We start from the raw sequence: 144,179 nt of genomic DNA, 5'->3' as shown, positions 1-144,179 counted from the left end.
TATATATTTATATTTATAAAAATATTTATCTTTATTCTTATTTTTCATTTCGTTCAAATACTTTTTATTATTTCAAAATACAAATTGAAAGGTAAAGTATTATTCTAACAATATTATCAGTATATATCATTAAATAAATACATTAATTGTACAATGTCTTAAATTTTAAAAATGTTATAGACTATTTTTTCTTTTTCTTATCATCATAATACTATGACTGAGAAAAGAGGAATACATTCCCATACATAATTCATACAATTCTTTGAATAATCTAATATTTTTAAAAAAAAGAAAAATCGATAAAATCATTGAACCATATTTATCGTAAACAATAAAGAATGTTTTATTATGATTTATTACCATCAATATTAATATTACACGTAAAAGTTTTTGTTTTTATGATTTTGTAATCATTAATAGAAATTTTTTAATGGAAATTTACTAAAAAGCTTATAGTCTTATTGCAACAATTTGGTTTTATTATTTGTTGCCATGCAGTTATATCGAAGCGAATTAAAGTCATCTCAATCTCAATTGACCTGATACAGATCACCCAGACCCCCTATGAGTTTATCTATGTATGCAAATTAAAGTCAATTATGGACAAATAGTTATGTAAAAGAGATGATACTATTCAATTTCGTATAACAGAATCTGATATATCGTAGTTTTGTTACTAAAATTGCTTTAAACAAACAGCATTATATAATCTTAAATCATATCAAATTGTAATAAAAATAAATTGCAGAAAAAAATAAATTCTAAGAAACAATTTTAAGAGATATTTTATCCATCATAAATAGAGTAATGAATTGATAAATTATTAATTATAAAATTATTAAATTATCGAAAGCGTAATTAATAGCAGAAACAATTGTAATTTTGCAACGAATAGAAGAAAAATATTTAGAAAAATTAATTGACAATTAATTTTCAATTCACAATTAATTGATAGGAAACAAGGAAAGATAAACAAAGAAAATGTGCTGTTTTTTTATTCGTAAAGATTTCTAGGTCATTATGAATTGAAGGGTCTACGCTTTATGCTGCTTTTGAGATTGACAGTCGTCAAGAATTACTGCTCGTTTTTACCATTTATATTTCTCACATATTTGTTCTTTTATTCCGACAAATATTACTTACCAATGCAATGTAATAATCATATAATTATCATTTTTGGAAATAAAAAAATGAAAAATTATTATATATTATATCCATTACAATAGTTGAAAAATTCTGCTCCAAATGATTCTTTAGATTTATGTATATATGAAGTATATATAAATATAAATAAAATATAATAACAAATATTTATAAATATGAATATTTATTTATAATACTATTACTATAATAAGTCATAATAATCAAGTAATATCAAGTTATAATTAGATATTTGTTTAGATATTTGTAATATTCACGCACAAATCTATATTGAGAAATTATATTTTATTCTTATATGATAAAAAGTATTTTATTTTATATTCAGATTTTCAAATATCATATTTATGATTTATGATTTTTTTTATGAGTTTTAAAATTAAAACTTTTAAAAATGTATAATATGTATATATAATATTAAATTCAAGTCATATTAGTCAATATCTATCATATATATTTTATATTATACAAATCTTACAAATATTTTTTCAATAGAAAACTTATATATTTCTTATATTAGAAATTATAAATAAATTATTAAATACTAATATTATAAATTTAAAAATTAAAATACATAAATCAGACCTAATTAAATTATTATTAATTATGATATTACATTCATAAAAAAACATAACGATAAATAGATAAAATTTAAAATATCCTCATTCTGATACAAATTTTATGAACTGATAAAATTTAAAATAATTTAATTAAATTAAATTTAAAATTTAAAATAAAATTTTTATTAATAAATATCCAGCAACTAAGGGATTATTGAATATAGATAAGTTTTCACCTTTAAACTTTAACAGTTTTTTATTATTTTTATTATTTTTATTATTTATTCTTTAACGATTATGTTAGAAGAATATTATAATTATTATTTCATTCAGGATATTAAACAATATTAATAAATCTACACTTTTTCATTGCCATTATTTATGTTTTGGCTCTTTTTTTTTTCATTTTGTATCTGAAGAATTGAATAATAACAGAAGTTTTCACGACAATAAAAAACATTGATAATAGAATGAAATATGCGTTACCAAATAATATTCTATAAATATTAATATTAATAAATATTCTATAAATAAAAATATTCTATATATATTTAAAATATTCATTTCGCATTTATTCTTTGAAAAACTTTTCAAAACTTTTTACATGAATTCAGAAAATGTACATAGATATCTATTTACATCAATTTTATCTTGAAATAAATTTATCTCAAGATATTTATGTAAAAGATACACATGATAACATTGCAAAGAATCGTTCTAATAACGAAATATAAGAATCAGGATCAAGAATCAAAGATCAGATTTTTCGATCTTATGAAATAGAAATAATAAATAATTTGCAAAATTATAGAAAACAAAATCGTTGTAATATACGAGATATTAATATATTTGGAATTTTGAAAAGTTATTTTTCAAATGCAAAAAATGTAAATGAAGATTTATGTTATAATTAAAATTTATATTAGACGAAATAAAAAAATTTTATTTTTATTGCATTCCTATCTCACTCTAACTTCGTTTTGTTTTATTTAATGTAAATTTAAATTGCTTAATGTAACATAATGAATTTCCATCGAAATTTGTATCAATTGACAAAGTTCATACATATGTCATAATAGTAATAATAGTAATCATTTTTTATAAAAATCTTGAAAACTAAAGTGAATTATCGTATATATATATATATATATATATATATATATATATATATATATATTTTTTTAAATTTTGTCTTCTAATATTGTCATATTTAAGAATCGTCAAAATCTATGATGACATATCGATAGATTAACTTTTTTTGAAATAAAAAATGCGTTTGAATTTTTAATTATTGAAAAAATGAATTAAAAAAAATATATATCATTCGATTTTCTTTGCATAATTATTTTTTATCTTTAAATAAATTCGAGATATTATCCATTACATATTCTATATATATTATTCTATATATTGTATATTATCGCTATATTATACTTGCATAAACATCCGTAATCTATTTATAAATTATAATATTTCTAGAAATGTCAAAGAATTAATTTTCGTTCTTTTGCTATTATTTCCTTTAAATTTATTTGTTTATTTTTTTTTTATTTTTTATTTTTTTTTTTATTTTTTTTTTCTATTACATTAAACAATTTTTAGAGACATAATTGTTATATTAGAAAAATTTTAAAAGAAATAATATAAAATCATAACATAAAATCAATTTAATTTAATATATTAATTATTATTTAATTATTATTTATTTATTATTTATATAATTAATAAATATAATAAATAATATATATAAAAAATGCAGGAACAAATATTGTTTCAATATATTACATTCATTTCTAAAATATATATTAAAATCTAATAATATATAAATAATAAATATAAATATAAATAATAAATATTAAAATCTAAAGTTAATATATATTTTATATATTAATAATTATTATTTTTAATGATATAAAATCTTTTAAATTACATATTTGATTTAAAAAAACATGTTATACATAAAAAAAATTAGTTTAATTTTTAATTAGTTGAATTATAATTAGCCATTTATAATTGATTAATATTTTTTAAATATAATAAATTTATTTATTTGAAAGTGAATTACAATAATAAAATTAATAAATTAATAAAATATTTGAAAAAAAATTTAACTTAATGGTTTGAAATTTAATATGAAATCATCAAATAAAAGAATAAATTATAGTCAAACATCTTTGATTAATAAATTTTCTATCTATATCTATTTTTTTAAGAAATTAAATAAAATTTAATATAATTAAGTAAAATTAACAAAAATTTTCTTTATTATATATATAATTACTTGATATTTATTTGTGATATACGTGTAAAATACAATTTTTAATAATACATATATACAAAAATTGTTGCACATATATATGTATATTGCTATAATATAAACATGAAATTATAATATTTGGCTGATATATAATCTTAAACGAAAAAATTTGGTAGCAGATTGTTGCTATTAATTTACATACAAATTTTATAAAAAATTTTATTATTATAATCCTGACAATTTACGAAAAACTTAATTAGAATATATACTTAAATTTATGTAATGTGATACATATGTATATATTCATTTATGCAAATAAAATCTAAATATTCACAATTATTTGTTCAATATATTCCTAATATTTACAAAAAGAAAAAAATTAAGATAGAAAATAAATATAATATCGGTATATTGATAACAAATTTATTTTGTTCTCATTTCATAAAATTAAATATTTCATAATAAAGTAATCAAAAATAAATTTTTCGAGAATTTTTTATTTTTATTGTGCATGGATTGCTACAGCGTAATATACATACTGTTTTGAAGCCTATTGTAACTATGATTTCATCGTCTACGTAATATCACAGACAGTCTTAAAAATATCACGAAATGATATCATCAATAATTCAAGATAATATCAATTACAAAAATGCTTCATGATTTTTGTCATATCGAACGAAACATATATCTGGGCTTATAGATATTTTTGAAAGTAATGTATACAAAAAAAATAATAAATATCTTTGGACATTTTGCAGCAACGATTATAATTCTTTACGTATATATATATATATATATATATATATATATTATATATATATATTATATATAATATATTTGACATTTTCTTGACAATATATGATTTTATATATTACGGAAAAAGTAAATCTTTGGACATTTTGCAGCAACGATTATAATTCTTTACGTATATATATATATATATTATATATAATATATTTGACATTTTCTTGACAATATATGATTTTATATATTACGGAAAAAGTAAATTTTTATTATATATTTAGTTCGAATTCCTAATAGAAAATTAATAATTTAAATTATATGCATGAAAACAATATTATTAAATTCAACGAAAAATATAAAATAATTTTTTAACAATTTTTTTTATTTTTGTCTCTGTATATCAAGATGCAAATAAATTATACAAATATAGAAATATATATTATTAAAAAAATATTTAAAAAATCAAATTTGTAACCATTTCATCAATATTCATTTCAGCATTTTAATTTACAAGTCGATAATTCTTGATTTGATTGTAATAAGTTAAAAATGAACACGCAAATTCTCATATTATTTTATATATTCTGATATAATCTAATAGTTATTTATTAATCATATTAGATATTCGTATTATTTATATATACAGTATCATTCATTATGCAATCATGTAAAATATTATCACATTATTTATAAATTAGAAAATTAACTGCTATTAAAATTGTTAATTAATATAATTGTTAAAATTATATTAATTATAACATTTCAACATTTTAATTGAAATTGAGAATCAATAATAATATATAAATATATATTTGAAAAAAAAACGAACAAATTATTTCGATTTTATCTAGATGTTCATGATAATAATAAATAAAAATATTAACTGATATGTATTAATTGGCAGCTCGATCAGTCATTCATATAATTCATTTTGTATTGTGGCTAGACAATAACTTGTAAATACATTATTTTAATTTTAATCACATTAATAATCAATAAAATCATCGTAACATGTTTGGTAGTGATATTTCCTGAATGAATCTTTATAAAGAATAAAAAATAAAACAATAAAAAATAATCTCATAAAGAATAAAAAAAAAGAACAAAAAAAAGATTAAATAAAAATAATAATGACAATTCATTGATTATATATATTTTTCATTTCATTTAAAAGATTCAATATTTAGAAAAATTTAATTTAAAACTTATTCTGCTATATTTTTTTTACTCGAACAAATCATTTAAAACTTTTTTCTTAACCGGTGATCAGTAAAACATAATCGTAGTTGTCAGGTCAAAGTTAACGGTTATTTTCACATAAAAAAGAGAAAAGGAATTACACCAATGTACAAATTAAATCACGTAAATAATTTTATATTCATAAGAGAATCTTTCCTTCTTTTTCTTTACCGATTCCTCCTTTTTCACTTCCTCTGATTTTTTTTCTTTCATCTTTATCTTTCTTGTTTTTTTGTTTTGCAAAGATTGATTTTTCTTCATATTCATCCTATCTCCTTTCATCTTTCGCAGTACGCCGGCTAAAAGGAAAGCTATGATTGGTCGCAGCTGGCTAGGATCAATGATGCTGCAATTGTTAGAGCCTAGTGACAACATGGCCTCGCGCTACAATTTTCTATTAAAATAATATGTTCATAAAATAATACGTCTATGATATATGAATATTTTTATGCTTGATCGATGTTTTGTAAAATTTAATAAATTCAAATTGCATATTTCTGATTTACCAACTTTTGTTTCAATATAGATTTGGAGTAAGTCGGTTCATGACCTATCTTCGTATTGTATAGCTAGATACTTCTAGAATTAATAAAATCCACTTTCTATCAACAATAATTGGACATTTCTAGAATCAGAGTTCTAGAGCGACTCTTTTAATATAAAAGAATTAAAATTCTTCCCAAATTACACAGGATGAAATTACACGGAAATTGGATATATTAGGTCGAGGAAGCACAGCAATTGAGTATAAGGATTGATACTCTTCTTTTTGTTGAACTTTTCTTCTAACATATGAAAAAGGATTAATCAATATAACAACTTTTGAAAGACATTTTTAGATCTCTTCTTCTTCAACAATTGGCAAACTGCTCTGATGCATCAATGGACTCGTTCTCACAGTAAAAGCCATTATCCAGTAATCAAGTTCTTTTTTATTCTCCATAAGAAAAGTTAATGCAATAGGCGAATCGAAACCTTTTTGCCTAACTAAAAAACCTTCTTCCCCATAACGTTCGATCATTGTATTTCTCAAATTTAATACGCCTAAAGGTCTGCACACTTTTTTTTGTGGATAAATTACGGCGAAATGCTCAACACTCGTCCGATAAACCTTCACTTGTACACCTTGGCGATGACCGTTTGGCCCCACTAAGGTCATATAACCGCTCATATTTTCAGTATTCCAACAAGAATCCACATTTGAATCTTTCAGACTCGATTGATTGAATTGCAGGAAACTAGTATGCATTGCTACGTCAGCCGGCATATTATTTTTTTTCTTTTTTTTCTATTTACTTTAATCAGAAAAATTAATTAATTCTTTGACTCTCAAATTAAAGAAAAGTTAACTATAATACGTTGATTTAAATAAATTAAATCATAAGAAGTTAACAATGATGTCTATGTAATTTTTCTCTGTTTAAGAAAAAAAATACAAGTACACTTTCAAAAACTTCGCAAAACTGTTTCTCGAAGTAAACTGTCTGTATGAACTTTCACCGCCTCTATTTATACGAGATGTGCGTTTTGACAATGTATGCGCATGCGCATTACTATATATGTAAGTATTTAATAAATGTCACTATAAACGAAACTACATATCGAACAGATTATGATTTAAAATCATTAATTGAATTTATAAAATTTAGAAAAAGAAATTATTTTAACTTCTATAAAATGTGGATTAGAATTTAGAATTCATATATTCTTTTGCCAAATAATTCAGTACATGTATTGATATTTATTGACCATCAAATATTTTCATTTTATTAAATAAATGAATAATAATTTCTTTCATAATATACATTCTTTCTAACTAAATTTTTTTTTCAGATAATAATTTTATTTTCTCTATCTTTTTCGATTAGATAATTTTTTTTAAACAAAACAATATTTTTATTTATAAATATTTGTTTTTATAAAGCTAAATATATTATTATAGAAATATACAATGTTAATTGTATACTATTAGTTTATATAGTTACTGTATAGTATTGTTAGTTTATAATTGTATAATGTTAGTTTATAAAATTATAGTATATTTAAAATAATATTAATAGTAATAATAATCACTTTAAGAAAATTATAAATAAGAAATATTAATCAAATTAATTTTTATCAAATAATAATATAATTAATTTAATTAAAATTTATTATTAACAAAAAAATTAATATCGAATATAAAAATAAAATTGTAAAATATTATTATTCAAAAGTTTAGGTTTGAATGAGTTTGCATATGAATTGTTTGCATATTAAAATTTAATTCGTTAAAATTTAATTGCATACTTATAATGAATAATAATTTATTTTTGATTATTAATAAGATGATTAATTAATAAAATACTTATAAATGATTTAATTATTTCATTATATTTTTGTTTGACATTTTGATGATATATACTATGATAAATTTTGTATATTATTATAAGCAAATATTTAAAAATATTATTTACTCATAAAATTGGATATCATAGAATTCCAAAGTTGAATGAACTAAATTATTCCTACAATGATTTGTAAGTAAAGCCTGATACACATTATTTATGTGCATTGAACTTTATGTCATTTTATTATGAACTATTGTGAGTTTGTATAATGGAATATGTCACTAGATTTACATCTATATTAAAATAAACTATGGTTATGTACATGAACATAACCATATATTGTTATTATCTTTATCAATATATGTTGGAATTATACAAGTGAAGTTTATGTAAATGTTTATATAAATTACATATTCTGTATAAATTGTTAACAGTTAGTATTTCAAAAACTGTCTTTCTTATATCTTATATATTAATGAATATAAAGTGTACCATTGACATATATTAATTATAGATTCTATAATAATACTACATTATGATTTAAAAAAAAAGCAAAATGAGACAACAAATAACTGATACAAAAATTAATTCTCATACATCTGGAGAAGCTGATGAATGTCTTTTCGAATATTTACATGCTGAAATGGTTAATTATGCTTTAAATAAATCATGTAAAAATAAGGTAATTATATATTAGTGCAATAAATTTTTTATATAATTCAATAATTTTATATAAATTAATAAAATGTATTTATTATATCTTATTATATCTTTTATTATTCAATATATTTTATTATGTTTCTTATTTGTCTTAAATAAAAAAAACAATTTAAATCTTTTTAAAATCTCTATAATAATGATTTTATTAATTTTTTAAAAATATTTTTAATATACAAATAAAGTAAGATATTTCAATTATATTTAAATTATTAATACTATTGTTTTCAAATATTTTCATTTATTATATGATCTATTTATTTCTATAAATTTATCATTCAATAACTTTGTGAATCATTTTCTTCAATAATATACATTATTAATTGAAGAATATACATAAAAATATATTAATTTTACATTAGAAAATGTCATTTTTTAATGACATTATGAGTATAATAATTTATGAATATATTTTTAAATCTTTAAAAACATGTAATAAAAAAATTAATAAAGATTAAAAAGAAGCAATTATAAATGTCTAGTACAATGGAATTTTTTGGAAATGTATTATAATTTTGAAAATAATAATAAATATAATAATAATGTTATAATAATAGTAATGTCTTTTTCTAATGAAAAAATTTATATTATATACTTTTTAATAATATATAGAAATTACAATATAAAAATTTGATAATATACTATGAATAATATATTAATATATAATAAAATTATTTTTCTGAACGAACTAAGTATTAATTAAATTATTTTTATTTTTATAAAATAATATATAAACATTTTATTATAAATTTTTAAATTATTAATGATTCATTGAACTTATATTTTTGTATTTTAGAAATATAAATGATATAATCAAAATTATAATTAAAATGTGCAATAATAAAATGAAATTTGAAATTATATTTGATATTTATCATATTTGTTATAATTGTAACTGATTTTAAAATTTCAAAAATTATAAAAATTTATTTTACAAGTTTTAAATTGTGTTTTTAAATAAAATATCAATAATGTTGCATTATAATTTTAATATCTATCTGTCTATCTGTAATAATAATAATAATAATAATAATAATAATAATAATAATAATAATAATAATATTTAAAATATAAAGGAAGGAGAAGAAGAACTATCTCGATTAGAATGGATGGGATTCAGTGTTGGTTACAGAATCATTGAACGATTGACACGAGAATGGAATCGATTTAAAGATGAATTGGATATGATAAAGTTTATCTGTACTGATTTTTGGTCAAGTCTTTATCATAAACAAATTGACAATTTAAGGACAAATCATCATGGTGTATATGTATTACAAGATAATTCATTTCGATTATTAAATAAAGTAGGTACTAATAATAAACAATATTTACAAGAAAGTCCACGTTTATTAGCATTTACTTGTGGACTTTTAAGAGGAAGTTTGGCAAATCTTGGAATTATTAGTACTGTTAATGCAGAGATTTCTACATTACCAAGTTGTAAATTTCATGTACAAGTTCAAAGAATTTAATGTTAATAAATATGATATAAAATATGTACAATAAAAATTAAAGCATGTTACAAAATGATATAAAATCATATAATTAAGAATTTTATGAATAATTAGAAAAAAATTATAAAATTTTATTATAATTTTATTCATTATATACAATTATATTTTAATTTTATTCATTACTATTAATAATAAAATGTTTTTCATATTAATTTTTGAAATAAAGTTTTAAAATTTTATTTAACTATAATATAAATAAATATTCATATAATAACATTTGAGAAAACACTATCTGATTCTTTTCGAATTTTCTGTAACGAATTTTTTTTATTCAAATTAATATTAAATACAGGAAAAAAATGAATGAAAATATCAAAGTATTGTTTTGATTTATATTCTATAAAACATTATATTTATTAATTAAGTAAAAATAATTAATTAAAAATTTACATGTATTTGAAAAATTTTTAATTGAAATGATTTCATAACTATTCAATATCCATAAAAAAAGAAAATTCGTTAATTCAAAATTTGACGGAAATATAAAAGATATGTTTTCTAAGATTTTTTATTGCATTTTCTGAAATATTATGTATTTTATTTAAGTTTTATTTAAGTATAAAATTAAATTACATATTAATATAAAATTATATATTTGTATAATATATTATATAATCTAAAAATATATAAAAATAATTATTTAATCATTTTGACTTTTTTAAAAAATGGAATATTTGTTTTAAACATTTATAAATTAAATAATTAAATTTTTGCTCATATAAATTTTTAGATAGATCCAATTTTCGTTTTTAATTAAAAATTAAGTATAACAAAAATAAAAAACTTGAATATAATAATAATAATCAGTTGCAATAATTTTAACAATTAAATGTTAATGTTTAAGATTTAATTTATTAAATAATTATTAGATATACCATTTTTAGTTATAAATTGCAAAATATGAAATTGATTTACAATTCCAATAAAAGCATCATCATGTTCATCATCTAAAATTATCGCATATGGTTCTTTTTCAAGAACACGTGATATATAACCAAGAGTTGCTGAATGTTTAACTTTAACATATTGTTTAACCATAGCTTTATCTACAAAATCTGTACATTTTATTATACCAGATATTACATATGATGTAAGTTTGTTCAAACTAATAACACCTTTTATATGTATATTATCATCACTAATAACTAATAATTGTGAATCTGCATTTTTGAGCATATGCATAGCTTCTTGACATGTTACTGTATTTTCCTTTAACAATAATTGTTTATCAAAAGATAAATTTGAAATTTTCATATTCCACCACCATTTATTCATTTCATTTTGACATACAGGTTGCTATAAATTATTCAATAATTTATTATTCAAATTTATAAAAAAATAATTTTTAAATAAAAATAAATAATTTACCAAAAATCCTCTAGTTTCCATCCAATAGTCTGATACAAATTTAGTTAAATAGTTTCGTATTCCATCAGGTAAAACAATTACCATACGCTTTTTTTCAGGAATATCTTTAGCTATTTTAAGAGCAGCTATAAGAGCAGCACCACTACTACCACCACAAAGTAAACCTTCTTGGCGTATAAGCATTCTAGCAGCATTTAATGATTCATTATCTTCAGTCTTTATCCATTTATCAATTACATTATGATCTAATACTGTAGGTATAAAATCATAACTAAAAATAATTGATCATTTAAAATAAAAAATAAAATTGCATACAATATTAATAAATAGAATAGATAAAAAAATGTCACACCCAATTCCTTCTACTTCATAAAAACCAACTTCATTTTGCGATTCAATTGATGGATCTAAAATACTTCCTTTAGGATCCACAGCAATAATTTTTATATTTGGTGATAATTCTTTCAGTTTTCGTCCAATACCTGAAATAGTACCACCTGTACCAGCACCAGCTACCAAATAATCTATTTTGCCTTCACACTGTTTCCAAATTTCAATTGCAGTTTGATCATAATGAGCCAATGGATTTCCAGGATTAGTATACTAAACATATAAAACAAATAGAAAACAATTAAAATAAAACTATGCAATATTTAACAATATAATAATAGTACCTGATCAAGAATAATACTATTTGGTATTTCTTTTTGTAATTTTTGAGCAACACTGATATGTGCTTCTGGACTATGCCAACTTGCTTCAGTTGGAGTTCGTATAATTTCAGCACCAAGAGCATTAAGTGTTGATACTTTTTCATCAGACATTTTTTCTGGCATAACAATAATGCATTTATATCCTCTAACTGCAGCAGCCATTGCTAAACCAATTCCAGTATTACCACTTGTTGGTTCAATAATGGTATATCCTGGTTTCAACAAACCTTTATCTTCTGCATCTTGAATCATTCTATATGCAATTCTATCTTTCACAGAACCACCAGGATTAAGGAATTCACATTTTGCATCTAAAAATAAAATTATATTTATAAAAAAAACTTTAATAAATAACAAAACTTTATAAATTAACAAGATTAATACTAACATATTTCACATTTTATACCATAAGATTTAGGAATATTATTTAATTTTATAAGAGGCGTTTGTCCAATAGCACTTAAAATATCAGGCATTATCTTAGTACAATCACCATTTCTGAAATCATGTTAAACTATATTAAATATAATAAAAAAAATATATAATAAATTTAACTTAAAAAGTAAAGAAATAAATTAAATTTTCTAATATAATTAGAAATTTAAAGAAATAAAAACTAATTAAAAAATAAGTATATTTATAGCAAAAGTATAATTTGTTTTAAATTTTTCATCATTTAGATTTTTATATAAAATAAAATATCAATGAAATTAAAATTATTATTAATCATAATTAATCATAATAAAATGAATTATAAGTCAAATTACAAATTTTTAAACTTTTTATAATCTTAATAATAAACAATATTTTATTTATTAAATAAATTCTCATTCATATTATATATACAATTTTTTATATGATATATTATTGAATTTCCAACATTTTTATATTAATTAATTATCAAAATTAATATAATTATATAATAATTTATGAAAATATAAATAAAAACACTATTATGTATATTATATATATTTATATCTATTAATTTTTATATATTTATTATTTTTATCATAAACTAATATATATATATATATATATATATATATATATACATTAAATTTGAATAACAATAAATTTGAAATTTCAAATATTTTATTTTTAAAACAAAATCATATTTTTATTTCAAATCTTAAGTTTTTTTATAAATTTAAGAAATATTATTTAAACAAAAATATGAATACTTAACTAACTTACATAATAATATATAAATTTACAATAATTAAAAAATACAATAATTACATAATAAAAAAAATATTTTATATTAAATTTAAAAAATATATTAAAATTTAAAATAATTTTTAAAAATACTAAAAGTAATTTAAGAATATTGAAAGTTTTCATTTTATTATTTTATTTATTAAATTATTATTAAATCTCATTAATAAATATATTCTTATTATAAACTTACTCTATTCTACATGTATGTGGTGAATTTATTGCATTTAATTCCCATGTACAATAACTAGGTCGATTAGGTTGTTTAAATTCCATAATTAAGATTTAAATTATAATTAAATTCTTCAAACTTATTAAAAATAAATAATAAAAGTAAATTTTAAACTTTTTTCAATAGCTTCAATAATTCAAATATTATATTAAATTCTTCAATCTTATGTTGATTTCAAGATTGAGGAAAGCAAACTGCTTGTTTCATGCTACGTTACTTTTGAAATAGTGTTCGATCACATAATGATGTAATAATTAAGATAAATAATAGAAAATAATTATGACTTCATACGTCTCTTTTGATTAATACATGTTTATCATATAAAACATAATTTTTAAAATATGAAAATAAAACGACTAATAAATTAATAAAATTGAAGTTTTCATGAAAACTATTGTACTATGAATATTGCATTGAAAACATTCTATTTAAATTTAAATCTAGCATTATTTCACATTACGATCAACATATATATGATTTTATCAAGAAGTTTTGTTTTTTGATAATATAACTATCTTATTTAATTGCATATATAAATATTAATTAAAAAGAAAATACAAATATTTATACTTATAAGATTTTTTTGTTTTTAAAATAATTAAAAGTAATATTTTATTAATTTTTTTATATCAAAGCAAAGTTTTATATTATTTTTACATTGATAGTTTAGATATTCTATTATTATATCTATTCTTCTATTAGATGTTTATGATATTATATTCATATTAATTTCTTGAATTTTTTTTCTATATTTCAAAGCGAAAAAAATGATATACTATTTCAATATGGTGGATCGTTTTTAAAGTGCTCAATACTTTTTGTTTCATTTTAAAGAGTGATATTCGTTGATAAAGATTTTGAATGATAAGAAAGCGTGAATTTAATGATTAGAAAAAAGCTTCATAATAATATAAGACTACATAAATGACAATGATTGATGTATGTTATTTGAAATGACTTGTCATTTCCCTAACGATTATATAGTTCGTGAAAATTACACATATGTTGTATTTCCAAAATGTATTAACAATAAAGATAGTGCATTATATTATTAGTAATTATTATCGAACATTAATTGTAATGCTATTATGCTTTAATGTAAATTATTGTATTCTATTCTAAAATTGTGACAAGTTCATAGATTCAGTAAACAAAACTTATAAGTACGCTATATAATTATTATGTACTTTGAAGTAGAATCTATTCAAAAATATCCAACCGTAACCATGTACGTAGTTCTATAATAAATTTTATCATTATTTTAATAATGATTTTATTTATTTTTTTATTATCCATTTATTTATTGTTCATTCATATTTAATTTTTAATTTAATTTTTTTTTAATAATTTATATGTTGATTTAATAGGAATAAATCAGTGGAAGATTTATTAATATCTAGTCGTGAAGTTATGACTAATGTAAATTCTACTGGATTTGAAAATCAGAATCCAACAATGAATATAGGAAATGGTATATCAGATAATATTCAAGAAACAATTACTGGAGGAAATGGAGAAAAAGGTAGTCCAGTTTCAAGTCCAAATTTGTCTCCACGTCCTAGTCCAAAAGTTCGTAATAAACGAGATCATTCCAAACTAAATCATGATTCAAATACCAAAGAATCTAATAGTATAAAATTGGATGAACATCAATTACATGTAAGATTTTAATACTAAAATATTTTTTATTATATGTATTTATTTTATTGATATTCAAAATTTCTTTTACTATAATATTATTAATTTAATTTTAAAAATATGATATAGCAACAACAAGATATAACAAACAAATCATCAGATTCTTCTCAAGCTATAAAAAGTTCACATGAAGGAAAAAAAGAAACACGGAGCACTGAACGAAATAAAAAAAAATCTTGGTATCATGTTTTATATCCAACTTATAAATCTAGATCTGATGATTTTAAGAGAATATTTAAAGATGTACCAGATGATGAAAGATTAGTTGTTGGTAAGTAATAGTTTTTATGTTGTTATATTTAAATAATTTTTATAATATATTAATTATATTATATAATTTTTAGATTATTCATGTGCATTGCAACGTGAAATATTAGTCCATGGAAGACTCTATGTATCTCAAAATTATGTATGCTTTTATGCAAACATTTTTAGTTGGGAAACTTTAGTATGTTTACGTTGGAAAGATGTTACATCCATTACTAAAGAAAAAACTGCACTTGTAATTCCTAATGCAATTTTAATATGCACTGCCACTGATAAATTTTTTTTGACATCTTTTGGTGCAAGAGATAAAACATATGTAATGTTATTTCGTGTATGGCAAAATGCACTTATTGGTGAGGTATGAAATCAAATATTTTTATAATGTTAAAATATATTTAAAAATGTTATAAATATATATTTAAATTGATTGATTTTTATATAAAATAACTTAAAATTTAAAATGTAAAAATTTATTAATTACATGTATTTACATGTAAAATTTATTTGTCATATTATTCTTCAATTTATATTATTTTTACATCATTATATATTATTTATATTGTTTCTATATAACATAAAGAATAATTAGAATTTATTTGATGTATTGTATTTAAATTATGTTTGTAAAAATAACAAATTGGATATTTTATTATTTAGCCAATGAATGCACCTGAATTATGGCAACTTGTACATTCTTGTTATGGAGATGAATTAGGTTTAACTTCAGATGATGAAGATTATGTTCCACCATTACCTCCAGCTGATGAAGAGAAGCTATCTACAAGATTATCTGTAGAATCATTCTCTGAGGTAATTTATTGATTGTATTAGAAACTAATAAAATTATAAAAATTTATGATAAATTTTTTATCAATATATATAATTTTTAATCAATACACTTTTACTTTTTGATATTTTATATAAACTTTAATTATACTTTTTATTTTATATTTTATGAATTAAAGGTAGAAAGTGGTAACATAGAACATTCAATAACTGGAGCACCAGATACAATTGAATCAAAGGCAGAAGTACATCATTTGCCTCGACCAGATCCTACTATTGATGCAACAGATTTAAGTGATACAACAGAAAGTGAAGCTGAAAAGCATGCATGTAAGTTTTGATAATGATACTTTTTGTAATACTTTTTCTTAAAATTAGAAGAATTATATTAGAATTTAATAGAATTTAATTATTTCATTATTTTATAACATTACTAAAACACACAAGATGCATAACATTTAAAAGATTATTATTTAAAAGATAAAAAAATTTACATTATACATTAATAATTTATATTGATAATTTTATAAATATGTTATAATTTATTTATAATTGATTTTGCTAATATTTAAAGAAAAATTTAAAAACAGATGATTTAAAATGTTTTATGTTTTTATAAATTAATTATTATTTAAAACATAATAATTATAATAATTTTTATTATTTATAATAATAAAAAATGATTTATTTATGATATATTTATAATATAATGAAGTATATATATTTTTTATATCATATTTAAATATATTAAAAAATTAATAGAAAAAAATTTTTTAAATGTAAAAAAGAAACCTAAAACATTTATTTGAATATTTTATTACCTTTATATTCTTATACAAATATAACAATATATTTTGTTGAATAATATATAATAAAATTATTTATGTATTCTTTCTAATTTAGCAATATTATAAATGTTTTAGGTACTAAAATTAAATGGATGTGTGGAATACTTCAGAAATAAATAATCAAACATTAGGAATATGTTCTACTCACCTTGAAAATGAACAAAATCACTTTAGGATAGGTCCAAAAACATATCTCATACTTTATTAATGATGGAATTTAGAGAATATCTGTTAAGTATAAAGTTAGTACTGTCACTTTTTCTTGTAAGAGTAAATAATATTTAATTGGGTAAATTGAAATGACAATATATGTCTATGCTTTATTCATAATGCCATCAATCTTCTTATTCAACTAATTTTTTTACTTACTTTTAACACTTTCCGTGCCAGATTTTTGATGATTTTCCGTTTAGATTACATGATTCTCATTATCACGATTTATAACTTGTTTTTTTAAATATTTACTTTATAAATAAAATATTTAAAATTATTGCAAAAATTATAATTATCAAGAAAAAGATATAATGTATTACGTTACTTGTATTAAGTTTAAATGAAAAAAAAATATATGATTTTATAATAAATTTTTTTAAAGATTCCATTTCATGAAAATTTTCAAGCGCTTAAAACGGAAAGTTCAACGTGAGACACGCGGCACGAAATGTGTTATTAACAATAATTATAAGCAATTTTTAAAAATAAAATTTCTTATTCTTTCGGTATTTTATTAAAGAAATAATAGTTACATGAAATTTATATGTACATGATGGAATTCTAATTAAGAATTTTTAAGACATAGATTAATTCAAGAAAAAATCAATTTTTATAATTTATATATGTAATATATATTTAATTGATTTTAATATTATTTTCATTTATCATTTCTAATTATTGTTTTTTATATATTATAAAACGAATTTTTAGATATTTATAACACTTTATAAAATTTTTATACGAAATACATCTTGTTATAGGAAAAAAATTATTTTCTACAATTATTATAACAGATTATTCTATAAAAATTCTATAAAAATTCTATTAAAATTTTGAATAAAAATATTTTAATTATCAAATATTACATTTTGTTATGATTATATGCAGTTAATAACAATTAAAAATAAATTTAAAATATAATAATAATAAATATAATAATATAATAAAATATAAATTTAAAAATATATTTTGCATATTATTATATGAATATTTATGTTATTATGATTGCAGTAAAATTAAGTGTTCGAGGCACTATAGTATGTACCTCTCCACATGAAGGTCGTCAAATAGGCAAAGCTACATTTCCTATTCATATTGATCAACTATTTACTTTGCTGTTTACAAATTCAAAATTCTTTCTTGATTTTCAAACTGCTCGCAAAACTACTGGTAAGATAAGAATAATTTACATATTTAATTATAAACAAAATTTATGAAAGTAATATAAATGAAAATCTATTTATATGAGAATATTATTTATATATTTTATTAACAAAAAAATGTTAAAAATGTTAAAAATATTATTTTATTAAATGATTTATTTATTTTTATTTATTTAGATTTAGTACAATCAGCATGGACCCAAAATGAACAAACTGGTCAGAAAGTTAGAAATTTATCATTTACAATAGCATTATCTCAAGCTATTGGACCAAGAACTTCTAATATATCAGAAACTCAGGTATTATTATTTTTATAAAACTATTATTAAAATTTATTAAATCATTCTATAAATATCTTGATTTTATTTGTATAATTTTAATTTATAATTTTATGATTTATTTTTAGATAATGTTACCATGTAGTAGACCAGGTTATTTATATAGTATTGATGTAGAAAGTGTAAATGCTGGAATTCCATATGCAGATTCTTTTTCCGTTTTAATTCATTATTGTATTACTAGTATTTCTGAGAATGAAACAAATATGGCAATTTATGCTCAAATAAAGTACAAAAAAAATGTATGGGGTTTTGTAAAAAGTAAGAATTTATGATACAAATTCTTTTTTTATTTTTATAAGTAATAATTATATATTTTAAAAAATAATAGGCGTTATTGAAAAGAATTGTTGGGCTGGAATGGATGAATATTTTACAAGTTTGATAAAAGCATTAACTATAGAATGTGAAGAAAATAGCGGAAGTGGAGGAGTAAAAAGAAAAACAAGAAGAAGACGTCGTGCTACAGGTCCTGGTATTTCTTTACAGACTCATTCTTCAGATCACACGTCTTCCACTCTACAAAATTCTTTAAATTTGCCACATATTAATGATAATACTGGTATGATATTAATGGTATAATAATCTATTATAATACAACTAAATAAATTTAGTAATTTTATAAAAAATTAATAGTGCTTACAATTTAAAACTTTTATACACAACTACAAATTTTTATGTACAGTTTCTGCTGCACGAGGTGATTCTAATATGATAATTAGTTCAATGCTTTTGATTGCTGTTTTATGTTTAATGGTAATTAATGGTTTATTATATTATAAATTATGGGGTTTAGAAGAAGCTGCAGCCTATACTATTATGGATTTACATGTATTAAAGTATGTAAAAGTATCTTATATTTAATATTTAATAATCATTTAATATTAATATTTAATATGTATTAATATTGTTTATTATATAGAAATACACCAAAAACTGAAGAAGATTGGATTCATTTATTACAACAGCAAGAAAGTTTACATAACATAGAAATGAGAAAATGGCAAAGAGTATTGCATACTGCTGCACAATTGCTTAGACAAGTAAAGTATTCACTTTATTTTTATAGAATTATAGTACTGCATTTATTAATTATAATTTTTTAAATTTTAAAGACAGAAGAATCATTAACAGAATTACAAATGAGTATTCATCCTACTGCAACAGAAAAAATGTTTTCTGTATTAAAACCAAATTTAAAAAGCTATAATTCTCATACAGAACAGCGAAGTCATTCAGAAATATAAAAATATTCTGATAAAAATAACGTGAGTGTTATAATGCTATTCTTCTGTAAAAATCAATTTTACTAAACTTTAAATATTTGATAAGAAAAATATACTTATTATTACATATAACTTACAATTAGGTATACAAGTGCGCTGTGATGATGATGATGATGATGATGATGATGATGATGATGATAGTGATTATCTATAATTCCAAATGCACAATATGTATCTAAATTCAAACTATTTATGGTCGATAGAAAATGCAATTTAAATTTGTTCGTTTTTATTACTTTTAATGTTTATAGAATATATTATGTGTAAAATTTTTTTGCACAGAGTATTATGATAACTTAAGTTACATTGTTGTATAATATATTTCTGTATTACATACATTCAAATATATATAAATATAAATATATGAATATTTATATTTATATGTTTTTGTATATGAATAAAAGTTGTATATTAGCACAATGTAAAGGAAAAGAATAAATCATTTTTAGAACGTTATTGTTTTAAAAATATATATTTTCATTTTAATAAAAATATATATATTTCATAATATGATTTGAAATAATGTAATTGTGAATATACATTATATATAATATAATCGTAATACATAAAAATATGAATCCTGTGCCTTAAAATTTCATTTTTTAAAATGGACTGAAAAATTTTAACAGAAACCTTGAAGATTTTAAGCGATCTCATCCGTTTTAATTTATAATTTTTTTCAGTAGGTAATTTGTATAATAATATGAATATATAAATAGTTAAAAAAATAAAAAAGCTTCGTGTTTATGAAATTTCTTTAATTAAGTAAAATTACATGTTTTTAATTTACTTATCTTCCGGTTTGTTAAATACAAGAGTATAACCGCATTTGCCACAATAATGACGATCTTCCATTGCAGCCATAAAAACTCCAGCACCACATTGTTCCATGGGACATTCCCTTCTTAATCGATGAATTTTTCCATTTTCATCTACCTGTTTAACATTGAACAAAAATGTTTTATATAATAAAATTGCAATAAAAATTTTTTTACTTAAAAATTGTTTAAATTTAAAAAACTATTTAAATTGATAGAACTTAATAGAAAAATAATATTTATAGATATAAAAGTTATTTTCAAAATATTTCAAATTTTGGTTTATATTCATCTCATACTTTTAATTAATGTTAGAATTTTTTTGTAATTACATTATAATGCATTATAATTACATTATTAAATTATTAAATTAAAGTAAAATGATGATTAAAATGAAAATGATTATTTAAATACCTTATAAAATTTGAGAACTGCAAGTTTAACCTTCTTCTTCTTATGTTTGATTTTTTTTGGAGTTGAATAATTCTTCTTCTTGCGTTTTTTTGCACCACCCCTTAAACGTAGCACCAAATGTAATGTAGATTCCTTCTGAATATTATAATCTGAAAGTGTCCTACCATCTTCCAATTGTTTTCCAGCAAAGATTAATCTTTGTTGACCAGGTGGAATTCCTAAAATTCAAATATTTAAAAAATTAATATTTAATATAATATGTATTTTATATATTACCTTCTTTATCTTGAATTTTTGCTTTAACATTTTCAATGGTATCTGATGCTTCAACTTCAAGAGTAATAGTCTTGCCAGTTAGAGTCTTCACAAATATCTGCATGATGAATCTAAACAAACAATTCATGAAATTTATTTATTATTTAAAATTTTTATAATCAAAAATTTTCTATTTATACAATTTATTTATATAATTTATTATACAATATTATTAAAAGTAAAAATATTTAAGTAAATAATAACAAATTATGTTTATTATATTATTTATTATAATATTTATTACACATCATACAAATCATAATATAATTGTTTAATAAAAATATTTTATACAAGTAATATGGCATTAATGCAACCATCATTTTCAGGATTATTTGTAACTTGAGCATATTTTCCCCAAACCACTTTCCCTGATTGAGTTACAAGACCTAATTCTGAAATGTTTACTTCAATAATTGTTCCTTTAGTAATAACACCTAAACTTGTATACATTGATGAACTTGGGTTTTTTTTTACTCCAATAATTGGCAAACAAAATGTAGCTTTTAATTCAGGATGAGTTACATGTGCCTTTTTAAAACGTAATGCCATTGGTCTAATAAATCTTTCAAATTTAGGTGGTTTCCTGGTAAAATTTTCATTAACAAATGTTACTTTTGTTACCATTCTTTTCCAAGATTTACGTTTAGATTTTCCACTTCTCATTACTTTAAAAACTTCAGATTCTGATTGTGTTTTAACTTTAGGTATTGGTACATTCCATTTTCCAGCTTTTTCTTTACGTTTTTGTTTTATCATATTTGATAATATTTTAGCATCTTTTTTAATATCACGATCTAATAGATATACTGGTAATGCTCCTTCTGGTATGTTATTTGATTTTTCTTTTACTTTCTTTTCCATATGACATTTTATTTTCTTTTTCATTTGAATTTTTTCATTTCTCCGTTCTTTATTATAAATTTTTGCTTTTATACCACGTAAAGTACGAGCACGTTCTGCTCGTTTATGTGGTTCACGAGCTTCCTTTTTTCTTTTTCTTTCTTCATAATCTAAACGTCGTCCATGTAGTTTGCGATGCCTTTCAATATATTCGTTTTGAGGCATGTTGAATGTTGATTATTCTTTCTTTACAAATTATCTGCAAAGTAAATTTTCTTTTCTTTTTTTTCAAAAACTTTTAATCTTTGTAAAGATTTTTAAGAATTAAATCTTTTAGATTCAAAAAAATTTTAATTCTAAATATAATCATATTTAATGAAATTTATCTTACAAATATAATTATATTTCAATGTTAATTAATTTTGAAATTTTTAATTTTTTTAATAATTAAAAAAAATTACTATTATTAATATATTTAATATTATTTTAATACCATATATTTTTTATTATGACATATATAATAATATACTTTTATATGTATTTAAAATCCAAATTAATAATATTTATTATATCTATCAATATATATTTTAATATTTACTTTTTAATATTTATATGAATATATATATTTTGATTTTTCAAATACTATATTATTAATCTTAATGTTTTATAAGTTTGTTAGTAATAAATGAAAGTAACGAGAATAATCAAATATGAATTTAATTTATATTCGCGTTTCATATATATGTGCATTAAAATCACTATATATTTAAAACATTTATGATACTTTAAAAACAGTTCTTTATATATATAAGTACTTTATATAATTTATATTTTATATTTTTATGAAATAAATAAACATATTTTATTAATTCTTAATGTAAAGTCATTTTTTAAACATACACAACCACGTTTATTATATGTACCATGTGTACTATTTTTATTCATATTATATATATTAAAATATTATAATTATAAATATAAAAATTTAAAATAAAAATTTATAAAAATCATCAAATTATCAATCACAAAAAATATCAAAATAATTACAATTTATCAATAATTTTAAACATTTTATTAATTCAACTTACCTTCATTCACGCCATGTACATGTAAGAAGAAATTATAAGAACGGACAATCTATTGTTAAAAGAGAAACAGCGTCATCTATGTTATGCAAACTTAAGTTTTTCATACTAACTAATAATATGAATTCTTTACTTAAAAATATATTTTATAAAAACATATTTTATATTTTATTAACAAATTTAAATTCTAATTTTAATTACTTTTTCATAAAATCAATTTATATTATTAATGATATAATATTATTAATATTATTATATTATTAAATTAATATTATTAATATTATTATATTATTAATATATCAGAATATAATATTTTTTAAAGCTAATTGATTATTTAAAAATTTCAGTAAACGACAGATGAAAATATATAATGATATAATATGATTTTGTTCGTAAATATGTCTATTTTTATGAATTAGTTCTATCGGAATTAACCAATTAGACTCATATCTACCTAGCCCATAAATTGTTTTTGTACATATAATAAAAATAGAGATTTGAAATAGATTCATAACTTATATCTACAATAGAGCAATATATAGAATAGAATTGTATTCTAAGAAGTTTTGGTTCTAACATTTTTTGCGATTATTGTTACAAATCTTATATATATATATGTCTATATATTTATGCTAATATTTTATTTATTAAATATAATTGCATATTAATTAATTAATTATTAATATCAAATTTGCAGCATTATACAATTTATTATAAATAAAGTATATATTTGAAATTTTCAAAAAGATCAATGGATATTAAACACGAAAAATAAAATTACCTCAAGTTATAACTACATATAGTTTATTTAAAAATAGTATTATATCTATTATGTATTATAACTTTCTAAAAATACTTTATAAATTTATCATTTATTATTAAAAATATATATGTATTTTATATGTCTTGTAAAATGGTTTTATTTAAAATTATTTTTTAATTAAATTATTATTTAAAATTATATTAAAGTACATTTATTATCTTTTAAATATTAAATAACATCAATATCAAAAGTATTAATAAAATAAAAAAAATTAAATTTATTAAACTTTTCCATTAATTATTAATAAATTAATTATTAAATTAATACTAAATAATTATATACTAATAATACTAATTTTGTACATATTATACATTATTACAAACATTTTATTTTTCTTTATTCAATAAACAATTAAAAAAAATAAATAGATAAAAATAAATATTGTTTATTGCACTTTATTTAAATACATAATATAAATATTATATATAATTAGATATTTTCAAAATATTCAAAGTTCATTAATACAAATTATTTCTATGCCATAGATTATATAAAAATAATGAGTTTGTTTCTAAATATATATTGTTCTTATTTTTATTGTTTTACATATATATTTAATTCAGAAAATAAAAATGATATTAATATTTGTATTAATCCTTCTTGTAATGAAGTATCATTAGGTATAGAAAGTACAAAATCTTTAAGTTTCTTAATATGTTTTGAATTAAGAAAATCAATTATTAATTTTGCTAATTTTCTTCTTTGTTCCGGGGTAGTTTCATTCCAAATAATATATGAAACAGATTTAAATTTATTTTGTGCAACACAAGTTGCTATAATACTGCTGAGTATACCTCCTAAAAATAAATTATTTTTATATTGCATAAATTTTATATTTAATTTAAATACATGAAAATGAAATTTAAGAATAATATAAAAAATAACCTATTGATAATCCAATAGGTCCACCAAGTATACCACCAGCAATTGTTGATAAACCGACAATTGTTCCATATTTGACAGAAGATTGTACCGAAACTTTCAAATTTTTTACGGCATCCAATTCTAGAACTTCTTCTAATAAATCATTTGTTGAGAAATCCATCATTAATTCATTTATATGAAACAGAAAATTAAGCAAATTTAAATATTTAATTTATTATTTAATTCTGACATTACATTATTTATTACACTACTTCAAATATTACACAATGAATAACCTTTTATATATATTTTATACTGTGCACGAAATATAATAATAAAATGTATAAGAGTAGGAAATGAATTGCGGAAATCCAAATTTGAAATATTTATCTGACAAAATGAATTATTGGATGTGAATATAACTAAACCAATATGATCAACTCTTAGAGAAAACTGAAAATATTGTTTCACCAAAAAATATAGGGTTTTTGACAATCTTAATTTAAAGTACTTGGAACTAAAAAACAATTTTAAAGTTAATTTTTTTTTTATTTTTTCAATAAAATCATGTATAATTGCTTTACTCAAGTAAATTATAATTTTACTCAAAATGATACAAAAGATAGGAAATCTAATTTTGATGCCATTTTAGAAAAAAAATGGATGGAAACCCAAAAAAATAAAATATTTCGTTATATATTAAACATTAAAGAATCAAAAATATTAAAAGGCAAATATCATTTTTTAATCCAGGTAGTATTTAAAATTATTTAATTACTAAAAGGAAAATATGATATTAATGATTTGATTTTCAAATATATTGATTGCTTCCATTCAAAAAATACTATCAAAATTTCAAGAATTTATGAAAAATTTAAATTAACTTAATAATTTTTTTGGAATGAATAAATTAATTATTTTTATAAAATAATTAAATCATTAAAATTATGAAATTATTTTCATCTATTCATTTTATAAAATTTGAAATATTCTAAACAAAAGAATAAAATAAGTACTTATTATAACATGAATTTCAATTATTTAATTAAATTTCTATTATATTAATGATTTAACTATTTATATTATTTATATTATTTTATTTTTTAATAAAATAATTTTATAATAAAAAGAAAATTTATTATTGAATTTTTTAAATAATTTTAGCTCAATACTGATCGTGGTTATAAAAGGAGATCTCCAGAGAATATAATATCAATGAAACAACCATTCAATAACAAACAATTTAACTTTACAAAAATTAAACCAGAAGAACAAATAATGAATTTAGGTAGTATAGATAAAGATGATGTAATTGCAATTAATGTTAGTCCAATTGAATATTGTCATTCTTTATTATTGCCACAAAGAAATAAACAATTACCTCAAGTTATAACCAAATATAGCTTATTTAAAGCTGTTGAATTATTTTCATTAAGTTCTTCATTGTAAGTATATTAGAAGTTTTGAAATGAGACAAAAAGTATTAAATTTTTAATTAAAATTAAAATTTTAAATTAAATATCAAATTTATAAATATAATAGGGATAAAATATATTATCTTAAAATTTATTCAAATTGACAAAGGAATTTTTAAATTATGCTATATATTATCTTCCAATGATAATATATATTACAAAATATTATAAAAAATAGTGTGTTTTTAAATTTTCTCTAAATTTTGACTATATTTTTTGCTATTTTAATTCTTATTAAAGTTAATATATATTAATATTATATTGATAATTGAATAAATATTTAATTATATTTATCATTTTTTTAGATATCTCAGAGTGGCTTTTAATAGTCTTTGTGCATATGCATCTGTAAACCATCTTCATTGGCATCTTTATTATTTGAAATGGAGAATGTTATTGGAATACATTGTAAATAGATTTACATATTTTTTTTTCTATATTTTTTGCTCATGCTTAAGAAACAGAATAGGAATTTATCTATTATTCAGTTTAATTTTTTGATCTTAAATATTTCTTTTTTAAATTTTTCAGTTTTTTTTATTATTATAATAATTTTATAAAGAGTATAGTTACTTATGATTTGTATATTTATTTATTTAAAAACTTCAAAGAATATGATATATATTTTTTATACGTTCAATAAATATAATTATGTAGTATTTCAGTTATAATTAAACACTCTATGAGTTATAATAGAACACTTTATTTTTAATATATATTATTAAATATATATATATTATATTATTTTAAGTATAATTCCTTTAACATATTAAAATCAAGTTTAATTTGGCATCAATTCTGTTAATATTTTTCAGGATCTCAAAGAATATATAGGACCTGTACAAATATTAGAAAAATATCCAGCAAAGGCATTTTGTATAAAATATTCTAATGTTCAGAATATAGATGATTTTGTTAATTGGGCATTTTTAATAATAAATTATTTACAAAATGCACAAATAGCACATAATGTTTATATTACAAGAGCAAAACTAAATTGTACAGAAGAATATAAAGATTTACGGATTTATATTTGGAGTAGAAAATCAAGTGAAGGTACAAAAGACATTAATGCTTTTAATCCAGCAGCTTGTGAACTCTTTGGACATTTATTATTAAAATGTAAGTAATATTTTAACATCAAAATTATTTATTTTAACATCAAAATTATTTATTTTACAAAAAACATTGTTAACATATAAGATATATATAGATATAATAGATATATATAGGTATAAGATATATACAGGTTTTTTTATTAATTTAAAAATATAGAATTTATCTGTATTAGCATATAACAAAACATTTCTTTCCTAGCATTTTATTTAAATTATATTTGAATAAATTAATATTTTATTTAATATATTTTCTTTAATATAATTAAATATCTTTTTTTTATATCTGTTTCAGCTGAAGAAACATATAAGAATATTTCCGAAGAGTATGTGATAAATATTTTACAAAATATAACTGAAGAAACTTTCTATTCAGTTTTTTCTGAAATAAAAAATTTAATAAAATGTCAAATAAAATAAATTTTTAATGAATTGAAAATTCAATTACCATCTCACTTTAATTTGTTTATTTTATTAGAAAATTTATTTTTTATATCATTATTTTTCTTTAAATTTTAATAAAATTTAATTTTATATTATTTAAAAGTTGAATTAATTTCCTATATCTTATATTATTACTTTTTTATATGTAAACAAAATTACACACGTACACACCACACACACACAACGCGCGCGTAAGTAAAATAGAATGCTTAAACTACAGATATTACAATATCTATAGTTTGTATATTAGGGAAACTACCGCGATGTGCAAGTTATTTTGATATTTTCATTTTGATATTTACTCTCTATACAAGATAAATTCCAAAAATCCCTTATTACGCGTTTCCTTTCTTGGATCTCGGGAGTTCTTAAAAGATTTTTCCCACATATAAAAAAAATACTGCAATGGTATGTGTATTTTTTTTTTGTAATACATATGTCCTAATTCTAACCTTAATATTTTATAAAAATAATAAATATAGCAGGTTTTTTATTTTCTAAAAAATTATTTAATAAATTATAATAAATTACATAATAATTATATATAAAAAATATATTAATTATATATTAAATATTTAATTTCAATAATTCTCTTCTGTTCAGATACTTTATAACACATTCATTCATAAATTTAAAAAAATTGATTGCATATATATATATATATATATATATTTTTACAACTAAATGGCAAAGAATGCAAAGATAACAAACAGTTAGATTTAATTAAATTAATACAAGTTACATAAAATATTGTTAATTGATATAAAATGATGATTGCTACAAGTGTATGTTTATAACTTTTTATATCCTATATTTGACATAATATTATTGAATTCATAATTTTTTTGCATAAGATTTATGATAATTTTATCTATATCTTTTAAAATATTTATAATTAAATTTATAAAAATTAATAAAAAATTAATTTTTAATTATGTTTTTATTCTAATATATGTAATACAAAATATGACAATTGACAAATTCAAATTATTGATTAAAATCTAACATTTTCTCATAAATATGATGAATTTATATTTTCAATTTTGTATTGTACGTAAAACTATACTAGATTAAATTGTGTGTGTGTGTGTGTGTGTGTATACGCGCGCGCGCGCGCGTAATAAAATATTTAAATATATTAATCTATTCTTAATTTAGAATAATTTTGTTAATACATAATTGCCTGTGATATATTTATATTAATCCAAAAAATAATTTAATAAATTAATTATTTTAATTGTTGCAGTTACATCATAAAAATGTATACAATATATTATATTTATATTTGTATTTGTCTGGTAATCATTGGGAGAATATATTTTGTAATATTTCATACATATAAAATGAAAGGGAGAAAAAAACCAATTCGAAATAATCCAGCTAAAATAATGATAATATTAGGGTCTGGTGGACATACTGCAGAAATGATAAGAATCCTTAAGTATTTAAACTTTAAAAATTATTCACCAAGAATATATGTACATGCTGATACAGATTTAATGAGTATTGAGAAAGTTAAATACTTAGAAGAAGACAACAAAGATTATAAAATTATTAAAATTCGTAGAAGTAGAGAAATTCATCAATCATATTATACATCTATTTATACTACTATTTATGCAATTCTTGAGTCAATTCCTCATTTATGGAGAGAATGTCCAGAATTACTTTTATGTAATGGTCCAGGCACTTGTGTTCCTTTGTGTATAATAGCATTTTTATTTAAAGTTTTGTATATTACACAAACTACTATAATATTTGTTGAAAGCATCTGTAGAGTTAAAACTCTATCATTAACAGGAAAAATTTTGTATTATATAGCTGATTATCAAATAATACAATGGCCATATTTAGATAAATCAAATAATCAAAATGATAAAATATTATCTATTTAAATAAAATTAATTCATATTTTTTATTAAAATGTTATTTACAAAAAAAATGTTTTTTTTATAAATGACACTTATTTTAAATGTCATTTATAAAAAAATTATATAATTTTACAAACATATATTATTCAACTTATAGTATTGAAATTAAATTATATTTAACACATTTATATTAAAGTAAAATCTAAAAAAAATTAAAAAATTGATGAAATATAAAATAATTATAGAAATTTATTAAATTGCAGCTCTTGTGAATATTACTATTATTACTTAATATTCTATATTTGATATATAATTTCATAAAATTTAATATTATATTTCTTATAATATAAATTAAGAATATATCCATAAAAGACTATCAAAATTATTTTAAATATTATCAAAATTTAAAAATTTTTAAATATAAAAAAATTATCCATTAATATTAAAATGTTATGTTATTTAAAAAAATACAATACAAAATTAATATAAGTAAAAAATAAACTTATAATTACAAAATTTATTATCACATTATTTATGTATTACATACATTACATACATTTATATATTATATACATATAATACATTTTATAAAAGTATATTGCATTGTAATTTTTGTTGCTTATAATTAATGTTTAATTAGTGTCTTTTACTATAAAAACAAAAAATAAATATATTATTAAAAACAAAATTGCGAGAAATATGATTAATTATAAATATTTAATCATACTTATAATTATATAAATATTAATTTAATATTTATAATGATTAATAATTATTTCTTTCATGTAATCAAATTTACTATTACATTTATTACTAGTTTGTATTTTAAATCGATTGTGTTATATTGTAATTGAATAGTTTAATTTTGTAATTTAATTTAAAAATTAATGTTTAAAACTTTTTCATATCTTTTAAAAAATACAAATTTTTAGATGAAAATTAATTTTTATGAAATGAAATAATATATCACTATAAAAATTAAATATTAAAATAAGTATTTTATAATTATATAATAAATATAACTTTTTAATTTAAGTAATATTAACTTGTTTTATTATTTTATAAACAATATTTTTTATGAAAACATGTCACAAGTATAATGAAAATAGATTTAATATGGACTATGAAATATACAACTAGTTGTACATCATATATTAGACTGTACATCGAAGACCTTTTATGAGCGCTCACGCCATTTTTATTTATATGTGGTGGGGGGTAACAAAGTGTGCAACATTGTATATGGGATTTATAATTATCAAAAAATTGATCTTGGAATGGAACTTGATTATGCGATGTAATTGTAATATAAATTGTGATTATACATAAGATAAAATTATATTATCGCCAAGCATATAAAGTTATTAATGCAATTGCTGGACCTTCGTATTATTGGTGTTAACTACAGATTTTTCTATAATTACAATTCGGATAAAATGGATTATCGTCAGAAGGTAATTATAAACTTATAAAGATTAATAAATCAAAATAATATATTATTCAATTATTAATATGATATATAATTATTCATGTTCCGATAATATATATAATGCTGTCATAAACTATATGTATAAAACTTTACTTCAAAATTGTTTAAAAATTAATAATGCATGACTACTAATTTTTCCATATTTTATATCATTAATTATTAAATTTTGTTAGTATATAAATGCATGTATAAATATATACGCACACATACACACACGCGTGCGAACACATACACATGTATCTTGTTTATTTTATGAAAAAAATTAAATATATTAAAACTATTTTATATTATAATTTTGGAAATTTACAAAATTATAAAATAATTTATGTAAACAAATTTACCATTTAATATATATATATATATATAATTGTTTTATATATAATATTTATAATGATTATGAAATTTATGTAATTATATTTATTATTGACAAATTTTAATCATTTAATATATTAAAATTATTTGTATTATTTCTTATAGATTGTTATACCAAACAATACTCAACAAAATATAAAAAATGATGATGAAGATGATGAAGATTTAGAAGCATTACGACTTGCAGCTCTTCAATCATTAAGAACTAAAGACACTGTGCATAATAAAAAACAGCCCCCACCACAGAAGAATATTTCAGATATAATACATATATCTCATTCATCTTATAAAGGCCAACGACCTTTAAGAAGAGGATATTTCCATAATCGAATACAACAACGGCAAAATGGCGTAAGTTTCTAATTAATATTATGATAATATTTATAATAATTATATTTATATTTACTTTATATATAAATAGTTTATTATTTATTATTATAAATATTATATATATATTGTTATTATATATATTGTTTATATATATATATTTAATAATAATTTTTTTTGCTATTATTTTTAATTTAAATGAAACAACATATGATAAAAATTTCTGATTTTTTTTTATTTTTTATATTTTTGAAAATTATTTAAATTTAAAGTAATTTAAATTTTCTACTTTTTAAAATTATATATCTTTTTATTGAATAATAAAAAGTAATTGCATTTATTATATTTATAAAATTTTGATATAATAAAGTATCATCAAATCAATTTTCTTTCTATTTTAAAGTTTTTAAAAGTTTATAAGAAATATTTGGACATTATTTAGTAAAAAATATGTAAAAACATTAATATATATATATATAATATATATTAAAATAATTGAATAAAAATTTCAAGAATTTTTTTATTAAATTTAATTTTATTATATTTAATCCATAAAAATTATATAATATAATAATTTATAATTTATGTTATAAATATAAATAAATATATTTATTTTAATATATCAAGTTATTTTAAATATTTGTTTAGAAAATTTATTTAAAAATAAAATTTGAATGAATTTTATTATATTATATATTTTATATTATTATCATATATTATTATATATTATATTATAAATTTTTTATTATGTATTTTATATTATATTTTATATTTTATGACAAATCTTTATGTATTTTAATATATTAAAAAAAAATTAGTAGGAATAATATTTTAATCTTAGAAATGTTATTTGAAATATTAACATATTAGTATCTTTTTTATTCTCTTATTATATCATAAATAATATTTATTTATAAATAATTTATAAATAATAATATTTATTACAATTATTTCATATAATTTTGTTTTTTATAATTTTTTGCTTTTCATTTTTTAATTATACACCTTATTAATAATATATATACATATATTATAGATATATACTTATTAGTAATTCTTCTTTCAATATGAGATACAATGATTTGGAACAATTTTCTTAAATAGTGTGTTTTTAATAGATTTGTTTTAGCAGAAATCTTTTCATTATTTTGAGCAATATAAATAAAAATAATACATATAATACATATAAATAAAAAATTTAATTGTTTGTAATTTTTATGTGATTCTTTTATTCTTTTCTTCTATTTTTTTTATAATTTAATATATATAATATTAATGATTGATTCAAATAAAAATCTAATTTCAATTTAATATATAATTTATTGTTATATTTCTTATTAAAATTCTTATAAAATTTTTTAGAATTATTGATAACATTGATGACATTTTTTTTATTTGTAATATTAAATTATATTTGTAATATACATTATAATAAAATTATAATAAATACAAATTATGCTATTATGTTTGTAATAATATCATTTTTTATTAGTTAATATTATTTTATTAGTTTTGATAAAATTTTAATCCATAACATGAATCAAGAAATATTGTTAATACTTCAAAATCCATTAATATTTTTAATACTTAAATAGAAATAATATAGTATAATATAAAATAATAATATATAATTTTGGTAATGAATAAGGAGTGAATTTAATTGAATTTTATTTAATGTATAAATAATTTCTTTTTAATATATAAATGATTTTATTTAATTTTATTAAATATAATGAATGTTAAATATTATGTAATGAATATATTTTATTAAATATATTTAATTAATGAATATTATTTATTTAATTAATAAATATATATTTTATTTAAATGTCATATATATATTTATATATATATTATATTTACAGAATTTATATTATCAAAGTCCACGTAATCCAAATCTGATAGCAATTGTTCCTGTAGATGAACGTTCTGTGCTACAGCAAAGTGATTTAACTTGTTCGATAGAAAAAACTGCTTCAAATATAGAATCTTATTCTGCAGGTATGTAAAATAATAGAGATATTTAATATTGTCATAGAATATGCTACAAGGAACTAATTGATTTTAGAATTTTTTTTATTATTGCATCTGTTTGTTGTATCATAAATTAAAATATTTTATTATAAAATTTTATTATATTTTAAAATTGTTGTATATTCTGATATATTGGTACATATTTTAATATTAATACATTCTAATATATTCATATAGTAAAGTTATTAATAATTTAATAATAAAAAATGACAAAATAAAAAATATAACTACAATAATAAATTATATTTTTATATTCATTATATATTATTTCATTCATATTATTTTTAATATTGAAAATCGTATTGTAGCATTCATTCATTATAATTTAATTTGTTATATGTATACACATCTCATTCTAATTATGTTTTTTGTATCATTTTTTGAATATTTTATATATAAGAGTAATATTTTTAGAAGTATCAAAATTTCATCGGTTCAAAGATAGTGGAAGTGGTTCAGATGAAGAAGATAACAAAGAGCAGAAAACTGTAATTACAAAATCAGAAGATATTAAAAAAGATGGGATAGATGATAAAACATCTATGATAAATGAAAATCAAACAGAAATTATAGAAAATTCGAAAAAAATTGAAGAAGATCAAGAAGTTAATGATGATGATGATGATATCATTATAATGGCTGATCTTGAAGAAGAAGATAGTTTAGAACGCTTAATGGATGAAATGGAAAGAGAAATGAATGTTGATAAACCGTCCGAGAGGAAAGAGAAGAAAGGTAATAAAAAAGAAAATAGAGAATCTATGAAAAAGGATGAGGCAAATAAGAATATGAATCAGAAAAATAAAATAGATGATAATAATACTCGAAAAGAGAGATATAGTCCAGCACCAACAACAATCATTTTAAAAAATGAAAGACGGTCTATATCTCCCCATACTGTTAATCGAATTTCACAAAAGCGTAGATCATTATCACCAAGATCACGATCAAGAAAAAAATCACCTAGGAGATCTCCTAGAAGATCACCCATTCGACAGTCAAAAAAGTCTCAACGAGAAATAACAAGGTATAGATCACCTAGAAAGTCTCCCGTACGTTATTCTCCACGATCACGATCACCAAAGCTTTCGTCACGTTCGAGATCACCACGATTATCACCACGTAGATCTCCAAATAAATCTCCAATAAGAAGATCGCCTATTAAAAGATTGTCTCCAAGAGGACGTTCTCCAAAACTTTCTCCGCATTCCAGATCTCCTAAACTAATACGATCACCTAAAACATCTATGATGAAATCTCCAAGACTGGCAAGATCACGTTCTCCAAAATTTTCACCACTTAGATTATCTCCTCAATCTAGATCACCATTAAGATCAAGATCACCTAAGTTATCTCCAAGACGAATATCACCTATGCGTAGGTTATCACCTAAATCAAAATCTCCCGGATTATCTCCTCGAAGAGGATTGTCACGTATAATGTCACCAAAAATATCGCCACGAAGGATGTCACCACGATCAAGATCACCGAAATTATCGCCACGTAGATCACCATGGTCATCACCTAGAAATTCTCCTCGAATGTCTCCTAGACGAAAAAGATCTCCCAGATGGTCACCTAAAGAATTATCTCGAAAACATGGGCCTCGATCTATTTCCCCAGATGGAACATGTAGTCCATCATATACAAAAAATTTATCGCCAATAATTAAAAATAGAATATCTCCAGAAACGAATCGTGTGAAAGCAAAGCAAAAAGAAGAAAATTTGGAATCTACTATAACAGAAAAAGAAATTGATGATATTATTAATGATCCTGTATTAGAAGCCAGACGAAGAAAGTTTGAATCTACAAGGCCTATAGATCCAATAAATGCAAATAAAAAAATTAAATTAAATAAAAAAGAAAATATAAGTAAAAAAATAGAGTCTTTAGAGGGCGGAGATATTCAATCAAATATAAGAAAGATTAACAAAATTACAGAAGATTATGATATTCAAGAAACAGATTTATGTTTAGATACTCATTATGAGTTTGAAGAATTTGAACAAAATATGGAAAATGCTTCTCCTATCGCTATAAGTTCCGTTAATTCATGTATAGATTTAGAAATTCAAAATCCAGAAAAAGAAAGATCATCAAAAAAAAAGAAAAAACGTGATAAAGAATTATATCAAGTGGGAAAATTAAAGAATGAACTTCCCCTTTCTGAACGTATCGGAAAGGATAAAAAATGTAAAAAACGCAAAGATGTTATTTCGGACGGATCGAGTGAAGATATGGACGCTATTTTCGAAGATTTAGTAGTTGATAAGGAAAGTGATTTAAGAACTGAGTTAAGTAGAAGACGCGCAGAAAGATTAAACAGGACAGTGCCAATTCAATCTGCAAGATTAGTGCAATCTGCTTTTAAAGGAGTTGTTAATGAGTACGTATTTATAATATTAAATATGGAACAAATACATGCTTTTTTATTATATTATTTAAATTTAATAATGTTATTTTTTTAAATTTGAAAATAGTATCATAGATATTCTTTTTTTTTTTAAATTAAAAATCTATATTTTTTAAACTTAAAATTAAAAATATGTTTATATATTTACAAAAAAATACATACATATAAATGTATAAATGTATATTTATTTTTAAAAAAATTAATATAATAAATAAATTAATATATTTTTATCAAAGATCTTAAATTTAAATGTATTAATAATATATATATTATTAAATATGGCATAACTATAATTAATAAAAAAAAATTATTAAAATTTCATACAATATAAAATTCTGTGAAAAAATTTATTGTTTTTATTATTTATTTTTTATTTTATTAGTATTAAAAATTTAAATTCTTTTTTAATATATATTTTAATATATTTTTAATATATATATATTTATTCTTTAGCACATTATTTTTTACTTGAAATATATTTACTTTATATTATTTACTTTTTTTTAATCTACATATTTTTTTTAAACTTTATATATTTTTGATAAAAAATATTATTTTTTTGCAGAGTTGTCAAAAGCAATGCGAAAGTAAATCAAAGACATTTAGTTAAGGCAGATGAAAAAAGTAAGTATATATAAAAATTTTTATTAACTTTTAATATAATAGATACAATAGAATACAATAGAAATATTATAATATAAAATTTTATACAATAGAAATTAAGTCGCTTCAGCAATCTTGCATAAAACAGTAATCTAATATTTTTTTGTTTAATATTATATTGTTTCTAAATTTATTGCCCAATTATAGATATTTTAATATTTTACAAAAATTGAATATTTTTATAAAAATACAAATTTTTTAAATTATTTTTTTATTATTTATATTTTAATTAAAACTTTAATAACAATAATAAATTATATATTTATATAATTATATATTTATTATTTATTAAATATATATTAAAATAATATTATTTATTGATTAAATATTCAATAAATTTAATAAATAAAATTGTATTATATTATTTTGTAAAATTATTATTATAATATTATATAAAAAAGGAAATTCAAAAATTTGTAAATATATTTAAAATATGTTTAATATATAAAAATATGTTTAAATATATAACTTCATTTTGTGTATTAATTTATTTTTTAATTTTATAAAATGTTTAATTTGTTTTTTTTAATTTACATTTTTTTTATTTTTCAGCTAATCAAAAAGAAGTTAGACGAGTTACTGTTCTTCATAGGTCAATATCAGATATACATGATTCTGAAGGTTTGTATATCTTTATATCAATATAACAAATATTATTTTGCTTAATAAAAATATTAGTTTTTAGTTTTTTTATTTTTATTATTTATTAATTTTTTTAAATTTCATTAAAAAAATGATGTAAAAATTATAAATTACATTATAATTTTACACATAAACAAAGATATCTTTTTCTTATATCTTTTTAATAATAGTATATCATAGTAATAAATCATGATAATATTAAATGATAATAAATAATATTATATAAATATTTAATAAATAAAATAATATTAATAAATAATAAATAATAAATAAAATTTAAAAAAAATATTGAATAAATATTTAAACAATTTTGTAAATATTCCATATATATTATTATTCCATATATATATATTATTATTCCATAATTCCATATATATTATTTATATTTACAGATGAAAGTTCTCTTGATTCAAAGATGCCTGTGCGTTTTAGGCTGGGTTTAAATAAACAAGATTCCAGAGAGTCAAAAGTTTCACGAAAGGCATCTAAAAGACAGGGTCGCAAGGTAAATCATAAAGTCAATTTGGCTGTAACAAATACAGAACATATTTTATAGTATAAAAGTTATACTTTATAACATATATACAATTTGCATCTTTAAATTCTTTTAGAAACATAATATGTGTACACAATTTCATGTATACACAACTAATATTTTATTTGCTATGTTTGCTAGATTTGCTATATGCCAATATTTTTGGCTTCAATAAATTAATTGTATCAAATATTATAAAAATATTGCAAACTATTGTTAATTCTCTTTTTTAATAATTAGAATCATAAAAATGGATTAAATAAATGTATATAATTTATATTCACAATAACAAATTTATGTAGAAACTTTATTATAGATAAAAAGTACGAAAAAAATAATTTTGTTATGATAAACGAAAAAGATTACTTTTGAAAAAAATTTATTTATCTTTTTATCACTTTTGAAAATATAACTATATACGTTATATATAACGTATATATACGTTAATTTTTGACGTTTAAATTTTTAATTAATTTTCTTAATAACATCACATTTATAATGTTTAATGATAATGAATTGTATGATTTTGAATCATCATTTTACATTACTTAGATAATACTTGTATGTATGAACTTTTTAAACATCATCTTAAAAACTGAATAGTACAAAATAAATATTAATTTGTGTCAAATGTAGCATTTAATATTTCACAATATAGTAAAACATATTTAAGAATATATTTAAAATTATAAACATGTTCATTAATAGTTTTTATTTTTTATATCATTTTGTTATTTATATTATAATATTAAAATAATTTAAATAAATTGTAGCAAAATGAAAGAATATTTTTGCTACAAATTATATTTTATAAGTTAAAAAAATTTCTCAATATAATATTTTTGTATAAATATCATCATTATTCGTGTGTAAACAAATATAATAACTTTTACTTAAAAATCTCAAATAATTTAAAAAATAAAATTATTTTAAAAAATATTTCTACATAATTAATACAATTTTAGATTACTTATTAAATTTATATGAATATTGAATATATTAGTATCAATTATTTATATTATCAATTTTAAAAATTAATATTTTTAAATTTATTAAATATATATAAAAATATATAATAATATTAAATATTAAATATATATTTCAACCAATAAGTTTTAAAATGAATATGCAATTACAATCATCAGTCTTTTTTTTATGTTTTCATCTTTTAATAATATCACAGTTAATAACTTATTATTTTAAACATATTTTTTAAGTAAAAATCTTAAAATAAATATAGCATAATAAATATTTGTAATATAATATGAATAATTTACAGACAGCATTTTTGAAATATTGTATAATGCATTATATACATATATACATATATACATATAGTAATATAGAATATATTTCATATATTCATATATGTATATTTAAAAATAAAGAATATAAAAATGTTTATAATACACTTTTATTATTATTATGAAAGCAAATTATTGATATTGAAAATTGTATAATATTCAGTATGCTAAAAATATTTTAGTATATTATAAATATTTAATTTTGTTTTGAAATGTTATTTTAAATTTTTTTTTATCTTATTTTTATAAATGAATAAGTATTATATGTATTGAAATTATACATATATTTTATTATCATTGTAATGATATTTACAAATAATTAAAGAATATATATAGCGGAAATCATTGGACCCAATTGTTGAGAAGTATAAATTGAGAAGTATAAACATTTTAAGGAAAGTAGAACAGATATCTTTAAAGTTATTTAACAAGTGTTAAACAGAGTATTAAATCAATTTTTTCTTTTTTAATAAAGTTTAAAAATTATAAAATTATAAAATTTAAAAAAAAAATTTTTATAAATTTAGATGAATTTAGTTTCTTTTGCCAAATGATAAACGTATCTACTCTTTTTTTTTGTTTAGGAGTAAACTAAACGTGTGTTCTTCTGATTGCTTATAAATATGAAGAGTGCATAGCTGTTCATCTTACCTCCTATTTTATTATCAGCATATGAAGATAAAATTTATTAAAACTTTAATTGTATTAAAAATTGCACTCTTGTAGAAGAAATATCTGTTTTATTTGGCGTGTGATCTAGCATAAAAATGAAAAAAACATTCTTCTAGAAGACAATATCAATATTTCAAAGTACTTTATGTATGATTGTATCTAATTATTTATTGTTAAGTGTTATAGTAGATAGTTGATTACATGTGATTATAAATCATTTGTTGTGTTAAAGTATTTGTAAATAATTTACATCAGTCACTCATTTAATAAATAAGTATCATTGATAATCCCAAAGTCACCTTTTGTAAACCTAAGTATATTAGTATTTTAAAAAATTCTGTATAAAAGAATCGATTGTAAATAAGAATGTTGTTAATAAGCGTGCAAAGTGAAAAATAAGTTGTATATTATGTAAATTGAGTTATTAATAATATTAAGATATTGAATACATCATATAAACTTCTATAGCAATAGAAAAATGATTTTATTAAAATATATTTTATTACATAGTTCAAAAGTGACAAGCACGAAGATTTGAAATTTCAAAAATGCAGTGTACCTTAAAACCTTGGCTTTTCTCTGCTTGTTATTTCATACTTGAATTATTACATAGTGCAAATGATTATATTATATTCAAGTAAAAATAAGAGGGTGTATATCTACATATAAAGATTATATATATAATTAAATAATATTATGATTCAATTATTAGAATTATATAATTTTCCAGAATTAAAGTATTTAGTAAATTATAATAATTTTAATTTTTCATTATATTTTCTATTGTAATGTTTTAGAAAAATATTTAATATGTTTTTTTTTTGTATTTTACATGATATTAATTATGATTTTCTCATATAATTAGACTTTATCATTATACCTATAACTGTTTTATTTTTATAAATAGCATATTGTAAAATACATATTGAAAGTAAATTAGCATCATGTGTTACCAATAAGCTGATTTAGTAATTACTTACAAATGTAAATTTAGATTATTTCAGATATTATATTTCACATATGAGATAGCATACTTCATAGTATCTATGAAGATGTAAGTTATTTTTAATTAAATAAAAAGATGATAATTACATTTATATGAACTTTTTTTAATAGAAATTTTGATATAAAAATATTTATATATAATACCTTAGAATAAATTTATATGATTCTGAAATTTATATGATATGATTCTTATAAAAAATTTAATCATTATGTATGTTATGATTTATATTTTGTTGGTCATATCATAATGATATAATTTTAAATATACATTAAGAAGGCAACATATGCCTTGAATCAATCAAACTATGGTTCTTATATTTTTTTATTTATATGCCTTTATGCATATGTTTTAATATCAACTCCAAGAGTTGAATAATTGATATATTATTGTTGTAAATACAAAATAACTCAAAAGACTTGCAATTGTTGAATTTATCTATCGTACAAAATGTGATACATAAAGACTTTTAGACAGTCTTATTAATAATAAGAACATTACTTATTGTAGAATAACACTAGTTTTTTTCAAATTTATTTAAAAACAAATCATAACAATATAATACATAGTTCATGAACATAAAAATTTATTTGATATTATATTTAAATTATTCTTCTTAATTCTTAATTTTTAATTTATGTGCATTATTTAAATATTTAATTTTAACATAAGATAAATATGATAGTAAATATATATAAAAAGTATATATGAAAAGTAATATAATTCTTTTATGAATTTTACTTGTAATTGTGTTATTCTATAATAAGAATGTAATAATAAATTTGTAAATTTGATTACTATTGTTATGATGTTTTATTTATTTATCTAATTTTTGTCACTGTAGGAAATGCAGATGGAATTTCATAATTAAACAATTTTCATAATAATTTACAAACTTGAATGATAAAAGATAATAATAATATGCATATTTTCATTTTAATATTTTATTATTTATTATATTATTATAATAACTTTATTATCTATATGATTTTATAAATGATTATTATAAATCTAATTTTCTGTTCCATCTGTAATTTGCTACATTATTCTTATTATTGCATACAATTGTACTATTTGTATAATTATGTACTTGTACTTACATTTTTTTACAAAATAACATATAGGTTTTAAACTGTTTAGACATAACAAAATACAAATCTCAAGTATTGATATGAAGCAAGATCAGTGATATATAATAATATATAATTCATATTATTTAAAATCAAGATTCTTATTTCAGAAAAATATAAAATAAAATATTTTTGACTTAATTGTTTAATTTTATTTTTTACTATCCTAAAGCTTATGAGAAATAATATGTAATTACAATTCTTTTTAAACTATTTTATTACATTTTTAAATTATTTTATACATAATTTTTTTATATTATGTATAATTTATATTTTAGCTATATTAATCAATATAATTTAAATTATTAATATAAAGTTTATTAAATTTAATAAATTATTTAAATGCTAATTTCAATTATATTTTAAATATTTACCCGTTTTTTCTTCTATATTTCATATTATTTCATTCTATATTTACATTTTATTTAATTTTTACATTTAAAATATAACGATACGATGAAAATTTTTAAAATTTAATTTAATTTTTAAATTTAAAATTTAATCATTTAAAATATTTTTGGAATAAAATCTGATAATAATTAATTTACTATATTAATTCATAAATAAATATAAACATGATTCAATATATATGTATATTTCAAAACTTGATGAAGTAAGTAAAAAGCGCAGACGCAACTAGAGTATTCTAAACGGGTGGTAGTACGAAGTTTACTAGTAATCAATGGCGTAACATAGCTTAAAACTTGAAGATCATTAGTGTAGACAGTATTGAATTTAACTGTATTAAAAATTATTACATTAACCTGGATCTTATAATGTTGTGTTTCATTATTATCAAATAATCGCGTATTTAAAAAAAACTATTTTTTGATAAGTGTAATAACAATTATATATTATTTTTAATTTGAAAAGTAATATATTTTTTAAACACTGTAAAATACAATTTCTGTGTTAACTATTGTATTATTAGATTTCCTTAATACGGCAGCCATAAAACATTTTAATTTAAAGAATTGTTGAAGCAACAAAAAATGAAACAATTATGTGATATAATTACAATAAAATTAAAATGATAATGTATATAATATATAATAAGTGGATCAAATATAAAATATGCTATTATAATCTTCAATGAAAAATGTAAAGAAGGTATGTTATATTTTGTGATTTAAAGAAATTTGTTTATAAAATAATACATATTTAATATATATTAAATGTAATAAAATAATAAATTATAATATTAATCTACATTTTTATATATTATTTACAATAAAAGATTATTACAATAAAAGATTTCTTTATAATAATAAATTTCTTTATATTCTTTTAAAAATTATAATATTTGAAATAATATTTTATAAAAGATATTAAAATGATATAATTTAATATTTTTCTTTTTAAATTTAAAGAAATTTAAAATAAATATTTATATAATTTTGTACATAAATAATATTATTTATAAATACATTGATATAAAATTTTTCTTATTTTTTTTAATATAATATAAATGATTCATTATATATTAAAAATAAGAAATTATTTTAAAATATTTATAAAAATATTTTAAAGAATTTGTTTTAAAATAATTATTTATATAATTGACTTTTAAAATAAATATTTTAAAATTTATTGATGAAAAAATAGCAAATAAATTTAAGTTAAACTTATATTTCTTAAAATTTTAATATTAAAAAGAATATATATCAATATTTTTACATCTTTTGTAATAGAATATTTTATTATATCATATTTAAAATATGATTCATATAAACAATTATTAATATGAAATGAAATTATATTTTCATATAATATAACAATAACAAATATTACATGTTTCAAAGAATAAATAAACCTAAATATGGGTAGTAGAGGAATTGGGGATATTCCAACAATATTTCATCCCCAGCAGACTTACACACCAAATATTATTCTTGGTGATAATCAGCAAAATCATGGCTCTCATAATACTAGTCAAGTTACTCATGACAATTCTGGTAAGTATTAATTATTCACACACACATACGCGCGCGCGTTGTTAATCCTTTGTGCCAATCTTGTATAATTCTAAAAATAATGTTTTAGAATGTTTCAGTTATGTTATTAATATTAAAATTTTTTGGATCATCATAATCAGAAGCTAAAATTAAAATTTAGATTTTATAATACAATTATTTCTTTTTTAATATTTTTTTTGAATTTTAAAAAAAATTTTATAATAAAATTAATTTTTGTAGTTGATTTTAATATAAAAAAATAAAAAATTTCTTTTCTTTCTCCTCTTTTTTTTCAAAATTTATAATTAATAATTAATAATTATATAATAATTAAAAAATTAAATGATATTAATTTTAAAAAATTATTTATATATTTTTTTCAAAAACTTATGTATATTTTTGTTCAATATTCTTTAATTTGAATATATGCTATGATTCAATGATTCTACGATTAATATTATTTATTACTTGATAATTATGAAAATTAGCATTAATAATATAATGATAATAATAATAGTAATAATAAAAAATTTTATTTGAATTATATAATTCCTAAATATTTAGGCTGTGAACAACAACAGGGATGTAGCGTCAGTGGTGGTTGTGGTGATTCCGTACCAAGTTGTCGTCCCTTGGAGACAAGTGGTAGCGGAATCGCTTCTGGGGGAACTGGAGATAATCAAGGACATAATACTAGTCAAACTCAAGTTCAATCCCATGTGACAGTACCGCCAGTTACTTATCAACAAAGACCCAATTCTTTATCTGCTTGTTACGCATCTTGTTGTGCCGAATCTGCGAAAAAGGTTTAATTTTCAATAATATCTATATATTTTATTATTGATAATCTAAAAGAAAATAGAAAATTATGTTTTATATAATTTCAAAAATTCTTATTTTTAAAAATTAAGCTTATTTTTTCTTTTTTAAAGTACAAACTTTGTAATCATTTTATTTCTTTGTATAATTTTTCGAATTCTAATTTTTAAAATTAATAATATTTTTATTTTAAAATCCAAAGTTTAATAATATAATCATATAATTTATTATGTATAACATATTTCTTTTATATATTATTTTATATTTATTAAAAATATATAATATATTATCTATTCGTATGCTAATTTCAGATATATTTTGGAGTGTGCGTCACAATATGTGTTACAGCAAGTTGGGTCGGTGCAACACATTGTATTAAATATTTATATTTTCACAAACACGAAATTTCTACTTATTCACCGTTTTCTAACTCATCTATTACAGGACATCATCAGCATGTAAATAAAATCTTTAAATTATATTTAAATAAATAAGATTTATTAAACAGTATTTCTATAAAATAAATTATAATTAATTATAGTTATATTTATACATAAATTTGATAAAAATTTAGATCTATTTATTTCGATTTATTTTATAATTATTTTAGTAATTGACTTTAATTATTAATTTAATACTTAATAAACAATATATAAAAAATATAAAAAATATATATATATAAATAATATATAAAACATCATTTATTATATAACAATTTTATAAAAATCTTTTATAATTTTTTCGTTTTACGAATAAGACATAAAATCTTAATTTAACTTAATTTTAACTTAATTAAACATTATTTTAAAATTTTTTTTTTAATTTTTAGATAAATTCGATATTATTTTATTTTTTAATAATAATTTTAATTTAACTTTATTTATGTTATATATTATTCTTTTTTTCTAGTTTATTTTTTTTATTCTGAGATTTACATTTTATAATATTTTTAAAATATAAACAATATATTGCAAATAATTCATTGGTTTAAAATAAAAAAATGAAGAAATAGCATTTGTTCTTTTAGAAATCTTCTTTTCAAAATAAATGTATAAATTGCAATTGATATAATGATTAATACAAATGTTGATATTAATTATAAATAATATAAATTATATTAAATTATATTAAAAATTTAATAAAAATATAAAAATAATATTAATTTTTAATATTATTTAATTAATTATTTTATTTTAAATAAAATTTATTATCCGAATACATTCTACATAACATTCTTAATATCTTTCATAGTTTCTTTCATATCTTTCTTTTTTTAGGTGATTCCATATAATGCTCCATTCTTTACAACTTGGTTTTGTACGAATTGGGAAATTCTTTACTTCCCAGTTTATTTTCTTTGCCAATCTGCAAGAATTAAATGTAATACTCCATCCGAAATAATTGCAGAAAGTTTACGAGGTTTTCGTGACAAAGGATTTACCGGTGGTCGTTTCTTAATTAGATGTAGTCTTTTTTGTGGACTTTGGGTAGTTACAAATTATATGTATATTTATTCACTTAGAATATTATTAGCTACCGATGTAATGGCACTTTTTGCAACAAACGTATCTTGTGTATATTTATTATCGTGGGTTATTCTTCATGAACAATTTGTTGGAGTAAGGGTGAGCAGCATTTACAAAATTTTTAATGTATCTTTAATTATTAATTATTGTATTTATGAATAAATCTATTACAGATAGTAGCAGTCATTTTATGCAATACTGGAATTGCACTTTTAGCATATATGGATGGCATAACTGGAAGTCCAACTTTAGGAGGTGTTGTTTTAGCAACATCGGCAGCGGCTGGTTCAGCAGTTTATAAGGTAAAAATCAATGTTTTTAGATCTTTATTATTTCAAGATTTCTTGCGCGTGGTCCAAGCATGCTTGTTACTCATTTCATTAAATATTATTCGAATATTTCTTAAGTTTTTTCTCAAATACGATCATAATTGTTTTAAAACAATGTTTTAAAAAAAATAATAACTGTTTAATTAATTATATTTGAATATAATAAAATATAATAAAAATAACAAGATAACAAGCAAAGATAAGGCGCGCTAAATAATTGGAGTGATAAAGATTAAGATTATAATATAATTTATATCTTATATTAATATTGTTTAAATATTATTAATATATCAATATTAAATATATCAAAATAATGGATCTTGTAAAAGCCATAATATAATGTTAAATTAGGTGCTGTTTAAGAAAGTCATAGGAGAAACAACATTTGGTCAAATGTCTTTATTCTTTTCACTTATTGGATTGTGCAATGCAGCATTATTATGGCCAATTTGTTTAGCTCTTTACTTTTCGGGAGCAGAAAGCATACAATGGGGACGATTACCATGGACGGCATTACTTTCGGCAAGCATTTTGCATTTAAGTTAGTATTTCACTTAACATTAATTATGAAGAATTCAAAAAAAGAGATTAAAATTATATTTTGTTATTATTTAGTTGCAAACATGCTTGGTAACTTCAGTATTGCTTTGACCTATGACCTATTCATTACATTAGGATTGATTACCGCTGTACCTGTATCCGCAGGTACGGTAAAAATATAACTTTATTAATTTAATTTATAATAATCATATTTAATAATTGTATTTAATAATATCATTGTATTACAGCATTGGATGTTCTTTTATACGGAGCTCATTTTATGGGCATGAAATTGGCAGGAATGATTTTTATAGCAGTTGGTTTCTTTCTCGTGATGTTTCCAGATAATTGGCCAGATTATATAACCAGATTACTCCGGTATGCACTTTAAATATAATTTTTATATATAATTTTTTATGGTATGTTTATAAATGAATTTTAGTTTTTAGTTCTGTAGATATTCTAAGCGTCCTATATTTGTTACCTTTTTACATACACGTGTGTGCGCGTGTATATATATATATATATATATACACATATACACATATATACATATTTATATATTTCTTCTTTCCATTTTTGCAAGAATATTAAAATGTCGTTTATCTTATTTTGCACCATAGAGGCAGTGTAGTCTCACTGATGTAGGATATGCTTGATATATAAAAATGGCCTATAAATATCTAATTTTTCTATTATTCACTTTTGTATTTGAATTTCTTTGAAGCATATCTAAATTTATATTTCACTTTGTGAATAGCTTTTAATAAAAAAGACAATCTATTTTTAAATTATGCAATTATAATACGTTTGTATATAACATTTTAATATTATGCATTAAAATTATCACGTGTATTGCTTCTGCTATCACATTAATTCTGTCAATAATTTTAAAAAAGTTGAAATATTTATAAATAAATAATATGTTTTTATATTAAAATCTTATTATGTTATATTTTCATTGATGATAATATATTTTTTTTTAAAACGCTGTACGTGCGTTCACATGTATAGGTAAATTTGAAAGACTGATTTGGTCTAATCAAAATATTTTTTTATGCTGCTTAATTAAAATATTAATTAAAAATGTGTGATAGTTCATATAATGATTTTATATTTTTGCTGTGTAGAAAAAATTCAAACCAGAGAGTAGACATTTTCTTTGCCATTTAGAGGTACTTGTGTATTTCATGAATTAACAAAAATGAAAAATGGCATTGATATTATTTTGCAGGATGCCTGGAATATGCAACAGGTTTAAAGTATAATTAAAAAAATATCTTTTATATACAAGATAAATATTTCATGATTACGTCATATATCGAATAAATAGTTTTTATTCGTAGAAATAATAGACTTACATGTTACAAAGCTCAAAGTTTATGCAATAATTTAAAATTGCTATCTTGTTAATGCAGCTTTTAAATATGTGCAAATTGTAAAAATATATAGTAGTTAGAATATATACAATTTGCTAATTACTAAAAATATAAAAATTAATGTACAACATAATGAAAAATTAAATGCACATAAATTTGTTGAATGAAAACTACTATTATTATTATAAAATATTACTATTATTAGTATAAAATATTTATAAAAATATTTAATTTATTTATTTCTACATACAAAAATTCAATTTTTAAAAACTAAATTATTTACAGTCTAATCATTTTATCAATTAATAATTAATTTGAATAGATTATCATTCAAAATTTAATTTAAAATATTTTTTGCTATTAATTAAAAAATTCAATTAAAAGCTATAATTTTTTTATTTTGCATTATAAAAAAATAATTAATATTGAATTTTAATTTATAAAACAAAAAGATATTTTTATTTATATTTGATTTTTATTCGATTATAAAATTTTATTGTTTTTTATAAAATTTATCTTAATCTTTGATTTATTTTATATATTAATATATTAACTACCAAAACATTTGAGAATAAAACCTAATATATTATATTCTGTCTTTTGTAATCGAAAAAGGACTTTTAAGTTTTCATTATAATTAATGATCTTTTATGTATCTTTTATGTATCTTTTTCTTTTTAGAGAAAAAAATAAAATTTAAAAAAAAATTATAAACATACTAATAAATTATATATATATATATATAAAATAAAGCAATAAAATTAAAATAATAAAATTAAATAAAATAATTTAATAAATTTAGTTTAATTTAATTCAATTTAAAAAATAGTAAATAAAATAAAACCAATTAAAATATAATATGTAAAATAAATTATGAAAAGACAAAAAATCTTTCTAATATTTTGTTTTTTTTTTTCTTTTATTTTAATTTATTTTTTCGCATCTTTTTCCATTCGCTCACTTATTTAGATATTTCTAATGTTATAATTTTAAATTATTCCATTATACATTATTAAATTATAATACTTTTTAATATTTTTAATATTAGAAATAATGATGATAACACATCAACAAGAAATAATTGCATTTGTACTCGTATTAAAAAATTCAATATATAATAGAATATGCGAAATATTATTATATTTATAATAATTATTTTTTAATATATTGAAATAAATATAATTAATATTATAATTAATATAAATATATATTTTATTTGTTCGCATATATTAAATATTTGTTCTAATCAATTAATTCATGTTATTAAAAAATAAATATATATAATGTTTCATAAATCATTTTATCTAAATTTTAATACGAATCATTAATTTTAGATATGTTTTTTCTTACAATGTCTTATCAATGGAAAAAAAAGAAGGCAAAGTAAAATGTATAAGAATTATAAATATAAGCAAAAAAAATTTCTCATAAATGAAATTTTGTTTATACATATAATTGATTCTACGTTTTGCACAATATATAATAAAATTTAATATATACATTTACAAGAAATATTGAAATATTTTGAATTTAAAAAGAAATGAAAAATTGTTAATTGTAAAATATTTTTGATGGATTTAATTTTTATAAAATTTAAATTTAAATTTTAAAAAAATTTTAAAAATAATTTAATTTAATTTTATTTATTAGTAATAAAATTTCAATTTTTTTTTTAATTTAATTTTAAACGTTAAAAATGCAATTTACTTGAATAATTATATATTCAAAATTTATTAATGTTATTTTCAATATATGAATTAGAACATTCAATTCAATTACATAAGAAAATACAAAAAAATTGCTTGAGCTGCTTGTTGTGTTTGTGATTCAACGTCAACATTTCATCACTCGCTTCCCAACAATCAGGATTATATGCTGTTACAGAAACGTAGTCCTCATGAGTCACAGTTCGAGGTAAGAAAAAACATCGCCTTCGTTTTATATGTTACTTACATCGAAAATTCATCTGTATTATTATTCATGTTAATCATTATATTAATATATAATTAATATATATTATATTAATATAATATATATATTACTTATTATATAACTTATAATAAACTTATAGTAAATTTAATATATACATATAATAAACTTAAACATATATTACACAAAAAATTATTTATAATTATTAAATAATAAATAAAATAAGCATTATTATTAATAATTACTATATTAAATTGGATATGACATTGCTAAATTATATCTTTCAAATATCTAATAAACGCAAGTTATAATTAATAAATTATTTTTTTTTTAATTCAATAAAATATAAAATAATTAAAAAAATATGATTGAACTATTATTAATTACTAAATATTACTCTTAAAATTTTAATGTGTATATATATATGTATATTTTTTTTTTAATTTTTAAAATTTTCAGATGAATTTTCTTCAAATGACAAATATAACGAAATGCATGATATATCATGCATGATGTTATGATACGTTTAATATCTATCTCTGTATCTATGAAATTATATGTGCTTCTTTTTTTCTTTTAAATAAAAAGCATGTACATTTGTCACATTTATACATATGTTATAGTTTTAATTTTTATTCTAATCTTAATGTATTATATTTTTTATTAAATACTAAATTTTTTTCTGAAATAAAATAATAAAAAAAATAATACAAATAAATCAATATAGATTTAATTTATTGTTTTATATATTATTGAAAAAAATATCTGTTAAATAAAAAAATTTTTCGTTCGTTAAATTTTCCATTCGATATTTTCTTATGATATTGAATATGATATGACTTAATCAACGTAAAAATTTTATAAATACAAATTGCATCTTTGAAATATAATAACTTCATAATTGAAATATAATAATTTTTATATTGTCTTTTTTCTATAAATATAAATTAAATAAAATTAAAAATTTATATTTATATATAATTGTAATATAATTCATTCATTAAATAAATTAAAATAAATATTACATGAAAATTTAAACATTTAAATTTAGATTAAACTTTAATTAATGGTGCTGAAATATTTATATTCTTTTATATTTCTAGGTATATGTATAGATATTCATATAAAGAGTTAAGAAATGATTTTAACTAATGAAATTCATTGCAAAACTTTAAGCCAATGAGTTTCAATATCAAAGGCAAACATTTTTTGAATTCAAATCTATCAAAATCTATAAAAGACATAAAAAAAAAATTCAAAATTTTTATGATTAAAATTTAGTCTTGATTTATATACGTATATGATGTTTTTCAAATCGATAGAAAATAAAATAAAATGAAAGAATAAATTCTTTCTAGATTAACGAATTATTTATAATTTCCTTTAATGATGCATACAAATCATGTAAAAAATAATATACTGCAACATAAAAAAAAAAGGATAAAGCTAAAACCACTGTCGAAAGAAGCCGTCTACAGGTCCTTGCAGGAAATAACGAAAATATTGATGAAAGGGATTAATATACGCAGTACCACGGGTGGACAACAGCGAAGGGGCACTTTTGCTAGAAGCCGGTATTCCTCAATTCAACAACGGCAATATCGGCTACGAAGTTACGGTGTTTCATCGGCATACGGTGATGGCCAAATGTTACTACCAATGAACAGCAGTAACAGCAATCAAGTTAATAGCAACCAGTCAAGCAGCGAGATACCGATGACAACGAGTGCGAATCTGACACATCGACACATTAACTCGTCCCAGCAGAACAACATGGGTTCCGAATCCCAACGTCGCCGAATCCCTATTTCCATTACGACCTCAACCTTGACTCCGATTTCAACTTCCATCATGACAACTACCTCAACTTCGACCTCGACCTCAACCTCGATCACAACCTCGACCGCGACGAATAATCATCAACGTTCCCATCCTCTTGGCCTTCAGAATTAATGACAAGGTATGGCTGAATATTAAAAGTCACGAATCGAGGTTCTAAATTTATGTGAAATTACATCGAAAAGAATTATTAATATTTTCGCAATCAATTTCGTCGATAGGTTCATCTTTCTCTTTATGTTTCTTTTTTTTTTATTTTTCATATCGTTATAAAAATTAATTCCACAAAATGTCCAAACAAATAAAAAAAAAATAAAATTAAAAAAAGAAATTAAACAATATGAAAGTTTATTTCATTTCGTAAAAATTATGTTCAACGACATTCAAATAGTAATGTTTTATATGCAATTAATTAAAATACGATTTAAATGAACAATTCAAATTATAAATATATTTATACATATTATTATATCAACCTTTAATTAAATATCATTTATCTAATCGATTTATTATCTTGCAAAAGAATCATTCTAAATACAATTGAAATAAAATATATTAATTTATATCTCCTATTTTTATTTTCAGGTTATTGAAAAATATAAAAAATGTAAATTCTGTAATTTTTTCTATAAATTTATAATTTTTTATTTAATATTAACTTTTACGAAGAAAAATGAAATGTAGAAACAATAATGTAATATAATTTTTTTATGAAATCAAGTATTGTTTCTTATTTAAATTTTTCAGCAAACAATTGGCAAAACTTGGCAAAAAATTAAATAATAAAAAAAATAGTATGTCTATTATTGGATTTGAATAATTTTTCATATTAATCATAAATTTTATATAATTATATTAAATATGTGTTTGTATACACACATATATATATATATTTTCTTTTCATATATGTTCAATATATTTCATCATACATGTTAAATATATCACATTGAATATGGAATGTAATTCTTTTAACTTGACGACTTCAAATTACTTGCAATTTACTCGTTGTATGATGATATCGTAGTATTAAATATTTTAATGTATATTTGTTTTAGTTAATTTTTTACTATTCAATTAATTTATTTTTGTTGTAGCCATATAAAAAATATTATTATAAATTCAATTATCTATTAGTTGAACTTGTATTATATAAATTATGTAATTAAGAATTTTTAATTTTATAGTAAATGCTAATAGTAAATACTATAGTAAATAATCAACGTTTAAATTTAGATAAACTTTATACATTTTCTGTTCTCAGAAAACGGTCCAATTTTCATCTGTCATCGTATCGAGATCTGCATGGAAGAAACCTTGAATATCGTACACAGTTTTGTCGGTGGTTTCATTTATTAAATTAATATTTACTGTTAGTACATAGTTCGAAATATCATTTGAAATAACATTTATTTTACAGGTACTTTGGTACTCGATATCTTTGGCTTTTATGTGTACGTTTTTCACTTAGCTTTTAATATTATTTTTCTTGTTTCATATTTTTCTTTTAGAAATCTTATTGAACAAATACTGATAATAATAATTTATATGCATCGCTGTTCTTTTCATTTAATCGTGTAATTTTTATCAAAGCGATTTTATTATGCAATGAAAAACTGTGAGTACTTTAATGTTGTCGAGTTAGATCGTTTTATATTTTAATATTTTACATAACGAAGTTTTAATCCAATAAAGATATTTGCCTTTGTATTATGTATAAATATGTAGGTATCATATACATAATCATCATATACAAAATACAATCGATATCCAAAAATTTAAGAAATGATTCTTCGAGTTAAAATAAAACGAAAATCAAGAATTTGCTTTTTTTTTAGTTAATAACATTAAAAAATATCAAATATGAACAATTCAAAAAATATGAACAAAAAAAAAAGATTATCAAAATTTCTTTGTGAAAGAGAAATAGAAATGATAAAACATAATTTTATTATAACATATAATATTTATTATAACGTACAATTTTATATAATGTATTTTATTGTATTCTATTATTAAAGATCTTGCTCTATTTTAATAATATAATACAATAAAATTTTTTTTTTACAAAAGAAATTTCAAATCATCGTAAGAATATAATGATTTTCAAATTCAATAATGGATAATAATTTATCTCATATAAATTATAGAATTACTATAACTTGAGAATTATTATTTTTCATTTCTTAAACTATTGTATATTTGTTCATGTAAAAAAAAATTATACACATCCAGAATTATTTTTAAATTTATTTTATTTTTAATTTTTAAATCTCAATAATTAAGAAACAAAACGGAAAATGTAATTTTTATAATCTTGATTTTCGACTTATTTTGGAAAATTTTTTAATTCATTTTTTAAATTTTTGCATATCTGTAATTGAATCGTTTGTGAATTTTGAAATGTTAATTTTTGGTAGATTGTATTTTTACCAAAATTACTATTATTATTATTATTTAGTACATGCAATGACATGCCTGCATTTAAGAATGACTGGAAACTTTTCCTGTAGCTAGATAATTTTGTTAGTATTTCTTTCTCCTATTCTTTAATGTAATATTTAGATGTAATTTAATGGAATGAGAAATCATGACTAATGTTGCTTGGCGTTTCGCGTAACAATTTTCTTTTTTTAAATTTAGTTTACATCGTAACATATTATTAAAATTTGTGGATACTTCTATTAATATTTTTCTATATTTAAAAAATCTTTTCTTTTAACTTATTAATTAGTTAATACCTTACATTTTTTTATTGAAAAATATTATATATAATATTATATATTTCATTTAATTAGTAAAATTTTTAAATATATTAAAGATTGACATATAAATGAAATATATTATAAAGATATTAACAAATTAATAATTTTCTACAAAAATGTCTGAAACATTATCAATATAATTCAATTCAGTATTTTTTTTATTTCTTCTTTGAACGAAAAAACAAACCGCAAATTTTAAAATTAAAGAAAAGTGTAAAGCTATTTTTGTAGAAATTTTCTATAATTCATATTAAATTACGAAAATTTTGTTCAAATTATATGAGATAATTAGAAAATTTCTACAATTTAGCCGTGCTAAAAAAAGAAAGAAAACATAATATTTGCATGCAAATGAAGATGTTATTTAGAAAGCCAGAAAATGAATAATCTAAGATTTAATTACAGATGGAGCAGAAGACATGGACATGGAGTATCAGGAGGTACGCAACGTGATGTAATTGATTATCGCACTGGCTATATAAAATCACATCTTCGTTCTCCTTCAGGAAGAGTTCGGTGACTACGTGTACTATCATTTCAGGTAGAATTAATTTGCCAAAATAGTAATGTGTGGACCTTCGAAATGTTTACATTTCAATTTTAAAAATCTCAAAAAAATATTGATAATAAATACAAAAGTCTCGAGGAATAAAAATTTTTATTTTAAAATCATAATTACATTAAAAATTGTATTCCAATTTATTCGTCGTATTTGGTCTAAATATTTATTTTAATTTATATTGTTATTTTCAAAATTTTTAATTTTTTTTTTCAATAATTCTAAAATAAATATTATATTATAATTCAATTAAATTATTTACTTATATTCAATGAATCTTTTTTCACTAAAAAAAATTCAATGAATTTTTTTTCAAATTCTAAGATATTATTTATTAAATTTTTAATCAAAATATGCATTTACAATCAACAAATATTATTAACAATAAATTATTAAATTATTAAATTGAATATATAATTTGAAAAATTTCTCTTTAAGATAATATATAGATTTTATCTTTGATAACTATCATATACACATATCTCTAAGAAATTTATTACTAAAAAGTATTAAGTATTTTTTAATATTGACAATTATGATAAAATTCATTCATGATTTTCGATTTTAATAATATTTTTATTTTCAAAATTATACGTGATACTTCTTTCATATTCTTTTATGAAAGAAGATATATATATAAGATAGAATATTATATTATATGTGTATATATATATATATATATATATAAAGTATAATGCATATATGTTTTATATCATAAAAAAGAGGAATATTATGATATTGAACAATCATATCTTTATAGTCAATAATAAATTAAAAATAAGATATACTATAATTAATCAAATAATTTAGATTTTTATTGATATTATAATTAAAAAATATAGTATAATAAATAAGTTTCATTTAAATTTCTCTTTTTAGAAAAGAAACGTGATGTACAATAAAAATAATAGATATATTAAGTTTTTATTTCTTAATTATATTTAAATTTTAATATTATTTATAGTATTCAGAAATTAAAAATAAGAGAAATAAAATACTTTAAAGATAATTAAACTAGAAGAAAAACTAAGAAAGAAAAACAATATGTAAATTAGCTTGAAAGGGAAAATAAAACAATCTTAGAATTTAATTATATAGATTATCTATTTAGAACTATTAATATAAAATATTTAGAAATCATTCCTATCGTGTTATCCACATCAAGTAGAGATTAAATATTAACTTTTTATCTCGATAATTTTCCTTTTATTCATAATAAAAATTCTCTTGAATATTTTACATTCAAAGAAATGCAAAAATTTTCATTTTTTTAGAAGCTTTCTATCAATATTAGTGTAATATAATCAAGATTAGTCTAGAAATAAGTAATTCATATATATAATATAAAGACAATCAAATATGATAACAATGAATGAAATAGGTAATAAAAAGATTTTAATTTAATATATTTAGTCATAATCTTATAAAATGCAATCTTATAAAATTATTATTTTATTATATATATATATATATATATTTTATTATCTAAATTAATACAATGTTTTAATACAATTAGTTAATCTTAATTGATTAAATAAAAAATAAATGTTCTTTAGTAAAATGTTCTTATCAACAAATTATATTAAATTGCGAATTTTTGGTTTGTGTTATCAAAAGAATAAAATATTCGCTCAATTAAATTATATATATTATGTATAATATATCAGTTAGTCTATTTTGTAATAGTATAGATATGAACTTTACTTCCATTTAAAAATTATTTATTTTTAATAACTAAAATTAAAATATAAATTATAAAATATAAAATATAAATATAAATATTAAAAAATTATAATATAATTTTGCATGATTTTATTTAGAATTTATGCAATATATGACAGTGATTTATAAAACTGCTTGAACGCATTCTATTAAATAATAAAAATATTTAGTTAGATTAGATAAATTTAAAAAAACAATATTATAACATTTTATGTTTTATAATAATATTATTTTTAAAATTTAAATTTAACATAAAAATTTATTTATTATTTATTATTATTAGTATTATTTAAAGTTTTAGTGATATGTATTCGAATATTTTTTTGAATATTTTTTTTACTATATGAAACAAAGTATGTAAGTACTTAAAAGTACTACATATCAGAAATACTATATATCAGAGGACTACTTATTAGATATGTATGTCATATTTAATATTAATATTCATTCATAAAATTAATATCCATTTTCTAGAGAATTTAATTATATTAAAGTCTATTAAAAATTATAGATCTCAAAAATTTTTAAACTTTTATATTATATATATGATAAACAAAATTATATACTAAACTATTATTATAGTATTATTATTCCTATATTTTATTTACTCTTTTAAATAATCAAATCTCTGTTAAATAAAATCTAATATGAAATTACATTATAATATTTGTATGTATTTATTTGATCATATTTAAATAATATATCAAATTTATATAAACTTTTTTCCAATTTTGTTTGATTAAAAATTATTAATATCCAATATAGATTGTATAAATATTTTTAAAAACGAAAAATTAGCAAATAAAAATAAATAATAACACTTATGATAATAAAGAAAAAGAAAAAGTATTAAACTATACAAATTTTAATTATTATTATTTAATATTATTTAAAAATAAATAATTTTGTAATTGTTTTTGTCTTAAATATATATGTACATCATGTAATTTATGTATTATTTGACATATAGCGATTTCAAAATTTTCTTAAAGTTCCTGAAAAATTTTTGGAAGTAAATTGTGCATATTTAGATGTATTTAATCAAAGTATACAAAATTATAATAAATCTTCATGTTTAGTAAGAAGAATTATTTATATAATAAATTTACTAATAAAAAAATTTAAAATATGAACAATTATACAAATATACAATAAGTTGTCATTATTATTTATAAAATTGTCATCATTACTTGTTTCAAATTAAATTAACTATATATTTAGCTCAAATAAAATATTTTGTAATTTATAATGCATATGGTCAATTATACAAATCATTAAATATTCTATATAAAAAAATATAATTGTATCTATATAAAAAAATATAATTGTATCTATATAAAAAAAATATAATTGTAGAGTATTTATTACATATATGTATATACAGCATAGCTTTAGTTAATTTGAAGTTAATGTTTAAAAAATTACAAATATCATATGTTACATATGTCAATAAAAACATTCAATTTATTAGAATATAATCGATATATTGACATCCAATTTTAACAAATAATTTACAAATATTTTAACATTTCATATGAAATTGTTTATCAAGTTACTTATTAATTTTACGAATTGGATGGATTGGATGATTTATGTCAGATAAATCAGGTGGATTCTTCTCGTAATAACTAATTTCTTGCATACCTTTTACGGCGATTTCCCATAATTCTGGATGCTTCTGTTTAAAATTGTTATACCATTTTTCTAAGTAAGACCATGTATTTAATTTAAAATCGATAGCTTCTAGACACATAGTTGCAGTAATTAAGGGGAAATCGGCGATAGTCAGTGTATCTATTAAATAAATGTAATAATTTAATTGTTATGTAATAATATAAATGATACGAAACGAAAGATGTTAAACTATCTCTTTTTGTAAATCAGTATTATTAAAAAGTATTGTTTGTTTTTACGAATAAGAAAATAAATTTCTTAAATCAATTAAATTTTTGTACATTCATTTAAACATTTTTAATAATGTCTATTTTAGGAACGTTTCATATTAAAAATTAAAATACTTACTACCCGCAGCATATTCTGAATCTTCGCGTTGTAGATATGTATTAAAAATATCTAAAGCCATTTTCATTTTTTTCAAACCCAGAGAAGTTCTTTCATAATCAAAGAATATTGGAGCCATCTATACAAATATTTTAATAAAAATTAATTCAAAAATATTACTAAATAATTGCATATTCAATTTTTTTAAAAATAATGTAACAAATATGACATAAGAAGAAAGAGCTTAAAATGTTACATTTTTATTTTTATAGAAAAGCAATTTTAAAATTTAAAAATTCAAATATTGTAAGTCAATGGTATTTTCAAAACATTTTAATCTTAATTAAATACGATATTTCTTTCGTCTTATTAAAAAATTTTTAAAAAATTAGTGAAAAATACAAGACTAATAAATTTCGCAAAATAAAAAAAATAAAGAATTTTAAATGATTATACATATGTTGATCAAATATAGGAAAAGTTTTTAATCATGTTTCAATAAATAACTCCGATATTTTGATTGCATTATATTTATAATTGTATTATTAAATTATATTGAATATCATACAATCTTAATACAAATAAATGTATGATATATGAATGAATCAATATAAGAACTTATAAGTGTAATATTATATTGTACTAATAATTATGTTTATTATTACTCACCACGTATTCAGAAATATTACGATAATATATAGCCAAATTAAAACACAATCGATGATTAATTATTGCACGGGCTTTTGGATCCTTCGGATATAATTTTCCCATTGTATCGTATTTATCACCAAGATATTGTAGAATGGCATTGCTTAAATATATACGTATTTAATGAAATAAAGTAAAAAAAGAAAAAATGTATTAAAAAAAAAAATAATGTAAATTTTATCTGTTCTTTTAATTCATTATATTTAAATTAAATATATATTTATAGTCCTAGACAAAATAATAATATATGTGTATTTATATATATATTTTTATTTATTCATTAATATATATAACAAAAATATATCTGATACGCGTGTATCTTCATATCCATATATTATATATAATATATATATATATAAAAATATACACTTTTGATTAACATTTTTAGAATTTTTTTTCATTTTCAATGAAACTTCTATATGCATTTGACATATATATAAATTTTAATCTATTTTGATATTTAATACATTATTATTTTGTTCAGAATTATATTATCATAGATATGTATCATTATATTAATATATCGTATTTATATTAATTTACAAACGATATTAATTTTTAATATAAATAATATTAAGTTTTATAGAAATCATTTGTATAAAATAAAAAAAAGTATTTAATTTATTAATCTTTTTTTTTTAATTAGAATAATGAAATTTATTTTAATTTATAAATACCTTTCTCCCATTACAAGATCATCATCAATTAAAATAGGTATCTCTTTCTGTGGATTTAACTATAAAAATGATTACACGTATTAAATATTATATTACAAAATGTAATAAAATATTTATAAATTATTAAAATAAAAATACTTGTGTATATTTATCTGTCATATGTTCTCCCTTGTTAAAATTTACATCGATTAATTCATATTGAATATTTAAAGCTTTTAAAGCTTGACGACAAGCAAGAGATGGTGGTCCATCAGAAACGCTATAAAGTTTCATTATAGATCTAAAATAAAATATATTTAATATATGATTTTATTATTAATAAAATAAGAATTTAAATTTTTATATTTATTATTTATATTTTACAAATAATTTTTAAATTTCAATATGATAAAAATATATCGATTTATCTTAAATTAAAAAATTAAACAATTTTATCTTAAATTTAAAAATTTTTAAGATTTCATATCATTTTATTAAAATTTTAATAAATTTTAATTTTATTTAAATATTATCGTATATTTTTAATTTATCATTTTTTTATTTCGATAGATATATATAATAATATTAAATCGAAATAATATCAAGAGTATTAAGAAATAAAAATAAATTATTGATGTTCATTAAAAATTAGTATTTTGCACAAATCAAAAAAAATATTTTTATATTTAATTTTTCTTTTTGCGTTTTATTTTACATATCAATTTTTGTATTAGTATTAGTATTTATAATATATAATATTTGTATTAATATTTCATATTATATTTCAATCACTATAATATATTTAATTTAAAAAAAAAAGAAATTAACGTATATGTATTATAAATTTAAAAAAAAATAATACTTACTTGAAAAAATCTAATTGATAATAATTCAGGAAACAAAGTCGTGTAGTATTTGAACATAACTGTACTGATATTTTATAGCATAAAGTTCCTTTCTCTTTACAGTTTCTCAAGGTCTTGATGTTAATGATAACCTATTAATTTATAGGATGGTAATTATAGGATGATAACTTAAATTATAATATATATACAATAATATTTAAATATTCCATATGCTGATTGTCCAGATTAACTAATATATATATTTATATTTATAATAATATAATCTTTTATTTAATAATATATTAATATTATTAATTTTTTAAATATTTAACATTTTAAATATTAATGATTTATTTTAATATTGTTAAATAAGCAAATATTTTTATCATTGGTATGTGATGGTACTTTGAAAGAATTTGAAAAAACAAAAAATATAACTTTTAAGAATATATTTTACTTGATAATAAATCATAAGTCTTTTCAATTAAATATTTTAATCATATATTAAAATATATATGCGTTCTAATATATGCTACATGTTATAAAAAAATCTTATTTTTGGAAGTAGAAAAATTTGTATTGATATTTATATTTGTTATTTTTTCTTGAATTATATTATTCTAATGTAAAATTTTTAACAATAATTCTAGATATATATTGAATTGAAAATGTTTTATATTTTCAAAAAGATTTATATTGTTTAAATTAAAAATTTAAATGCAACTTATTTTTAAAAAAGAATGAAAGAATGATTAATTGGTATCCTATATTTCCTTTTTAATAATGCGCAGAAAACAAGGATAGCAAATAATAGAAGAAGAACAAAGATAAATTAAAAATTGTGAAATCACCATCTCTAGATTTCCATAAATGAAACTAATTAGATAAATAGAGAAAATAATAAAGAAAGAAAGAAAATAAAGAAAGAAAGAACAGAAATAAAAAAAAAGAATTGAGTATTAATATATTTTGCGCTAAATTTATGCACTCTAATTAATCTGATTAACCTTATTATTTTCTAAAATAATAATACAAAAGAATAATTATATATATATATATATAAAATATACCAAGCATATATATAAATGATGTGCATATATAAATACATATAATAGAAATATATTGTACCTGTGTCCTAAAAATTATATAGATTATTGATAATTATATAGATTGAAGTTTGATTTCATTTATTAGAATACACATATATATTTAGATAAATCTAAATATCTAAATTTTTTTTTAAATTTTATATGGTTTTATCAATATCTTTCAGATTTTCAAATTTGTTATCAAAATATTTTACGTTAGAAAAAATATATTAATAAATTTAGTATATAAAGTTTAAAAACTACATTATCACTGATTATCATATATAAATTTCGCTTTTATTATTTAAAATTATGATAAAAAATTATTCGTTTTAATATTGAAATACAATGATTTATATTATATACAATTTTTTTATCATAAATATTAAATTTTAGCAATGATTTATCCTTTTTTTTTAGTGTTGATTTTTTTTCTCATCTCTCTTACCGCATTTTCATTGGTTCTAATGTATATAGTATCTTTTTCCAATGATTCTTAATAATGATTGGCTGTTTTATGTTATTCTAAATATAAGATATTTCATCTCTATATAAATATATTCATAGGTTTACAAACTGAATCTATTTACAATTCTATTATTCTATCATTTATTCAGTGCCGCGTGGATGTAACGTGTTTCGACATTTATTTTATTGAATAAATATTTAATTTATAATATATAACTATAAATAAATATGTCAGTACCTGATAAAGTATTGATGCGAAAAATTAAGAAACGAGAAAAAAAGAAATTTGAAATTTTAAAAAAGCGAGAAAAAGAAATACAAAATGGTAAATGTATATAATAGAATATAATTGAATATTTAACCTATTATAACTTATTCTTACATAAAATTATTAATATTAATTTATTAAAAGGTGAAACTACAATTGAAAACTCAGAAAATAATATTCAAGAAAATAAAGTAAATGATCTAAATGAATTAAAACGATATAATACAGAAGAAAATGAATCAATAAAAAGTAAGTTAAAATAATTATTTAAAATTTATTATGAATTTTTATTAACATTTTAATAATTGTCCAAAAATATATGTTACGTTTATATTAATATAATTTATTATATTTATATTATGTTATAGAGAAAAGAAAAAAAATAAAAAATGATAGAATATTACAAGATGATATTAGTTGTACCACAAAAGATTGTATTGATTATGCAAATAAAAATTCTACAATAAAAAATAATATTGATAATATAACTGTAAATTGTAAGTATATATATATATATATATATTTTATATGGATAATTATGTGTATATTATTTTGATTTATTTTTATATATTGTAGTACCTGGATCTACAGTGGGCTTAAAAATAGCAAATGATACCAATTTCAAAGTATTAGAAGAAACAGTTTGTGAAAATACTTTAAAAGCAATAAAAGATATGAGTTTTACAAATATGACAGAAATACAAGCAAAAGCTATTCCCCCTTTATTAGAAGGAAGAGATCTTGTTGGTGCTGCAAAAACAGGATCTGGAAAAACTTTAGCATTTTTAATACCGGCTATTGAATTAATTTATAAATTAAAATTTATGCCTCGTAATGGTATATGAATAAGGAAAATATTTATAATATATTTATTACAATTATTATTAATATTAATATTATTATTATTATTATTATTATTAATATAATATTAATATTATTAATATATTACATTATTATTTATAGGTACTGGTTGTGTAATTATATCTCCAACACGAGAATTATCTATGCAAACATTTGGAGTTTTAAAAGAATTAATGAAATATCATCATCATACATATGGTTTATTAATGGGAGGTGCTAATAGACAAACAGAAGCTCAAAAACTTTCAAAAGGAATTAATATTGTTGTAGCTACACCTGGTAGATTATTGGATCATTTACAAAATACTCCAGACTTTTTGTACAAAAATCTTCAATGTCTTGTTATTGATGAAGCTGATCGTATTTTAGATATTGGTTTTGAAGAAGAACTTAAGCAAATTATTAATATTTTACCAAGTTAGTTTAATATATTTTAAACATAAATAATAACAATAATAAGAAATATATGATTAATTATAAAATATTTTGTTATAGAAAAAAGACAAACAATGTTGTTCAGTGCAACACAAACTAAAAAGACAGAAATGTTAATGACTTTAGCTTTAAAAAAAGAACCAATTTATGTTGGTGTTGATGATGATAAAGAAAAGGCAACAGTAGAAGGTTTAGAACAAGGTTATGTTGTATGTCCCAGTGAAAAAAGATTTTTACTTTTATTCACTTTCTTGAAAAAGAACAGAAAGAAAAAAATCATGGTTTTCTTCAGTTCATGCATGTCAGTTAAATATCATCATGAACTTTTAAATTACATTGATTTACCAGTATTGAGTATACATGTATGGTCATATAATATAAAAAGTTTGCACTTAACATAAAAAATAAGATTTTTATATTATATATTTAATTATTTAATAGGGAAAACAAAAACAGACAAAAAGAACAACAACATTTTTTCAATTCTGTAATGCTTCTTCTGGTATTCTTCTCTGTACTGATGTAGCTGCACGTGGTCTTGATATACCAGCTGTTGATTGGATTGTACAATATGATCCCCCAGATGATCCCAAAGTAAATTTCTTATAACATATAAAATTTTAAAATTCATATATAAGTTCAAAATAAATCGTTTATATATCATATGAAAAGCTGATAATGCTAATATAAAATGAATATTGTTTTAGGAATATATTCATCGTGTAGGTAGAACAGCTCGTGGAGAAGGTAGCAGTGGCCATGCTTTACTTATTTTAAGACCAGAAGAACTTGGCTTTCTTCGTTATCTTAAACAAGCTAAAATACCTGTGAATGAGTTTGATTTTTCATGGAATAAAATTGCTGATATTCAATTACAAGTAAGTATATAAATTTTCTTTTCTAAGAATTCTCTATAATAATAAAGTAATATATAATTATATTATAATATATAATTATATTACTTTATTATTAAATATTATAATTAAATACTTTTAAAATTTGAAAAATTTTAAATATTTGTTACATTCGTTATTTTATTAAACTTTTTTTCTAATTAATTTTTCTATTTAATTCTGGTAAATTTTCTTTTATTACTATGAGATTAAATAAGTTTTCTTAGAAAGTCGATTTTAAAATAATATTTTAATATACTTCAAAACAATATAATACTTCAAAACAATATAAAAAAGTACATATAAATATAAATTTTAATATTTTCATAATATTTCCAATTTTTTATTTAGTTCTTTTATTTAGATTTTGTTTTAAATTAATTGCAAATGAAATATATTTCTTAAATCAATTAATATTTATTATTTATATTTATTGTTTAAATTTATTGTCATTTAATGTTAAATTAAAAATTTCTTATGTTTAAATATTTAAAAAATTTTATAAATTTATTATAATTATATATTTATTATGATATATATTATATATATATTATATATTTATTTAACAACAATTTTTATTTTCTTATATGCTAATTGTGACTATTTAAATTTTATTATATTAAATTATTTATTATATTTTATTATATTAAAATAAATAAATTGCTTTTTATCTTTTTAGCTTGAAAAATTGGTTTCCAAGAATTATTTCCTTAATATGTCAGCAAAAGAAGCATTTAAAGCATATGTGAGAGCATATGACTCTCATCATTTGAAACAAATTTTTAACATTGAAACATTGGACTTAGTAAAAGTTGCAAAATCTTTTGGATTTGTTGTTCCTCCAGCTGTGGATTTAAGTATCCTTTTTAACGTTATACATAATTATTAATAATTTAAATTTTAGATTTTATTTAATTCTAATTATTATATTTATTATGTCTTTATAGAAAATTAAATTTATTTATATGAAATATTGAAAATATTTTATTTCTTATATTTATAGAGTTTTTAAACTACAGAAAATCTCTTGTTTATTATTTATATAAATTTTTATATGGATTTTGTTTTTTTTGTGTTTTTATATTATAATAATTATAAAAAAAGGTTTTTTTCTTAACATCGTATTATTTAGAAGTGGGAATTAGTAAAAATTCACGTCCACGAAAAAGATTAGGTGAAGGTGGTTATGGATACTTCAAAAACATGAACAATTTAAATTCAGAAAAACAATTACAACGCAGTAAAACTTATCGTTTAATAAATAAACATACAAAAGATAATCGACAATTTGTTAGATAACTATTTATATAAATATTTCTAGTAAAATTAAATAATTTTTATAAATATTTTACGATTTTTGTTTATACATTTATAATAATTTAAAAATCGATAATTATTTTACAAAAACAATTTTATAAAATTTTATAAAATTCAATCCTTTTTACAATATACATAAATTACATATAAATTAGCATTTAAATTTAATTTACAGTTTAATTTTGATGTTTAATAATAAATAATTTTATAAAGAAATAACAAAACTAAAAAGTATCTAATGACTAGTAAGAAATGACAAGAGAAATATTTTATAATGTGCGACACCTACGCTATTTCTCAGTAGGACCATGTATGGTACATGTTGTATGACGTCAACGCTACTTTACATTATCAATACACGTAGGCGTGTTGGATATGGCGCAAAAGGTAACGCTCGTGGAACGCTAAGGTGGCAGACTTTAATATCGATCGTTATTTTTGAATATATCTTTATAGATTATTACTTATAAAATTGTCCACTTTTTAGATATATAAATACATAAATATATGTATGTTTTTGGAATTTATAAACATAATATATTAACTAACTAAATATTATATATTAATATTATATATTAAATATTAATATATAAATATTATTAATTAAATATTAAATATTATATATTAATTAAACATTAAAAAACAATATATTGATATATTATATATGATTTGTAACATAATCAATGTTAATATAAAAACAGATATCAATTAAAAATTTTTAAATTGTTTTTATAAAATTAAAAAAAATTGATTTTTTGTATTGAAAATTTAATCAAATTATCCATAAAAAAATATTTTTTTTAAATAAAATATTAATTTTTTTCAATAATATTTGATATTTGATACTATTTTTTTTTATATATATAACATCTTTCTTTATATCAAAATAAAAGAATATGTATTTTATTATGAATTAATAAATTCATTCTATTAATAAATTAATAAATAATTTACATTTTATTTCTACATATAATGATATAAATATATCTTGGATTATTAAAATTTATTAAAATTTATAATATCACTCTTATTATTAATTATTTATTCAATTATAATAAATGATGTGAAAAGCATATAATAAAAACGTAATATTGATACGATCATCATCTACAATTTTTGCTAGATATTGTTTGCACAGCACAAGTTGTGAATCATAACTAGACTTATTTGATTTAATACAAATGTATATATAAAATTTATATATATATTTTATAACATCTAAAATGAAAAATATTTTAAAAAAGAAATATAATTAAATATAAAATTAAAAAATACCAATTAATAATTATAAATTTATTGTAATATATATGCATATGATAAAAAGAAGTCAAGAACTTAAATGGATCAGATGATTTCATATTGGTACTTATAAAAGAAAAAAATTTTTTTTCAATGTATAATTTTGATAAATATACTAAATGTTTTTAATACATTTGAAAAACTTCTAATTGTTTTTGTTATTACAAGAACAAAAATGGAGAATACAAAAGAAACCTAAAATATTTAGTCTCACATTGAAGAAATTGTATAATAATATTTTTAAAATAGATATGAATATTATATACATAAAGTAATAGAAATAAATATAAACTATTTTATATAATAAATATTACTTCTATTTAAAATAATGGTATAAAAAATAAAATTAAATCTTAAGAAATTAAAAACATTACGTAAATGAGATAACTTATCATTTAAACATAATTAAGCTTAAGAAAAACTGATAAAAATTCATTTTATTTGACAAGCATTAATATACATATTTTTGAATCAGAGATTTTCATTGATGTATTGAATCAATATCTTATAAAAATTACTCCGAAATTTTAGATTTTAATATAGAGATTTAATATCGATATAATTATAATATTGATATCATACAAAGTTATACCGATAATATCAAAATCATATATCAAAATCAATTTTTTGTATTATATTCTATATATTTAAAATCGATTTTATCATTTTATATTTTTTAAATTTACATAAAAATAATCTTAATATAAAAAATAAATTTTATATAATATATTTATATTATATAAAATATTTTTTTTTAAGTTTTGTTAAAAATCAATTATGAAATATATATATATTGAAATTCAAATTTTGCTATAAAAATTATTAAAAATATAAATATAATAAAATATAAATATAATATTTGAATATTATATAAAAATATTATGTGATTTTAAAACAATTATAAAGTTGAAATTTTTTAAAATTAATGATTTTATAAATAAATGATAAAATGATGAAATAAAATAATCTGAAAATATTATTGATAATATTGATTTTCACCTTTGAAAAACCGATGCTGTCTCAGACGAATGAAACATTTAACTATCTTATTGATCATGACATATTAACTATTTCAAAAATAATCATCTTTTAAAAATTATATTATTATTTATTATATTATTATATTATTAATCAAAATACTTGAAAACGAAATTTTTAAAATTTTTTAAATTATTCTTTAATTATTGATTATTCTTTAATTAAGTTAGAATTTGTTATTTAAGAATTAAAAAAATACTATTTAAGAAAATAATCCATTATTATTATTAAAAATATATTATAATTAAAAATAATAAGAGTTACAGTGTTTTAAATGAAAATAATTTGTCGTTTGAGATAATGAAAACTGAAAAAGCAAAGAAAATTGATGAATGAATTTCGTTTACAATAAGTTAAACGATACATAAAAACTTAAAATGAAAATATCATCTTATTATATCTTATTATATGAAATAAAAATATATAATGTATCATAATTTATGACAGAAAATCGTGATCGTAATGTAATGTAATGTAATTATTTAATAAAATTAATATTTAAATAAACAATAAAATATAAAATAAACAAAATATGTAGATATTAAAATAAGTTTCATCCAAGAAAAATGATAGTGATGATTCGATAATTATTTATAAGATTTATTTATTATATATATTATATATTATATGTACATTATATATTCAATCTGATATTATAATTAGGAGATATTGTAAATAAATGCATATAAAATAAATATGAAACAATATATTAGTGAAAAATTAAAATTTTGTTATATAAATTATAGTTTATATATTAAAAATAATTTCATAAAAATGTTAAAAATCAAAATACAAAATTTTTGAAATCTTTATTCATAATCGACAAATTATCATTTTTAATGTTTTAACGTTTTACAAAAATATTAAGAATTAAAAATTTTAATCTAATATGTATTTGCTTCATAAAGAATTAAAAGAAGAATATCAATGAAAAAATATAAACAAATAAATAATATCTTGATTATAATATATATTGAAATATATTTTTTTTAAAAATAAATTTCATAATTGATTTTTTGTGCAATGAAGCTTAATTCAAAAAACATTATAGCAATTTATTAATGACTATCATATTTCTTATGCGATATATTAATTAAATCATAGTTTGAATCTGTATGATATGACATTCTGTGTGATTGCAAATTGAAAGTAGGTAGTACTATATTAATTATACATTCTAAAATATACTGCTTCGAGATTATAACATAGTTAAATGCGTTGATACTTCGTAATATCATAATCGAAAAGATTTCGCATGCTAAAATAAATCTATGTTTATGTTATGTGATCAATTCAAAATTTTTTTAATCTTTTAATACAGTTAACAATTTATTTTTTTTATAAATGGATAGTATAATTTTTTATAAATAGTAGTATACACAAAATATAAAATAAAAATTTATAAATGAATATAAAATAAATTTATATTTTATGATATTTTTTTATATATAATATTTTTGTTATAATTTATATAATATAGATTTAAGAAAAATAAATTTTTTTTTAATTATTTTTAAAATAAATAATTATATAGATTGATATTTATACATATTATATAATAATGCATAATAATATATTATATAATCAATTTCTTGATAATTGGTTTTCAAATAAGTATTTAAATTATAAATAATATTTATATTTTTATTATATAATATAATAATTTTATATTATAATTTTATTTATATATATAAATATTTATAAATAAAATAAATATTTAAATTAAAAATTTTTATACTATCATAAATTAAAAAACTATTTATAATAAATATTACAACAATTATTTTGAGATTATTTTATGGAATTTTATTCATCTATAAAGTTTTGTATACAAAATGATTTTCAGCTGACTCTAAAATATCGAGTTAAAGTCGAAATCTATATTTAGTTTGCAGTTTATTTAAAGCATTACATGTGTTTCGTTAGATGATCAGTTAATTTCATCGAAATTATAAAAATACTCATAAATGACAAATCAGAAATAAAGAAAACTATTAAAGAAAAGTAAATTCAATATATGTTTAGAAATAAACTTATTAAAAATGTTCATTTTCTTATATCAAATATATAATAATTAAATGAAAAAAATTTATATAATTGATTAATTATATGTAGATAAACATCCTTCCTTCTAGTGGTTCTTCACATAACGATAGAATATGTGAATGTATATTTTGCGATATTCCGTTAACAAAAAGAGTTTTACAAAACATTCATCGAGTCATGAATCATGATTATAAGATACAGGGTACACTACTAAATAATTACGACCCTGAATTATCCAACTTGTATGCGACGATGGTATGGTGCGTACCTCAGTACTCGCGCGTACGCAGAGGCCGTATATGGTAGTGGGCGGTAGAAGCGCGCCGATAGAGGTACGCAAGAACCAATGCGCGCGGAACATATGCGCAAAACGAATGCTGCGCATGCGTTTAAACTCAAGAATCTACGGGTAGTTCGTCGCGGCACATGCACGGATGGTGCAGTAGAGCCGAGAATCCCGTAGCGTGTGTTTGTTTTTAATTTCGCGATCTACGATCTAACTTTTTAACCTTAACAGAATCCAACTCGTGAAAGAGGCTGTATTCTTTCTTTCTCTTTCTCCCCCCTCTTTCTTTCTTTCTCTCCTCTCTCTTTCTTTTAGTGTCTAATTTTCCTACCTTTCCCTTCCTCTATCTCTTTTCCCTTTTTCTCCTTCCCCCTCTTTCGTTCTTTTTCTTTTCCCCTTCTCTCCTCTCCTTTCTTTCTCCTTCTCCTTCTCCTCCTCTTCCTTCTCCTCCTCCTCCATCTCCTCCTCCTCCTCCTCCTCCTCTTCCTCCTTCTCCTCCTTCTCCTCCTTCTCCTCCTCCTCCTCCTCCTCCTCCTTCTCCTTCTCCTCCTCTTCCTCCTCCATATCCCCCTTGCTTCTTTGCTTCTCTTTTATTCTGAATATCGCTCTCTCTTGTGCTCCCTCTTTTTCCCTCTTACTATCCTGCCTGTTTCTGTCGCTCTTATATACTTTTCTTCCCCTCCTCCTCATCCTCCTTTTCCTCTTCCTCCTTCTCCTTACACATAGTATACTGACTCCGCTATTTCTAAAAACGTAACGCAATCGTGGCGACGTATGCGAGGAGCGCGCCAGAGAAAACACGAGTGAGAAGGCGCGACGTACGAACAGCAAGTTGTATTAATTACGAGATATAATTGTGCAAAAAAAATAAAAAAGCAAAGTGATATAATAGTGAATAACGAAAAAAAAACAGCATTATCGTTGTGTAAAACTAAACGTGAAGGGATTGCTATTGTTTTGGATCTTAATCGCAACGTCGTCTGTCTCTTGCTCGTTTACGTTTAACGTTCACTTTTTCTTTTCGTTTCCCTTTCTTTGCAATACCTTTTTGTTTTTGTATCTTTTTCTATTTTCGCGTGACCGCCATAGGAGTAATCAAGTAATTGCGATGTGTGATAATACTAACACGACGACGCAGAGTATAGCGGACTACCTGTCACAGTTACTAAAAGATCGAAAGCAGTTAGCTGCTTTCCCTAATGTCTTCATACATGTAGAGCGCCTACTAGACGAAGGTAAGCAACCATTAATCCACTAATATCTTCTATACCTTCGGTAATGCATCATTTTATTCGCGACACGCCTTACTTTGGTTTGCATGATTAACGCCCACAGCGATTCAAACTTGGAGTTCGGTCCAAGCATGTTTTACATGCCTGTGAAACTTTCGCCATGGTTTCCAAGATCTTACGGATTTCGCTACGGCATTCGCACACGCGAAAAAAATACGTAACGTCGAGCCATGCCATGAAAGACCGGTTCTTGTTGCCTTGTAGTTTGCCATAATCGGCAACGAACTGTTCGCAAACATAGTATCTCGATCATGTGTCACGTGTTACGCGTCCCGGTCTGCTCTTCGTGTCTTCGAGCCTGCCGTTCACTTTATTTTTCCAATTTTCAACATCGGAGCGAGAAGAACAGGAAATTAACTTATTCAATGTAAGTTGATCAGAATAACTTACAATTTCATGTGACTTATGATTCATATAACTGATCGATTCCACTAATCTTGACACAATTCGGTCTATTTAATTAATTTTATACAGAATGATATATTACTGAGAAAATAAAATATAAAATATAGAAAAAAGAATTGTTAATAAAAATCAAATATATTAAGTGTTTTAAAAAATAAAAAAGTATGAAAAATATTACGAAAATTTGTAATAAATATTTTTTATGTATTTTACGTATCTTTTTACGTATCTTTTTTTTACTCTTTAATATATTTAATATATATATTTTTTAAATAATTTGTTTCACATATATTATTGGTTTTAAAGAATAGTTTTTCGCTTTCTACTTTCTTTTTTGGAGAATTTTATGCGTTCTTATATGTACACATACATATGCGCGAATACGTTACATTTATATTTTTTTTTTATAAAAAATTTCTTTCGTAAAACTTAATATGGAGTTAAATGAATTAATTGTTTAATAAATATATTATAATATATATATATGCTAAATTAATCTTATGTATATTTAAAAATTATTATAATAATTAGGAAATATTACTAAATATTAGTATTTCATTTATATATAAATCATTTTTTTGTTTTTTTGAAATGTATTTCTAAATTCTGTTATGATAATATATATATATATATATATGCAATATGTGTGTAATTTTATAGCATTATAATTATTTGAATTCATGTTTATGTTTTTTTAATCTTTTTAATCAATTTCATTTATACAAATTCATTTATATAATTATAAGAATGTTTGTGTTAAAAAATTACTAAACTAAAATTTCAACCAGTTTTATATTATAGTTCATAATTACATATATGTGTTTGATTTTTTTTAATTTTAAAAATAATTCGGAATATTGATTTTTGCGATTTAAAAATACTTAAAAGAACATGGATGAAAAGCATTATTTAATAAAAAAAATAGCATATTAAATAATTAATACGATAAAATTCTTAAATTGATTCATAATTGTATAAATTAAATTAAAATCTATATATCAGTCACCATTAATTTCTTTTTTATTAGTATTATTTTTTATTAGTATTAAAACTATAATTAAAATCTGGAAAAAATAAATATATAAAAAATATATTAGTAATTATAACAAAAAAAATATCTATATACATATATATACTACATTTATTTTAATATTATTTATATTTATTATTATACTTATTAATACAGAAACAATAATTGGTTGACTGATTAAATATTTTTATTATAAAAGAGAAATATTTTTAATTTATATTTAATATTTTGCTATATTTATCACAATAAATTTGGTTTAGAAGTAAAATAATAACTATTTCACAATACTTCAATATAATTTCAGTATAAAAAAATTTAATTTAATAATATCACTTTTATTATTGTTTAAATATTGTTTTAATAATTATAATAAATAACAATACATATAAATTTTTTAATACATATATATTTGAAAAATTAGATGAAAATTTCTGTTAAAGTTATTTTCTTATCTAAATTTAAAGTTATTTTTTTATTATTTATAAAAATAAATTTAAAAATAACATTATTTAAAGTATATATGCATTTGAGTCGTATATATTGCTTCACAGGAAATGTGTCAAATGACGTTTACGACAAGAACCGGTTTTACGAAAGCTCTCGGATCTTGCACATTCCTACGAGGATATAGTCCTGTTGATGCAAAGAAATTCATTTTATTCTCCTCTTTTTCGATTCAATTTATTGTAATATATTTTTGATTAATGTCCATAATTTTATATGTTTCTTGTTTTTTTGTTTATTTATATTGATTTAAATACGTAATTTAAATTATGTAGAAATCTATAAATGTATAGATATCACAATATAATATTTTTAAGAGCTAATTTCTTATGCAAAAATTGAATTTATTCGAAAAAACATATGACTGTATATTTAATTTCTCATTTGTCAATTTCAAGCTTTATCAATAATGGATTAAGAAATCTAATAATATATAGTTTTGACATATGTATATATTGTCACAGTATCCGAAAATGAAAACACAAATCCGATTGTATTCATTTATATAGTAATCTTCTTTCTCTTAGTATAAATTTAAGGATATAAATTTAACGTATAGAAAGTATTTTATTAAATATAAATTAAATTACTTTGATTAATAAAACAAAAAAATAATATGGTATGAAATATAATCAAAGAAAATTAGTAGAAAGCATGAAAAAATAAATATTACTATATTATAATACGAACCTGGAATTTGTACACAATGTTGTTCATCATAGTGCATAGTTCATGATGGCTGAACCGTATTGCAATCGTGTCCGCGAGATCTATTTCGAACACGACGTAGCAAGTTTTCTCGGTGACCTAGTGGCGTGAATAGAACTCGTTGTCAAGCGCGTCCTTTCGAAATTGTCTAGCGAAAACTTGGACAGACACGAGGTCTAGTTTTCTTCTGCTACTAGGTCGTTGTGCTTAATCATTTCAAATGGAAACGTATGAGATCATATATGTTCCAAAATATAATAAATTGATTGTGTCATATTGCATATCACTGAGCAATTCATGCTTCAAATGAATCGAACATTTATATGCATGTTGCTAATAATATTTACATGAATGTGTTTATCTATATTATATTAAAATATATTTTTTGATACAAAGAGTATAGTAAAATGAGGATAATTTATTTTATTTTTTTATCTATTTTTAAGATTTTAAAATGATTAAAAAGTTATTATTATTTTATTTTATTGTATTTTTAATTGATCCCTCTGTATATTAAATTTTTTAACTAATTAGTAGTTTTAATTAAATTAAATTTAAAAATAAATTGAAATCTTGCTATTTTTCAAAATTTGTTGATGAGTGAATTTTTAAGGGTTGCCAATATTTTGATTTTTGTGTGTTCATTTTCGTCATTCATTAGTAACTCTCTTTCTTTCTGCTCTGAAATTTCTTGCACTTGACCTGACCTGTTTACAAGTATTCAAAAGATTAAAGCGCAATCGTTAATCTATTATAAGGAGATATATAAAATATAAATAAATATATTTCTTATGCCATATAGTATATGTATCAAAAAGTTTATTAATGTTGAATTAATTAATTAATTTATTATTATACATATAATACTGTTTTAACATATTCATTCTTTTTTTTTTGCAAATACGCGTATGAAGAATGCCTCAATATGATATAAGCAGATAATAGATGATTTTATGTAAAAATGAAATAAAAATAAGAATAAAATTTAAAAAGTTTTCAAATACAAATAAATTTTGTTAATTTTCAATTGGAAATACGAATGAATTATTGCTAAAATAAAAAATATAGAATAAAATTTTCTTTTTTAAAAATTAATTTTTAAAGAAATTAAAATTGAAAATTTGTTGAGTAAATCGAATTATTGATTATTTGAATAGATAAATTTTGACTGTATATATTCAATTTCGACTTTTTGATGAATATATATTTGTAAAAAGATATATATATACGTATACGTGTACTTATGTTATCTTCATTCTTTTTCATTAATCCTTTTTATTCGCTTGTATATGCAATATATTATATATATTTACTTTTTGAATATTTTGACATATATTTAATATTTCAAAATTAAAATATGACATTTATATATTTTTAAAGGTATCAATAATCACGTTTATATAATCAAATAGTGTTAATTTCAGTTTTTTATGATAATATAATAATAATAAAATCAATAGTTATACTTTGATAATTTCATGATATTTTCTTTATATGAAAATATTTTGTCGAAATTCGATATATTTAGTAATGATAGTGATTAAACGGAATATATATATAATTTCGTGTGTGATCAACATGAAATGGTAAACATACAGTATATGATAGTTTGTTGGTTGGCATTTGACCTTAAATGTGTTGTATAAGTCAAAAATGAAAAAATATCCACTGAGTAAGTGTTGCTCATAAATGACTACCTACAGGAAAGATACATGTATTGTTAGCTGGAAGAAAGCTACTGAGGAACGTGACTTCCTTGGAAGCAGAAGATGGCGTGTTTATACTTTCTTCATTTCGCTTTGATATCCTCAACTTTGTTAAATAGCGAATAATATATTCATAGCCATTATTAGGCTATTAGTTTTAGAAGCTAATCTTTTTTTTCTGATTGTTTCTTTTAATTAGTATTGACTCTAATGATAAGTAGCAAGGCGACAGTGGTAATAGCGACAGCAGTGGCAGCAAAGACCGTAGCGGCCGCATTCCTTTTTTCTTCTTTGTTCTTCTTTGCTTCTCTTCCTTTTACTTTAGCGAAGAGGTTACATGTACCCGTTAGCAATCGTGGCCAATCATATATAACTACAGTATACATAAATATTTGCCGAAGCAGAAAAATTTGATTAATACTTCTTTTTTAATTTATTTAATAAAATTCTGGTTCCCAATTTTTTTCTAATTAATTATATTCAATAATTAATTTGCCTAGATTTCATAACTGCTTGGGATTTTTGACAGTAATAGCAATACTTAAATGATTTTTATCTGATATAATAGCCACTTCATAATATAAAGCTTTTCAAGTACACCACGCGTTTAATGTCAATAGATTATAATCGTTTGATAACAAATTTTTCTGATAAGTAACCGATAACGAATATTATTTTAGTTATATATAAAGTTATAAGTGATATCTCGAATAGATATATGATATATTATAATAATTAGCATAAGTGATCATTAAAAATTTAAAACATTTTTTTACTTTATTTTTAACTTTTTTAACTTTCTTCTTTTTTTTCTTCTTCTTAAGATAATCTTTGTTATGTTCTGAATCTTTAATAAAAGAGAAAATTTCATATTTTATAAATGATATAATTCATATAATATTATATTTCTTATATTTTATTTAGAATATTAAATTATTATAAGAAATCAATCACTTTTGGTATTGATAAAAAAGGAATTTTTTACAATATTATATTATATATATTTATAGTTCATTTTATGTGAAAATTTTTTAATTCAATTGTTGAACTTTATTTTAATCATAAGAATATGAATATAAAATTATGATTAATTAATCAAAAAAATTGATATGTTTATCTTAATGTTAGATTTTAGCAATTAAATGGATCTATTATAATTAAAATAGATTTTTTTATAATATATATTTTTATTTATATATTTGTTATATATATATATTTATATATTTTTATAATGTATATTTGTTTTGAATGTTAGTTATTCAAATTACTTAAATATTTTTTTTAATATTTTGTTTTCTATATGTATAAATAAATATCATTTAATAATATATTATAATAAAAGATCATTATTTTATTTTAATTTCAGAATTTTCTATATTTTTTCAATTATGTACTTTTATATTGAAATTAAAAAATGAAAATTATTTATTTTTAAATTAAATATTTCTTACAATATTTTTTGTAATATAAGTTAAAAAATGTATAAAGTAAATTTGTAAAGTAAATGTATAAAATTTCTTAATAAATGTATAAAGTTAATATAAAAATGTTTAATTTAAAAATTTTACATTTAATTGTTGATCATATTATCTAAATTATTTGTATTTAAATATTATTTAAAAATATATTTATAAATATATATCGTAATTTTATTTAGATTTTCTATTTTTATTATATATAGTTGAAAGTATTGTTATTCTGATATTAGTTATAAGTTTTACATTATTGCAAAGTGTGGAAGTATTAATATAATTGTCTCATATATATTTTAAAGATATATTATTTTGTTCTTATTTTATATTTATTTTTTCTTGAAAAAAAAACTCTTCTTCAAAAAAATTTGAATTTTAGCAAATATGCACGCGCAAAATAAGTGCTTCACTAGGCAAAGACGTTTCTCTGTTTCTAAATAAGGAAATGTCTACGCGCCCCCACTTTTGCGGTCCTCACCATGGTCGACACTATCGTTGTTTCGTCTCGCACAGACCACCATATATATTCTTATGTACGCATATACAAGGTGTTCTATAAGTTTGCCATATATAGATTCTTCACCTATTTGTGAATATAGTTTACATATACGATTATATTGTTCACACATGTATATTAATTTCCAATTTCTCAATAATCATTTATATTAAAATATTTAATATAATATAAATACATATTTTTATTTTATATTTTTGTTTTTAAATATTTTATTTATTTTAACATAATATAAATTTTTATAATATATCAATATAATAATGAATTCATATTAAATATAGAAAATAATGAAATATTTATATTATTTAAAATGATTATAAAAATTTAATTTAATAAATATATTCATATTTCTTTTTAAATATCAATGTGTTAATAGTTAATTTATATGGATAAAAAAAACTAAAAAAATTTTAATATTATATTTAATAAATATAAATTCAAAAATGATATATAATTATTGTATCATATATATTTACAGCAAAATAATCTTGATATCTTCTATGATTATGAATCTTTTCTAATCAATGTCTATAAATTTCAATTTTTCAAAATAATTTTATAAAATTTATATATTCTTATATATATAAAATGTATTTATAAAAATTTTTAAAGATATATAATATAAAATTATTTTAAAATTTTGAACAATAATAATAATATGTTAATAATATATTATAATAATATAAATAACAATATTTTGTAAATTTTTGATAATTTAATATCATGATTAATTCGATAATATATAAAAATGATTAAATTTATTAATGTCATTTTAGTTAACATTTATGAAATCTATATTTCTATTATAAAGTTATTAAAATAATCGAACCTATTTTTTTATTTTATATACCGTATCAATTTTATTTATCTTAATTTATTATAATATATAATAATATATAATAATTAATTATTAATTTGCAATATTTACAATATTTAATATTGCAATAATGAAATAATGATGGTCAATGGTGTGAATAGATTGAATTTTTTATTCAATATGATATATAATTATGTTTACGAGAATTTCATTCTAAAAACATTGTAAAAATTATATTACAAATTAAATTATCATTTATATGCATATGCATTAATTTATTAATATTAATAAGTGAAATAAATGAAATAATAATTAGTGAAAACAATTAATAATAATATAAAATAAAGGAAATGAAATGATGGAAAAATTAAAGATTTAGATTTAGATTAGATTTAGAAGAGAAAAATATGAAACACCCTTAACAGTGGCCCTTGGAAATACATAGGGGCCGATGACCGGATTGACCTGCAGTTCGCTTCATGCCGCATGGCATCTACCAACGGGCTCGTGCCACTTCGGCTTCGTTCCATTCTCGTCATTCTTCGTTTCTCTTTATCTCTCTTATTTTGTTCGTTCCTTCACTTGTTCATTTACTCGCTCGTGCGTATTTTTTAACTTTCTTTTTTTTTTCTTCTCCTTAAGATAATTTTTATTATATTCTGAATCTTTAATAAAAGAAAAAAATCTCATATTTTATAAATAACATAATTATAATTTTCTATATTTTCTATTTTGAATATCAATTTTTCTTTTCTTCTTCTACTCCCATTTTCATTCTCTATCATTTTTTAATCTCCTTCTCTTCGCCTTATTGACTTCTTTCTTTCTTCTACATATCCTCTTTGGTATCACCATTTCTTTCCTTCTTCAGACGATTTAAGTTTTTTACTTTAAGCTTCGAAAAGTAGGTAGGGTGAAAGGAATTCTCTACCGTCTCCGTTTCCAAGCGGCACTCTTCGCTCTTCTCTTCGTCATTCTTTCTACTTGCTTTGAGTTGGGCGTGCACTCACACATATTTGCTTGGGTCATTATACCAACCGTATATTCCCGTACTGTACTCACAAGCCTTAGTCGGTCAGCTTTGCTTCGAGTTAAAGCGAAGCAGGTTCAACATCTATAGTTGTAAGAACTTCAAGGCACCAGCATTATTCTGGTATTTTATACATATATTGTTTATATTTTTATTGTTAATTTTTTCGTTGATTTTATTTTAATTAATAATAACTTATTTTGTTTTCTCTCTTATAAAAAATATATTAAAGATATTAATTGTTCAATTAAATTTTAATCAAATCTTTTTAATGAAATTAAAATTAATTTAAAATATATCACAGATTGTAGAGAAATTAAAGCATAATAAATATATTATAGATAAATATTAAAATTTTATTTATAAATTTATAAATGGTTAAAAGTTTTATTTTTTTATCTTACCTTTCATATATTTCATTCTTCTAATTTTTGAATTTAATTAAATTAATCTTGATTTTTAAATTAATACAGATTGTACGTATCTCCAAATTTTTCATGCATTATTCCAAGTTATATTCAAATAATTAAATAATCATTAAATAATAATATATATGTATATATATAGTTTTATAGGAAAATATTTAAAATTTATTTTCTTTATATTCTAGTTATTTACTTATGATTTTTTCTTAATATTTTTTTTTTAAATTGGCAATTGAGTTATACATTATTGAATTATATATAAAAAAAAATTTAATATATATATATATAATTTAAAAGTTTAGAAATATAAATATGAAATGAATAATAAATGAATATGAAAATCGTTTATTAATTTTAGAACTAAGTTTATAGTATATAAATAAATATAATTAAAATAATGTTATAAAAATAAGTAAATATTTTTATTTCAATAAAATACAATATTTTGCCAAAAATATTTTCATAATCATGAAATAAAAATTATTTTGACTGATTTGATTATTTTAGCATTGAAACATTAAATTTTTTTGTAAGTTAAGTATTTTTCTCCAAATATTTCTATACATTTTTATAAATTAAAAAATTAAAATGTTAAAAATTTATTAATATATTATAAATTTAATAACGATTTTTATTATATTATATTAAATAAAAATATTGCATATTTAAATATTGCGTGTAAATATGAAAAATATTCTGTTACAAAATAGATTTAATATATTTTGATTAAAATTTTCAATAATATGACTTTTTCAATAAAATGACTTTTCTGCATTCCAAATGTATTAATATTATATTGAAAGAAAAGATTAAAAACATGCCTACTCTTATATCCTAATTAATTTAATCAAATTTAATATATAAGAAAATCTTTTCCTATGATATTTTTGATCTTATATTTGTATAACTGTGTAACTAATGTTAGAAGTCATAGTTTAATATTGGTATAAAATTTCTTGAGCACCGATTTATAAATATATCCTTGTGACTCATTGTGTGAAAATAAATTGTGAATTGCTTAAGAAACTTGGCTACTAAGATATAATTCAATATTCAATACATGCGACATTGATTTAAATCTGAATGTGTAATATAATTAAAATATATTTTGTATCAATTACAATCAACTTCTTGAAAAAAATTAGTGTAATATTTTAACGAAAGTATAAAATTTATATATAATAATATTTATGATACAATATAACATATAATATAACATTATATAAAAAATAATTTAAATACTATTTAATTTATCGTCGTTCGATCAATAATAAGATTGGATAAAATTAATATGTTTATATTTGTTATATTTGTTTTATAACTTGAATAAGAATATAAAAATGTTAAAAATAATATAAAATATTATTAAATATAATGTGTACACATTTTAATAGATCTTAATTTTGTAAATATGTGTACTTGATGATTTAATAAACCGTTAATCACATTTAAAAACAATGATTTTATATTTTTATTTTTATTTAGAGAGTTAAATTAACTATTAAAAAATATGTAACAAATTTTATGTATGTAATTTTATTCTTATACAAAAAATATAAATGCAAATATAATGTGTACACATTTTAATAGATCTTAATTTTGTAAGTATGTGTACTTGATGATTTAATAAACCGTTAATCACATTTAAAAACAATGATTTTACATTTTTTGTTTTTATTGTCTTTTAATTATATTCAATAAATAATATAATTTTTTAAGTATATTTTTTATTCTAATATTTACGATATTTAATAATTCTATCATAATTAAAAGCTATTGTGTTCATAAGTTAATTTTTTTTTATTTTATATATTTATTTCTTTTTAATCATATATATTGTTGAATATCGTTTTTTACGTAAATGTTCATAACTTATATTGCTATTTGTTCTATTATGCAATATCAATCTAAATGAATCTAGTTACATTTCTTCTAATAAACTTTAAAGATATATACTCAAATTGTCTTTTTGAAATATTGGAAAATCATGTAAAATTGTTTAATATTATAATATTATATATATTATATATATTATATATAATATTATAAAATGCTTAATATTATATATATATGTAAATAAAATTTAAAAATATAAATACTAATTTCATTTATAAAATTACGGAAACAAAATAATTATTATTTTTATATTTAAATTTATTTGAAACATCATTTATTTTCATAATTATTATTATTAACATATTTGTATTTAGAAAGATAAGATTTAAAATACTAAAAAATAGAAATTGTATATAATTATTAGATATAGTATATATCTAGTAAAACAATAACTTTAAAAAATAATAATATGTACAATATATACAAAAATGAATGTAAAATACAAAAAAATATTTTAAAATAATTATTAAGTTTTATTGAAATATTTAAAATTTACATTAATGATAATTATAAATAGAATTTTAATGAATTTAAAATAATACTTTCTATTAATAATTTAAATATATAAAAATATAAATCTTTTTTCTAATTGCAAATTAAACATCTATCTTCGCGAAATATGATTTATTTTTTTTAACTATTTGATCTGTGTCATGGATTGTAGTCTTCATGATTACGCCATCGATGATGTCATAGATGCTGCAACTAACTAATACCAACATTGATTCAGCATCATATCCTACGCTTAAACAGATTTTTATTTTCACATAAAAGAATTTTTATTTTATTTTAACATTAATAGTTTGATTTTGTTTTTATTTTTTTGTTAGTTTAAAAATAATTTCATAATTGAAATTTTCATTAAAAATTTTACATATATATATATATATATATATATATTCATTGTTTCAAAATAGTTATAAAGTTATAATTTATATTTTACGAAATAATATATAATATAAAATAAATTAATTACAATATGACAAATAATAAATAATATTTATTATTATTTGATAAACAATATATAATATTATAAAGATATTACTTATAATTTGTGTTTAATATATTTTTGTTCTTTTAAACTATTTGTGTTTTATATAACTATCTAAAGTATTTTTTTTATGTCATTTTTATATTATTGTACTTATTCTAAAGTATTAAAATTGCATTTCCATTAATGAAATTAATCAATTACATTATATGACATATATGAGTTAAACATGTCTGTTTCATGTTTTTTAATATCAATTTCATTAAAAAATTGTTCATTTTTATTCTATATTAAATGTACTATAAATATTTTAAATATTTTTGTTATCGTTAATAAATTCAAATATGAATTTAATTTAATAAATCCAATATTATTCATATCAGACTTAATTTTTAATGTTAATTTTTATTTTTTATTATAAATGTAATAAAAAATAATAATAAAAGTAATAAAAGTAATAAAATGTAAAATGTAATATAATATATATAATTGTATTCATTTAAAAGAAATTATTTTGAACGTGTAAAAATTATGTGTAAATTATTAAGAACAAAACAGATGTAGAAAACAGAAAGGTAAGAAAACGGAATATAATACAGCTGATGTCAGTTGTAATGAGCAATGTTGCTAAAAGTGGATATGATGCTGTATTCTTCTTGTCTATGTACTTCGTCTAGTCTCTCTTTTCATTACATTCTTATGTCTGCTCACGCATGCGTATTACATGCGGTAAACATGTATCCGTCACTCTATAGTTAGTGATACTTAAAATTGTGTATAAATAAGAAGAAATTAAAAAATTTTTTATATAATAAAAAAGTAAAGCGTATCAATAATAATTTTTGATAAAAAAAATTTTTATAACTTTTTATGCATTATTTTTTAAAATATTGTTATTATTGCGTTTTCTATGTTTGTATATATATTTTAAATATATCTATTTATGGTTCATATAGTGAATAACTTTATGAAAATTGTTTTACAAAAATAAAATGATATGTTTTTAATTAAATCAAATTATAGATATTAGATTTTGATAAACTAAAAGCATTTTTAACTAGTATTTTAAAGTAAGTTGGTTTATCTAGTAATTCATTTATACATATATAAATAATTTTTATGTCAAAAATTTTAAAGAATAATTGTTATTAATAAATGTTTATACTGGAGATGATAATAAATAGAGAGATAAAAGAAAATAATATATATATGTAACATATATATGCAGCAAAATATATATAGCATAGATGAATTAATATATAAATTAAATAAATTGATAAAGTTAGATTTCTTTTGATTATTATATTTTCTTATTATATTTATTATATTTTAATAATAATTATATATATTTTCTTGATAAAATAAAATAAATTTTTTTTTATCATGAAAGATCTCAGTGAAAGATAACTAAGTTTTTTAGCATAATTTATAATATAATAATTTAGCATAATTAAAGTTATTTCTATTTAAATATTTAAAAATTTAAAAAAAATTAAATAGATTGAAATATATTTGCTTTCTTTTTTTTAGTTGATTTTATAATATCTTTAAATTTATTATTTTATTATATTCTTATTATATATATATTTTTTGGTATTGATAGTAATATTTTCATGTTTATATTATTAGTCAAATCTAGCATTCTAAAAATTTATGTTTTTAAATTGTGATAAATAATTTTTTTTCATTGATTTGGCAATAAATCATGTATATAAATATATACATATATATATAATATATATGTTTACTTATACAAATAGATATTTCTAATTTGTATAATTATGTCATTGTACAGTTTATATTTAGTATTATTATAAGATAATTTTAAGTATTTAATCTTTAATTTTTTATTATATTTTTTGATATAAAACTCATAAAAATAGAGAGATATAACATTTTATATAATAATACTGTTTTATGTATTAAGTTTATTTTTGCAATTTGCAAAACAAATATAATAAAATCTTATCGAAGTTAATAAATATTATGTATTACAAAAAAAATGAATATTTTCTTATTTTTAAATGATGAATTAGATTATTTAATATGATATTTAATTTTTGTTTTATTCATTATATTTTACAATCTTGTTTTATTGTTTATTATTCTAAAAAAAAATTTTTTCAAATTTTTTTTTCTAAATTTTGATAATATAATGTAATTAGTAATAATTATATAACACAAGATGTTTTTAAAACAGGAGGATAAGGAATTTTAATTAAATTTTTTATAAATAATTGTATTATTATCAATATCAAAAAATGATACATGTAATTAAAAACAATTAAATAATTTTGCCTTCCTGTTTTATTTTTTCAAAAATTAATAATAAATTATACGATGAAAATTTTTTAATTGGAATTAAAACCAAATATACTTATATGCATATTCATATTTTGTTACAGAAATTGCAAAAGTACGAGCAAGTCTTTTTCAGATCAGTGGTGTCAAAAAAGAGCCACTGGTCTTGCCAGAACCAGAAGGTGAAGTCACAACACTTATGGAAAAAGTTTATGTACCTGTCAAAGAACATCCAGATGTAAGTCTTTATTTCTATTTTTTATTTCTGTTGCTATATATTAAGAAAAATTCAATTCAATAAGAAATATCTTAAATCATACATAATTAATATGTATAATGAGTGTATTATAATTAGTTTTTCTTTTTTTATAAATAAATGTCAAGAACATGTATAAAAATTAATTTAAATGTTTATTCAAAATAAATTCAAAAAAATATTCAATTTATTCATTAACTAAAATTAATATTTCTATGTTTTTATTTATTATAATATTAATATTAATTATATAATTAATATACAGTAGATCTGTAAGAAAAAAATTATATAATTTTAAGTTAAATTTAATTAAATTATGTTAAAAAAGAAAAGTGTTAAAAAAGTTAAACAAAGTTTTTGAAATGTTTAATGTTAAATTAATGCTAAATATATCTACTATTAATATAATATTAATATATTATTAATATACTATTAATTAAAATTTCTATTATGAGATGAATAATTTCACAAGTACAATAAAAATAAAAGATAAAAATATTAAATATTAAATATTAATAATTATTAATAATTAGATTAAAGCAATTTTATTCATTAAAAAATATTTGATATCATTGTTTGAATATGAAATTTTTAATTTGATGTCTTGTCAAATAAGTTTATAGATTATATAGTTCAAAGAATAATATACATAATAATATATATATGTTGAATCTATTCATTTACATAAAGTTATAAAACAACAAAATTTTTTATATAATTTTATTTAATTAAAAATATGAAAAAAATTTATAATAATAATATGAAAAATTTATTTTCAGTCATATACATTTATTTTTTTTTCAAAATTTGCTTATAATTTTGTTTGTTATAGTTTAATTTTGTTGGAAGAATCCTTGGACCACGAGGAATGACAGCCAAACAATTAGAACAAGAAACAGGATGTAAAATTATGGTTCGGGGGAAAGGGTCTATGAGGGATAAAAAGAAGGTAAAATTTTTTATTGTATATCCATATCTTATTAATTTATATAAATGTATCTTCATGCATTTTTATAATATATATAGATATATATTATAAAGTTTTTAAAAAATGTTTAAGTTTTTTAAAAAAAATACATAGTGTTAATATTGCAATTTTAAATTAAATATTATTTCCAAGCTGCATTTGATTAATGAGAAAAAATTTTACCGTAAGTATACGTAATAATAAAATAATAAAATAATAATAAGAATGTAAAATTTATTTTTTATTTTTATATATTTAATAATATCTTGAATTGATTATGAGCAAATTGATAACAAATATATATATATATATAAGAACAGGATAATTAAAAAAAAAGTTTATAATTTTTGAATAATACTCATCAAATAAAAAAAAAATAATATAGTTAAAAATTAATATTTTTTAAAGTTATAAACAATTTTTCAACTAATTTTTCTTGAATTAATATATTATGTAAAAACAATGAATTATTTTATATTTTTTATTTTTTTTAATTAAGAAAAAATTTTTTATTTACACATTTTTTTCATTTCACTCATTTATATAATTTTTTGATTGAATAATAATATATCGTCTTTATCACTTGAAAAATTTTGTATTAACTTTTTTTAATTATTTACTAATTTTAAAAAGTATTTAACAGAATTTCTTTTATGATGTTTTTTAATAAAATAATTTTATGTCATAATGTGCATAAAGTAGAAAGATAGATAATTTTTTATTATTTACATTATTTACATGCAGTATGATAGCTTTTAAAACAATTAAACTCATCAATTAAAGTTGATTAAATTACTTTGATGAAAATATTGTTTATAACTTTGAAAATATTAATTTTTCAATCCATTTTTATTAAGTCTTTTTTTATTTATTTTATTTACTAAATAACAATTAATACTATACTATATAATTACTATATAATCTAAAAGTTATGAATAGTTCTTTAATCATCCTATATTGATATATATGTAACACACACACACACACACACAGAATTTCTGTAATTTTATTTTATGATTAAATGAACATATATAAATATTATCTGTATTTTTGAATTAATTATATAGTTAATTAATAGGTAATTAATAGTTTTAGAAGAAATATAAATATATAATACTGATTAAAAATAAATTAATAGAATATTTATTTATTGTAAAATTAATATTTATATTGAATAATATCGATTCTAGATAGTTCTAGATAAATTTTAATTTAATTTAAATTATCATAATTTAAGTTATGCTATTATATTACGTAATATTAATTCGTTTATTAGGAAGAGTTAAACCGAGGTAAACCAAACTGGGAACATCTGACGGATGAATTGCATGTTTTATTGACAGTCGAGGATACTGAAAATCGTGCCACTTTAAAGCTTGCCAGAGCTGTAGAAGAAGTCAAGAAACTTCTTGTTCCCGTGGTGAGAAAGTTCCTATTATTAACTATAATATTTAAATTTATTGTAACATTTTTCTTTATTTTTAATTGATGCATTATATTTAAAAAAATGATTAAAATAATATATTTATCTTTCAGATTATATCATGAAATATCTAAACAATATTGATGATTTCTTATTAATTATGTTAATTGTTAGCAGGCTGATGGAGAAGATGAGCTAAAGAAACGGCAATTAATGGAACTTGCTATTATCAACGGTACTTACCGAGATTCTAACACAAAAGTTGCAGCAGCTACAGGTATATATCTTAAAATTTATTTTTTTTTTTTACTTTATAATAAAATATAATACATTTATATAATACATTAGTTTAATAATAATATAATAAAATAAATATTTTGTAAACATAAAAATAACTATACGAACTGTTGATATATTTATGAAACATCTTTGAAAAATCAAGAAAAGTCAAAACAAAAATTGATATACAAAAATATCGGTTAAAGCTTTTTTATTAAATTATAAGTAATCAAAATTTATATAATATATTTATATAATAAATTAATAAATCAAAATAGAAATAAATTATCTTCGTTGCATCGTTATCTTGCTTAATCTTGACTTTATTTAATACAAAATTGTTGATACAATTAATTTATAACTTAATAAATAAGCTTCAACTGATATTTTTGTATACCATTTTGTATTTATTTTAATTTTTAGAATCGACTCTCCAAAGATGAATATTTACGTATATTTACGTATTAATCTTCTTTATATATATATATATATATAAAGAATATATATATATATAAAGAATTCTATATATATATATATACTTTTTTATTCTCTACAAATAAATTGTCATTATTGTTTTATTATAATCATACATGAAAATGAATTCAGTTTTTTTTGTAACTACTTTCTTTGAATTATATATTTTAGCTTGTGATGAAGAATGGAGACGTGTTGCAGCGGCTGCGGCAGAAACGCAGCGACTTCTTCCAGGCTTGGCCACACCTATGAGGACGCCCAGTGCTCCATTGGGAGCACCATTAATACTCTCGCCACGGATATCTGTTCCAACGACCGCAGCGTCTCTTCTGAACGGTTCCGGCCCACCAGGATCGCTTCTTTCTGCCGGTGATCCACATGGTTTAATTTACACACCATATGCTGATTACGCCAACTACGCAGCCTTAGCAGCATCGCCTCTTCTCACGGATTACACAGCAGCTGATCATTCTGGTGGGTTGTTTGCACGCTGATCTTAGTTGCAACAACATTTTTCATGAATATTCTTCGATTGTTATTGTTGTTATTATTATTATTATTATTATTATTATTATTATTATTATTATTATTTTTATTTTTGTTCTTATTCTTATTCTTATTATTATTCTTATTATTATTATTATTATTATTATTATTATTATTATTATTCTTATTCTTCTTCTTCTTCTTCTTATTCTTATTATTATTATTATTATTATTATTACTATCATTATTATTGCTGCTATTTTTCTTGTTGATCTCTTTTCGATCTTATAACAATTATAATAAAAATGAAGTAGAATTTACGAAAAAAATAAGGGAAAGAGATATAAAAGAAATAATTGAAAGAAATGAAAAACAATATAATATATCTGGATTTTTTATCAATTTTTAAGCTAATGTTTTTTTGTGGAGAATCTTCTTTCTTCTATCTTTTTTAAGTATATTTAAGTGAATCTAATAATAATTAATGAATTATGAAATATTTATATACTTTGCAAAAGGAAAAAGTTGTTGCTAAAATTTTATTTTATATTTACTTTCATATGATGTAATGGTATAATTTTGTATACAGAGTATCCTATTCCATTTTAAATTTTCTATCGATCTAAATAAATAATTGAAGTTAAATAGTAATAACTAATGTCAAATTGAATATTCAAAAATTAAAATTATATTTTTCAATATATTTATAAAATATATTGTATATATTTAGAAAAAATGAAATATTTATTTATATAAAAACAAACTTATTAAATATTTTAGATATTAATTATGAAATTATATACTTTTAAATTTTTTATTCTTAACTTTTATATAAACAATTACATAACATTTTATTAATCTTAAAATATTAATCTTCCAAATTTATCAGAGTTCAATACTACGAAGAAAGAATATCGTGAAGTTTCTTAAAAAAATTTTTTATAAGTTACAAGTATAACAATGGTTACTCTGTATAATAATGTTAATATATGTATATAAATATATACATACCATTTTACAAACACAAAATTTTTTTGAAAATAAAAATAATAAAAGAATTCTCCATTGATAAACAAAAAAATACATATTTACATATGTGTTTATATGTATTTTTTTGTATATACCGTGAAAAAGTTATATCGTAAATTATTTTGTCGCACTTAAAAGCGATTATCATTATTATTATTGATATTATTATTATTTATAATTAATATTATCATTATTATTATTGATATTATTATTATTTATAGTTAATATCATTATTATTATAGAATTCTATTATCATTACATATTATCTTTTTATTATTACTGATATAATCTTATTAATGTTATTATTGTTTTTGATATCATTACGTTAAATTTGTGATTATCATTCTGATTGGCATGGAAATCGTGATGATTTTAATATTAGAATTTATTAATTAGTAAAAAAATTAAAAATTTGATATTATTTCAGGTAATAGGATTAGATTGTATTATTTTATTATTTTATTAGATTGTATTATTATTGAAGGTTTATATTAAGAAATTCACATCAGTCATTTGCTAGTCGTATCAGTTTTGATAATTATTTAACAATGGTTAATTATTCAATAACATTATAACTCGCATTTTTGAAACAGCAGCTAGTAGAAATATTTGATATGTATATCGTAAAGAAAAAGTCGTGGAGTTCCAAAAAAAGAATTATAATAGTTGCTAGATATTAAAATACTAAACATATAATATTTTAAATTTTTGTATCATATCGCGTATTTATATGAACAAGAAAAATATTGATTTTGATAAGAAAAATTATTTAATTTTTAGATTATTCCAAATATTTAAATAATTTTTGGAATAACTTCGTAAAATTATAAATAATTTATGTTCTTTTATATTTTGAGTAACAATATTATTTATTTATATCCGGTATGACTGTTTTTTCTTTTACTTTCAATGGTAAAAGAATTATTTCCTTAAAGGTTGTATATTGTTAAATTTTTATTGTTAAAGTTTCTGTATTGTTTAATAGAATTATAAATTCTATTTATATAATTACAAATTTATTAAAGTATGTATTATGATTTAAAAAAGTTTAATCAACCACATTTTTATTCAAAATTTATCACAGTATGATATGTGGTTTTAAAATTATGTTTTCTTGAGATTTTTTAAGATATTTTAACACCTTTGTTTTATATACTCGAATTTCATTAATTGTTTAAAACAAGATTTTAATACGTACAGTATTCAAACTCTTACGCGATTAATATAAGAAATCGATTTGCATATATGTATATACATAGTTACGCATAATCGTATCGATTAAAAAATGAAGACGAATCTTCTCTTTGTCAATAAAATACTCGATTATCATATGACAAATTATACACTCATACATTCGTTACCATTTATTACACATAGTGTAAATCATCAATGTGTTCAGTAGATATGATATGTTTGAAAAATAAAATACTCTCAATTCAATTATAAATTTTATTATAATTGAAAATAATAATAATTTTCTCTATATATAATATGTACATGAATAAATAATTATCAAAATTAAATTATTTATTAAAAATTAGATTGATTGAAATTTATTTTTCGTAAAATTATATTTTTTATATTATTTTATATTCATTACACAATTTTTTATTATATTGTTTGTTTTTTATTTATAATTTTTATATATTTTATTTATATTCTTATATCATTTCTATCATCATTTTCTTATTGCATTTAAATATTATAATATGCTCATATATTACATTTATAGTATAAGAAAATTTGTAATCAAAAATTCAATAAAACTTTGATATAGATTTTATTTAAAAAATTCCTGATATATAAAATATTCGTATAAAATAAAATATTAATTAACAATATTAATTAATGTAATCTATTCTAATTAAATAGATCGAATAAATATCGATTCAAATGTAATTTAAAAATTATGATTGAGGATATATATTGCTCATATAAAACAATAAATTTATGCAATTTATTAAATTTTGCAATTGTGAATATGAAAAAAAGAGTCGCTTTTATGAATTTTTTTTAGAAGAAAAAATTTTTAGAACATCGATTTATATTAATAACTTAATTTTGGATATAGAATATTTATACATAAATATTAATGTTTTTATATTTTACATTATTAAAAGAGAGTTTTATTTTTTAAATATATCAAATCCTATGACATATAATGTATTTTATTTGTATTATTTAAAAGAATATAAAAGAACGAATGTGCACGTGTTAATACATTTGTATGTTCGATTCTGTGGTGCATTGCCATATTGATTATATATTTATATATATAAATATATATATAAATATATATTATATAACGAATATTTAATGAAATAATCAAATATTATTTATTGTTGTAATTTTAATAAAATTATCGATATAATTTAAAAAATAGAAATTAAGAAAAGAAATAAACCAATTTCTCGTCAAAGAAAACATTAAATATATCTCTTTTTTTTCTATATTTTCAGATTTTTAGTTTTTATATTTAATTAATATGATATATTATACAAATGAATTTAATTTTTATAAGTGCAATAAGTCAAATATAAATTTTACTAATATTAATACAAATTAATATAAATTTCATTAACATAAAATATAATTTAATATATTTTATTTATTGTTGCAAATTTTGAAATATAATTATAAATTTAAAATAATTATAAATAATTATAAATATATAATTATAAATTTAACTATTACATATTGTGGAATTATATTTTTAAATATTTATTATATGTATTTTATTCTCATTGATGCGAGAAATTTGTTTATTTTCAGTCCTAAAGTATTTTAAGGCCTTTTACAAGATATAAATAAATTTAAAAGTTATATCGCATTTGAAAAATGAAAATACTTTAAGTCAAAAGAGTAAGGCCATTTCTTACATTTCATATGATATTATTATTATTTATTAAAGTTTTACACTATAAAAAATAAATAAACATTAAATGTACGCTTATTAAATTTATGTAAAATTTAATGTACAACAATTTGATACATAATTTACAAATCTATATTTCTAGTTATAAATCTATTTTTCTTTTATTCTATGTTAATAATTGTTTTTTATAAAAATTATATAATTAGACATATTAAATATTTCTAATTATATGCATAAAAATATATTATATTATCTATTTATTTCGTTTTTATTAGTTTTCATCATTTTATTCTTTATCTTTTTAAATCATATTGAAAACTATATTGAAATTGTAAATTATGTAAATAAATATTTTTCAAATATATGATTACAATATTTTTAAAAAATTCGATATATATATTGAAGCTAGAATATATATTAGGTGTGCATAAAGTAAAAATAAATTATTTAAAGATTAAGAAAATTAAATTGAGATGAATAAATTGCGCTCAATTCTTGTCATATATTGAATATAGAGAATCATCGTACAAAAATATCTTGTATATATCTTTCTCTTAGAGAAAGAAACATATAATAGACATATTTAAATCTAGAAATTGTATTTTATGCATAAATAATAGTTATCATTTAGAAATTAAAAATAGATATTTTTTATATATTTTTACTTTATCCATTTTTACTTTCTGAAAATAATTGAATCTGATTTATAAATAAATCACTAATTATTATAACAATAGAGAAAACAATTGTTATAAACGACTGTCACCAAAACTTGGAAAATAATTATTATATGTACATATATATCTCTTAAAAGAAAATTAGTCTTTTTTATGTCAATAGATTTTTTTTTACTAATCATCGCTTAAATAAAATATTACATTAACACATAAAATATAAATTTTTCAGGTTCAAATATTATAGTAAAAATTTTTTTTAAAAATAATTCAAAATTGATTAAAATGAAATTTATCAAAACCAAAAATATTCATAAATAATTTTTAGTATTGTATTAATAAGATTATATATTTTAGGAAATATTAGTAACATTTTCTGAAATTTTTATACCAAAACTATATTTTTAGCTATATTTTTAAATTGTCTTATTATTTGTTCTTTCTTTAAAAAAATAAAATTTATTTTCAATATTTTTATAAAAATTCATAGATTCAAAAATGGAAAAAAAATTGAAAATTAAATATTAATAAGAAATAAGAAGTTAAGTTCTTTTAATATTGTCACAATATTTTATATTTAATACTAAAATGTTTCAAATTTTTCTAGAATTATTTCAATAATAATTAAATGCAATTTACATATAAAATATGTAAAAATTTATTTTATTAAACTTTTTATTCTAACAAAATTTTATTTGATTTTTTATAAATTTAAAATTTTATAGATTTAAAAAGCAACAAGAAAAACAATATTTTAGGGACCAAATATTTTTATGCACTTATATTAGTATTAAGTATTAATATATTATGTATTCGATAGATAATAAGAAAGAAAAAAAAAATGAAAATTTGTAATGTACATATTTAATATTTCATTGATATTATTTTTACGATGATTATGCATGAAACAAATATATTTTTAAAGAGTCAAATTAATGTTATCATATTTAAATAACAAAATATAAGACGGATAATTATTCACTTCTAGAAGAAGTCATATTGATCTATCTGAAGTCTTATATAAAAATTACATCAGATTTTGAAAATACATAAATATTAAGATAAATTAAAAGTATTATAAATATAAGAAATTAGTGATTAAATGATTTATAATTAATTATAATTCATTTTAAATAATTTTCAAATAGATATATATGCGTATTAGTAGTTTAAGCATTCTAAGTTTAATTAATAGATTAATAAATATTCTATAAATTTCGAATGTTAAAAAATAACGACAGTTTAATATAATTAATGTTTTACTGTTAAATATATTTTTTTCTTGTTTGTTTTTTTTATATATACAGATGTAAAGTATTAATTATTTATAAATTAATGAAAAAAATTAAAATTTTAGAATGATAAAAATACTTTAAATATACATACTAAAACGTTAAAATAATACAATATATGTTAATAATTAATACTATTAATACACATGTATATATACAATATACGATTTTATATTAATTAATATATCGCACATATCAGATATATCATATATGAAATATAATATGAATATGATATGTATGATATGAAATATATATTTTTGTTTTGAATTTAAAAATTTGCTCGATTGAACGCAAACTAATAGAAGGCAAAGAAAATTTCTGATTTATTATATCGCACATACAAATATGAAATATAAAATTTAAATAGAGAGAAGGAAATATATGAAAAAATGTATAACAAAAAAGTATTGGTTTGCGTTTTAATTATCAACTTATGGATAATTTTAATTTACTATTATTGTTTAAGTGACCTGCCGAGGACTGGAAATTGATATATACATATGGAAACAGATGAATTATACACATTTGTATGTTGGGGACAGGTGCAGCAGCCGCTGCGAAACAACGTAGACACTTGGGTCAGATTCGCGAGCACCCTTATCAAAGGGCTGGTGCTTTGTCGTGAATCCGGAGAGCGCAATCGCAATACTATACGCGCCTCCGCGAAAAGGTTAGTTTCCTAGAAACGTATTACTTTTATATTTTATTCCGATTTACTCTATTTTTATAATATCTATATACTATGTATCTCTATACATGTATATATATATATATATATATATATTTTTATAAAGATACAGATATATAGATATCACGCTGTTAGATATATTATATTTAGAAATATGATACTCGAAATTTTAAAACTCTTTGAAGTTCAAAAGTTTAAAAATTTAAAAGTTTCGAAATTTGTTGCTAATTTTGCGATTGTAAGAACTGATTGTTGTAATATGATTTTATTTTTATTTAATCAATACTAATCTTAAATTTAATTTATTTTAATTAATTCTGCATTACAATAGTTTCTATAGAGAAATCAAAACTTTTGTAAATTAAAAAAAATGATAGTTGTTTCTATTACCAATTTGATTACCAATTTATATTTGAAAAATTTCAAAAATTAAAATTAATTAAAATTTCTTGACAAAATTTTTGAAAAGAAAAAAAGAGAAGGAGAAAAAAAGATTTTGAATTCTGAAAATTTCGAGTATTATTTTGAAACCTTAATTTCGAATTCAAGTTTCATGAATCTGAAAATTAGGTTTCGTCCCATTTCTAATTGTATTTTTTTTTCACATAGCTCGCGTTAGTTGTAAAAGAAATTTCTTTTTTTATAGAATTCGTCTATTTTTCTTGAATTTTGTTACTTTCAACTATTATATTAATGTTAAGATAATTAATTATTTGTAATGCGAAATTCTATATTTATTTCAAGTTAGTGGAAATGAATATCATGAAGATACATTATTGAAATTTTCTTTATCAGAAATTTGTCAAAATAAAAATATTTTTTATTATTTGATTATAAAACGTTTACAATATAATATAATGATTCTCTCATATATTAAAAAAATATACTATATATGTATATGTATAAAATTTTGAATATATATAAAGATAAAATTTTTTGAGAAAGCTTCAAAGTTTGAGAAAAATTATTGAAATTTGTTAGAAAGAAATTCTTTTTCTTCTTCATTCTATCTTCTTTTTTTTTTTTAGTTTTAAAAAACTAATAATTTATTTATTATTTTTATATATTTATATTATTTATGTTACGAATTTTACAAAGCTTATAATATTATTATTACAAAGATTTTATAAATAGCCTATATATTAGAATATTCTTTCAAAAATTATAAATATTTTTAATTATGTCGTAGTAATATATATTTAATTAATGAAATAAATAATTTTAAAATTTTATTTTTAAAATTTTTAAAATATATTTATCTTGAATGTGTTGTTTGTTAGATTTTTTATATTTAAAGATTTTTTAAAATATGTAATTTTCAATTAGATATGTTTGGTTTTTACTTAAAAAATGTTTATAATATAAATTTTATATTTTTATAAAAATAAATTTTAATTCATATTTTTCTACAGGAGATTTTAAATTAAGAAAAAAAAAAAGAAATATATCAATAATTTAGTTTTTTCTATAAAACACTCCAATTTTATTAATTTTAATTTATTTTATATAAATAATTTTAAACTATTGTTGTCGCATAAATTAATAAAATTAATAAAATATATGTAGCATTACAGGTTTTTATATATTTTACATCTTTTTAGATTTTTTTTATATACTTGATCATAAAAGCTTTAAGGTTTTAAGGTAATGTTAACTCCCCGCAATTAGGTATTAAAATTAAAAATATTTTTAAAAAAAATATTGTTAGTCATTCTTTCTTTTTTATGTTATAAAACAAGAAAATAGATGATCGAGAAACTACGGTATGGTATGGGTGCGCACCTATCTATTTTTTTTTGTTTTATATCAATTTTTCGCACTTTTGTATTAGTATTAAAAAAAGTGTTTATTATTTGTTATAATTATTAATAATTAAATAATAATGTATAAAATAAAGTATACAAATTAAAAATAATAAAAGTAAAAGGGAAAGAAGAAGATGAAACATTTATTTTATTATAAATATGAAATCGATTTCGAAACATTACCACAAGAGATTTATACATAATATATATATATATATATATATATATATATATATATATATATATTTTAAATAAACGTATATAAAAATCTATAATCACGATCAGATTACAATCATATATTAGAATTGATTAATATTTTGGCAACTTGTGCCTGTGGAACACTTATTCATTCCATTCACGTCTGCCGTTTTATGCGTGTATATGCGCGCGTATCACGCGCGCATTTAAAATAAATATTTATATAAAATACAAAATATTAGTTTATTTATTTCGAACGAAGATGACAGGGGTGGTACTACGATACGATGCGAAGGCTTGCTATATATCAACATATATTCAAATATTATTTTATTGTATTATTTTTCAATTTAGGATGTTTTCGTTCCACCTGAATCCAGGACATCACTTAATATCGCACGAAAATATACAAATTTAAAAATATACGTATTTACCTTAAATTTTTTTCCTGTAAATATCATATTAATTTTATCGTAACTTTCTTTAGCATCCCAAGAAGAAAACATAATCAACTAATTTTACTCTATTAGTTCAAGTTTTTTTTGTTTCTTCATAAAATAATTTTCTTTTTTTTTTAATAACAATTTTTGGTGAACTTCTACATGTAGAAATAAAATATTTCATAATTTAATCCTAAAAATGCATCCTATCCTTTTTTATGTATCACCACTAACAATACCACGCATAATTTATAATGGCACCTTTATTATAGAAGCGATTTCATTTTTTTACACGAAACGTATAACTATGCATTGTCTTTATAAAACTAACCAAAAATGCTCCACACGGCCAAGTTGACACTAACTTGATGTTTCTATTTATATAGTATTATATATTTTCATGTAGTGTATATAATATATTTCATAGCAATATATCTATAATTTAATAATTTAGATGAAAACTAAAAAATGTTTGTTATTTTAAAGTAATTTATATACTTTAATTATTTGTATCATTTTATATTTAAGTAATATTTAAGAAATATTACATACAAATTTATTATATGTTACAGTATTAAAGAGTTAATTTAATTCTAAAATCATCCAAAGTTTGAAGAAAAAAAAAGAGAAAAAAATAATTATAAATTTTATAATTCAAAATTATAACGAAAAAACATTAGATGTGTTTCGTAACATTCTAATATCAATATTTATTATAATGTAATATTATTTTTGAATTTAAAAGTAGAAAACAATTTTATATTTTTATATAATTAATAATCTTTCGTTTATATCATATGAATGAAAAATGAATGAAAAAACAAATATTATCTGTAATAATAGAAATAAAAATGATTTGATTAAGACAAACAAGTAATTAGCTAAAAAATTTATGAAATTTATTAAATTTATTATATATATATATATATAGGATTTCCTTTTTATATATTTTGCTAGACAATTAACGCTATATATATATATATATATAGTATAATATATACAAATTTTAACACCATGCAACAGTATGCTTTTTTTCAAAGATTGTACAATAGATTCTTGTTGTACAACACGCGTGTAATTCATTGCCTTTTGATACCTGCTTGTGGATAGGATATTAATTGTTATAGTTAATACGATTCAAAGTAATAATATTACTGTAACTATGTATTTAATATCATACACACGTACAATGTCATTTAACGCTACTATTTGGTGGCAGGTGCACACCCAAGCTGCCTACAAAATGATACCAAGTTTTTTGGGAAATAACGAATTCCTTGCATTTTGAATAACTAAATCATCTTATCATCTACTATTCTAAATCTGCTTTTTACATTTGTTTATATTTTAAAATCATTTTGTTTTAAAATTTTGTACGATTTATCTTCTCAACTATCCTAAGCGCGGGGAGGGTACATGATTATGTAAAACTTATAACTAAAATACATAATTTTAACTCTCTAATAATCGATCAAATTTTTCTTATAAAAAAGAATCATTTTTTTAATATTTTATAAGTATTATAACTATTTTTGTCAAATCATATACATATGAAATTTATTATTTTTTCGATAATTAGAGAGCTTATTAATTATTAAACGATGAATGACAAGTAACGAAGTATGAGCTTTATTTCGTTGATATATAATATTCCGACAATGTCTCTATCACATATCATGTTTTGTATGAAATAAATGCTTATATACTAATATTGACCAAAAGGAAGTGCGAAGCAGTTGCTTGTTAGTCGTTTAGTCGTTATTTGTTTTATTATATTCGTTTCTTCTAATATATTAATTTTTATTTCTTATGTGTGTATGCAAAACGTTAAAATAAATGAAACAAATCTTTTATTAGATTCGTGTAAATGGATTTCTTTTTTTTTAATCGTATAATTTTAAATAATTAAATAAGAAAAGGCAGTGCTTCCCACTAACTATTCTTTCAACTATCGAACTATTCAAAAACTTAATGTTAACATGAATCAATCATAATTAAATTACTAACAAACTGTTTTTCTTTTCTTTCTTTTTAACCTTGGTTGCCCATGGCCTATAGGCTTGGAGTGCTAACAATGGAATCCACTCGCCCCGTGCTAACACCTGGACTCTGGAACAACATCCGCGTTCGATCGGTTCACCAACCAGATGACCACCTTCGTCGTTCGCATCACCAGCCCTGTTCTTCGTCAAGTTTATCCATCCTGTACCCTCGTGTTTTTAAATTGTATAGCTCGTTTAAATTGCTTTGCTCGTTTTGTTAGCGTTTACTTTTACTGGCGTTTACTTCAACGTCGGACAGGTAATTAAGTCTCTGATTGAGTTACTTATTGATGAAAAAGGATTCATTTTCTGTTTTCGAACAATGAGAAATATATCATTCAATTTAAATTATATAAATTCAATTAAATAGGATCATGGTTAAATGTATCTTGATTTTCAACACACAGTTATTCTATTCCGCAACAATGAATTACAATCATGCCTATTTTTCTATTATGCAGATTTTTTCAATGAATAGAAATTTATTAACAATGCAAATATAATTTATTATTAATTTTTTTCTCCATTTTATAAGTGGAGAATCATTCGAGTTATTATTATTTAATAATAATACATTCTATTCAATAATGATTGATTTTTGATTCAGTTTGTTTAAATATCGGATACAATCCGAATATAATTTCTTGATACAATTTATGAAACAGTTCGATTTTTCATAAAATATTAACTTATTCGTTATTAAAATACGTTATTAAGAAACTTCAAATTTTTCCATATATAAAATGTTTCATAAAGCGTGATATAACTAAAAAATGATTGATTTTTAATAAAATATTTGTTGAGAATCATTGAATAATTTATAAAAAGTTGTTTGGCATAATTTATAATAATAAAAATATTGTGATATTAAGATATATTTTTAAGATTTATTTTTTTGTTTCAATTAATTTTTTATTATTATTTCTCATTCATGAATTAGTTATTTTATTTATATTTTAGATTGATTCATTCAATTTCTATTTAATAACTTTGATATCATTTTTCAAATATATGTGATTAATAAAAATTGAATTTCTAACGATATATATCATAAAACATTAATAAGTGCATTATTACTATTATAACATTATTATAAATAGAAATTTATAATAATTTTTTTTTTATTATACTTATACATTGTTTTTAGAAAATATTCTGAAAATACTTAGTTCAATCATCGTAATGATGATAAAATATTAAATTTTTAATAATACATGCATTTTATATTTATAATCAACATCTAATATATTTATAATTAAGATAAATTTTGATTGAGATTATTTTAATAGATAGATAACTTCATGATTGAGCATAATGCAATTATTTGATTGCATGTATAAGAATATTTATATATAATTAATAGATAATAATATTGCAATTAACAATAATATTGTTATTAATTTATTTTTTAAATTAGTTTGTTGCTAATATAAGAATTTCATTTTTTGTTATATCACACTTTTTAAACGTTCTGTCTAAAATAAAAAAAATTCATTTTAAGAAATCATATTGCGATATACACATTTTTTTTTTATTTAATCGCAGATTATAAAACGAAATTTTTTTGCATAATAGTTATATTAATTTAGTACTTACATCTTTATTAGAGCAAAATGAATAGGGAGAGAAAATGGGCTAAAAATTTAAATAATATTATATATTTTATGTAATATAGAAAATAATATATTCATATGTAATAGGTGCAATATAAAATCAAAATTTGTTTTCATTTTGATTAAGTGAATTGAATACTTTGACTCAGGAAAAGAAAAAAACTTGAAGATACAAATTTAAGAATATTTCTATTTAATGTTAAGTAAGACAATTTTTTACATAGATAAAGTTTTAATGGCATATGAATTAATTGTAATATTAATACGTACTTTAAATACGTATTACATAATATAATATAAACGAATTCTTATAGACTAAATATTTTACATCTGTTTCTTCAAATTTACTTATTAATTTGATCAATTTACTAACTCTTATTAATTTGATCAAAAAAAAGGAAAAAAATCAAAATATTCGATTATGTTAAATAGATATTAAGAATATTAAATATCTCTTTAAATAGTTTGTTGTGTGGCTAGAAAGAATCTCCATTTTTTAAGATAAAAAAGATATAACACTTTATTATTTTATAATTTAAAAATTCTATTATATAATATTACGGTGCAATTTACTTGTAAAATAATAGATATTGATCATTTATGAATATTTTCAATTTTGCGTATTTAGATAAATTTGCATAAAAATCCTTTTATTTTTTTTAATAAATGTAGATAAAAAAAGATCATGTTCAAAACTGATATTTTGACAAATCGTAATCAAAATTAACAGTTGTTTTAAAAAAAAAAATTGTTTACTATCTTTTTCGTTATTTGCAATATATCTACATTTATAATGTTATATAATGAAGTTATCTATATAGATGAGAGTGTTTATATGTGAGATTGATTTATTAAATATACCATTTAGATATACAAGAATATTTTGTTGATTCTTTAGATTTGCCATATGTACATGTATTAATAAGAACTTTTTATCATGTTAATTTGTGTATATTTAGTAATCTATATAACAAGCTTGTATTTTATACAAGCATTTCAAACATTTTCGATAAGAAGAGACAACTATTACTTTGTGTAAATAGATTGTATTTCTTGATCTAATTGTACTCTAAGAGTGATCTGAATTCTACTTAAGTTTATAGCTTAAAGTAGTATATTCATTATATTATATTCTACAATATGATTAGAATTATTATATTGTATAATTATTATATTCTACAATGTATAACTAAAAATATATTATGCAAAAGAAACATAAATATTTTACAAATTCATATAGGAGTAGGGGAAGTTGAAAATTGATGAAACTTTTGCCGTGTATTTAGTGCAATAATATGATTAGAATATGTATATTCATCTTCTTATTGATTTATAATATATAACACATAATTAACGAAACGAATATAAAGATTTTTTTTAATAATAATATTAATCATTTATTAAATTTATATATTATTCATTATGAGTAATTTCTTATTGTAATTTCTTTTAATGATAAAAAAAAAATTAAAATAAAAATATTTTAAATTTCAAAAATTAAAAATAATAATCGACATTTAAGTTAATTTATATAATATATAACAATGACATATAATAATGTGTAAAAATAAAAATATATTTTAAAAATTAAACATTTCCCAGCTTAAAAGTATATTATTATCATATAGATTATGAATTAGTTATCTAATTGAATATATATTGAATCCAATATATTTAATATATTTTAAATTCGGCAAAATAGTCTTCACTTTTTAACTTTCCCTTAAAATAGATATTTACTTGTTTCCTTTACGCATATCGTATTATTACTAGATATATGTATGAATAAGCAAATGTTTTACTGACCTCTCTAGAACTTAATATGAAATATAAATAGATCAATCAACTATTTATTAATTTTTTACTATGATATCAAAAATATATGATATATCTATTCTAAATCTATATCTGTTATAAATCTATTTAAATGAAGAATTTCATTTTTAGTTTCTTGTTTATTTTTTGTTTATTTATGTATACATTTTATCAACTTTACGTTTCAATAAGTTGTCATCTTTTGATACAAATATTAATGATGAAACAAGTGGATATCTATTGACAATATATTGTTAAACTATTATATATATCTATTGACTGTTTATATGTAGATGAACTTACATATTTTTTAAGCTTTATATTAGTATTGCAGGTACATACGCATATTATGCTATAAAATATAAATACAGAATTTTTGAAAATTTAAAAAAAAATCATAAGAGAAATAAAATTAATAAATATTATATGTAAAATATTTATATTGATATGATGATATTAATAATACTAATACAAATCTTTAATTGGTATTATTAATGATCAATAATAACAAAAAATATATTTGTTTACTTCTATGTATATTAAATATAATAACAATATGAAATATTGCTATAAAATATTGAAAAAAAACTTCATTATTTAAATCAAAAATTTTTTAAAAATGTAATTAAGATATTAAAATTTATAATTATAATACAAACATCATGTGTATGTACCCTCATATGCATTATATGTGTGTACGTTTGTATGTATGTCTCGCGCGCGCGCGCGCGCGTGTGTGTGTGTGATATGAATACAGTTTTGTTAATAAACATATTTGTATTTACTATTTACATCTATCACAATAATTGCTTAATTCTTGTCAAAATTTATTAAAATGATTTGTTTTATATTTTATTTTATTGTTGATACTCATATCAACAATATAAAATATGTAGTAAATACAGGTCAAAATATAAAATAATTTTATTTTCAAATTATTTAAAAGATTTATTTATTAAATGTACTTTGTTTTTCCATTTACTAAAATTGTTTTAAACGTATTAGAAAGAATGAAGGAAATTACTGTAAAGACATAGTAATGATATTTTCAAGTACAAATGAAATAGATTTAAAAAAATAAATTGTAATTGAGTAAAACTAATAATATGTGACTTCAAACTTTATTAAAATTTATAAAATATTTATAATTTAATTATGTACTTATATTGATTCTTTATAATGTTATATAATATATTAAAATTCTATAAATATTTACAATCTACGATGCTATGAATTCAACTTCATTACTATCGAATTTATTATGTGTATATACATTTTATTTATGTATAAATTAGTATTTTATTTATATTATTAGCAATTATTTTCTGTTTGTAATATAATTCATAAATTAGAAAAGAATGAATTTCATTTGATTTCTTTTGCATAGTGCATAATAAAATTTAAATATTAATATAAATTCTATTCTTTAATGATGTTATTAATATGTTATTAATATGTCTATAAATTTTGAATTTGATATAAAAAACTTTTATTATTATGAAATTAATTTTTTAAATATTAATAGATTTATTGCATATCATTATAATTATAAATAATTAATATAATAATTATAATAAATAATTATAATAATTATAATTTTATGATTTTGGTAAACGATATAAACCACCTGAAAACAATAACTGATGTTCTCTAACTTTTCTATCAAGAAATTGCCTCAATTCAGGTAAGCCACATTCCATTGCTCCTGGACCTTGAGATGCAAACATTTTTAACATTTGATGAATTCTTTCTAGAGGCATAGAATCTAAATTAGTTAACATGCCGACAATATAAGACCAGAACACTTGAAGTTCTTCTTCTCTTTGATCACTTGCAGATGCCATTGCACTTTCTATTTCTTCTTCTTCAACAATGTCTGTTACAGATCTATTTTTGGTTGAACTTTCTTCTTGCAATATAAAAATATCATTGGAAATTTCTTTTAAAAGACCTTGGGAAACCCAAAAAGTTATTTTCCTTCTTAATACAGTTGCAGGGGCATGCATTATTTCTGCAAGTTCTTCTAGAGCCCATTCTTCTGCAAATTCAATAATATAATAACATTTAATAAATTAATAATAAATTTAATGAAAATTTAAAAATTAAATAACTATAGTGAATTAAATATTAACAAAATGTAAATATTTCTTACTTTTATCTTGAAAATGTAAGATAATTGTGGCATGTATTGGTGTTACATTTATATCTAATTTTCTATCTTTTAATTCTATTTCTAATGTAACATTTCCAAGATGAGGTTTCCAACAGAGTGTTCTATTTCCTTTTAAAGTTTCAAATGCTTTTACATATTTATTTAATTGATTTTGTACAATTTTAGGTAACTCCAATTTCCAATTTTCTTTAAATGGTGGCCAAAACTGGGCTGATAATATTAATGCAGATGTAGGAAAATGATCTTTCTCTAAAGTGTAACTAGTATTAGATTGTATATGTCCATCTATTCTTTTAGAATCATATACATCTTTTAACATAACTTCACAATAATGAAGTTGATTTTCTCCAAAACGTCTTTTTAACAATTCTAAATGACGAATTTCTCGTTCAGTATGATAATTTAATTGAGATAATAATCTATCTGCTAACAATGTACGATATTCATTTACAAATAAATCTTGACTACCATATACATTTACTAACATTGATATTATATCTGACATTCTGCGTTGTGCTGATTTTGCTATAGAAAAAAAAAAATTAAAATATATTTTATATTAGTAAATAAAAATACATGCTTTATTTTAATTTTTTGTGTTATATAAGATAATAGGAAAAATAATATTTTAAAATGTTATAAAAAAAATTATATAAATATTAAAAAAGAAGTTAAATAATAAATATCAAAAATGAAAATAGTTATTTAAAAAATGAATTTGACAAGTATTAAAATTATTACAAATATTTTTTAATGAAAAATTTTTAAATATTTTAAAAGATCAAAAATATTCAAATCAATCTAGGTCAATAATAAATAAGTCTAATAATCATAAAATGAATTTTTTTATCCTTTTATATTTGTTAATATTAATAATCATTTAAATAATTTACTTAAGTATTATCTAATCAAACACAATGATTAATGATAAAAATAAATATTTTCATGCATATTTATAATTACTCCTTTATCTTGTTTTTGCATAAATGTAAAATATATATTCAATGATTTAATTAATTTTTTTAATACATTATGAACATACCAGGATCAGCATCAACAGGATCTGGCATCCATTTATCCCAATCTTCATTTTCTTCATCACCAGAACCATCATCTAACTGTAAAGATTCACCTTTGACTAATTCATCTGCTAGATCACTTGGTGAATCATCAAGCAAATCACTTACTACACAACGTACAGTATCTTCTCTGGTTCTTAAATAAACTCTAAATATTTAAAAATATCCAAATAAATTGCAAATTCAATAATAACATTAATTTAATAAATTAATTCATACTTTGAATATTTTATAATAATTACTTAATAGGTTCTGTTATTGTTTCAAGAAGAACACCTGTGGGGTCCAACTGTCTCAGTGCTCTTATAGCTGCAATATATGCAGTTATTATATCTGGTGTATTTACACCTGGATGTAATAATCTTGTTTTTAAAGCTTCTTGCAAACTTTCTATTAATACTTTTCGTAAATCAGTTCTTTCTAAACAAACACGTAAATCATCTATTGCAGGTTGAGAATCAGGATATTCTACAAATAAAAAAAATTAATAAAAATAATATATAAATATATATATGTATATATAAAAGAATATATATGAATTGAAACAATTTTTATGACCTATTATAATATCAAAGAGTTGTTCAATTCTAAATCTTGTATATGTTTCGTATAAGAAATGAGATAATTTCTGTTTAAATTTATCTATTGCATTACGAGTTTGATCACTTAAGAATGTAATCTTTGAGAAACCACCAGAATATATTCTTATTAACCAACTCATAACAACTGTTTCAAGCCACTAAAATAAAATATAAAATATTGATTACATTATTTATTGGATATTCAGTAAATGAATATAATTTATATTATATGAATAAAATATAATGAAATCTTACATTTTCTAATGATGTTAATTGTGATACATCAAATGTTTTATCACATGATTGACTCACATGATTTTTAATACGTATATGTATCAATGATGTAAGAACATTACCAACTAATCTTTCTAATAATTCTAATTCAATTAATTTCCCATTTGTTTCATGAAACATATATACTATCATCTGGCATTGACATTTTTCTACTTCTTGATAACAACCCATACATTTTCCAGGATCACTTCCAATAGTCACTGTAAAATAAATAATTTTATTTGAATTTAAATTTATACACTGTAAATTACATTTATATACTTAAGTGCTTAAATTATATTATTTTTTATGATTAAATTATAAATTTAGCCAGTTATAATAATAAAAGATTATAAAAATAAATATTAAATAAATAAATTAAGAACAAATAAAATATTTTATAATGTCAAATACCTTGCGCAGAACCATCTGCACTACAGAATATATTGAATGCAATTTTATAAAATTGTTCAACTATATGCTCATAGTGAAGTGGCAATTGACTTAATAATGTAGATCGCACAATTAATTTAAATCGACTTAATACATTTCCATTTGTTATAGATTGAGTTGTTTCATTTTGTATCAAATATTCTAACCTTTTCAATAATGGTAAAAATTCTGTTAAACTTGTATATAATCCATCTATTGCACTTTTAAAATGTTCAAAACCTTGTTGTTCATTTATATTATTTGTAAACTTCTTCCAAAATGCAGGTGCTACATTTTGTCGAATATATAATTCTATATGATAAATAACTATATCTTCAACAAATTGTGTTAAATCCAATGTCTTTATTTCTTTAACCACATCAATAAATTCTTTATCTGAGCATTCATTTTGAATCTATAAAAAACAAATATAAATTAAAAACATATTTCAAGAATATTATATCTATTTGATTGATTATTAATAATCAATAAAATATAAAAAAATAATAATCAATAATTAATAATATATTTTTAGATATTTTTATAAGATATTATTTATAAAGTAAAAGTTATAAATAATAATAAATATTTATAGAATATAAACAAACCTTTTCATATAAAATAGGAAATGCATATTGTATACGAAGAAAAAAATCATTTTTATTACTCTCAGATTTATCCATATTATACGTAACAATATAATTTTCACTTATACAAATTCTTTTTAATTTATTTATGTAAATTATATATATAAATATTGAAAATATAATTTTTCAAAACATAAATTAAGCAATATTTTCTGAATTATGGAAACATTATGAAAACATTATACACATGTAAACAATAATATGAGAATCTTCTAGGATAATATATACGTATTATTTCGCTATATGAAATTTATATTATATGAAATATATATTATAAACGAAATCCATCGAATTTTATTCATAAATGTTTTAATTCTAAATTGAATTACCTATAAATTATTCATAAATTATTTTTTATTATATAATATAATAAATATAAATATCAACTTATAAGATCCTGTCATAAAATAATATTTAATATAATGCTATTATATATAAAGTTAAGTTTATTTATAGATATTATTATTATTTATCGATATTAATGTAAATTATACAATTATAAATGTTATTATTATTTATGCAATATAAACAACAAAATATCGAAAATTTAATAAAAATTCAATAAAATTTTAAAATAAAATATAAAACATTTTATTTAATATTCATACTATAAATATTTTCTGAAACGTATAAATTTTACAGAGCAAGTATAATAAATTAGCAATAAATTAGATAAATAATGGAAAAAAGACAGAGATACTATAAATTCGGAAATCAGCACCATTTTTATCAGAGTACTGCAAATGAAATATATAAATAAGGGGAACAAATAATAAGAAAAGGATAGAAATAGAATAAAAATATAATATTAGTGTTATTTTTTGAATGTCAGAAAATATTCAAAAATGGCGCTGATTTTTAATTCTTATTCTACTTTACCTACTGTTTTTGAAGAAATGTCTTTGATACTTAAGAGATGACACTAGCAATTTCAATTCAATTCTTATATTATTTCTATTCTTCTCTCACTATTTTCTATCCTTTCTTTATATGTTTTATTTATAACACAGTGAAGACGACGTTGATTTTAATATTTTTACTCAATCTCTTTCTTTTTATATGTGTTCTCCTTGTTCATACTATAATTTCATTGTTTTTAACACATGGTCACAAATGAAGTACAATTAAACAAAAATGTCGATTAAATAAATACTTTTATGATTTTTTTAAAATTATATGTCTAAATTTTTAATATAAAAAATATAATTATTACATTTTTCATTTTACAATGTTTATTTAAAATAATGATTTCACAAAAATATAATATATGTGTAAGTATATGCAAGTATTTTGAAGCATTGTTCAGCGATAATATTAGATTTAAACGAAAAAAAAATTTAACTCAGTAACAAGGTAAATAGAATATAGATATTTTAATATATCTTCAAAATTATATTTATTTTTTATACAAATTGATATATCAAATTTAAATCATTGTTTATTGTAAATTTTGTAAATATGAATATAAATAATATAATAAATAAAGTTCTATTTAATTAATATTTTATTATATTGAATCTGATTTCGAATTATTATTTACTACAAATCCATTTTGGATATTAATAATTGATTAATGCTTGATAATCATTATCAAGTGTTACATTTGAATCTTTCTTTAGTACAGAAAGATATAAAATCAAACAATAATAAATTAATTAATAAATCTGCACATAATTTAAAAAAATATATATAAAATATATAAAGTAAAAAAAATATATAGAATATAAAATCTTTATATAATTTAAATAAAAATATATTAGAAATAAATATAAGGAAATATTAACAATTATATTACATTAATTTCCAATTTAAAATATAAATTATAGTTCAAATTGTTATATATATATATATATATATATATATTTTATATGTATATTATATATATATTTTTAGAATTAAAATTTCGTGCATTCTAATTAATGATTACAATTTAATAAAAACATATTTAAAATAATGTTATAAACTAGAGATTCAAAAATTAAAACATTATTATAATGGAAGAAATTCAAAAACAAATTAATAAATTTATTAAAATTAAATCACTATTCTCAATGTTTCAGAATTTTAAACATTGATAAATTCTCTATGAAATATCTTTTACACGTCATCTGGACAAGAATGAAGTTGCTTCTGATTTTGTACTTATAGCAGATTGCAAACTCATCATGGAACCTCTAAAAATGTTAAATTATATAATTATATTTATAATATAATAATTACATAAAAATTAAGAATTAAAGAAATACCTATAATGAGTTGAAGATAATGTCTCATAGAAGTACATAAGTTGTGCTTTATGGCTACTAATGGATGGAAGAAATTCTCCTGAATCATCTTGATTATGCCATTGTAATATATATATACCTGCTTCTTGCATTATGTGAGAACCCTATATAAAAATAAATAAGTATTACATAATTATTATAATGTAATTATATTGTAAGTAAATTCCTTACAGAATCTTTAAAATTATTTTAAAAAAATTTATTAGCAAAATTAAAAATTTTTTATTTTTGATTTCTTATTTTAATTTAAAAAATTACTTCTTAAATTTTTTAACATTTGTAATTGAATATTAAAAAATTTATTGTACATATATTTTATTTTATTTCTATAATATATTATTACTTTTATTACATTTGATAAGAGAAAGAAAATAATTTCAAAAATGACTTATTTTTCATTTTGGAATTTGAATATCATTCAATTCTATTATATATATGATTATAATATAAATAAAAAATATTTTATACAACATATTGTATATTTATATTATATTATGTACAATAAGGAATCAATAATAGAAAATTTTATGTAAATTAGTATGTATTTTAGTTATACTTTTTATTTAAATTTTTTTTTATACTTACTTGAATACTTTCACCATCATGACAAATAATACTAGGTTCAACTTTAATGAAATGACCTTTGATTTCTTTTGTTTCTAATAGTTCTGCATCTTCATCTGTAACAGTTTCTGAAAAAATTATATTAATCATTTATATAATTATAACAAATAATTAGTTAAATATATAAAGTTAAATTTTAATTTTTAAATATTTTTTTTAAATATTTTTTTTATTTTAATATATTATAAAATCTAAAAATGATGATTAATAATATTTTTAAACTTGAAATTATTTTACATTTTATTGATATACTTACATACCTAAAGAACGATTAATTGTATCATCATGACCTTGATAAAGTACGGTAAATATGATATTATGGCGCATTACATCAAAATCCCATGTTAAAACTGATCCTGGATCATTTGAACGAATTATTATACGATGAATTTGTCCACGGCTTAAACTAATCGAATGATATAGATTATGTTCTTCTTGAGTAGATGTAGGTTCTAATTCCATTTTATATAGATGTTTCGGAACAATTCCTCCTTCGGTGATGTAAGTCTAATATAAATAGAAATAAATATTAAATATAGTTCTATTTATCTTATAATATATCTTATAATTTTTTATAAAGAATAACATAATAAATAATGCATACAGTATTTATTTGTTACATATTTCGAACTTTTTACGCAAATATGTATGCACAGATATCATCCCCATCACTAAAAAGGAATCCCCATTGAATTCATTAAAATGAATATCAGGTATTTCAATTTTTTTTTAATTTAATCTTTTTAAATATAATTAATAATTTTTCTCCTTTTCCTTCAATTTCAACGGGAATGCCCATGAAATTAGGCATCGTCTTTTAAGTCCATAGTGATTTCGTATATAAAAAGGAACATAAGGAAAACAAGTTGGAAATATGATGTGACATTTGTATTAATATATATGTAAGTACATAATTTATGAACATGTATGAACTATAAAGATATTATTACTAATTCTCGCATCACATACTTAAATTGATACGCAATAAAAATTAAATAATTGCTGAAAAATCGACATCCAAACTACTAAAGTACTTATAGAATATTTATAGAATAGTGAAATTGAAATTTAATATAGATTAGAATACGGAATTCTTTTTATATTTTATCTAACAATAAATATATTATTCGTTTTGTTGTATCAAGAATCCCTTAATAATTTATTTGTATACATTGTCAATTATTTAATTTTTATTGAATAAAAGTCTATGTGATGTCAATTTTTTCCTACAAAATGAACATTTATTTCATAAATTTTTAGAAATATATATATATAAAAAAGTATTTTATATTTTATATATTCATCTTTGTTCTGTTTTATTATATTTATATTTTTTGATAACAATTTATACAATTCTTAATAAAATATTACGAAAGACGATGCAACTTTTTTTTATTCCAAAAGATGAAAATGTCATCCAAGATAAATTTCATTACATGAAACAGATATTATTAAATACAAAATAATAATAATAAACAAAGAATAAATTATACTCTATCTCACTTAATAAAAATGCCAATTAAATATTTAGCTATTCTATATATACCTATTTACTATATCATATTATACCATAATATATCATTTATTATTATAACATTAATACTTAATTATCAATAATCTCACCTTATATTTTATTAATAATTATAATTATTAATTTGTTATTCTTTTTTTCATCAATTGTTTTTTATTTAGTCAAAAATTTAATTTCTAATATTTTATTTTTTTATATATGATTCATATAAAATTCACATATTTAAAAAAAAATAAATAAATTCATATATTTAATTTATATTTAATTACATTTTAAATTAACATGATACCTAGAATTTAGTATTTTCGTGCATTTAATTAGATAACATCTTACATGTATATTTTCTCTTTTTTTTTTAATTTTTTTTTTTTATTTTAAATCAATTAATTATTGAATTAAAATATACTTTCAATAGGTGCAAATATTTCATAAAAAAAGGTAATAATAAACATAAAACAACACAAAATATAACTACAATTTCCAACAAATAAATCAAAGATATAAAAATCCTTACGTTATTAGCAGTTGCGTTGAATATATAATATCTTCGAGGTACCATACCATATATCTCGCACACATTGTCCTACCATATTAAAATACATTAAGTATAAAATTTAATACTAAAAAATGTTAATCACTGAAAGTGGAAGTACTAATTTTTATATTACTTTTTATCGCATATAAATGAAAACATACACGTTCACATCTGAGAGGAAGATACGTTTTATTAATATTAACATTACATTTTATATCTAAATCAAAAATCAGTAAATTATAATAATTCATTCTTACCTCAGATGATCCTCCAAGAAAATCTGGCATAAATTCAGGATCAATATAATCACTTAAATTGCCTGGACCTTGTTCTTGATAATTGGTGCCACAATAAAATATAAACTTTTTTCTTGTATTTTCATCTGTGAAATTCAAAAATATTAAAAATATTTTTATACATAAAAATTAACACATATAATAAAATATTATTTTCATTATTGCAATATTATTAAAAATGTTCGAGTTGATCTGTTAAGAAATAATGAAATGTAAATAATTTAGTAATGTTATAAAATTTATTTTTCTAAAGCCATTCTATTTTTTTATCAACATCACTTTGTCAAAATCCGCTTATATTTAGATTTTTTTTTCATCAGTTTTTGTTTATTATATAAATTTAAAACTTAAAATACTTTTAACATATACAATATAATATATAAATGTGTAAAATATACATTTATTTCTTAAAAATAAATAAATTAAAAACAAATGTTGTAAATCAAATATTATTTTTAATTATAATAAAATTATAATTATAATAAAAACATAAAAAATTAAAATTTTTAAGAAATTTATTATATATTATCTCTAATTCTGTATAATTTCGTAAAATTGTTTTAAAGATTTATTGAAATGTAACGTTTTTTTTATTTTTATTATTAAATTATTAATTAATTTAATATTTATAAGAAAATTGATTTATTTTAATATTGAATTATTATAAGTATTATTGGAAAATTAATCTTGAATTAGCATATTCATTAATAGTATAATTGTGACATCTATGATTAGAAAATAGTACTAGTTATGTTTTTTTTTTACAATAGCGATATATTAAGGATTGAAACCTTTCTTCTTTCTTTCTTCTTGTTTCGTATGTTGAATAGTAAACATAGGTATGTAAAATGTGTAATATATCTTTAATACAAATTATAATTATAATGAAATATAGATATATTTAAATCATTATTAATTAATTTATTATAATTCAAGATATATTTGATAGTTGATTTGTAATTTATATTTTATATTATCATAAAGTCATAAATTTTGAATAATAATAATTCAATAAGAAAATCGGTATGTCAATTAGATTATGTATTAAGTAAATTTTATACAAAATTATTTTTATTTATTTTTTTTTAAATAAAAAAAGTAGTTAAAATCAGCAGTTATAATTTTGTTATTATTTTATTAAATATTTTGAGAAAAATATCATTTAATAATTATGGAAAATTATTTTGAATGAAATGAATACGAAAATGGTGACATTGAATGTAATAGAAGTTATTTCTATAATTGTATCAAAAATATATAATTCCTTGAATTATATCTTTTAAAAATTCGTTAAGATAATAAAAATAACGTTCATTGAAATTTTAAATATATTAATTCTGATAAATTTAATAATATATCAAAAAAAAAAAAATTGAAAAATATTGGCAGCCATTTGCTAAAAACAATAGGAATAGATTTAACTTATAATAGATAAATTTATAAAGATTCCTATTTCTTTAAAGATTGACTAATTTTGAAAATAAGAATATATTTGAAAAATCAAGAAATTATTTTATTTATTTATTTGTAATTTTTATAATAAATTTTTAAATTAATATTTTTTATTTCGACAAATATTATCTTTAATAACAAAGACAACAAAAAGATTTTTTCTTATTATATAGAGATTTGTTTATAGAAATTTTTATTAGATTAAAGAGTTTTTTTATTACTAGATATTCTGGAAATGACTATCAAATATTCAGATATGATTACAGTTATTTTTAATGAGTAATTGAAAAAGAAAATATATATGAAATAGTTCAAAATTTAAGTCATAGACAAAGACAAAGTTAACAATTGAACAATATATGGATTAAAATAAATATATAAAATTTGATATGTCAAAATTCATTTTTTTTTGATAAAATTAAATATAAAAATATAAAAAATCTTTTAATTTTTTCTATAAATACTTTTATTTATAGAATTTATATGAAAATATATACTGAGCTAAAAATTAAATTTTAAAATACGATCAAATACTGTATTATATTTTTTATTATAAAGTAATTATAAATTTATATTTATATCATTAGAAATTCAAACATAATTCATATACAATTCTTTTATATAAATATGATTTAACAGGAATGTTTATTAATTTTTCACATTTCTTAATAGATTGGAAAAGTGATTTAAAATAATCAGTTTATTAATTTTTTCTATACCGATATACATGCACTGTATCATTCAAAATTATAAAATTGTTTTTTCATATTTCTTAATAGAAATTGAAAAACTAAAATAATGAGTTTTTTTTATGTATCAAATTAATTTTCTATATACCGATACATATATATTGTTTGCCCGCTATGTCATTTATCATTTCTTCATTTCTTTTTAAGATTAGAAAACTGCAAATACGCTTAAGCATATTTCATCATTTTATCATTTTTAAAATTATATGTAAATTGAATATGGAGATTGAACAATAAAGATGCTATAAAAAAATGTAATCTATAAAAAATATTCTATAAATACTGTTTTTCTTGTTCAATTTAATCTTATTTTTTTCTTTTATTTATCTAATATCGTTTTTTTTGTTTTTTTCTCTATTTTGATAGATGTATCCAAACATTTTGAATATTGAAAGAGTTACTTTCATATATATCGTATTTCAAATATTTTGAATAATACGAAGAATTGTTTTCATTATTGACAATTGTCTATAGTATAAGCCATTCAGATTAAATTGATTGAAATTTCACTTTCTAAGTTTTTAATTTTCGTGCCAAAATACTTCTAAAAAAAATCAAATGATTATTTTAATGAAATTAAATAATTAAATAATAAAAATTTAGCTCTTGTATCGTTTAATTTATCCATGTGGATACTTTCTAAGAAGCTTGCAATCTTATCGAAGCAATGTATCCCTGCAAAACAATAAGCGAAAGCAAATTTGAAAAAATTTTTTCAAATTTGCAGAAATAAAATGCATAGTTATATTGAAACAATTTTTTCGCCTTTTTAACCAAATATCAATATCATGTATATTCTGCATTTTTTAATTTCTTCTTTATATTAGAAATTTATCTAATAAATATGTATTATTCATTTTTATCTAATAGTATTTTAAGGATAATTATCAATTTCTGTAAAAATTATTCGTTAAATAGTACTGACTTTGAGAATAATACCAATCTTTATGAGAGTTGTTTAGAAATATATATTCTTCATAAATGATAATAAATTATTAAGTCAACTATGTATTTTGATATTTAAATTTCAAATTATTTTTTGGGGAATATCGTTGCATTACGATTTCTTCATTGCATTTTTTGATTCTTCGTTGTTATTTTTCTTTTCTGATGTTTACAAATGATTACAATAATTATTGTCCTTTAATTTTCGTTCTTTTTGAGAGGTACATTGTAAAGAATTCTACAATTATTTTTTGATTTGATATTTTCAATACTATGAAAAAATTCTTATTTCTTGTTAGCCATATAATATTTATCTTGAATAAATTCTCTTTAATTAAGAAAAATTAGATAATAATACGTCCTTTAATTTTTAACCTTTTTTTGGCAAAATATTGAGGAAAATCGTACAACTATTTTTTGATTTGATTTCTTTCAATATTATTATGAAAAAATAATTATTTAAAATAGCTAAGAGTTGTGATTGTTCATTTCTGCTAGGTGATGGATTCTTTCTTTGATATTATTAGCACTTTATTCTTGGAATAAAAGAGCAGAATAAATTAAAATCATAATTAAATAAAATATTATTCATTGTCACATACGATCGTACACAGTATGTGTTACTTAAATTAATTGAAATCTTTGAATAAAATTAAATTAAAATTACAGTTAACTTTTATTCGAAGCTATATTTAATTATTTTTTGATAATGAATAATAATTAAAATAATTATTTCATTTATTAAGATTTCCATCTGTATAATATAATCGTGAATCAGAGAATAATGTAGACACGTTCTTATTGAATAAGAATTATTAGCACAACCGAATGAAGATGTATAAGCTTATTCTAACAGAATACAATATAAAAATAACATAATTGAATAAGAAATAAAAATTTTAAAATATAAATATACAATATATGAAATATTTTTTATTATAAAAAAATTATATAAAAATTGTATATTGTATACTATAAGTATAAAATATTTTTATTGATTTAAGATCGAATGAAATTGTTATAATTTTCAATTAATTAAAAAATAGCAGTAATTTTTTGATTATCATCCCTTTTCTGTCTTAAAAAAAAATAATTATAAAATGAAATGAAACTTTTTGCATACATTTTTGCATAAATTTTTATTGTGAAAGTAAAAAAAAATTATAGTTAAATATTCATTTTACTTTGAAAAAATATGTTAAGCAAATTTTATATTATATAAGTTTAAAATTAAAATCGTTAATGAAGTTATTCGATAAAATATTGTTATTTAAAAATTGAGTTTTCAGAATTTATTATATTAATAAATATGATAAATAAAAATTCGAAATTTAGAATAATAAATGATAACATCTTTGAAGAAAAAATAGCAAAAGAAAGAGTTCTAAAAGGAGACTTAAAATTAATCATTAAAATAGTTACATTATTTATATATATATATATATATATATATATATATTATAAATGTATATTAAAATATTACAGAATAATCTTTTTATTGCACAAAAATATGATGGATATATCTTTCAATAAAATAATGATTCCAAGCATAAAAATGAATAATTAAAATAAAATAAAATTTTTTGAAAATAATATAATATATGAAATAGTTCCTATAAAGTTTAAACTCGAATTCTATCGAGCATTTGTGAGATTATATAAAAAAAAAATAAATTTCATAAAGTGTAAATTTGAATCCATATTTGAGCCATAAAAATTATATTATATATAATAAAATATTTATAAATTCACATAGCTTCAAAAACTCATCATGTAAACATATAAATTATTAATATAATTAACATATAAAATATATAATAGAAATATATAATAAATAGATATTTTTATAAGATAAAAAAAAGCTAATGTTAATAGCTTTTTATTTAAAGAGTAGCTATTAGAGATTAGCTAAAGAGTATATTAATATATATATATATAAAGGCAATTGTTTTAATCATTAAAAGCTATTCAAGATCGATTAGCAACTCTTTTTCTCCTTATCTATATAACTATTATAAAAATAAACAAATGAAAGACATTGCATATATTTATTCTATTAATTATTTAATAGGATTAATATTAAATAAAAAAATTATATTAATTTATAAAATTATCTAAAAATAAAAAAGGAATAATTTAAAAATTAAAAAATTAGTAACTGTTAAAATTAACAATTTCATTCGATTCTTGTTCATATCGAAATTAATATGTAATAATGATATGATTTCATAAAATTTGATTATTTACTTACTTATAAACGTGCTTATCAGCGTCCACAATATAGGGAAACATCTAGGTGCTCGCATAATTAAAACTCTTCCCATTGTTTCTGGATAATTTATTTCAACAATTTCAATAATGCGTAATAAAGCCTAGAACAAAATAGAAAAATAATAATTTAAAAAGAAATTGTTTATCCTTCAATTTCAATTTGCTATGTGCATATTATATTAAATGATATATGAAATATTAATAATATGAAAAAAATAAAATCTAAGTATGTAAGTAATGTATATTATTATTATTATTATTATTATATACTTATTAAACAAAAAATATATTATAAGTTATATTAAGTAAATTTTATGTACCTTTATACCAGGTCTCCATAAGTGGCGCATATTTAAACCTTCAAGATCTATAAGTAAACACCATTGAGAAACTGGATGACCAGAAACAGCAGTTGCTTCTTCCATTAGAACTAATCCTTCTTCACAAATATGTAATACCTATAATAATTGTGAATATTATAAGACATTACATAATATAATATATAATTTTATCATACAAATAAGATTTACCAGCATCAATAAATCATCTTCTCCAATAGATTTCAATAATCCTTTTACATCCATTTGCCCCATTCTTAAGATATATAAAGGTTGACCATCTATAAATTGATAAATTTTATTATTTTATTATTATTAAATTACTATATTTATTATATAGTATTATATATTTATAAGATATAATAATATAATAATACTTTAACAAATAAATATAATAGAAAATATGACATGAATAATTGAAAAAATTTCTCTTAACAAAATATTATTTTTAACAAATTTATAAAATAGATATAATTTTTATACAGCATAAAGAAACAATTAAAAAATATTTATTGCATATAAAAATTCAAATTTCACATACAATATTTATATGATAAATCATTGATATATTTAATGCCTATAATGATTTTTAGTGCATATTTTATTTTATAATAATTAAGAAATATATGTATGTTAATATATAATATTTATATATAATAATTAACAAATATATGTATGTTTTTATGTTATAGGCAAAGAATTTATTTAATGATTATAAATAACAATAAAAATACCTTTATCAAAATAATGCCAACCACCAGGAAAATAATCTTTTACAACTTGTGGTACTTCGTATTCTTCAAGTAGTTTATCTATTTGGTGCTTTTTTCTCCAATGTAATGTCTGTGTTAGCATTTCCTTTGCTTTTTCAATTGAAAATTCAGTTGCTCTTAAAAATCTCAAAAGTGTTGCATCTCCTGGTACTGAACTTCCTCGCAATTCCTTTATGCCTTGTCGTAATTGAATAAGTTTGCTTTCTTGCATCATATCAAGTTTTCCTAAATATCTTTCTATGTAATCTGAAGATAACTGCATTTCTAAAATTATATTTTTTTTTATTGAGGATTTTAACAACTTCAATATAAGTTTTTCTATTTTTATTTTTATTTATTTTTAACTCAATAAATTTATAAATATTCCATATAAAATAATAGAAAATATAATATACCTCTATTTTGTAATTTATTGTCTGTACAAGAATAAGTTTCTTCTTGATTAAGAGATTCTTGGTTTTTTATAATATTCCTAAATAAAGAAATAAATAAAGAAATAAATAAATATATTATTTATTATTATATAATTATATAATTATTATTTATATAATTAATTTTTTTATATAAAAAAATAGAAAATCTTTGAAAATAGTACTTAAAAATATAAACTTATTTTTTAGAATTTTAAACTTACCCTTCATCCTTTTTAGACATCTCATTTGGATCCTCCCATGGAGCTACATATATAATACCTTCCTCCTTCAATTGATTTATAAAATATTCAATTATCTCTTTACCCTAAACAATATTCATTATATAACATTCATGTATTTCATTAGAATAGGAAATATTATTAAAAAAAAAAAACATTATCAAATATAACACCTTGGCAATATTTTGAGCATATTGTTTCATTGCTAATTTTTCCATTGAGTTTTCAAATCCAAAAAAATTTTTAATATCTAGACTTGCAGTTTGTTCAAAACATGTCCATTCTGAATTCTCAGGATGAACCTATAATCATATCAAATTAATTCTTTTTCAATATTCATTCTTACAATTTACATTAAATTAATTTTATATAATAATATAAATTTTATTTAAAAATATATATATATAAGATATTTTATTTATAATTAAATTAAATATATTATATATATTTGTTTATATACTTTATTTAATAAATAAAATCACAATTAATAAATTAATTTAAATACTTACAAAATACCTGCACTTTTCGATAACCGTTACTCTGGACGAAAAACTTTCATTATATGCTTCTATCTCTAGAATACTATTTCGCCTGTCTAAGACATTTTTTTGAATAAAATAGACAAAATCTACACCAATGATCTAAAATAAAAAAAAAATATGTAAAACATTGTAGAATACACTAATTATATAATTTAAATATTATAATATTATTATCATATTTTAATAATAATTGATATGAAATAATTTATTATATTGCTAATTAAATCTAGATTTTTGAACTTATCTTAAAATAATATATTCTAGAATCATATTGAGTTAAAACATTTTTTTTTTAATTTTAATAATATCAATTAATCAACTTTTATATATACACATCATATATACATACTTTTTTTAAAATATATGGAGCTTCAACATTTAATTTACACCGCCGTTCTGTTATTCTAATAGAACCATTTTTACTTTCTTCATCAGAAACTATTTCGCAACCAACAAAAACAGGAATTTGCGGACAAGTAGGAAATCTACGCTCATATGCCTATGAACAAAATAAAGATTTATATATAAGAATTAAATGTAAAAGCTTTCATAAATTAATATTAACAGTACATGCAAAAATCGTAAAATAGAAAACGTAAAAATTATATTATGAAATAAAATCTTAACATATAACATAACATATAAATTAATAAGAATTTATTGATAAAAATAAGCTTTAACTTGCTCTTTCTTCAGTCAAATAGCAATGCATTTTATTGCAATATTTTTTATATAACATATTTATATTTTCAATATATCAAATTGAAATTGATATTTAATAATTTATTTAAATATTTTAATTAAATTTATTTATTCTATTTATTATTATTCTTATAAGAATATTCAAAATTATTATTTTGTATGTACATGTGAGATAGATTTATATGTATGTACATGTGCGTATTTTCATTATTTTCTTTATATTTTTTAATTGATACTTATAGACATAAGAGAAGAGAGGAGAGGGGAGAGAGAGAGGAGGGGGAGGAGAGGGAGAGGGAGAGAGAGAAATTCAAAATTTACTACTGTAAAAAAAACTTTTTTACATAAAAATACTCTAAATAAATTATTTTTCATTTTTATAATTTTTCTATTGTGACCAATATATTTTGTACTTTTATACATATATAAATATAAATTTAATATAATATATGATATTATTATTAATACTAATTTTAATAAATGAAGTACCACTAAAAAATAATTTTTTTTTTTTTGTTATAAAAGTAATTCTATAACTATTTTCAAATCTTTATCATGCAATGATTTTGACAATTTCATATTCTGATTTGCTTACTGAGATGTATCCATTGTTTGCTGGTGTTTAACTTAGTTGTAGCAGTTTGCAAGCTCGCATCATGACAATTAAGGAAGATACTTCAGGAATTGTCTGCTGTTATTTGCCTTCTGCTTTCTTGAATCTGAATTGGTGATGAGAGCGAGAATCAATGAAAGCGAATGATACAATGAAATGTAATTTAATATTCCGTATTCTATTGCAGTCTTTGTAACATAAAGTTCAAAATCTGAAATCGTACATATCGATAAAAAATCGTAAAAGCGGAGCAAAGATTTATGATATTATAAAAAAATGTTGTGATATTTCGATGATATGATTTATAAATTGAACATTTAAATGAATTATTTTTCAAAAATTATATAACAAATAAATATATGGTTTAAACAATTAAATCAAACTAAGATTGTAAAAAACACAAGAATATATTTTCATAACAATATTACGAGATATTATATAAAATCATATAAATTTACATTATCGTATTCTTTATGTATGTAATGTTATTGTTTAATTTAGAAAATTACTCAACATATCATATGCAATATCATATGCAATATAAATGCATATATATATATATATATATATATATATATATATAAAGCATTTATGATTAGAATAAAACTATAAGATATAAATGTTAATTTTGCAAAAAATTAATACAAAGAATTCATTTTTATATATTTTTATATTTGTTAATAATATTTATTATTATCTTTATTTTTTATAATTTCTAACATTTTTTTATAGAAATAGATTTAATTATTTATATGGTAAATGTTTAATAAAGCATATCATTAGATAACATATATAATACAGAAAAGATGCAAGTTTTAAAAATTAGCATGTTAAAGAAATATTTAAATACAATAGTGATTTTATGAAACAATGTGATATAATAAATAAAACAATTTTAAAATCTTACCTATTAAGAATGAGAAAGAATATCTTGTATCTCGAAAATAAAATGATATTCTTATGATATTATAACAAATTCTAATTCAATCGGATTTAAAGCATATGCATATGCTTATAATTTCAATTTTCATATTGATATGTATAGAATTAAATTTAAATCTAATAAAAAATTTAAGGAAAAACTTTTTAAAAAAATTATAAAATTATTAAAAATTATATTATGAATATTTTTAAAATAAAGTGAGTCAAATTTGTTCAAATGATTATCTCACGAGATAATCATTTAAAGGATTATCATCTAAGAAAAGATATATCAATAAAATATATTCCGAAAAAAAAAATATATATATATAAACCTAAAAAAATATGTAAAAATATGTAAAATACTAATAAAAATTTCATTAATAAACTAAAATTACTATTCACTAAGTTATTAAGATGAGGTTATGTATGGTTTCGTTTTTTGTATGAAATATAAGTATAAATATGTCCAAATGATACGATATGATACGATAAACCGAAAAACAAAAGATATTATGAATGTTTAAAAATATTATAGAAAGCAAAAAAAAAAAAAAAATGAATTTTGTATAAATTATAAAAATATTCTCCTAATATTCATTAAGAATCTAAAGATTCAACAGACATAGCTAGCATCCGGTTTTTTCATCAATCATTATCTTTAACATTGAATGATTAAAATCTTATTTTATGCTTATTCTTACATTTTTCATAATACCAATTTACGTCATCATATTTTCACTGTCAATAAAGACATCAATGATTAAGTCTACCAAAGGACTCACAAAAGCGAATATGGATCTAAATCTAATATAATTGCCAAAATCAAAACCTTATATAATATAATAAATTTTTTTTGTGGAAAAAAATAGTATAAAATTTTATTGAATTCCTATGAAAATGTTATATTTTATTTTAAACTATTTATCTATAAGTAACTTTTTTACATTTTCAAATGTGATTAAAAATATAATTGAATGAACAATATTTTTCATTGTATAATATATATTGTGTGAATATTTTGTGAAATCATCAGCAATCTTGCAGAATCATTCTGGGATTAATATTATTCTTTTATACATATATGTATAAAGTTTTATACATGTGAAAAAAAATTTACTACTAAATTATATGAAATTATTAATAAAAGTTATTATTTGCAATCAGTTTTAATTTATCTTATCATTTATATTTGTTCATTTAAATTTCTATCTCTAGTATTTGGCTTATGTCTTTTCTATTTCTTCTATGTGATAAAATATTAATATTGTTAGAAATAAATATTTCAGTACAAAAAAAAAAAGAAAAAGATACAATTTATATTACAAAACATAATATATAATGAACAGGAATTTTTTTCTATAATTAATATTATTGTAATAATTGCAAATGAATGCTCCTAATTAATATTATAATTAAAATCTTAGATGCATAATTAAATAGCAAGATGCATTGATGTTAAATATAATGTATAAATTATATTAGAAACAAAAAAAATTATGCATTGCTCATAAATTTAAAATATTATTATAAATATTTAAATAAAACAAAATTAATTTTTTTTGTATTAAAGAATTTTTTTGACTGTGCTATTGATTTCAAAAAAAGAACAAGTTATTAATGACTATTTTAAATATAATATAAATAATAAAGAATTCAATAATAGTGATAAATATAAAATATAATAGTAAAATTATAGAATAAAATGTGAATAATCTATCTTTTTAATATCATTATTATTTCAATTATTATATAATATTATTATATACATTATACACAGCAGAAAAGAAGACTGAAATAGACAAGAAAAATATATATAATCTGTTCTCTTAGTTGTTGTTATTATCATATTAGAAAATTGTATAATATTTATGAAATTTTATATATAATATATAATATAAAATTTATAATATGAAATTTTTTGTCAAGAATTTAGTAATATTATCTTTATGATTATATAATGAAAATGCATTGAAATAATTAATCTGTATTTCTTTTAATTGCCTTCTTTTTAGCTTTGCACAATACATGGTATTAAAATTATTTTAATTTATAAAATTTGAATTATTAATATCAACATTTTAAAACAAATATATCTATTTGTTTTCAAATTCAAAATTAACTAATAATGAATTCATTTTATTAATTTACATATTGTACGTAATTTAATATTTAATCTATAAGTTACGTACATAGTATACACATATTATATTATATACTAAACTTAATACAATGATTTGATAAAAAACAATATAAAATAACACAAATAATTTATATATCTATAATATTAAGGTAAAATAACAAATATATCTAATAGATTATTACTAAAATAAGAAATATATAACAAACGCACCATCATTACGAGTGGAAAAGGATGCTTATACACCCGAACAGGCGATTGATATTGTTGAACCATATCACGTCTTCTTATAAATTGACCGCTAACAAAAACTGTAAAAATATAAATAAAAATAAATAGAACTATTATAATGATTAATTTAATTAAATAGTAATTAACTGACCCAAAAAAAATAAATTTTATAGGTTATAATAAGCCAATTTTTAACCTTCTTTTATTTCATTTAATATCAATATCTCTTCACTTTATAATTATTAAAAAATATTTCAATATGAATTATAAATTATGCAACTTATAAATAAAAACTTGATGTAATTAATATTTCATTATATACTATACAACACAGAAACAAAATAACATAAATATCATAAAAATAATTTTTGGTAAATGGCACAAATATAGATTACAGTACAACCAATGAACACAAATCATGTATGTCCCTAGATTGGAACCAATCAAAAAGATTACATTGATTAAAATAGATAACATTTAAATATTCAAATAACTTTAAAACAATTATATATTTATAACACTATTTATTATTTAAAAGATCTAAAATATAAAAAAATATACATTTGTTTAACATAATTAAGTATTAGTTTCCGATGATACCTAACCTATAAAAAATTTATTTTATAATTTTTAATTTATAATACACTTTATATTACTAAAACTTATGAAATTTATTAATTATTATTTTATATATTATTATATTATTAATTTATAATTTAAAAAAAATTATTATTGACATCTTACATTATCTAGTAGATAAAAGTTTTTTTAGATGAAAGGTATTTATCGATCAGATACTAAAGACGAGTATAACATGTAGAATGCAAATATCAAAAGCTTTAAAAAAATAAACATCTCATGAAAACTGTGTATACAACAATAAATTTAGTTTTCACATTTATTAAAAAATGGGAGTAGGTAAAAGTCAGTTTTCTGAAGATGAACTGCAAGATTATCAGGTACTATTATTTAATAATTAAATAATTCGTAAATTTTATTTGTATTTTATATTTTAGGATTTGACATATTTTACGAAAAAAGAAGTTTTGCAGTAAGTATATTTGAAAGTATATCTACATCATTTATATAATATATTTATAATATATCTTAATAATATTTTAATAATTACATCAATAAATTAAAGATATAATAAACTTTAAAGATGTATTTAAATTTCAAAAAAAAAAATTTATTTATTCAATTTTTTTATTCAAGTTGTAATATTAATAATATTAATGAGATTTTATTGTATTAATATTAATTTTTTGTATAAAATTATTTTGTATCAAAAATTAACAACAATTTTTATACTTTTATATATTGTTTTTATATTTTTATATTTCAATTAAATTATTTATAAAAAATTACTAATTAATGTTTAAAATTTTTTATTATGTATGATAGTGCACATCAAAAGTTTAAAGCACTTGCTCCAGAGAAAGTTGGTCATAATAGAAATGCAAAACTTCCAATGTCTAAAATCTTACAATATCCTGAATTAAGAGTAAATCCCTTTGGAGATAGAATTTGTAAAGTTTTTAGTTCAAGCCAAGATGGAGATTGTACCTTTGAAGACTTTTTAGACATGATGTCTGTTTTTAGTGACGCAGCTCCAAAAGCTGTTAAAGCAGAACATGCATTTAGAATATTTGGTAATATTTATATCTCATTTTTCTTTTACATCTCTATAAATTTTATGTATTAATTAAGTTATAACAAATTATATAGATTTTGATGGAGATGATATGCTTGGTATTGGAGATTTGAGACAAGTAGTAGATAGACTTACTGCTCCACAAAGATTAAATGAAACAGATATGCAACAAGTTCTTCAATATATACTTGATGAAGCAGATTTAGATGATGATGGTGCACTTAGCTTTGCAGAATTTGAACATATAATAGAAAAAAGTAGTGATTTTTCAAAGTAAATATAATCATTTGTGGTATGAATTTATTAAGTTACACATTGAATATGGTATTTAATATTCATATTTGTTTTCAGGAGCTTCTGCATACGTTTATGAAATATAGAATATTAGTAAAAAGTAGTAAAAAAACAATATAAGACTGAATATTATATTACTATTGAAGTATTTCAATATACTCAATAAGCCTAATAATATTTAGTGTGAAAAAAAACACAATCTTATGATCTTATATTTTAAAGTGTGCCAATATTTTCTGAAGGCCTATTATATTAAAAATAACTTTCTTGTTTTCTAAAAGAATAGTTATAGAATTTTTTTACACTAAACTGCCATATGCAATTAATATATAATATAATAATTTATTAAAATGTTCATTGATTTTAAATTAAAATAAATTAAATAAATTAAATAATTAAATTTCTTTAATATTTTGATGAAAATATTATATAGATTAAAATATTTACATACATATAAAATTATTATATCAAATTGTATAAATATTTATAATATTATAATTTAATTAATTTATATAATTGTACAATATAGAATTTTTTTTTTATTACAATATAAAATATTAGGATAAATATCCTATTATTTAATTGATATTTATTTATCATACAAATATTATACAAATTATTATACACATATCAATTTTTAAAAAATATATGAATTTATATAGAAAGGAAAACTAATATTTATTAATTGATTTTTATTAATTTTTTATTAATTTATATTAAAAATATATATTAATAAATTAAGTTGATCGCTAGTTATATAGAATATGCAATATGAAATTAATTATAGAATAATTATAGAATATTTATGACTGCTCAGCAAATAATAGTTTGAAAAAAATTATGGTCTGTGCAAAGAATTAAGATATTATACTAGCAGAATTGAAAAAATTTTTTTACTTATTTGTAATTTTATATTGAAATTTAATTTTAATTTCAATCATTGATAAGTATAAATTAACACAATTCCTGAAAATATCTATTATTTTTTCAATATAAATCGAATTAATTATAAATCGAATTAATGAAAAGTATCGATATCTATCTAGGTATCGAATCAATAGAAATCATTTTCATTTCTCAAAAAAATATTTTAATCACAAAAAGATTATACGATTCATATATTGAAAGTTATAGCAATAAATTTATAGAAATAAGAATGACAAAAATGGACTTTAATTTAATTTATTATTTATAAATAAACATTAATTTATTAGAATTTTTATTTTGTAAATAATCGAATGTAACAAATATATTTTATATAATGTTTTTTATTTTTATTTTTCTTTAATAATTGTGACTTATTTGTTAATTATGAATTCAATAATATTATAAAATGATTGATGATTTAAATAATATTATAAAAATAGTATATACAAATATTTTTAAATAAATAAAAAATGCACAAAAACAATGGAACAATATTCAAATTGATGCAATTTTTCAAATGCACTTTTACAGCAAATAAATATCGATAATTATATATGTATAATGCAATTTTATTTTCATTAAAAAAAAATAAATTAATTTTCAATTTATCTAAAAACAATTGTAATGATATATCATATGTTTTCTTAAATATAAAGAAGCTATAGATTTTTGAGGTTAATGACATTTTTTTATTTAGGTTGTGCAAATCTAAATTATCATGTTTTTGTGAAATGAATTTAATAAATTTCGATTACATAAAGAGTATTTATATTTTTTTGAATAATTTGTGTCTGAATTATTCAATTTTTAATATTCATAATTATGAAATATAATTTATGATATATATTTATTTTATTTATGGATTTGTTTGAAAGATTAAATATTATCATTTTTTGATTTTTTAAATTTCGCTTAAATAACATAATTTATAACATGATTATTAATAACATAGAAATTTTTTTTTAATAAGTATTGTCATAATGAAATTGCTTTTAGTTATTGAATCATAGTACTTACTTATGAAGTAAGTAACGTGTGAGATTAGTAAAATTTTAATCCCCTGTGTACAATTATCATTTTATCATTATTATTACATTAGTCTTTTATTAGCAATACAATTAATATAACAATTAAAAAATTTAATACATTATGAACAAAAAAAATCGTATAAAATAATATATTTAACACTAGTTTAAACGTAATTATTTTATATTTAAAATTTTGAAAAAGAGCTTCTTTTAGTTTATTACATGATTTTAGTTTGCATTTATTACTCTAAAACATATCAAGAACATTTATATTCTTAACAATAAAATATAAATGAATATGAAATTTATTCTAATAAATTTTATTAATAAATAACAAAATAAAATTATGACTAGATCATAACAATTAAAAAATGAAATTTATATCAATATTTTCTAAATACCTGTATTTATAGAAAAAAAGATTTTTTGATTATTATATATTTTCAAAATCATATGATTTTTATACAAATTATTACTTTTTATTTGTTATTAATTTTGAAAAAAAATATATTGTTGATTTTTAAAATAAGTAATACATTCTATATAATAGTTATCATTTGTATTAATAAATATAATTTGTTAAAGATAATATAAAAATCATATATTTACATTTCTAATTACATATGGATAATAGAAGGAAAAATAAACTATATTTATTTATCTCAATAAGAGATAATAAAAATTACATAATGCAAAATAAATAATAAGTTATTCCATAATTTTTTAAAATATTGAGCAAGAAGAGCATATAGAAAAAGACAATAAAAATAATGCAAATCTAAGAATTTTTACTGAGATTAGAATATTTTGTAGATTCTCAGTATTGATTTCAATATTGAAGATACATCTTTGTGAAATAATAATTTATAAGTATAAAGTTTATCAATAGAGAAACATTAAATTCCAAACTAACTACTACCATATTTTAATAAAATTATAAATAGTATTTTTATTTGTGTGTGAAATTTTTACGATGTATAAATAAAACTTTGGAATAAAGTTTTCTTAAACCCTAATTGGTGTATTGCACTTAATCATTTTTTGAATGAAAAACCGAAAAAATAATGAATGAGCCCAAGTATAAGTATGAAACTATATAAATATGAAACTGAATTATATATAGACTTGAAATAACAAAAACAATTAATTAATTATTTTTGTTAGCATTAAGTGTAACGTCCAAAGGTTCATCGATATTTTGCGAAGGACTGAGTTCTTGCGGCGGTATTTGATGAAATAAAGTGGCAATCGATGTATGTCGAGGTGGACCTTTCACAGTGAGATCCATTTCAGCTTCCTGCGGCCTATCTCTAACACTTAAATTAATATCTCTTTCTATTGGACTACCGCATATTCTTGGTGGAGAACCACAACCACATTTCATTCTTTCCGGAGATTTTTCACATGTCAAAGAATATCTGAAACATAATAGTTATTTTTTTATATAAGAACAATTTCAAGTAGAAATATAATACAGAAAACTATAACATAGAAATAAAATACAGAATAGAAAAAGAAGAAAAATAAAGATCTTTTTATTTTGACATATTTTTTTCAAAGTTATATCAATTATTAATTCAATTTATTATATACGACGAAATTCAATTTATTATATATATAACATCGATAAAAGGATACTATTACCTAAAAAATTATCAAAATCAATTGTTTATTTTAATTCTTTCGCATTGATATATTTTTAAATATTCAAAATTAAAATAAAAAAAAAGAAAACTGACCAAGATGATATCATTAACTTTTCAATATCATTGTTAAACATTTAAATATTTGTTTAATACATGTATATGAATAAAATTTTTTTTTATAAATTTTTCAATAATATTAATATTACATACAATACATACATTAATATTAGTTATAATCATAATGTTCATTCGTTCATATTTTAAGATGTATTGTTAAGTATCTAGTAATTTATAAATGTTTATAAATATATGTAAAATATATATAATATATCAATAATATATATACTACTATTACTACTATATATATATACTAAAGGATGAAAAAGAATTATTTTGTTACCCGTGAGGAGGTGGAAGAATTCTATAATCTCTGCAAACGGATAAAGTTGAAGTGTCGGATATTTTGTCAGCATTAGTTGTCGTCAAAGATGATCCATTGGTAGCAGAGGCAGAAGGTGGTGGAGGCGGCGGGGGTGGTGGTGGTGGTGGTGGTGGCGGTGTCGCAGCATCAGGTCGTTCCAAAGAGGTTGTGGGTGGCGGCCTCAAAAGAAGAGGTGCCGCACTTCCTAATCCCAAACATCGCATTCTCCATGCATCTTGTAATAATTGCAATCGGGCTTGTTTTCGCCACTTTGCTCGCCGATTCTGAAACCAAACCTAAAATAACAAATAATTTTTTTTATCTTTATCACGATAAAATATATCCATTTATATATATTAAATATTATTAATTAATTTATGAAATGTTTATGAAATGTAAATATTATATATTATAATAAATATTATGCATTTAATATAAATGTTTGTCAAACTTTTTTAAAATAAAAGTAAACATTTATGAATTAATATTTACAATAATAAACAATATAGATTATTCCAAATAGGAACTAAAATTAAAAAGATAAAAAAACATAAAAGAGATTAACTTCTTAATAAATTATTCTATTAATTTGATATCAAAGAAAAAAATAGAATAACAAAAAAATATTTATTTTTTTTAACCTGAACACGAGCCTCTGAGAGCGAAATTCTAAGAGCGACTTCTTCTCTTAAGAAAACATCTGGATAATGGGTTTTCTGGAAAAGTGATTCCAATTCCTGAAGCTGTTGTGGAGTGAAGGTCGTCCGATTGCGTCTCTATTCAGACATGATTAAGAATAATTAATAACCATATATAAATATTATTGTATTTTATGTTTTTTAATTTATAACAATTTTGATGGAAAATGAAATATGCAATAATTACTATCTACATCATATGAAAGTTAAGAAACTGAATTAAATATTTACAGAAAAACCATAACTATACTATTTATTTATATATTTTTATTTTCACTGATTTTATATTTTTGTTTCATTCTTTTATTTGATTCTTTATCTTCAGAGCCGAAGAAAATATTTAAAGAAATACATAATGATATAATTTTTATCATTATATTAGAAATAATATAATATATTATGTTAAAAATAATACTATATAATTGAAATATAATTATCTAATACAAATTAATCGTATTATAATTCTCTATAATTCTCTAGTGTTATGTAATCTCTTTTTCTCTTAAATTAATCTTTTAAAAAAGAAATTAAGAAAATTATTTAATATAAATATCTAAAAATTTTTTTAATTATTTAATGAATTTATAGTTTTTTAAAAAGTGAAAATTTTAATTAGTAAATATTTTCTGTTTTAGAGATAAATAAAATTAAATATAAAAATAAATAATTAAATAATATATATTTAAATTTATGAGCAAAATAAAAATATAGAAAATATTAGAAAAATATTGCTAACAATCAATAATTATTTATATAATAATTCATGAAATTTTATAGAATTATATAAATATAAAATATAATATAAATATAAGAAAATTCTATGCATTTCTAAATTTTTATGAAATATACATTTGTATTTGAAATTACAAATTGAACAATATCTAAGATTGTTCAATATTTACAGTAATGCTATCATTTACATATATTACATATATTACATATTAAAATAATATTTTAGAAACATGCTTTCTAATTTGTGAGTACATGCTCAGTGATTAATAATGAGTATCATAGGTAATAATAATGAAATGATGGATATTTTAAAAATTCAATAAACAAGGAAAGAAACATATGAAAAATATATAAATATAAAAAAGAAATAATTAAAATATTAACAAAAAGTATATTAGTTGAAATAAGAGACATAAATAATGAATTAATAAAAAATGTCCAATTGACAGATTTACGAATTTTATTTATATTAAAGGAACATATCTTATTAAATAAGAAATACAATTAATATGCATTATTTAAATTAATAAAAGAAATAAAATTAGAAGAAATAAATAACGACTGATATTTTTATTAAATCTAAGATTTTCTTAAGAAGTTTTTTTATAACTTATATATGCAAAATTTGTTTTATAAATACATATTTGTATAATTTTACGATAGTTACGCATTACATTAAATTTTAATTTGAGTTATTTCATAATATTATTATTTCATAATTCATAATATATCGAGAAAAATGATAAATAAAAAAAATATATTTTATAAAACATTTATTAAAACATTTTATAAACCATTTATAAATATCTTTGAATAATTATTAAAAAAAGAATTTTTTTTTATTTTTATTTCATTTTATAATATAATATTTTTTTTCTAATAAATTATTTATGAAATAATTTTATATATTATTTTATTGCTAATAAATAAAAATATTTTTATGTTTACTTCTTTTAAATTCTTTAATAGTAATTATTAATTATTAATTAATTATTTATGAAAATAATAAATAATTTTCTGAAAATAATAAATATGTAAAACTTAAAAAAATCTTACAGAAAATTACAAATTTTATATTACATAATATTGAAGTGTAAAATATATAGATTGCCGCCAAAACAAATGAATCAAGTACAATCGTAAAGAAAATGAATTAATAATTAATTTAATTAAATGTATAATAAAATGAAATATTTTTAAACAATTTATAAACAAAAACATATTATATCAAAAGTTATTAACAAGATTACAAATTATAAAAGTATACAAGAAGAAAAAAGGATTTTAAGAAAAAAAACAAGAAAATATTGAATATGTCTTGATTATTTTCAATAATATAAGCGTAAATATATAAAAATATAAGTAAAAAAGTAAACAGAACCAAAAAAGAAACGTACACTGACCTGACGACGTCTTCCAAACATATATTCGGTAAGTAAGTCAGCCTGGGGGCCCAATGGTGATAAATACGGGCCTGCCATCCTGTTGTAATCAGTTGTTTGATAAAACTAATAAGGATATAGTTCTGTGATTTTTTTTTATTTTTTTTTTTAATCTAGAATCTCACTGCAAGAGAGTCGCTTTATCGTTCTCGATAGACGACACCGAGGAAACTGAAGTCTCCTTTCGAAAGTTCACCCTCGATCAAGCTCCTAGTTACGTGCGGAACGGGGGTTGGTTTATATCACGGGATTGGTCCGTCTGTTTTAGGGGCGGTACCACTTCCATGGAGATAAGTACACACCCCTCTTGTGGAAAATTCACTAAATCGTACCGCGCAGAATTTTTCCTTCAAAGAAGGACGATACCTGATTTTTGGTTCTTTCAAGATTTTCTTTCACTTTTTGGAATTTATATTCTCAAAACTTTTCTTCGTTTATTTCGTTTCGCATTTCATTCTACTTCTTAGTTAGCCATTTTTTCAAAATTTAATATCTATTTAACATTTTATTTTAATATTTGATTAAATTCTAATTTATTGATATTTTATTTTTATTGATATTATAATTATAAATTATTGATATGCACAATATAAAGCAAAATTAAATAAATAAAAAATAAATCAACAACAAATAACAAATATAAAACATATATATGAATAGATTAAAATTTAATAAATTTAATAAATATAACATAAAGCATAATTAATAAATGTATTTAATTGTTATAGATTTATTTAATATATAAAAATTAAAAGTTATTACTTAGAAAAGTAAAAATTTATTTTACTTTATATAGATTAATAATTTAATGGCATTTCTAGATATAATTCATTTTCTATTTTGTAAAATAAATAATTAACAAATTAAAAATTAATAATAATTTAATGAAATCATTAATATCAAATATATACCATCATTCGATATCATGGTGATTCTTAGAAATATCTAATATATTATAATACATCATAAAAAATAAGAAATGAATAAAATAATGAGAAAGAATTTAAAAAGTAAACAATATTTATTTTTTTTATCAATATTAAAAATATAGATTAAAATATTATTATATTTATATGTAATTTACTAATTTATATGTATTTTTATATGTATGTAACTTATTTTCAATATGATATCAAATTACATATATATTTATTACATGAACAATGAAATAATTTCAAAATATTAGTGTTCTATAAAAAAAAAAAGAAAATATATGAAACAGAACAAAAAAATAAGAAAAAATAAAAAATGGAAGCAAATGAAAATGAGGAAGTAAGAGATGACCATGGAAAACCGGGTGAAAAGAAAAAAGGGGTAAAAGAAGAATATAAACAGAAGAAGGAACGTAAGAAAAAGAAGAGATACGAAGGAAAAAGATGCGCAAGTTTAACGATAGGAGCCTAAGCGAAAGCCAGAAAGTGATGCTCGATATTCGTGTAGCGCATCAGACAGGCACATACCCCGAAGCCATGTAATTCATTACTAAAGCAATCTCACCCTGCCCTATCTCTGCCCCTCTCCTGAACCCTATCCCGGCCCTGCACACCCTCTCCTGACTTCGGCGGTGCGCGCGCGTTATAATATAAAAAAAAAAAAAGAAAAAAAAAAGGAAGAACCAGCCGGATGAGGAAGGAGAAGGGCCCGAATAGAATAGCGCCCCTGACGACAAAACAAAATGAAACACAAAGCCGTGTTTTCATAATTAAAAAGATTGCATGCACTGAGTACAGTTCTCTCTTGCTCTCGCTTTTTCTCTCGTTGGCGTTCTATGCTCGCCTCCTGTACGGAGCCTTTCTGTTCGCTACGCTGTATTTCTCTTTTTCCCTTTCCATCTGATTTTCTCTGTGATTGTCCGCCGAGTCTTTCTTTCTGGACGACGCTCTCTCTTTCTCTCTCTCTTTCTCTTTCTCTCTCTTTTTCTCTCCTGCTTCACTCTCTCTTATCCCCGACTCTTCTCTTTATATTCTCGCCATTTTAATGATCCAAATATACTAGCGAAATGTTTTCATATTAATTTCATTATAATTACACTTTATTGATAAATTTACTTTAATATATACACACATACACATAGAGGTCTTTCTTGTAAATGTAAAATATAGATTAAAATTAAATAAATTATATAATTAAATATTTTTTTATATTTTTCTTATTTCTTACAAATTGTATTTATAGAAACTTATTTATAAAAAAATGAATAAATGTATAATAATCATTATATTCATATATCAATGGAATAATATTAAATAATAAATAATAAATAAATATAAATGGAAGATTGTAAAAAAATTATCAAAATTCATATATTTATTATATTTATTATTCTCTTTTTATCTGCTTTTTTATTTTTTTTTTTATCTTTTGTAGTTTCAAGGAATGATACATTTGATGAAAATGTAATGGCATGTGTGTTACGCGCATCGCTTTCAACACATCTATTTATCATTTGTCTATTATTTTTCACATATACAATAAACTTATATATATTAATTCTATTATAGCTATATATATTAAATAATGCGTTTTTAACTCTCTATAAATACTTAATTCCTTCATAATTATAATTAACATTTGATTTTGAAAATAATTATAGTTATATGTATAAATTATAGACATTATATTTATATTATATGTAAGCATCATTTATATATATATATATATATATATATATATATATATATATACACATTAAATATGTATATATATATTCAATAGCAAGAAAATTAGTAACAGGTTGTCAAGCAAAAAGGGAGTCTTCAAGTTCATTTATTGGATAGAATGTTAACGCCCAGAACCGCCCCTATGATACAACCAATTAGCTTTTATTGATGCATTCTTCTCTCCATAACTATTATGAAGAAATATAATCGTCTATTTATTTCGTTTTAATTATATTTTAAGACGTATATTAATTATACATAAAGAATAAAAATTGATATTATGAAAATATAATATTAACGAAAATAAAAATATAATAAAAAAATTATGAAATTAGGATTATATCATATGTGCATAATAAATTTTACTTTAACTATAAATTATACATTCATTAATTTATAACGTATTTCAAATTTATTTGTATTTATTTATAAAATTTTTTTAAATTCATATTATTTTTTTCGTTACATATTAAAATTCTTTTATTTTACATTTCTTTATGAGATTGATTTATTTTTGAATTATACATATAATTTTTAATAATTTTTTATTTAATAATTAAAATATAAATTTATATTATTACAATTTATCCAATTCATATTTAACGTTGTTGAACGGGTCACCTGCAACGGGTCTACTCCTTTCCACCCCTCGTTTTGTCCGATGCCCTTGTCATGACGATTTCCTAAGCCAGACGATTACTCATCATCCCCTGACTAGTTGTACAACAGAACGACTACACTGACGAGGTTATTTTAATCAACGAAACCACGTTCTCCCCCTACCGCTACCACCTCCAACCCCTTACAATAAGGGTGCACATGAAACCATAGTGCTACCAGAGAGATCAACAGGACGGGCCAGACAACCGGATGTTATCATTTCTACAACATTTCCATTGTGTTCCGCATTTCATCCCCCAGAACTTGTTCTTTATTTCTTTCTTGTTTGCTTACTTTTTTTTTAATTCACTATCTTTTACTTTTTCATCACATTTAAATATTGCATTTTAGCGAATATTAACGTATAAGCTTCGGAATTTTTTCCAAAATTTTTTTTAAAAATTTTTAAAGATTTTAAAATTTTTTCTATATTATTTATATTAATTGCTTATCTTAATGTATAAATTAGAATAAAGAAATAATAAATAAACAAATATTGGAAAAAATATTGGATATTATACCAAATTTTTTTTTAAAACTTTATATTTTTTCTTATTGATATAGATATTCTATTAATAACATCTATTCTAATTTTTGAGTCAAAATAAGTAAGGAATGGATCCTATAAATTTCATTATTCTTTTGATTTATTCAATTTTTGTCAGCAAAGTTAAAAAGATTTTTATAAACTACCTTTTATAAGTCCTTTTTCAGCTATATAAATTTCTATTCGATTCTCTAAAATTCCAGTACAAAGGAATCATTTCATAGAATACTTATTTTTTAAGTAATTTTAAGTAATTTTAAGTAATTTTAAAATGAACAGGAAATTTTTAAAAAGATATTCAATCTCCAAAAGAAAGATAAAGGAAAGTATCTTCAGTTAAATCAATTAAAAATTAAATCAATTATAAAAGTATAAAGAAACATTTCTAAGAAATTTAATATTCTCATTAATACTCCACAATTCGAGAGAAATGTTTCGATCTTTTTAATTTAGACAACTTTGATTTTCATATTTCCATCAATTTTCAAAACACTATTTTTCATTCTAAAATTTCTACATCTGTGGAACATTCTTTAAAATTGTTTTGCAATTTCAAAGAAAATAGTAGAAAATCATAATAAAGATTCATGTTTAAATGAAAATCAATGAAAAATATCTAATTTAAAAGAGACCTATTTAGAGATTTAGAGAATATCGTACTTTTAAAGAATCTGACTCGTCAATGTTCAAATCTATTTTGCATTTTATAAATGCAATATAATTGATTTCATTGTTAAATATTGAATACTAACAGCAACATCGTTTCTATTATCAGCAGGTACCAATACCAGTATTAGTGTACCAGCATCAGTATCAGTACTATCCCCACTTCTGATACAGACATCGTTGTCGTCGCTGGTGCCGCAGCCGCCACCGCTACTACCATCAGCACCACCCTCTGTAAGAGTAAGAAGGTAAAAGTAGAGGGAGTAACAGTACTCTATTCATTTATACATTAACGTAGAGCTCTCTGTAGAAGAGCTGCGCAGACTCACGATCAGTAGAAGAGGACAGTAGGTAGTCAGACTCGAGGAGGATCGAATATAATAGAGCCTCGGTCGGCCGTTTTTATGAAATACATAAATAAACGAAGTCGAGGGGCGATTCTTCGTTTTTACAAGGGAAAGGAGATTAAAAATCTCTGCTTTTGTCCTTTCGTTTCCCTCCTACCAATCTGATATTTTTTCTCCGCCCTCTTTTCGTTTATATTTATATTTAGCCAATGTCTATGTTCTGATAATATATTTCGATATAATATATTGATGATAATGGAATGGTCACAATATTTTATATGGCTTATAAAAATTCTGAAATTTCTGAATTTTTCTTGTATTCAATGTATATTATATAAAAAATAAATTTTAATAAGTTTTAAAATTCTTAATAAAATATATTTTAAAATATATTTATATTTTATTAATTATAATTTTATAATTTATAATTTTATTAATGAATCTAAATTTATATTTCTTATTATTATATAATATTCTTTCTTCTTTGTTTTGAGAAAATATAAAAGTATATTGAGCGTTTTTATTATTATTTATTTTAAAGTAAATAAGAAGTAATAGATGTGATAAGACTCTCGAGTATAGATGAAAGATAAAACTATTTGATTTTATCATATATTTTTTTTAAAATGTTTTAGATACATAGTGTTTTAAGAATACTAATTTTAAATAATAATTTAAGAATATATTTGAATTTATTAATGTTAATTATTGAATATGAATAAAAAAAGATTAATAAAAGATCATCAAAATAGACACGAAATAGAGAATTAAACAGGATAAAAAATGAAGGATAAATAAATTTTAATAACATTGATGCTAAGTATAAAGTACAATGTAATTTTATAAAATTATTATAAAATTTCCAATATTATTGAAAATTTACGAATTATTTAATCAATTAATTATTTTTTGAAACTTTTTATTTTCTCAATAATTATTCTTAATCAAAAGTGAAAATGTTAATATCATGGTTCACACATAACAATAAAGAATTTGTTTATAAATATTTTTGATTAAAATACTGTACTGATTAATATTATAAAAAATAATATTATAAAAATAAAAAATAATAGACGAAGATTTTATCTATATCTAAATATTTAAAATATGTCATAGTTTAATGCATTTCTTGAACCAAGAAAAAATGTTTATCATTAATTTTAATTCTTATCTCTGTTAAAAAGATTACTTTTCTTGTTTGAAACCTGTCGAGAGGAAACTATTTCCATCAAGCATACTTTTGTGACGGAGTAGCTGATAGAAAAAAAAAAAGAAGAAGAAAGAAGAGAAAGGAAGCGAGAAAAAAGGCAGCAACCCCTTTTCTTCATAATGCGACAATGCGACCCGTTTATCG

General features: G+C 19.4%; 18 protein-coding genes and 3 long non-coding RNA genes across 50 annotated transcripts; 10 read left to right on the top strand and 11 right to left on the bottom strand.

The window, feature by feature from the left end:
• Positions 1-4,452: 4,452 nt before the first annotated feature.
• On the bottom strand, positions 4,453-7,461 carry LOC108003370 (uncharacterized). Its single transcript, XM_017065571.3, has 2 exons — positions 6,472-7,461; positions 4,453-6,355 (listed from the first exon to the last, which is right to left on the bottom strand). The coding sequence occupies exon 1, from the start codon at positions 7,226-7,228 to the stop codon at positions 6,797-6,799; it is 432 nt and encodes a 143-aa protein (XP_016921060.1). The 5' UTR covers positions 7,229-7,461; the 3' UTR covers positions 4,453-6,355; positions 6,472-6,796.
• A 1,014-nt stretch (positions 7,462-8,475) lies between these two features.
• Positions 8,476-10,690, top strand: LOC108003423 (trafficking protein particle complex subunit 6b). The gene is made up of 3 exons (XM_017065657.3): positions 8,476-8,724; positions 8,806-8,973; positions 10,085-10,690. Exons 2-3 carry the CDS (start codon positions 8,848-8,850, stop codon positions 10,481-10,483), a joined length of 525 nt encoding a protein of 174 aa, XP_016921146.1. The 5' UTR covers positions 8,476-8,724; positions 8,806-8,847; the 3' UTR covers positions 10,484-10,690.
• Positions 10,691-11,361: 671 nt separating this feature from the next.
• LOC108003422 (cystathionine beta-synthase) lies at positions 11,362-14,350 on the bottom strand. Its single transcript, XM_017065656.3, has 6 exons — positions 14,015-14,350; positions 12,995-13,104; positions 12,568-12,917; positions 12,246-12,496; positions 11,894-12,164; positions 11,362-11,821 (listed from the first exon to the last, which is right to left on the bottom strand). Exons 1-6 carry the CDS (start codon positions 14,095-14,097, stop codon positions 11,372-11,374), a joined length of 1,515 nt encoding a protein of 504 aa, XP_016921145.1. The 5' UTR covers positions 14,098-14,350; the 3' UTR covers positions 11,362-11,371.
• A 172-nt stretch (positions 14,351-14,522) lies between these two features.
• On the top strand, positions 14,523-21,230 carry LOC108003418 (protein Aster-B). The gene is made up of 14 exons (XM_017065645.3): positions 14,523-15,281; positions 15,421-15,712; positions 15,821-16,022; positions 16,096-16,376; positions 16,676-16,828; positions 16,984-17,134; positions 18,877-19,035; positions 19,206-19,327; positions 19,435-19,627; positions 19,698-19,928; positions 20,052-20,205; positions 20,289-20,409; positions 20,482-20,634; positions 20,736-21,230. The coding sequence occupies exons 1-13, from the start codon at positions 15,235-15,237 to the stop codon at positions 20,611-20,613; spliced, it is 2,238 nt and encodes a 745-aa protein (XP_016921134.1). The 5' UTR covers positions 14,523-15,234; the 3' UTR covers positions 20,614-20,634; positions 20,736-21,230.
• A 159-nt stretch (positions 21,231-21,389) lies between these two features.
• On the bottom strand, positions 21,390-24,257 carry LOC108003419 (ubiquitin-ribosomal protein eS31 fusion protein). The gene is made up of 4 exons (XM_062073813.1): positions 24,128-24,257; positions 22,161-22,270; positions 21,885-22,102; positions 21,390-21,588 (listed from the first exon to the last, which is right to left on the bottom strand). Exons 2-4 carry the CDS (start codon positions 22,261-22,263, stop codon positions 21,439-21,441), a joined length of 471 nt encoding a protein of 156 aa, XP_061929797.1. The 5' UTR covers positions 22,264-22,270; positions 24,128-24,257; the 3' UTR covers positions 21,390-21,438.
• LOC108003409 (ribosome biogenesis protein NSA2 homolog) lies at positions 22,407-24,253 on the bottom strand. Of its 2 annotated transcripts, none has more exons than XM_062073810.1 (2): positions 24,128-24,253; positions 22,407-23,298 (listed from the first exon to the last, which is right to left on the bottom strand). In XM_062073810.1, exon 2 carries the CDS (start codon positions 23,262-23,264, stop codon positions 22,485-22,487), a length of 780 nt encoding a protein of 259 aa, XP_061929794.1. In that variant the 5' UTR covers positions 23,265-23,298; positions 24,128-24,253; the 3' UTR covers positions 22,407-22,484. The 2 variants fall into 2 exon arrangements, with proteins under 2 accessions (XP_061929794.1, XP_061929796.1); XM_062073812.1 differs by lacking the exon at positions 24,128-24,253 and adding an exon at positions 23,638-24,115.
• Positions 24,258-25,326: 1,069 nt separating the features above from the next.
• On the bottom strand, positions 25,327-25,995 carry LOC108003411 (protein C19orf12 homolog). The gene is made up of 2 exons (XM_017065632.3): positions 25,833-25,995; positions 25,327-25,744 (listed from the first exon to the last, which is right to left on the bottom strand). Exons 1-2 carry the CDS (start codon positions 25,993-25,995, stop codon positions 25,482-25,484), a joined length of 426 nt encoding a protein of 141 aa, XP_016921121.1. The 3' UTR covers positions 25,327-25,481.
• Positions 25,996-26,378: 383 nt separating this feature from the next.
• Positions 26,379-28,940, top strand: LOC108003410 (GDP-D-glucose phosphorylase 1). Its single transcript, XM_017065631.3, has 5 exons — positions 26,379-26,564; positions 26,976-27,256; positions 27,592-27,694; positions 28,102-28,408; positions 28,697-28,940. Exons 1-5 carry the CDS (start codon positions 26,379-26,381, stop codon positions 28,819-28,821), a joined length of 1,002 nt encoding a protein of 333 aa, XP_016921120.1. The 3' UTR covers positions 28,822-28,940.
• On the bottom strand, positions 28,419-29,006 carry LOC133665995 (uncharacterized). Its single transcript, XR_009829501.1, has 2 exons — positions 28,850-29,006; positions 28,419-28,783 (listed from the first exon to the last, which is right to left on the bottom strand). It is a non-coding gene; the product is annotated as an uncharacterized LOC133665995 (long non-coding RNA).
• Positions 29,007-29,086: 80 nt separating this feature from the next.
• LOC108003408 (serine/arginine repetitive matrix protein 1) lies at positions 29,087-43,444 on the top strand. Of its 4 annotated transcripts, XM_062073806.1 has the most exons (9): positions 29,099-29,253; positions 31,812-32,170; positions 32,683-32,928; positions 34,770-34,905; positions 35,353-37,327; positions 37,920-37,978; positions 38,570-38,638; positions 39,052-39,164; positions 41,083-43,444. In XM_062073806.1, the coding sequence occupies exons 2-9, from the start codon at positions 32,084-32,086 to the stop codon at positions 41,086-41,088; spliced, it is 2,691 nt and encodes an 896-aa protein (XP_061929790.1). In that variant the 5' UTR covers positions 29,099-29,253; positions 31,812-32,083; the 3' UTR covers positions 41,089-43,444. The 4 variants fall into 4 exon arrangements, with proteins under 4 accessions (XP_061929791.1, XP_061929790.1, XP_061929789.1 ...); XM_062073805.1 differs by lacking the exon at positions 41,083-43,444 and having other exon boundaries at positions 31,826-32,170; positions 39,052-39,487; XM_062073804.1 differs by lacking the exon at positions 41,083-43,444 and having other exon boundaries at positions 39,052-39,487.
• Positions 30,092-31,404, top strand: LOC133665994 (UDP-N-acetylglucosamine transferase subunit ALG14 homolog). Its single transcript, XM_062073809.1, has one exon. It carries the CDS (start codon positions 30,105-30,107, stop codon positions 30,738-30,740), a length of 636 nt encoding a protein of 211 aa, XP_061929793.1. The 5' UTR covers positions 30,092-30,104; the 3' UTR covers positions 30,741-31,404.
• A 443-nt stretch (positions 43,445-43,887) lies between the features above and the next one.
• Positions 43,888-57,191, top strand: LOC108003427 (solute carrier family 35 member F3). 11 transcript variants are annotated; one of them, XM_062073789.1, is made up of 13 exons: positions 43,888-44,413; positions 45,106-45,258; positions 45,823-46,064; positions 46,389-46,535; positions 47,355-47,702; positions 47,777-47,905; positions 48,284-48,473; positions 48,548-48,637; positions 48,721-48,850; positions 54,881-54,958; positions 55,037-55,070; positions 56,787-56,821; positions 56,888-57,191. In XM_062073789.1, the coding sequence occupies exons 2-13, from the start codon at positions 45,123-45,125 to the stop codon at positions 56,943-56,945; spliced, it is 1,617 nt and encodes a 538-aa protein (XP_061929773.1). In that variant the 5' UTR covers positions 43,888-44,413; positions 45,106-45,122; the 3' UTR covers positions 56,946-57,191. The 11 variants fall into 11 exon arrangements, with proteins under 11 accessions (XP_061929773.1, XP_061929771.1, XP_061929776.1 ...); XM_062073787.1 differs by lacking the exons at positions 54,881-54,958; positions 55,037-55,070 and adding exons at positions 51,736-51,765; positions 53,310-53,740; XM_062073792.1 differs by lacking the exon at positions 55,037-55,070.
• A 2,934-nt stretch (positions 57,192-60,125) lies between these two features.
• On the bottom strand, positions 60,126-64,208 carry LOC108003372 (glutathione S-transferase 1-1). Of its 6 annotated transcripts, none has more exons than XM_062073803.1 (7): positions 64,001-64,022; positions 62,894-63,024; positions 62,187-62,328; positions 62,049-62,107; positions 61,333-61,474; positions 60,685-60,802; positions 60,126-60,456 (listed from the first exon to the last, which is right to left on the bottom strand). In XM_062073803.1, the coding sequence occupies exons 3-7, from the start codon at positions 62,319-62,321 to the stop codon at positions 60,215-60,217; spliced, it is 696 nt and encodes a 231-aa protein (XP_061929787.1). In that variant the 5' UTR covers positions 62,322-62,328; positions 62,894-63,024; positions 64,001-64,022; the 3' UTR covers positions 60,126-60,214. The 6 variants fall into 6 exon arrangements, with proteins under 6 accessions (XP_061929787.1, XP_061929784.1, XP_061929783.1 ...); XM_062073800.1 differs by having other exon boundaries at positions 63,943-64,003; XM_062073799.1 differs by lacking the exon at positions 64,001-64,022 and adding an exon at positions 63,724-63,933.
• Positions 64,209-64,559: 351 nt separating this feature from the next.
• LOC108003371 (probable ATP-dependent RNA helicase pitchoune) lies at positions 64,560-68,231 on the top strand. 3 transcript variants are annotated; one of them, XM_062073796.1, is made up of 10 exons: positions 64,560-64,753; positions 64,841-64,945; positions 65,065-65,193; positions 65,273-65,533; positions 65,660-65,974; positions 66,053-66,354; positions 66,434-66,586; positions 66,700-66,870; positions 67,565-67,742; positions 68,018-68,231. In XM_062073796.1, exons 1-10 carry the CDS (start codon positions 64,657-64,659, stop codon positions 68,182-68,184), a joined length of 1,878 nt encoding a protein of 625 aa, XP_061929780.1. In that variant the 5' UTR covers positions 64,560-64,656; the 3' UTR covers positions 68,185-68,231. The 3 variants fall into 3 exon arrangements, with proteins under 3 accessions (XP_061929780.1, XP_061929782.1, XP_061929781.1); XM_062073798.1 differs by having other exon boundaries at positions 68,011-68,231; XM_062073797.1 differs by having other exon boundaries at positions 67,990-68,231.
• A 4,625-nt stretch (positions 68,232-72,856) lies between these two features.
• LOC108003416 (protein held out wings) lies at positions 72,857-107,256 on the top strand. 6 transcript variants are annotated; one of them, XM_017065640.3, is made up of 9 exons: positions 72,857-72,917; positions 73,961-74,106; positions 88,067-88,200; positions 89,051-89,167; positions 90,462-90,602; positions 90,783-90,885; positions 91,533-91,835; positions 98,260-98,387; positions 102,907-107,256. In XM_017065640.3, exons 2-8 carry the CDS (start codon positions 73,980-73,982, stop codon positions 98,340-98,342), a joined length of 1,008 nt encoding a protein of 335 aa, XP_016921129.1. In that variant the 5' UTR covers positions 72,857-72,917; positions 73,961-73,979; the 3' UTR covers positions 98,343-98,387; positions 102,907-107,256. The 6 variants fall into 6 exon arrangements, with proteins under 6 accessions (XP_016921129.1, XP_016921131.1, XP_016921130.1 ...); XM_017065644.3 differs by lacking the exon at positions 72,857-72,917 and adding an exon at positions 74,207-74,530 and having other exon boundaries at positions 73,966-74,106; positions 90,462-90,605; XM_017065642.3 differs by lacking the exon at positions 72,857-72,917 and having other exon boundaries at positions 73,775-74,106; positions 90,786-90,885.
• Positions 75,692-76,991, bottom strand: LOC133665993 (uncharacterized). The gene is made up of 2 exons (XR_009829500.1): positions 76,793-76,991; positions 75,692-76,231 (listed from the first exon to the last, which is right to left on the bottom strand). It is a non-coding gene; the product is annotated as an uncharacterized LOC133665993 (long non-coding RNA).
• Positions 107,257-107,805: 549 nt separating the features above from the next.
• Positions 107,806-112,240, bottom strand: LOC108003414 (anaphase-promoting complex subunit 2). The gene is made up of 8 exons (XM_062073777.1): positions 111,465-112,240; positions 110,839-111,271; positions 110,407-110,645; positions 110,129-110,309; positions 109,813-110,038; positions 109,534-109,718; positions 108,471-109,016; positions 107,806-108,356 (listed from the first exon to the last, which is right to left on the bottom strand). The coding sequence occupies exons 1-8, from the start codon at positions 111,537-111,539 to the stop codon at positions 107,917-107,919; spliced, it is 2,325 nt and encodes a 774-aa protein (XP_061929761.1). The 5' UTR covers positions 111,540-112,240; the 3' UTR covers positions 107,806-107,916.
• A 392-nt stretch (positions 112,241-112,632) lies between these two features.
• On the top strand, positions 112,633-115,792 carry LOC133665992 (uncharacterized). The gene is made up of 3 exons (XR_009829499.1): positions 112,633-112,774; positions 113,564-115,125; positions 115,220-115,792. It is a non-coding gene; the product is annotated as an uncharacterized LOC133665992 (long non-coding RNA).
• On the bottom strand, positions 113,508-129,979 carry LOC133665991 (protein real-time). 3 transcript variants are annotated; one of them, XM_062073779.1, is made up of 17 exons: positions 129,848-129,979; positions 129,086-129,183; positions 124,846-124,995; positions 124,464-124,595; positions 124,128-124,256; positions 123,937-124,040; positions 123,698-123,774; positions 123,264-123,566; positions 122,722-122,810; positions 122,512-122,649; positions 122,172-122,292; positions 116,736-116,860; positions 116,458-116,526; positions 114,673-114,919; positions 114,374-114,480; positions 113,750-113,892; positions 113,508-113,677 (listed from the first exon to the last, which is right to left on the bottom strand). In XM_062073779.1, the coding sequence occupies exons 2-17, from the start codon at positions 129,146-129,148 to the stop codon at positions 113,608-113,610; spliced, it is 2,067 nt and encodes a 688-aa protein (XP_061929763.1). In that variant the 5' UTR covers positions 129,149-129,183; positions 129,848-129,979; the 3' UTR covers positions 113,508-113,607. The 3 variants fall into 3 exon arrangements, with proteins under 3 accessions (XP_061929763.1, XP_061929762.1, XP_061929765.1); XM_062073778.1 differs by lacking the exon at positions 129,848-129,979 and adding an exon at positions 129,255-129,502; XM_062073781.1 differs by lacking the exons at positions 116,458-116,526; positions 129,848-129,979 and adding an exon at positions 129,255-129,502.
• On the top strand, positions 129,923-131,722 carry LOC108003415 (calcium and integrin-binding protein 1). Its single transcript, XM_017065638.3, has 5 exons — positions 129,923-130,062; positions 130,120-130,154; positions 130,508-130,755; positions 130,832-131,030; positions 131,109-131,722. Exons 1-5 carry the CDS (start codon positions 130,012-130,014, stop codon positions 131,128-131,130), a joined length of 555 nt encoding a protein of 184 aa, XP_016921127.1. The 5' UTR covers positions 129,923-130,011; the 3' UTR covers positions 131,131-131,722.
• Positions 131,723-132,301: 579 nt separating this feature from the next.
• LOC108003366 (paired box protein Pax-6) lies at positions 132,302-138,427 on the bottom strand. Of its 2 annotated transcripts, none has more exons than XM_062073783.1 (4): positions 137,901-138,427; positions 135,715-135,849; positions 135,053-135,369; positions 132,302-134,424 (listed from the first exon to the last, which is right to left on the bottom strand). In XM_062073783.1, the coding sequence occupies exons 1-4, from the start codon at positions 137,982-137,984 to the stop codon at positions 134,154-134,156; spliced, it is 807 nt and encodes a 268-aa protein (XP_061929767.1). In that variant the 5' UTR covers positions 137,985-138,427; the 3' UTR covers positions 132,302-134,153. The 2 variants fall into 2 exon arrangements, with proteins under 2 accessions (XP_061929767.1, XP_016921051.2); XM_017065562.3 differs by having other exon boundaries at positions 137,907-138,426.
• Between the last annotated feature and the right edge of the window lie 5,752 nt (positions 138,428-144,179).

This window comes from Apis cerana, linkage group LG4 (genome assembly GCF_029169275.1).
Source record: "Apis cerana isolate GH-2021 linkage group LG4, AcerK_1.0, whole genome shotgun sequence".
Classification (NCBI taxonomy): Eukaryota; Metazoa; Arthropoda; class Insecta; order Hymenoptera; family Apidae; genus Apis; species Apis cerana.
Note: the sequence above shows the minus strand (reverse complement) of the source record. Positions and strands in the feature narration are given on the sequence as shown.

What these genes read in the sequence shown, in the direction of transcription:
- LOC108003415 (XM_017065638.3), top strand. Translation starts at nt 130,012, where the DNA reads ATGGGAGTAGGTAAAAGTCAGTTTTCTGAAGATGAACTGCAAGATTAT. An exon ending in ACGAAAAAAGAAGTTTTGCA is followed by an intron (nt 130,155 to 130,507) that starts GTAAGTATATTT and finishes TATGTATGATAG; the next exon opens with TGCACATCAAAAGTTTAAAG. An exon ending in AAAAGTAGTGATTTTTCAAA is followed by an intron (nt 131,031 to 131,108) that starts GTAAATATAATC and finishes ATTTGTTTTCAG; the next exon opens with GAGCTTCTGCATACGTTTAT.
- LOC108003366 (XM_062073783.1), bottom strand. Translation starts at nt 137,984, where the DNA reads ATGGCAGGCCCGTATTTATCACCATTGGGCCCCCAGGCTGACTTACTT. An exon ending in TCTCAGAGGCTCGTGTTCAG is followed by an intron (nt 135,370 to 135,714) that starts GTTAAAAAAAAT and finishes TTGTTATTTTAG; the next exon opens with GTTTGGTTTCAGAATCGGCG. An exon ending in ATTCTTCCACCTCCTCACGG is followed by an intron (nt 134,425 to 135,052) that starts GTAACAAAATAA and finishes ATTATGTTTCAG; the next exon opens with ATATTCTTTGACATGTGAAA.
- LOC108003370 (XM_017065571.3), bottom strand. Translation starts at nt 7,228, where the DNA reads ATGCCGGCTGACGTAGCAATGCATACTAGTTTCCTGCAATTCAATCAA.
- LOC108003427 (XM_062073785.1), top strand. Translation starts at nt 45,123, where the DNA reads ATGGGTAGTAGAGGAATTGGGGATATTCCAACAATATTTCATCCCCAG. An exon ending in AGTTACTCATGACAATTCTG is followed by an intron (nt 45,259 to 45,822) that starts GTAAGTATTAAT and finishes CTAAATATTTAG; the next exon opens with GCTGTGAACAACAACAGGGA. An exon ending in GGCAAGCATTTTGCATTTAA is followed by an intron (nt 48,474 to 48,547) that starts GTTAGTATTTCA and finishes GTTATTATTTAG; the next exon opens with TTGCAAACATGCTTGGTAAC.
- LOC108003416 (XM_062073782.1), top strand. Translation starts at nt 73,980, where the DNA reads ATGTGTGATAATACTAACACGACGACGCAGAGTATAGCGGACTACCTG. An exon ending in AGAGCGCCTACTAGACGAAG is followed by an intron (nt 74,107 to 88,066) that starts GTAAGCAACCAT and finishes ATTTTGTTACAG; the next exon opens with AAATTGCAAAAGTACGAGCA. An exon ending in CTATGAGGGATAAAAAGAAG is followed by an intron (nt 89,168 to 90,461) that starts GTAAAATTTTTT and finishes TTCGTTTATTAG; the next exon opens with GAAGAGTTAAACCGAGGTAA.
- LOC108003414 (XM_062073777.1), bottom strand. Translation starts at nt 111,539, where the DNA reads ATGGATAAATCTGAGAGTAATAAAAATGATTTTTTTCTTCGTATACAA. An exon ending in ACTCTTTGATATTATAATAG is followed by an intron (nt 110,039 to 110,128) that starts GTCATAAAAATT and finishes TTTTATTTGTAG; the next exon opens with AATATCCTGATTCTCAACCT. An exon ending in CTTACATTTTCAAGATAAAA is followed by an intron (nt 108,357 to 108,470) that starts GTAAGAAATATT and finishes TTGAATTTGCAG; the next exon opens with AAGAATGGGCTCTAGAAGAA.
- LOC108003422 (XM_017065656.3), bottom strand. Translation starts at nt 14,097, where the DNA reads ATGGAATTTAAACAACCTAATCGACCTAGTTATTGTACATGGGAATTA. An exon ending in ATAGTATTATTCTTGATCAG is followed by an intron (nt 12,497 to 12,567) that starts GTACTATTATTA and finishes TTATATGTTTAG; the next exon opens with TATACTAATCCTGGAAATCC. An exon ending in TATGAAGTAGAAGGAATTGG is followed by an intron (nt 12,165 to 12,245) that starts GTGTGACATTTT and finishes AATTATTTTTAG; the next exon opens with TTATGATTTTATACCTACAG.
- LOC108003371 (XM_062073796.1), top strand. Translation starts at nt 64,657, where the DNA reads ATGTCAGTACCTGATAAAGTATTGATGCGAAAAATTAAGAAACGAGAA. An exon ending in AATTATTAATATTTTACCAA is followed by an intron (nt 65,975 to 66,052) that starts GTTAGTTTAATA and finishes ATTTTGTTATAG; the next exon opens with AAAAAAGACAAACAATGTTG. An exon ending in TTGCTGATATTCAATTACAA is followed by an intron (nt 66,871 to 67,564) that starts GTAAGTATATAA and finishes TTATCTTTTTAG; the next exon opens with CTTGAAAAATTGGTTTCCAA.
- LOC108003423 (XM_017065657.3), top strand. Translation starts at nt 8,848, where the DNA reads ATGAGACAACAAATAACTGATACAAAAATTAATTCTCATACATCTGGA. An exon ending in ATAAATCATGTAAAAATAAG is followed by an intron (nt 8,974 to 10,084) that starts GTAATTATATAT and finishes TAAAATATAAAG; the next exon opens with GAAGGAGAAGAAGAACTATC.
- LOC133665991 (XM_062073779.1), bottom strand. Translation starts at nt 129,148, where the DNA reads ATGGTTCAACAATATCAATCGCCTGTTCGGGTGTATAAGCATCCTTTT. An exon ending in ATGCTCAAAATATTGCCAAG is followed by an intron (nt 124,041 to 124,127) that starts GTGTTATATTTG and finishes AATATTGTTTAG; the next exon opens with GGTAAAGAGATAATTGAATA. An exon ending in TTATCTTCAACTCATTATAG is followed by an intron (nt 113,678 to 113,749) that starts GTATTTCTTTAA and finishes TAACATTTTTAG; the next exon opens with AGGTTCCATGATGAGTTTGC.
- LOC108003418 (XM_017065645.3), top strand. Translation starts at nt 15,235, where the DNA reads ATGTACTTTGAAGTAGAATCTATTCAAAAATATCCAACCGTAACCAT. An exon ending in AAAATGCACTTATTGGTGAG is followed by an intron (nt 16,377 to 16,675) that starts GTATGAAATCAA and finishes TTTATTATTTAG; the next exon opens with CCAATGAATGCACCTGAATT. An exon ending in ACATATTAATGATAATACTG is followed by an intron (nt 19,929 to 20,051) that starts GTATGATATTAA and finishes TTTTATGTACAG; the next exon opens with TTTCTGCTGCACGAGGTGAT.
- LOC108003409 (XM_062073810.1), bottom strand. Translation starts at nt 23,264, where the DNA reads ATGCCTCAAAACGAATATATTGAAAGGCATCGCAAACTACATGGACGA.
- LOC133665994 (XM_062073809.1), top strand. Translation starts at nt 30,105, where the DNA reads ATGTATACAATATATTATATTTATATTTGTATTTGTCTGGTAATCATT.
- LOC108003372 (XM_062073799.1), bottom strand. An exon ending in TATCAATTAGATTTTTTCAA is followed by an intron (nt 62,329 to 62,893) that starts GTAAGTATTATT and finishes ATTTTATTTTAG; the next exon opens with ATCTATAATGAAACTTTATA. An exon ending in GATCTTGTAATGGGAGAAAG is followed by an intron (nt 61,475 to 62,048) that starts GTATTTATAAAT and finishes TATATATTTAAG; the next exon opens with CAATGCCATTCTACAATATC.
- LOC108003411 (XM_017065632.3), bottom strand. Translation starts at nt 25,995, where the DNA reads ATGATGGATTTCTCAACAAATGATTTATTAGAAGAAGTTCTAGAATTG. An exon ending in ACCTATTGGATTATCAATAG is followed by an intron (nt 25,745 to 25,832) that starts GTTATTTTTTAT and finishes ATTTATTTTTAG; the next exon opens with GAGGTATACTCAGCAGTATT.
- LOC108003410 (XM_017065631.3), top strand. Translation starts at nt 26,379, where the DNA reads ATGTATAATTGCTTTACTCAAGTAAATTATAATTTTACTCAAAATGAT. An exon ending in AATATCATTTTTTAATCCAG is followed by an intron (nt 26,565 to 26,975) that starts GTAGTATTTAAA and finishes AAATAATTTTAG; the next exon opens with CTCAATACTGATCGTGGTTA. An exon ending in TGGACATTTATTATTAAAAT is followed by an intron (nt 28,409 to 28,696) that starts GTAAGTAATATT and finishes TATCTGTTTCAG; the next exon opens with CTGAAGAAACATATAAGAAT.
- LOC108003419 (XM_062073813.1), bottom strand. Translation starts at nt 22,263, where the DNA reads ATGCAGATATTTGTGAAGACTCTAACTGGCAAGACTATTACTCTTGAA. An exon ending in AAAAATTCAAGATAAAGAAG is followed by an intron (nt 22,103 to 22,160) that starts GTAATATATAAA and finishes TTTGAATTTTAG; the next exon opens with GAATTCCACCTGGTCAACAA. An exon ending in CAGTTCTCAAATTTTATAAG is followed by an intron (nt 21,589 to 21,884) that starts GTATTTAAATAA and finishes AATGTTAAACAG; the next exon opens with GTAGATGAAAATGGAAAAAT.
- LOC108003408 (XM_062073805.1), top strand. Translation starts at nt 32,084, where the DNA reads ATGCAATTGCTGGACCTTCGTATTATTGGTGTTAACTACAGATTTTTC. An exon ending in AAATGGATTATCGTCAGAAG is followed by an intron (nt 32,171 to 32,682) that starts GTAATTATAAAC and finishes TATTTCTTATAG; the next exon opens with ATTGTTATACCAAACAATAC. An exon ending in AGATATACATGATTCTGAAG is followed by an intron (nt 38,639 to 39,051) that starts GTTTGTATATCT and finishes TTATATTTACAG; the next exon opens with ATGAAAGTTCTCTTGATTCA.